The sequence below is a fragment of the Notolabrus celidotus genome, chromosome 13 (assembly GCF_009762535.1).
Source record: "Notolabrus celidotus isolate fNotCel1 chromosome 13, fNotCel1.pri, whole genome shotgun sequence".
Taxonomy (NCBI): Eukaryota; Metazoa; Chordata; class Actinopteri; order Labriformes; family Labridae; genus Notolabrus; species Notolabrus celidotus.
Window position 1 is genome coordinate 28,778,351 of NC_048284.1, and position 144,179 is coordinate 28,922,529.

General features: G+C 40.9%; 5 protein-coding genes across 7 annotated transcripts in view; 4 read left to right on the forward strand and 1 right to left on the reverse strand.

Moving 5' to 3' along the window:
* The first annotated feature begins 766 nt into the window (after window positions 1–766).
* Window positions 767–88,880, forward strand: nt5dc1 (5'-nucleotidase domain containing 1). Its single transcript, XM_034699760.1, has 12 exons — window positions 767–1,171; window positions 3,977–4,068; window positions 5,923–5,994; window positions 6,106–6,215; window positions 7,296–7,375; window positions 7,465–7,546; window positions 46,822–46,996; window positions 54,831–54,928; window positions 66,335–66,456; window positions 78,521–78,694; window positions 81,737–81,905; window positions 84,180–88,880. The coding sequence occupies exons 1-12, from the start codon at window positions 1,079–1,081 to the stop codon at window positions 84,290–84,292; spliced, it is 1,380 nt and encodes a 459-aa protein (XP_034555651.1). The 5' UTR covers window positions 767–1,078; the 3' UTR covers window positions 84,293–88,880.
* On the reverse strand, window positions 7,623–13,590 carry col10a1b (collagen, type X, alpha 1b). The gene is made up of 3 exons (XM_034699759.1): window positions 13,443–13,590; window positions 12,817–12,949; window positions 7,623–10,073 (listed from the first exon to the last, which is right to left on the reverse strand). The coding sequence occupies exons 2-3, from the start codon at window positions 12,932–12,934 to the stop codon at window positions 8,218–8,220; spliced, it is 1,974 nt and encodes a 657-aa protein (XP_034555650.1). The 5' UTR covers window positions 12,935–12,949; window positions 13,443–13,590; the 3' UTR covers window positions 7,623–8,217.
* A 4,174-nt stretch (window positions 88,881–93,054) lies between the features above and the next one.
* Window positions 93,055–125,575, forward strand: dse (dermatan sulfate epimerase). 2 transcript variants are annotated; one of them, XM_034700241.1, is made up of 6 exons: window positions 93,055–93,229; window positions 97,577–98,039; window positions 107,826–108,079; window positions 116,625–116,864; window positions 120,254–120,461; window positions 121,251–125,575. In XM_034700241.1, the coding sequence occupies exons 2-6, from the start codon at window positions 97,621–97,623 to the stop codon at window positions 122,998–123,000; spliced, it is 2,871 nt and encodes a 956-aa protein (XP_034556132.1). In that variant the 5' UTR covers window positions 93,055–93,229; window positions 97,577–97,620; the 3' UTR covers window positions 123,001–125,575. The 2 variants fall into 2 exon arrangements, with proteins under 2 accessions (XP_034556132.1, XP_034556133.1); XM_034700242.1 differs by lacking the exon at window positions 93,055–93,229 and having other exon boundaries at window positions 97,934–98,035.
* Window positions 125,576–129,934: 4,359 nt separating this feature from the next.
* ndufaf4 (NADH:ubiquinone oxidoreductase complex assembly factor 4) lies at window positions 129,935–134,854 on the forward strand. Of its 2 annotated transcripts, none has more exons than XM_034699858.1 (3): window positions 129,935–130,158; window positions 130,319–130,416; window positions 133,547–134,854. In XM_034699858.1, the coding sequence occupies exons 1-3, from the start codon at window positions 129,963–129,965 to the stop codon at window positions 133,856–133,858; spliced, it is 606 nt and encodes a 201-aa protein (XP_034555749.1). In that variant the 5' UTR covers window positions 129,935–129,962; the 3' UTR covers window positions 133,859–134,854. The 2 variants fall into 2 exon arrangements, with proteins under 2 accessions (XP_034555749.1, XP_034555750.1); XM_034699859.1 differs by having other exon boundaries at window positions 130,322–130,416.
* Window positions 134,855–142,432: 7,578 nt separating this feature from the next.
* gpr63 (G protein-coupled receptor 63) overlaps window positions 142,433–144,179 on the forward strand; it is a 15,371-nt gene continuing 13,624 nt past the window's right edge. The window contains exon 1 of the mRNA XM_034700112.1: window positions 142,433–142,968. The gene's annotated coding sequence lies outside the window, so the exon portion shown is untranslated. The remainder of the gene's footprint in view (window positions 142,969–144,179) is intronic.

The window sequence follows — 144,179 nt, forward strand, 5'->3', positions numbered from 1 at the left end:
TGACGTACAGTATGGTCTAGACCTTCTATGTTTGAAAAGCGTCTTGAGATAAGGTTTGTTGTGATTTGGCGCTATACAAAGATTGATGGATTGATTGATTGAAATTATCTAAATTTATATTCAACATTTTTATTTTATATTCATATGTAAGAATTATATGTTTGGTTAACATTTCTATTTCTATTTGACATTTAGATTTACAAATATCTAAAATGTAAATATTTAATAAAATCTAAATGTGAAATCTAAAATATAAAGGTAAATGTCTCAAATGAATCTATGCTGATGTTTAAAATTATGTAAATATATATTTAACATTAAAATGTTATTTTATAGTTATATTTAACAATTATGTATATACTTAGCATTAATATTTTATTTTATTTTGTAGCTACCAGTATATGTAATTAAAAATGATATTTATACTTAACATTCATATTTACAAATATTGCTCTAAATGTTATAAAAAGGGACTTTGATAAATTCAAGCCAGATTATTAAATGGTTAAATGTTGCTGTTATTTTCTGTGAGCAAAATTACCATCAATGCCCCTTATGATTAACTATTTTTAGTGCCGTAATGAGTTCTTCTTAACTGGATGTGAAAAAGACTGAAATAAATAATGACGCTTCTACATGTGAAAGTTGAGGCATACAATCTAAGGGGGTAGGAGTATGCCCTTGGACCCTGTAGTAGTGTTTTCCAGCAGTGCATAAAGGAATGCGCATTCCAAATTCATTCTGCGTATTTACACTGAGTGTTACGGGTCCGCTCCACACCCGGAAGCGCTGCACGCTCACTCCCGCACTCGACTCTCTGCCGCCTTCTTCTGGCACACAGGAGTTTAACTTCTGGCTCCTTCTAGGTAACTTCTTCACGTTAACCGGTTAATGGTCATTCTTTCGTGTCGGAGAAGAGGAGCTCGTGGACTTTCTTTCTGCTGTGCTGCAAGCGGGGAGAGAGCCGCGCGTGCACAGAGCGCAGTCCCCGCCGCCGCTGCACAGTGACATTGACACACCGTGGTGTTGTGCCGCCGTGCGTACAGCAGCGTTCAGATCCCCACAAGCTGCAGCCACGATGAGCGAATACTTCAGCCTGTCGGACTGTGATGTTATTGGCTTCGACCTGGACCACACGCTCTGCCGGTACCACCTGAAGGAGACCTCGAGGGTGAGTGTGCAGCGTGCAGCTAGCTCCAGTACATAATCATACGGTGGCCGTGACGCTCCGATCTGCAACACATCTGGATTATAAATAGCACGGAGCCGCCAATCCGCTCCACGGTCACTTAATGTCAACTGTGTCTACACTGTGTGGATAAATACCCCTTTATATTGTCATATAGTGTGTTTAGTGGTTGAGTGGAGGGATCTGTGTGTGTGTGCCTGTGTGTGTGTGTGTGTGTGAGGTGATGCGATGCTCCTGATGCTGCAGTCACTCTGCGTGACTCACAGGTTGAACATCATACGCGTCTGTAAATCCTCTTTGTGGCCTTCTGTCATGAGCATCCTCTTGTATCAGAGTGTTTTCACTAATATAACATACTGTTACATAAATATCACAGCACACATACAGGGTTTAGATCTCTGTGACATTGTGACATACATCACAGCCAATCACTATGGTCAGGTTTACCAGGCCTGGGGTCCACTCATGCTCTCTGTTTTCCATGCATGACACATGTACTCATCCTGTCAGTGCTTTAAAAACAGCCAAAGATAAAGAACAATCCTAACTAGTTCAGGTTTAATTCTCATTTTATTGCTTTGATTATTTGAATACAGACATAAATCTGAGATTGAAGTCAGATTTCTGATTTTAACGGGATTATTCTGAGTTAAAAATCATGATCTTAACAATTGACCCCAATGAAGTCAGAACACTGAGAGTGTCTCAGAAAGAGTTATGCATTTTCAGTCTATATTTTCCAGTTTTAAATCAGAAATATAAGTAAATAATCAAAAAGCTGAGAGTTCACATAAAGTAACTAAATTACTATCTAAGTTACTGCATTAGAAAAGTAAGTAGTTACTTTGGCGTCCCCAGCCTCTGGTCTCACTGGTATGTTGCTCTTTAGTTCTCTGACAGCAGCTGATATGTGTAGCATGTCCTCAACAACATACCTGAGTCTGTGTAGTCCTCCCTGGCTCACAGGCTGTGGAGCTATGATGGAGTTGTTCCTACTTGGTGTGACAAGCTGCATCGAGGTCACCTGTGTTTCCAGTGCCGGGCTCTCTGGCAGCTAGCTTAGAAAAAGCATGTTGTTTGGTGCTTCATGAGATTAGAGTTACTCATTGTGGAGGTGGAAAAAGTTTTCCTTCCTGCTAATAGACTATAACTTGACTTTAGTCTACTACACATTACTACACTTTACTTTTATCCTTTACCTCAAGGAGGGAAAAATAATACTTGGTTCAGAGACAGGAAGATCGTACCTGAATGATCATGAATACAACGATCATCAAGGTACAGTGAGCAGTATTTAAACTTTAAATACTGCTTACTTCTCTTTTTAGTACTTCACACTGTACCTTTAAATACTACACGCTGTCCCTTTAAATTTTGAAGGTCCAGTGTGTAGTATTTAAAATTACTGTGTGTGGTATTTAACAGTGCAATGTGTAGTATTTGAAGGAATAGTGTGTAAAATTTAATGATGCAGTGTGCTGGATTGAACAGTGTAGTGGGTGATATTTAATGGTGTGATGTGTAGTATTTAATGGGACAGTGTGTAGTATTTAAAGGGACAGTGTGTGGTATTTAAAGGTACAGTGTGTAGTATTTAAAGGTACAGTGCGTAGTATTTAAATGGACAGTAGTATTTAAAGGTACAGTGTGTAGTATTTAAAAGTACAGTGTGTAGTATTCAGGGGTACAGTGTGTAGTATTTAAAGATAGTGTGTAGTATTTGATGGTACAGTGTGTAGTATATTAAAGTAAAGTGTGTAGTATTTAAAAGTACAGTGTTTAGTATTTAAAGGTACAGTGTGCAGTATTTAAAGGTACAGTGTGTAATATTTAAAAGTACAGTGTGTAGTATTTTAAAGTAAAGTGTGTTAAATTTAATGGTGCCCTGTGTAGTATCAAACAGTGTAGTGTGTATTTTTTTTAAAGGTACATTGTGTAGTATTTTAAGGTGCCGAGTGTGACATTTAAAGATACAGTGTGCCGGATTGATCAGTGCACCTTGTTCTATTTAAAGGTACAGTGTGCAGTATTTAAAGGTACAGTGTGTAGTATTTAAAGGTATAGTGTGTAGTATTTAAAGGTACAGTGTGTAGTATTTAAAGGTACAGTGTGCAGTATTAAAGGTACGATGGGTAGTATTTAAAGGTACAGTGTGCAGTATTTAATGGTACAGTGGGTAGTATTTAAAGGTAAAGTGCGTGTACAACAGTTCCTCATAGGGGGCTTAGTCGACTAGTCAGTCTTTAATCTCATATGTCTGCAGAACAAAAAATGACGAGCCTCTTTAAAAAACACAGCCAGTTTGTGTCAAATTCAGGGCATAGATAGTTCTGCAAATCAAAGGTCAAACCAACTGTGAAATAACCCCAACTTCGTTGGTACTTGCATAACTTTTTGAGCTTGTTTGGCTCTTTGCTTTCTTTTTTTGGGCATGTCCAGCCACATCCAACATCGTCATCATTTAGGAGTTGAGCAGGCTCATGTAACTGTTAAACTGTTACCTGTTAAAGTAAAAACCACAGACCGCCTGGTCAGCATCTAAAGGTGAACAGACTGACCATAGTTTAACTTTCTCTGAGGCTGTGGGAAAGTGAGACAGAAATCAAAACATCAGACTTATTTTAAAAATATGTGCATTAAACAAAGAGAAAATGATTACCATAACGAGGTAAACCTGTGTATTCAGGGCTTTCATTGGCACATGGTGACTGTTCTTTTGTTCTCATTTCCATCATGACTGTGCAGCTCATTGCAATAAGTGCTGTTATCTCTTCACTTTCTTTGCAGCTGATCTATGAGAGTTTTGCTCGCTATCTGGTGGAGCATAAAGGCTATGATAAGGACCTGCTGAACCTAACCCCCGCTACCTGGGATTTCTGGTGAGTCAGCAGCTGCAGGTCCCTGAGCCAACGGGGAAACTGTGTCATAAAGGTGTGATGAATTTTAATTGTTTTTCAGACATACTCAGAGGAAACTACAGGGTTTTTTAAGCCTGGGGCCTAGTTTTTATATAATCCAGGGTCTGATGACTAATGCACAAAGTTTTGGAATCCTCCCCTAGATGGAATCCACTGGCAGATGTGGTACAAAGTGTTACTGCTGCAGTCAAATCCCTGCATGCAAATGTGTCACATCAAACACGTCAGGTAAAAGGTCTTAGTGCAGGATCAGGTGGTCTAAGTGTGTGACAACATTGCAGAAAAGATTCCTACATCTGGTTCAAGACTAGCAAATAAAAACTGGGACATTACTGTCTTATAGGAGACTCCAATGACCACTGTTTGTCATTTAGATCCTGAACAATGCAAAGAGTATACCCTTTAGGTTTCTGCATCTGAAGACCCTGATGCATGGGTGTTTTTTGTTGATAATAAAAGGAAACAAGAATGCTAATCCAAAATGAAGTGACGAGGAGACTGACAAAGCATTTAGAAAAAGGATTTTTCATCTTTGGTCAACACTTAAACGACTAGGTTTGTTTCCTTGACTGTTCTTGCAGTCCTGAAACAAGACCTGCATGTTACAGAGAGAGAGAGTATGCTGTCAGTGAGTTGTTATCATGTGGGATCATGGTTAAAGCAGCTTTATTTTAATGCATTTACTTTCATAGGATTCCTAAATGCAGTGACACCTGTGGTCCATAATCAGAGAGAATATGTTTTCTTTGTTATTGCATTTTTTTATATGAATGTTTCAATAAAAAAAGGTGTTATCACAAATACAAGTTCTTACCTAAAGCTCTGACCAATACTGAATATTGTTGTTCCAACACTGATGTCCAAACAAAGCATAAATAACCTGTAATATACAGCTTTATAGATAAAGAATGATACAAATAGCATTGGGTTGCACTCTTATGGTCGCTACCTGGGGGTTAGCAGTTTCTTCCTGCCCAGAGTAACTAAACATACACTACCAGTCAAAAGTTTGGAAACCCCTTCTCATTCGATGGTTTGTATTTATTTTAATTATTTGAAACACTGTAGATTAATACCAAAGATATCAAAACTATGAAAGAACATATATGGAATTATTGAATGAACAAAAAAACGTTAAACAAAGCAGAATATGTTTTATATTTTAGATTCTGTAAAGTAGCCCCCTTAAGCCTTGATGACAGCTTTGCACACTCTTGGTATTCTCTCAGTCTGCTTCATGAAGTGGTCTCTTTTTTTTTCTAATGAACATGAGCCTTGTCAAGAGTTCATTTGTAGAATGACTTGCCTTCTTAATGTGTTTGAGACCATCAGTTGTGTTGTTCAGAGGTAGGGTTAGTACACAATGGATAGCCCTATTTGACTACTGTTGTAATCCAGATTATTACAAAAACAGATTATTTCACAGTTTTGATGTCTTCAGTATTAATCTACAATGTTGAAAATAATTCAAATAAATAAAAACCATTGAATGAGAAGGTGTGTCCAAACTTTTGACTGGCAGTATATCTCTAAAGCCCCTTTCACACATGAACATTATCCTGGTAATTTCAGGACAATCAGGCACTAGCTTGATGAAAAAATGGTCTGTTTGCATTTACAGCTCACCCAGAAGGAGTCAGGAAATTTCAGTAACTGTGTGCATGTGAAGAAGGGTGAAACTGTGTTAAACGGGCTGTTATGAAATTGATATCTCGTATCAAATAATTGTTATATATACTCCTCTAACTTCAGCTATAATAATCTGCAGTAGTCTGGGAAGCCAATATCTTATAACAAGCTGAATTTTGTGTTCAGTTTTAAAGGGCTGGTGGTGGATCTGGACGATGGAAACCTTGTGAAGCTGGCTGAAGATGGAACTGTCCTGCGGTACGCTCTCACTGTATTCACTGTACTCTCTGTTTTTCTGTCAGGCCTGTCATTGTTTTCACAAACCTTCAAGCTGAGATGATGAAAATGTTTTATTTATTACTTGACTAGAGCGACACATGGAACCAATGACCTCAGCACAGAAGAGATCATCAAACACTACGGTCCAAAAAGGGAATGGAAGCACTTCAACAGCCTCAATACTTCCTTCACAAGATCAAGTATGTTGAAACTTGAGTGTTTTAGAAGTTAGAAAAACTTTTTGTCGATGGGCTGTGTAGTATTATCAGTATTAGAAAGAACACCCATGTTTTCTGTGATGCTTTAAGATTCTTTACCGTGTTTCCCACAGAATGATGCAGTACTTGTTGCTGAGGAGGGTCTGAAAATATTAAAATACACAACCTATTCATATCACGTCATCTATCTATTAATTCTATCATTTGGTTAGTTAAATCAACTGGATTTTTCCTCCAACTTCTTTAAGTGTGTTCACTAATTACTTTGCCACACGTACAGCACAGCAGTGTGTCCCGCCTCGCCTCCAAGCATTTCTCTTTTCTGTATGTGTCAGATCTTTTGACAACATTCATCAGCAGTAGGTTTACTCAAGACGTCTAAATAACCCAGCTTGCTTTTTGAAATCTGTCACCAAATGTACAGTTAACCACAACATGTGATCGGCACACGAATGAGGCATTAGAAGGTTCATATTTCACTTGAGACATTGCATCTAAATGGGAGGCAATAATGTAGGACCTCTCTCTCTCTCTGCTCACCTACAAAGATCACCTGTGTCAGGCACTGCAGGTTGTCAGACAGGATGGGTAGATGGTGACGGGAGATGGTATGATTTATTGATCATGGCTGGTGGTCTTATATAGATTAAAAAAAAAGTTTTAAATGGAAATTGCCATAGATGTAGACGGCTGAAAACATACTAGTGCAGGCTGCCAAGGCATTGTCTCTGTCTGGGAAGCACAGCTTTGAAAAGCAGACAAAGCCTGTTAGCGGCAAAAAGAAGCAGTTTTGGTTGACACACTTTAGTCAGGCATATTTTCTCTCAATGGTTACTTTGCAGCTTTCAGAGCCTGATTCATGGCTGTCAAACAAAGAGATATCCTGCGGGACTTCCAACACCTACTGTAACCTTTTAACCCATTTAGACCCAAAAGTTTGTTAAATATTTAAAATACCAGAATTCCTCTTTAATGTGTGCTCATGTGCATTCTCTGCAGTGTGTTTTTACCAATGTATTTTCCACATTTTCATTGACTTACATGCTGGTTTGTTTTTTTCAGCTAAATACTACTTCTATGACAACTATTTTGATCTACCCGGGGCCCTCCTCTGTGGAAGAGTTGTGGATATGTTACATAAGGTACTATATTCAAAACTATCATTTCCTAGTAATGATTCAGATTTGTATGAGTAAAAACAAACTAAAAATGTAACTGTTTGTGTATGCAGCGAGGAAATGAGGTGAATTCTGACTTTTGGAAAGATATGGTTGCTGCTATCGACCACAATTACAACACATCTGCATTCAAAGGTACGTGTTTTTATGTATTCACAATCTGTCAAGAACTCACTCTGAAAAGGAAAACAACACAAAGACAGCATTTTTCTTTTTCAAACTATAAGTTTTATTCTGTGTTTTGGTCGGTAAGTGGTACACAACTTAACACATCCAATGGGACATTGTTGTTTGAAACAATCAGTTTGATTTTCTCATTCTGCATTGTTCTTTTTGTCACAGTGCTTGTGAGTGTGCTGATCTCTAATGACATAAAGTACAACAGTTTTGCGTGTCTTTCGTATTCATATCACAGGAAAAATCTTGAACAACAGACATTAAAAAAATAAACACATGTAAAAGGCGTACTGTAAATGTTACAGGCAGATGTAAAGCACCACTTAAGAAATCTGTGTCAATATTTTCTCACGTTTTCTAAAACTGTAAGCCACACACAGTGGGGCAACTGGATAAAGGGGTCAAGTTGAACCATCAATTTTAAAGTATTATACATTAATACCTTTGTTGGTCAAGTAACAAATTAAAGACTTTCTGATTATTGTACAGAAATAAATGAGGCAGTTTTTACTTGTTAAGATTACCTTTCTTCTTTCTAAATTCTCAGTTTTGAGTTTTAACCTGATTCATTTCTCTGAGCAGTTCTATGTTTTGTAATGTTGTGAGGTTTATAAGGGAATTTTGTGAAATCACGTTGAGGCAATCAAGAACCCAGAGAAAATGCAGTGAACATTGTCAGCTGCAAATATACCATTACTCTCCTCATCAGGGACCTGAACGTAGACTCTGTCACCAGGATGCAGGTTGAGGACTGTGCTGCCTGACATCTGATCAAGGAAGCCCTTGTTGTACTCATCATAGGTGAAAAGAACTGGCTCATCATTTTTGTAGAGAGCTACAAGAGCATTTGCACCATTGACATGGACATGGAAGCTGAAGTAGTACAGGCCTGGGACCTGGCAGGAAAACACACCACTGTGACTGTCGTAATGCTGCTCACCGTTATACAGAACCTGGTTGAACACAATAGGGGTTGCAGCTGGAGGGTAGGCCTGGGTCAGCACAGCACTGAAGGCAGACATGGGGGCCTTCATCATCTCATGAGGCATCACAACTTCATGAGACTTGACTGGCATGGCTTTCTCGTGGTGGTAAATCACCTCTCCTGGTGCACCAGGTGGACCTGGGGGACCAGAGGGTCCTGGGAGACCATCTTGACCTCTGGCACCTGGAATTCCAGGGGGACCATGAGGGCCAGCAAGTCCTTTAGCAACCTGGCCAGCTGGGCCAGGTGGGCCTGGAAGACCTGGATGGCCCTTAAGCCCAGAGGGACCTGATGGACCAGGGGGTCCAACTTGGCCCATGCCTCCTGGCCTTCCCATTTCACCAGGTTTTCCTGATGATCCTGCAGGTCCTGTGTGTCCTTTTGGTCCTGGGCCACCGTTTGAACCGGGCATTCCTGGGGCTCCACCATGGCCTTTTTCACCCTTGGAACCTTGAGCACCATGATGACCTGGTAGTCCAGCAGGACCTACTGCTCCGGGGCTACCTGGTTTTCCAGTGAAACCCTGAGCTCCCTGCTCACCTTTGGTTCCCCTTGGGCCTGGTGCACCAACCATACCAATATCACCTTTGGGCCCATTTGGGCCTGACTCACCCTGGAATCCTCTTGCACCCTGTGGACCTGCTGGGCCAATAGGACCAGGAGCACCTGATTGACCAGTAAAACCAGTAGGACCTGGCTCTCCTTTCTGACCAGTTGTTCCAGGACTACCGGGAGATCCTCTGCCACCTGGAATTCCAGATTCACCTGTCTTGCCAACTCCTGGCATGCCAGGGGAGCCTGGCTGACCAGCTGGACCTTGTGGACCTTTAGCACCCATAGGTCCGGGCATGCCTGGGGTACCATTCTGGCCTGGTTTTCCTGATGCACCTGTGCCTGGAGCTCCTGTGTGACCTTTTGCTCCTGGCATACCACTTGCACCGGGAGCACCATCTCTTCCTGGAATGCCAGACTTGCCAGGCTCTCCTGGGTAGCCAGTGGCACCAGTTTGACCAACTCCAGGTTTGCCTGGCATGCCAGATGGGCCCATTGGTCCAACTGGTCCTGATGCCCCTTGAACCCCAGGGACTCCAATGCCTCTCTCTCCCTTGAGACCAGGAATACCAGGAATACCAGGATGTCCCTTAAAACCAGCCTCTCCTCTTGGTCCCATTGCTCCAGGAATGCCACCTGGTCCAGGTTTTCCAACAGAAGTAAGTCCAGCAGGTCCAGGGGATCCAGGTGTACCGGGTCCACCCCTGGGACCCATTTGTCCAGGTGCTCCAGTGGAACCTCTCTCACCGGGAATGCCAGGACTACCTGGTTTTCCATTTCCCCCTGGGGCACCGGGTTTACCTGGATAAGAGTGGCCAGGGGGTCCGGGTGGCCCTTGTGGGCCTGGTTGTCCAGCATGTCCTACACCACTCTTTCCAGGGGGTCCAGGTGGTCCCATTGGTCCTTGCTCACCTGGAGGACCTTGAGGACCATCCTGACCTGCAACGGCTGAGGACATAAAGTTACGTTAATGCTCCGGTTATATGATGCCATGAAGTCATACCATCAGTCGTCACAGGGATCTATGTCTGTTAAATTGGTTCATTTTGATGATTAGGATTTTTTTACTAAAAAATAAACCTCAATATAACACCTTACTGTTCAGTGTACCTCATAACGTTTTAGTCAGATATAGACAAAAAACATCAATTGTATTTAACATATTTAAACTGATGGAGACCAAAGGTATCAATAGCTCTTCACAAAAAATGACAAATTGAATTATACCAGCGTAAATGGTCAATAAGCGACTCAAATTTTAAGCATTCACTATGCTATCTTTTGTATTGTTCCAGTCAATGCCCTTTACTGCCTCATGAATAACTTAAGCTTTGGTATTCTCTATAACACCACAACCCTGCTCCTTATGATTGTAGGGCTGGTGTGGACATACTGTAGCTCTCATTTCTTCCCAGGATAGCCTTGACAGAACCACTAGTCTGAGGTGATGTTCCCATCAGGCATGTGTCTGTGGGCCTGAGACCCAACACACCACCTCTGATGCTTCTCAATTTAATTTGCCTGAACCATACTGCTCCCTTTAATTTCCTGCTGTGCCTCTGACCCTGAATGTATAGTTAGTGGTCTGCAAGTTGTCAGCATCACCATGCATTTCCTGCCACATAGCATAGAGTTTGTGGATAAGGTCAGATGAGTTCATATATATCAACTAAATTGGTGTATCTGACGTCAATCTATTGTACTCACTTAACTATATTTGTCTCTAGAGTCAATTTCAGAAAAAATACTGTTTAAGTCTGGCATTTTGCAAGGAAAACTTTAGTTTTTGTATTATTTGATGCCTTGAAGACACATGTTTATGTAGAGAGTTGATGAGAAATACGTCTAGTGCCTTAACCCTAAAGCCCACAGGACTCAATGTTGTTTTCTAGTTAGTTTTAAAAAATGAAAATGTAATTACTTCTCGAAATCCATCGTTATACATTTCATACAGCATTGAATATTCATGCCATTTAACTTTTGCACTAAAAGAGTACAGGTCTTCCAGTTCTCCATTGTGTACAGGGAGCATCTCTGAAACTTTAGTACACGATAAATCAGGCAGCATAGTTGCCAAAAGAGAAGTATGACCTGTCAGAGTATCCAACAGTTGAGCCTTTCTTTTGAAAGTTGTGTTTTGAGAGGAAGATGTTTTGACAGGGCTGTCATTTTCAAGCCACATAAAGCCATGGCTGAGACCTCACAGGGGATATTTGTGCCAGGATTGGATTCTCTGGCAGCCAGAGACACCACAAACTGGAGGACAGTGATGATTCCTGCCACAGTAGCTGACCTGAGAGCTGAACCACGTGTGACCTGCTGCAAAACAACATTACTCCCATATTCAGACTAGTACCTGTATCTATTCCCAACCAGTTGCGCCAGTCAACATCCTTATTGTCTTTTATACTGGGAAAAATAGCTTTATTATCTCGGCTACTGTAAATTTGCTGTGGTTTGTTTATTAGATCGTACTGTTTGAACATATGAAATCACAGTCTGTGTTTTTTTTTCATTAAGATTGTGCGGGGTGAATTCAAAACCACAAAACTGTTTGTTAGGGCGTTCCTGCAACGTGGTACCAACATCTGTTTTGGACATTTGTCAAATTTGAGCTCTCGTTTTCTACTCATGGACCATTTATATGTGCAGACAAACCACATCAGAAACTTTTTTATAAACTGAATTGGACAAATAAATCCTCAACAGAGATTGAATCACTCAGCTGGGACATAGAATACAAGCTCATACATCATTTTAGCAGTCACGTCATGGCCACTCTGTTTGTGTTTTCTTTATGACAAAGGCAAAATTGATGGTTCGCTTCTTCACCCTTTATTTATCCAGAGCACAACTGCACTTTTACTGCTTCACCACTACCTCCCAGCTGTATACAGTTATACACATTCACAGCAGGTTAGCCACTTCAACCACAGATTTCTGCCCTCAGCCAACCAGAGGCTGTGTTGAGCCTGCATCTAGGAGATAGCAGAGGGTGACATCTAAACTGATCTGCATGAGCCAATGATCAGCCAGTTGGCGCTATAAGGCTGCTCGAACTGAAAGGTGTTTATGATGATTAGGAAGATGACTTGACTCAGGATGAATGGGAATTTTTCCTTACTTTTGAGGGCTTCACTGGTTATCACTGTCAGATCGCTGATTTAAGTTATGGCCCTAATTTCATATAAGAGTGCTTTATTAAGATGTTCTGAAAAGGACTTAATCATATGACCTTTTAAAAAAGCTTTTTCATGAGCATTTGCCTTTTGTAGCTCCAGATTTTTTTCCTGGATTGCTGAAAATATGTTTTTAAACCTTTAGAATCAGATAAAGCAACTAAAACATCAACTCTCTTCTTTACCCTTCAGCATCAGGAGTTGGAAGCACAAGTTTGCAAACCAAAAAGTACAACTTTTTGCTCTTTTGCTGTTCTTATATTTATGTAATACTGGTAATTGGAAATACAAAGTGATGTATGTGGCGCTTTTAAAGTCTGAGAGCAGATTTGCTGACCAATTGGTTTGACTATAGTTCAGTTATTGTCCTTGATTTCAGTCGATGCAGTGCTTTTTATATTCCTGCATGTTTCCCTGCCAATGCAGCAAATCTTCCTTATCTCTAAGCTGATAATAAAGTACCAAACAGAGAGTTTTAACAGTACAGACGAGAGAAGACAAACGTAACTCACCATGACTCTTGACGGGGTAGGGAGCCTTGCTCACTTTGGGTACATGGTAGTATCTCTCAGGGGTCGCCTCGGCCAGGGCCAGGAGGACGAGGAGAACGCTTGTTACCCTCAGGTCCATCTTGGGAAGCTAAACCTGCAAAGACAGAACCATTTATGAGAGGCATCCTCTGATCAGCAACCAAAAGAACATGCAGGATGGTCTTAGAGCCACATTGAATCTGTGTTGTTAGTGCATCAATATGTAAGTGTCAGAATGAGAAGATCGTTGAAAATGAATGTTGGCATTATACTTCTTTATCACACTTGCTCCTAAAGTGAAAAGTAAACATCTTGAACATCTATGGCTACAGTTTTTTTTGGCCATATTATCAAAAACCTGTTGCTTGTTTTTCTCAAAAGTTCCCACACAGTTGCATCCACCAACATCTTTTACAGAGCAATTAAAAAAATCTTGCTTGATCGCTCACAGTCGCAAAACCCCTCCAGTCTAAACCCAGCTACAGCACATGGCTCATTACATTTGCAACATCAGTGCTCCACCAGAAGCTCTCCTCTATCTGAGAGCCAGGCTGCAGCTGGGAATCCGCTGTGCTTGAACCCTAAATCAGAAAAAAATGCCACCTTACCGGGAAGGTTTACGCTCCTTAACAGTGTGGGGGTCGGGAGGCTGCTGTCCCGGCACTCTTATATCCTTTAGATGTGGAGTCTGTCTGTCTGAGCGGCTGCTGCTGCTTCCCAGGGCACTGGGCTCAAGGTATTTATACCAAGCCGGTCTGCACCATCGTGGAGGATCTACCTCGCGTGGAAGTTCCCTCCCTGCTGTGATGTCATCTTTAATGACGGGTGCCATGTCCTCAGGAGGCCTGTCACGTTTAGGGTGCCGGTCCTCCCTCTCTTCTCTGTCTCCTCTCTTTTTCACTTCTCCATCTGTGCAGAGTAGCAGCAAAGGGACTCCTGTCACATTCACTTTTGGGTGACATTTTAATGAGTTATTTCTTGATTTATCCAAACCGAGTGAAGTGCAATTATATTCATAGAGCACGGCGCACGGCTCTCAAGTTTAACCTCGTTATTTGCACTTTTTGACAGATGACTCAGGCCAAAGTGTCTTCTTTTTTTACCCTGACTTGATGTTTTTTTTACTCCAGGAACACAGGTGTCTAGTGCTAAAAAAACCCCACATTATTGACTAAGTGGCCTGTTACCGGGTGTTTTTCTGGAAAAGTAAAGACTATCCAAGACTGACAATATTTTCTTCCAGTCTGAAAACTCTGTACTGGTGAGGCCGTGGTAGACGTTGTGAACCACAGAGCTAATTTTGTCACGTTTGGTTTAATGGGAAATTGCTCTCCAGCTCTTAATCGACAGAAGTTCCTTTTTATTTACAAAGTCTGGCTTTGAAAGATGGCATGCAGCGTTTTTTTTTTCAGATTTAAATCTAAAAGTAAAGCCTATGATGATGCTGGCAGGTTGAAGTCTGTGCCTTGAGCTGGTGAGGGGTTTTCCACAGTGCATGGTTTAAGACACCAGGAGGCAGGATTGAGGTTTTGTTCTGAGTTACCCTGCACCAGGAGAGGAACTTTGGCCGTCTTTTTAGTGGAGGGCTCACAGTCATGAATGTGCACTCTTGTCATTTACCATGAAGGGTTTATACAATCTCAAGCAAGTTAATTTAGTCCTGATAGAGAAGACGTAAATAGAAAGCTAGGGTAGTTCTGTGTTTAAATGGAGCAGAAACATTTTTGTGTTTTAATATCATTCAGTAAAATCATACTGAAATAAAATGAATGTTAGTTAAAGGGTTAGCCTTCAGTTTTAAGTGGGGTTAGGTGAGGTATTTTCTGATAAATTCACAACCTTAAGTTCTAGCTGGTCAGCAGGCCAAAGCACTGATGGAGGTAAAGATGAAGAAGACAAAGAAGCTAACAAAGCTTACAGCTGTGCACATACTTTGAGTAAATCCTATTGTAGCCAAACAAAAATGTCACACCTAAAAAAACAAAGTCAGATTTGCATGACATATTTTTAAATCATCTGAAATTAAGCCAATTTGATACCAGCCCTCATTCTAGAGGTGAATAAGTAAGGGTTTTTTTTAGATCTTGGTCCAGAAAGAACATTTTTGAACAGAAATGAAAACAAACTTTTTATAAATGGCTTATTAAACTGTTTTAAACCAACAGCAGTCTGCTTTCTTAAAAAAGGTACTGTTATGAAAGAATATACAGCTTATAACTGTCAACCATTCCTTGTACTGACAGTAGACTGCATTATGATGGGTGGTATGGCAGATCCCCAAAAGGGAAGCCAAACCCTGATGCTAATAATAATAATGACAATTGATAGGACTAATATAGCGCAATTCAAAGTCGCTTAGGCTTGATGACTTGGCTCTTGTGATGCGGAGGACGCTGTGCTCTGACGTTATATCAGAAAGTCAAAGTTGGGGTGGCTGTGGCTCAGTGGAAGAGTTGGTCATCTTTGAACTGGACAGTTGGCAGTTTGATTCCAGTTCCTGCATCGCATGGCGAAGTGTCCTTGGGCAAGACGCTGAACCCTAAATTGCACCTGGTATCACAGCAAGTGGTGTGTGAATGTTGTGAACGGGATTAGTCACTACTGATAGGAAGTTTCCAATGCACAGTAGTACTATGATGAGTCTTACTGTGTTATGAATATAACATGTAGTGTAGAAGCGCTTTGAGTAGTCAAAAGACTAATTGAGTGCTATATAATTACAGTCAGTTCACCATTAACCACTTTAATGTGTGCTTTGGTTAGTAAAAGTGGAGTGGCATCAGTCCTACTGCTCTACCAGCTGCTGTCAGGCCATGGCTCCATGGCAACAACCATCATAACCATATTTTGGCTTCATTTTATTTTGATCACAGATGACATCTGGAAGCAGCGTGGTTTGTGATGTTGATCTTGTAAATGGAGATAAAGTTGTATGTAGGCTGTGTCTGGATAAACTGACATATAACCACTCCAGCGGAGCAATGAGGAACCAGCACAGGCATGTGGACGTTAACCTGCAAGGAGGACTGAAGGCTGGTGGTGCTAACTCTGCTAGCTTTAGCCACACACTGCAAACCTATTGGACATTATTTATACAGACTCTGTTTGGCAGTGCTAAATTAATTGTGCTCATTTTTGAGTGTTCTCTAACCTTTAGACAAGTCAGTTAGTCTTAATATGAATTCCTGTTTGAACGGTTGTGAAATAAGTTGCTTCCGAAAATCCCTAATCAGCATTATGACAGTCTGCCTTCCTGTGGCTGATACAGGTATGATTCAGCGATATTTGACGTCTGATATGTCGGTTGCTGTCTCTTCCTGCATAATAAGTGTCAGGTTTTGGTGACGTCCTTCCCTCCTTTTGCCTGTATCATTTAAAAGCTGCCAATGTTTCAGAGCCGCAGATGAGCGCCCAGTGAGCCTTGGGCATCTTTAGTAAACTCTTTGAGTGAAATGACAGAGTAGTGTGGGGGCGGAGTCGGCATTTAACAGCTTTGAAAGCTGCAGATATGCCACTGCATCTCACCATGAAAGTGGCTGTGGCCACAGTGAGGAATGAGTGCTTTTTATTACATCTGAATCTTTTTTTTCTCTCCCTAGTGTCAGAATTAATGCCTCCATATCTAAATCTGTCCACTGTGAGGTTTAATGTAAAGGCCTACTTAGATCCACATGCTGTTTCTGGGTAGACTCCTGTTGTGTTTGGTGAAAGGCTGTCATAGCACAAACATGTAATTAGGAGGGGAGATGAGCTGCATTGAAAGCAGTGGAGACAGAGCACAGTATTGAGTTCTTCTCAGTGTTTCAGACACCTCTTGATGGCAGGGTGGGTGGTATTTCTGGGAAGGGTCTGCTGCCTTAACTATTGTTTTGCCCCTCCAAACATCCTAACATGCTGCCACTGCTCTACAGACGTGACTTCATGCTTTTTAGTTGCTTTAATTAACTCTGGTGATGACAGTGGTTGTCCACTTAAATGCACAGCGTCTGTTTTCCATATTTTCCTGAAACAATGTCTGGTCACATATGTGTATTTTATAAGAAAACATGTGGTAAGGATCCTTTAACACTTGCATTCTCTACTATTTTAGCATTTGCTGTATTAAAGGGAAAATAAAGACAGAAAAAAACCCAATACTGTCAATCTGTAGAATGAAGTCAAAGGAGTCCATATATTGCAAAAAGTGTTTGAATATATATATATATATATATATATATATATATATATATATATATATATATATATATATATATATATATGTATGTATGTATGTATGTATGTATGTATATATATATATATATTTTAATATTTTTTGGCATTTTTGCCTTTTTTGATAGGACAGCTGTAGAGAAAGGAAATGTGGGGAGTAGAGAGTGGGGGAAGACATGCAGCAAATGTTCACAGCCAGGAGTCGAACCGTTGACCTCTGTGGCGAGGACTATAGCCTCTGTATGTGGGGGTCTTAGAATGCTACCAGCGCCCCAAAAGTATTCCATTTTGTTGAGATTACTAGATCAAAGTTTCTTGCGAATATGCATAACTGATTCATGTAACTGTTTCCTGAAGCAAGAAGGACTTAGGTCTACTACGCTTTGAGGTCAAGTTTTGTCGCTGCCGATCCTGGAACTCATCAGCAATCATCGTCTATCATTGTCTGATGAGGAGAGGCAGTATGCCCCTGAGAAAGGAAGCCGACTTTTTAGTAATTTCAGTGTAGCCAGCAGTTACAAAAATGACTCCAAGCTAGTACGATATCTTTAAAACATCAATCCAATTAGCGTTGTAAACACTGTAATTTATTGTTCCATTACATCCCCCAGGATAGAGTCCGTTCATCGGTTTAATGTACAGAGAGGTCTAAGTTCAACAGAAGAGGCATTGACGTTTCACTTTGGCTCACTTCAGTGGTTTGAACCAAAGAAAGAAACATGATTTCTTGTGCTTTACTCAAATTTTTTAAGTCTGAAATAACAACATCATGACGCAGGTTAGTCAAAGCTTGTCATCTCTGTCCTCGAGAAGAATAAAACAACTCTTAAAATGTGTCTTTGTTGAATGGAGGAGGGATCAATCATTTCCGATAAGTTCCAAGATGTCAGGAAATCTAAACGATCACTATCACTATCATCGATCTCTCTCTCTTATTCTCCTCTATCCTTCTTTCCAACCCCAACTCGGTCGAGGCAGATTGCTGTCTAACTTGAGTCTGGTTCTGCTCAAGGTTTTCTTCCTGTTAAAAGGAAGTTTATCCTGGTCACTGTAACTAGCTAAGTACTGCGAGGTGCAATGCTCATGGTGGATTAAGATGAAATAAGACCGAGTCTTTTCCTGTCTTGATGTTGGGTCTCTGTTAATAATTTAACATAGAGTACGGTCTAGACCTGCTATGTTTGTAAATGCGTCTTGAGATAACGTTTGTTGGGATTTGGCGCTATACAAATAAAGATTGATTGATTGATTGATTGATTGAGCATCAATCAGATTTGTGTCTCATTTTAAATGTTTTTTAAAATCCTCCTCATATTACCAATGATGGGAGATGGAGATGCGACATCAACACAGCCTTGTGCACTCTGCCTGCTTTTGCTCTCCATAGAGTCAGATTTTCCTGCAAAGCCTGCTGATACCTGATTGGTCAATACTACTCAGACTACAAACATACAAACAGAAACCCAAAAACTTTCCATCCTGAAAATCCAGACCTCTGTGTGCAGATTCTAGATTGTTATGCAGTCTGCTAATAGAGATTGTGTTTCTGGTATCCTGCAAGTCTGTAAAGCTCTTATAATCTGTAAAAGGAGGATTAAAAATGCAAAGATGGACTCAAGAAGAAAACTCATGATGAGTTTCTTAAATACATGAATACAGCCCAACTATTTAGTACAGCAACACAATATTTACAACTTGCTTCGGTTGTTGAATTGTTTCAGTTTGGTTGCAGAAGTTTGCAGAAGTCATGGTGCCCAAAAGAAAAGAAGAAAATGCAGGTTGTTGTGTAAGTGCCAGTAAGGAAGAGAGTAGTGGAAAGCAGGAGCTAAAGATAGAGAGTTTGAGCTGGGAAGTGACGTTGATTTAACGTTTTAATAAACCAAATGTGCCACTAAGAGGCACGTAGAGCTTTATGAATGGAATGACTGGAGCTGGACCTCCTGACTGAGTGTTAGCTGCAATTACAGGGACCCAAGACAAAAATCATGGTTGGATTTTGACCAACCCGAGGCTTAGTGTATTCAGAATAGCAACCAGAAGCCTCCTCTGCATCCTTTTGGATTTTCTTCCTTCTATTTAATCTCAACAAAGTCTCGCCCAAGTCATTATGAAATTATGGAAAGGTTGGTTTCAGGAGAAGGACGAATCAGTGTGAAAACTGCAGCAAAATCAGATTTTTCTCTCATTGTCAGATTAGTTTTAGGAGCAGGTAATGGGCTACTTTGGAGGCATTTATCTTAATGAAAACTGAGCAAGTACTGTAATGACCAGGATTCATTTTCACTGTGCCTCTTCAAAAGCTCATAATCAGCAACATTTACAGGAATGGTGTTTCAAATCGGTATGTACAAATGGTTTGAGTATATCTAACAGTTTTGCAAATAAGCACTTTTTTTAACTTGCTTTGATATTTCATAAGAGCTGCACCTCAAAAGTCGGTTATTTGAATCAGCGGCCAATAAGAACAAGTAAAGTAACATTTTGTTCGTCAATTTTTTGCACTTTGGATAATTTTTAAGCTGCATCCTCAGACAACGCAGGAGCAGAAGTATGACAGCTTGTAAACTAAACAAAGCGTGTCTTAAAATGAACTCCTTGTTTACAACTTGTTTTTTTTAACCAAGGGCCAAATTAGGTGTCCTTCTCCTATAAAACACAAGGGCCTGGTGACTGAAATAAGTATAAAAAAGTGATGAAGGCAATAACAGCACAAAAATTGGTACTCTTGACATTCTTCTGTGCACACATGACATTAAGACAAGCTGCTAGCTGAGCTAGGTTAACATTTTTATCCGCAGAGGTCTCTATTTCTTTGAAACAGACAAACCAGATGCTTCAAATCAAAACCTGTTAAAAAAAGAAAATCACTGCTTCCCCAGTGCTGTTTGGTGAGTTTTGATGGCTGTGAGCGTCTGTAGCTCACTTGCTGGTTAAAACCATTCATCTTGTTGTTTTTATCTGTTAACGATTGCTATAAAATCTATGAAAAACTCTCAAGAGTTGACTGATTGAACAGTAGACTCATGTAGAATGATGAAAGACTTTGGTGTGGCGCTGAAAATGAACTTTATATCCAGGCCTTCATCCAATCGGTAAAATGCATGAATCTTCCTTTTCTAAAAAGGTTGGCAGACTTTGCAAAATGTTGATTAAAACAGAATTTGATGGTTTGTAAATTTAAGTCTATATTGAACTGAAAATATTACAAAGACAGCATATTAAATATTGAAACTGAAAATTGTTTTTGGTCTATGAAAAATTCCTGCTCATTTTAGATTTGATTCCAGCTAAATTTTATAAACAGTTGGTACAGACAAGTTTACTGTTGTGCTGCATCACCTTTTCTTTTAACAACACTCTGTAAATGTTGGTTAACCCAGGAAACCAGTTTCTGGAGTTTAAAGTGAAATGTTGTCTCATGCTTGTCTGATGTAGGATTTCAGCTGCTCAACACTTCATATTGACACAGTTATTTTTCATTTAAAGGTGACATATCACGCTTTTTTCATCAATATATATTGGTCAAAGAGGTCCCCAAAACATGTCTTTAAAGTTTATGCTCAAAAAAACACTTTGAAATCAGATTTTGGCATGCCTGAAAAGCCCTCTTCTTCAGTCCTCCTCAGAACACTCTGTTTTCTCTCTGACCACGCCCCCTCAGGAAGTGGATGTGGCCTCGACTCTCCAGCATGTTGATCTAATGTTTACATGTTGGCTGAATATACACGGCTGCTCAGAGATCGCGTTACTTCAACCCTCTGAATCTGATCCAGAATCTGATCCTGACGGAGAGGCACCTGTAGCAGGACCTTTCTGAAGGATTGGTCACAGATTTAGTGTTTCTTGTTGTTTTATTTATCAGTATGTCAACGTGTGTCTTGGTACACAGCTACGAACATGTAGCTATGTGGCTATGCTAACTAGCGCTAGCACTTATCCATGATAAATAAAAATCATCCACTAGATCTTCAAATCTGCAGGCCTGGGGAGTAAAACCGACCTCTACCAGAAAGGCAGCAGGACCTTTCTGAAGGATTGGTCACAGATTCAGTGTTTCTTGTTGTTTTATTTGTCAGTATGTCGACGTGTGTCTTGGTACACAGGTACAGCTACGACATGTAGCTATGTAGCTATGCTAACTAGCGCTAGCACTTATCCATGATAAATAAAAATCATCACTAGATCTTCAAATCTGCAGACGTGGGGAGTAAAACTGAACTTTGTGTTTATTAAGACAGCCTACAACTAGCATGCCTCCCTCCTAAGCTCCTTGTTACCACACATTTGTGCAGGTAATGAAAAACGGAGGGGGGATTCAGTATTATTTTATACAGTCTATGGGCTGAACAAGCTCCGAGCTCTGACTCCGTGACAGACCGGATATTGTTGTTACGTAACAAAAATAAGGAAGTCTGAAACGGCTCGTTTCACACATTTACAGAAAGGTGGAGAAATCAGAACAGGGGCAGAATGGATTTTTTCATGTTTGTAGACATGCCAGGGACACATATTTCAGGTAGAGAACCATTAAAAAGTCCATTTTGCATGATATGTCACCTTTAATAATGCTCCAAAGGTTTTCAATGGGTGACAAGTCAGGACAGTTTAGCACCTGGACTCTTCTACTACAGAGCCATGCTGTTGTAATACATGCAGAATGTGGTTTATCATTGTCTTGCTGAAATATGTAAGGTCTTCCTGAAAAAGTCTTTGTCTGGATGGCAGCATATGTTGCTCCTAAACCTGTATATTTTGTTCAGCATTAATGGAGCCTTCACTGATGTGTAAGCTACCCATGCCATGGACACTTATGATCCCCATACCATCAGGGGTGCTGGCTTTGGGTGGTCCCCTCCTCTTTAGATTGGAAGAGGCATTGTCCATGATTTCCACAAAGAATGTCAGATATTGATTCATCAGTCCACACGCCACAGGACAGTTTTCCTCTTCCCGTTGGTCCATCTTAAATGGGCTCAGGTCCAGAGAAGTCTCCAGTGTTTCTGGATCATGTTAATATAGGGTATCCTCTTTGCATGGTTTTGTGGATGCAGTGAGAAACTGTGTTCACAGACAATGGTTTTTGGAAGTGATTTTCAGCCCATGCAGTGATTTCCACAACAGAGTCATGTCTGTTTATAATGCTGAGGGCCTAAATGCGATCAAAACTCTTTTTATCAACATTTCCCACAGTGTTCCAACTGTTTTGGACAGTACATTACACTACATTACAAACACAACGAACATAACTTGATAAAACACTCCTCACAGGGAACTAAACTCAGGTGTCTTGGGTAAAGCACTGTCACTGTGTCACCCATCAATAACCCCTGAATGTCTTTCCAAGTGGGGTTAATGATTGTTCTTACTACACCACCTGAGTTGCAAGTCTGACATGAAAATGGTCCCCCTCGACTTTATATTGGCATTGCTTCCATGGCGCTGACATTTAATTTCAACAAATTGTATGCCATCATATAGTGCCATGTGAAGAAGTCGTGGTTGTTCTGTATATTGCTCTTAAACCACTAAGACCACCTTTCTTAGCCAAAGAGCTAACCTTTTACAACATGTGGTTGTTTCAGTGCTTGACAACATATTACAGTTGCATATGTATTCTTGGACATTGGCACATTTCTTTAACTTTATTCAGGCAGTTTTACGAGGGGAAGTGACATGCTCGCAAACTGAAGGGTGGCTTACCGCTCCATCCTTTTGGCATGCTCAGGAATCAGGAACAAGTCTTTGTTACAATGTGCCTTCTACATGCTGTATGGAAAGAATCCCACGCCTCCTGTGAACGGTCTATTTCTGTAGTTTCTACTCTTAGAACGTGTCCAATGTGTAGGATTTCGTAGTTCACTACAGCATTCTTACGTCCCTTCCTCTTGTCCTTCAATGTCTCGATGTGGAACAGACATTTCTACCCGTTGACTAATTGGGGTGTTTGTGGTAGGAAAAGGTGTTGGAGGCTAAGCCCAATGTCTTAAAAAGCTCAGGCTCTATTATGTTTATGTTTTCTGGAAGGAGTGGCCGTGTTTACCGAATTACTCAGGGTTTAAAATAATGGTGCACAAAGACAAAAATGGAAAGAGTGACACTGACAGTTCTGCAGAAACCATAGGAAAACATGTTCAGGAGTTGAGGAGTTGTTGAGGAGTTGTTGAGGAGTTTTCCTCCATTTAAACAGAAAGTGAGACACAACAGGAATAAAAAGGATGGAGGTCAATCTGTGTGTGAAAGGTGGAGCTGAACTGACCCATCACTGAAGGAGCACCATGTGACAGTGCTGTTGTTGTGCTGTTGTTGGATCCCTTTTACATTCCTTTCACACTCTTCCTGAATTATGTTCAGTGACAACTCGAAAACATATTGCAGGCTCCAGAAAGATCACCACTTCCACCCTTTCTCTGAATTCGGATGATTCTCAAATTGGTGAAGAAAAGTGAATAATTGGTGCTGTGTCAAACTCACACTCTTCATCAACACTAAAGTCTAAAAGCTAAGGGTTTTTGTCACGTCATGTAAAGCCTTTTTTAAATTCCTACATTTTTAAATATTTTTTTGTTAAAATGATGCATGTATTATTCAAATAAAGGCATTAAAACAGTAAAAAAAACTGTAAAGCTGAAGTGAACGTTACACAGGCTTTCAAAACAAAAACCTTTTTAAAGTTAATCTGTAGTTTTCAAACATTAAAGTAGGGCTGTCAGCACTATCACCATAATTGCAGTGCAATTAAGGTCTGAAAATTAATGTGTTAATTTTTGTCATTATGTGCTATTTGCACTCTATAGTTAAGCTGCTGGAGCGTCTTGCTGCTGCCACTATGATGGAAAAAACAACAACACTGCGCTTTAAATGGAAAATGTATTACTAAAAAACGTCCAGACATGCCAAAAAGTAATCATCAATTTGTGCCAAACAGAATCAAAACATCACTATTTGAGTTTGAGCTTCGAGTTCGAGACACCTCCTATGAGCTAAGCATACAGGTGCAGCTAATCGGGCTGATGTTAGCGGGCAGCTGCATTACAAAATCTGACAGAACATTGTTAAAGAGTTGCCACAGACCTGTTGAGGTAACTAGATCAAATAAACAGAGAAAGCAACCAAACTGGAACTCCTGGAAAATGAAAACGTTGTCCCATAACCAGGGATTAGACGTCAGTGAGTTATCAGAATTATCTCAGAATAACTGCACACCATGATTGGACATATTGTGCATGCACTCATTCACAGTTCTTAATGTGCAGCAGTGTTATCCTTCAAAATAATAAACCCTTTGCCCCGTTTACATAGGCTATAGCCCTCGTTGTAGAGGTTGCAGGTTCGATTCCAGCCTCGATCATTTACTGCGTGTCGTCCCCCACTCTCTACTCCCCACATTTCCTGTCTTCAGCTATCCTGACCAATAAAGGTGAAAATGCCAAAAAATATAACTTACATTTTATTTTACTTTTTCAATCAAGACTGTAATCACAGAATAAAATAAAAATATTGCATATTCATTTTTTTTCCCCAAGTGGCCCTAATCCTGTTCCAATAGCCCTGTTCACACCTGTCTATCTGAAAACTGTCTTACAATATAGCTCAACGTTTTTGCCCAGACTAGACAGGCCTGACATGTTTTTCATGGAGCATCTGAATCAGGAGGTGTAAGGGTAGAGGATGATACTTGTTTGTCGAATAGTTGGTAAATCCCTCCACAGCTTAACTTTGATTTTGGACAATATAAACAGAATTGACTTGACTTCAGAGATCTTTTCAACATAGGACTAAACCTTCTCATAGCCACAAAAAGTCTCTCTGAACCCTTCACCTGTTGGATGTTTATTTGTAATAAATGCACTACCAATGAACTCCAGTCTTGGCGCTGAAACGTGTACTTGAAGAGGCCTTTATGGTATCCTAAAACCAGTGCTTATCAACCCCGGGTGGCCTGTGTCCTAAATAGACATGAAATTGTGGATTTCTTCACCGGGCTGCTCTCCTAGCTCAGGTCTGTTGTTGTTTTTCTTAGTTTAGGTTTTATTTTAGGTGTTGGGCTGGGAAGAATCCCTGAGAACCAATCCTAGTATGGTGGGAAGAATGCTTTAGGAAGCTCAGAGGCACTTAGCTTTTTTTCCCCTTCAATCCAAAGAAACCAGGCATCCAGGCATCCCTCAGTGGAAATGAATAAGGAGCAAGTCACGAATAGCATTTATCTCACACGCCGTATAAATATCCCTGGTTTGAATTTACCACAGCTGATGAATAGATAGTGCAAATAGTCATAGATCTGGAAGCGGTAAAAGTTATTATACCCATTAAAGTGGCTTATATAAGACTGAAAATATGCTCCTAGATTAAACATGCTTGGTGCAAAAAGACCTGAGTTGTGTTTGTCTTCATATTTATAGTCCTGCATTAAAAGAAAGAGCAACATAAGCTGAAAGATCAGCATCTAAATGGACGGTGTTTTCTTTGTGTTGTTGTGAAATATTCTGAATGACTTTAACTCCATCTGTAGCCTTTGGCTGCCGTCAGTAAGACTGTTCAGAATTGAAGGAAGAAAACATCAAAGTATGTGTTGTTTATAGGGATTGTTGAGAAAACACACAGTGAGGCTGTGAAGGAATTAAACAAAGCTCAGGCACCGCACTCTTTTAGCTCTGCTGAGACATGTAAACACAGTCTGAAGGCTCCTGCTCTTCCCAAAATGGGGACTTCATGTTTCCAAAAGTCACTGCCGGACAGTTTTATTGGTGCTGTTGACACAAACACTGAGTCGTGTGATTTACATGTTATTGTGTCTAAATCCACCTTAGTTTTCTACTGTGTTCAACCTTCCTGTGGAAAACAGTGAAAGAGTAAAAAATAAGGGTGAGACAATCATATCAGTTTAGTATACGTAGATACTTGATAAAGTCAAATTTCCCTGCCAATTTGACTCATTGCTTCACTACTTCATGAGTCCTCATGGTGGTGCTAATGACAGGAATGAGGGTAATGTGAAGAAAAGTTAGTTTGCCAGAGAAGAAGTTAATAGCTGGGTAACACCAGGTGAAGATCGTGGTGAATAGAAGTCAAGAGTTGCAATCACCACTTTTAAAACCAAGAAGACAAGGGAAGAAAAATCTGTCTCATATCTTCAGCCTGAGACGGAAGGAAAGATGGAGGATGCTCTTCAGCCTGCAGAGAGACTTTCACTTACTTGTTACGACAGACTTCACAAGGCACGGAGTCCTACGTGACAATTACTGACGGTTTTATTGACATCGAAGGGAACAGCAGTGCTCACATGGCAGGAAATTTACTGAAGGAATGGAAGCTGACTGAAAAACATTATATAGATGTACCTACCAAACTATTTTTTTGTGTATTCTTTATATTCATATTACAGATTTCCCTTTGGTTCACAATGCAATTACTTTGTAACTCCTCAAATGGTGCCAGTAACATTAATCCTGAATTTTAGCTTTTAGGGGCATTTTGTATCTTTCTGTTAGTCAGATATTCCGATGTATCCCCATAAAAATGTCATGCAATATATGGAGTATGACAGTATTGTGATATTACTATTGTTTTGTGATAATATCACTTTTTTCATATTTCAAAGTCAGGCCCACAACAGTCACCTTTTTCATAATTTTTGCGTCAAGTCTGAGTTTATCAACGTGGTCACTTTTTTTGTTAATTTTTGTTACAATAGGAAGACTATCATCAACCTGGCACAAACTTTGTCACTATATCACCCGCTTTTCAAGCTCACAGCTGATGCTCCTGATGTGCCGATCTAACAGCTGATGCTCCTGACGTGCCGAGCTCACAGCTGATGCTCCTGACGTGCCAAGCTAACAGCTGGTGATCCTGATGTGCCAAGCTCAGAGCTGATACTCCTGACGTGCAGAGCTAACACCTGTTTCTCCTGATGTGCCGAGCTCACAGCTGATGCTCCTGATGTGCCGAGCTCACAGCTGATGCTCCTGATGTGCCGAGCTCACAGCTGATGCTCCTGATGTGCCGAGCTCACAGCTGATGCTCCTGACGTGCAGAGCTAACACCTGTTTCTCCTGATGTGCCGAGCTCACAGCTGATGCTCCTGATGTGCCGAGCTCACAGCTGATGCTCCTGACGTGCCAAGCTAACAGCTGGTGATCCTGATGTGCCAAGCTCAGAGCTGATGCTCCTGACGTGCAGAGCTAACACCTGTTTCTCCTGATGTGCCGAGCTCACAGCTGATGCTCCTGATGTGCCGATCTAACAGCTGATGCTCCTGAAATGCCAAGCTCACAGCTGATGCTCCTGACGTGCCAAGCTCAGAGCTGATGATCCTGATGTGCCAAGCTCACAGCTGATGCCCCTGACATGCAGAGCTAACACCTGTTTCTCCTGATGTGCCGAGCTCACAGCTGATGCTCCTGATGTGCCGATCTAACAGCTGATGCTCCTGACATGCCAAGCTCACAGCTGATGCTCCTGATGTGCCGATCTAACAGCTGATGCTCCTGACATGCCAAGCTCACAGCTGATGCTCCTGACGTGCCAAGCTCAGAGCTGATGATCCTGATGTGCCAAGCTCACAGCTGATGCCCCTGACATGCAGAGCTAACACCTGTTGCTCCTGATGTGCTGAGCTAAAAGCTGATGCTCACGTTGTATAGTATCCTGTCTTCAGTATTGAGTCGTTACTGAACGTATTGTATCGTATTGTATCGTATCGTATGGTAACATAACGTATAGCATCGTATCGCTTCGTATCATATTGCTTTGAATTGTATCCAGTGTAATCATATCGTGTGTGAGTAGTGTGGTGTTGTGCTGTATTGAATTGTATCGTCTAGTCTCGTCTCTTGCGTGCCATATTGATCGTCGAGTCGAACTGTTGATCCCCATCCTCACCAATGATCTGACAGTGAATGTTAGACTGATCTAGAATAAATAAGCTCAACAGCCGACACTTTTGAAACCATGTTGTTAAGTCAAAAGTTAAAGACTGGATTCATTATGTTGGAATGGATGGTACATCAACTTATACAGGGAAGGCTGTTCATGTTTCCTCTGACCAGCCTAATGTCAACGTAGGCCAGGGCTTACCAGGACAGCTCCCTCCTGGCTTCCTTGTACCGTCTCCAAGTTTCTGTCAGAGGAACTCTGTGTCTTATCATTTCTCAGCCTGTTCTAACTATGGTCGACAAATAGCTTGGTCAGTGGGCAAATCCCTCCCAGGCCTCCAGCCTTATTTCTGGATGCTGTCCTCTTAATTACCGTTTGCTGTGTCCTTGAAGTCTGGTAACATATGAAGACATGAGGACAGTGAAAGTTCAGTTGGGGCAACGGATGGCCCAAAAAAAAAGAGGACTTGAGGTGTGAGTCCTCTCTGAAACACAAGCTCAATAGGGTCTTGCTAAGTAATGTTATAAATGTAAGAGTGCTACTTCAGTATCTTAAAGCAAAGGAGTGGTATGAGTTAGGAGAGCAGGGAGAAAATCCTGGTCTTTGTTTCCTTATATGATGAACTTCACAGATGGTCATAAGACTTTCAGACTCTTGAAAAGCATTCAGGATCTGAACAATTGTTTATGTTTTATTAAAAAGTCATGGAAGTAGTTATATAAAGAATGAAAAAAGAGAGCTTGAAAGAGCTCAAATCTTGACCTTTGTACCCTCTGTGTAAATAAACATTATTTTATGCAAACCGAGACCTCGCGGGCTCAGTTTCACCAGCATTCATAAAAGCAAAATTTCACCACACTTTGTGGATTTGGTTAGTCTTGGAACCAACAGAACTGCAGGGCTGTGTATTATTTACTCTGGCAAATGTGTCCAGTTCCTTTCCTAGTTAAGAGCCATTCCAACAGATGCAGGTGTGGATCATACATCTGCCAATCATGGCCTTTTATCTATTTGAATTGGAAGGTGGTTGAACCTACACACAAGACTGGAGATAGACTACATGCTGCCAAAACAGATTTTATTTATATTTTTTCTAACCAAAGATTTAAAGTGAACAATACATTAAACAATTAAAAGATTGGAGGATGAGATACAAAAATAGACATCTAATGTACATAGGTTTAAGGCCATGATCAGCAAATTGGTAAGAGGTACCACTTTGTCTACAGGGGGTGCCAAAATCAAAGCAGTCTGAAAGTTCCTCACAGTACATTTTAACCAGAAGCCATTCAAACTGATTGTTGGAAATATCCACCTAGCCTGGCAGCCTAGCAGCATTTCTCTAATTGATGATAGAGTATCTGTGTCCATGTCTTTGGACAACACCTATTGGAAAGTGATCAGGTACTGAGAGGATCCAGACTTATTTTCATTTGTAAATTGGTCTGGCCATGTATTATTTAAAGGCCAAGCTTTGATGAATGCATTTATCCCAAAGATGTCAAGAAAGATCAACACAATCTATCTTGTCAGTGTAAACACTTAATTATGATTTACATTTCTGCATTTAATCAGCATTGTAGCCTTTGCCATAGGTCTATCTAGCCCTGTTCCAACGCAGAAGTCTACATACGCAGCCTGATGTGTACCTCTTTGAAAAAAGCAACTATGAGTTTAAACCATGCAGACTGCAAGCCCTGTGATTGGTCCACTGGGCAGCATTGTATTTCCTGCATTTACATATTTATTGTAATCTGCATACACCAACCATGCATTCCTCCAACCTCTCCTCTCTTTTGTTCTTTGTTCTTTCTGTATGATCCATGGCAACAACACCGTTGCAGAAAACACAGCAGGACCAATAGCTGCATAGAAATCACACTGCAAAAGTCCGACGAAACGCTTGTAGGCAGAGCAATAAGGACACTCCCACACAAGTATGTAGTGCACATGATGGCGTTGGCCACTATGGTGTAGAGTCAACGCAGAAGTATAAACAAGGCTATCATTTTGTGATGAGTGATTGCTGTTACAATAGATCTGATTGTACATGATGGTCAACTCTCATCTGGCAAGAGGAAGTTATCAGCCATCTAGCCTCCAATCTCATAACCAATTGGCTACCAAATAAAAATGATTTTCATCGGTCACGTAAGTTTTCATTGGACAACAATGAGCCAATAGATCCCCCTCCTTCTTTCCTGTAAACAACTAAAGCCCCCTCAAACATGACTTGTCACAACTACTCTTCAGACAAACTACGAGAAGTTTGTTGAAGTCAATCATCTACCTCTTATAAAAAATATATTCCTGCATCATTTAGTGTGCAGTCGGTGTATCCCAGTAAGGACTGGACTCAGGCCCATGTGTCATACAGGGGGCTGCCTGCAAAACTATAATGACCACTGGTTAGGCGACCTCAGCCACCCTGTGCTGCTCTGTAATTACTGAGACACTTTAGAGAGAGAAAATAAAAATGAACTTTTTGCACCATTGGCTTTGTTTGCACACATGTTTATGCGATACACACTTAAAGGGAAAAGAGAAAGTTGATGCTGCTGATAGTGAATAGTACAAAACACTCAGTTTTGCTGAATTTTGCTGAAACCACTGTATTTAGTTTCGTTACAATAAAAGTAAAGGATTCACATTTAATTGGACATATTCACATGTATGATTCAGCAGAGGAGGAGCAACTCAGGAGAAGTAGTGCCTAATTTTCTTTCTGTGAGGGGACAGCCTTGGGGAAGGGACACAGCAATGGTTTTTATGGTAATCCAGCAAATCCAAAATAAGACAGCTTTAAAGTCAGCAGTTTCACTGCAAACATGGTATTAAGCTGCAAAAATACCAAAATGCTCTCATCAAATCCACCACGTCTCCGACCACTCATTTCACCTCAGAGTCCACTGCTAAATTGATGCTAAATTTGTGAAGCTTGACACTGAGTAAACTTTCTGAACTTCCTATGTCTGATATTCTGCAGCTTTCTGGAGGCAGTGGAAGCTAATTCAACCATAAATCTGTGGTTGGTTGTTTGATATCCGCACTATAAAATCTCCAACACATTTGCAGAGTTTTCCTCAGTTCTCTAAGACTGAAATCAGCAGAACTTTTATTACTTTGAAACTTGCATCTCAGTGGTAGTAAGAGTTTGTTACAGGATATGTTGCTCTATACATTAAACACAGGGTTGCCACGCCAAGGAGGGAGCATGTGCATGTGGCACTCTTCTGTTTACATAGCAACTGTATCCATGTTTTTACAGCTTCATAAAACTTAAAGTCAGACAATGAAGTCATCCATACCCCAAGCCTTTTACCTAAATTGATGTGGAAAGTGCCAAATGAGTTAATTTGATGTCTTTTTAAACGCGCCCACACAAGTTGCCATAAATTAAGACATTTTCTTCATGGATGTCGTATATTAGTTGAATTTAAATGTTTGAGCACCTTCACTTTGCTGTGTTTTGTTTCTGCAAGAGGTTTTAGAACTTAAACCATAGGGCTGAATCTAATTATTTCATACAAGAAAATAATGTACCTGTTAATAAATCATTTGTTTGCTCTATGTAAAGACAGAAAATGATGAAAAACTGCTCATCCAGAATCACAGAGTGATGTCTTAAAGTTTTTTGCAGCAAAGTTTTTAAGATATTTAATATTTTCTCTATTTCTAAGTATTTGTTGCATCCTTGTTATCTGTGAGCTATAACTCCTCACAATCAAACAGCTGGAACAAGGTTAGTAACTCCAAACTTTTTTGGTAACCATTTAATTTGCTAATAATGTTTTGTAGAATTATTATTATTATTTTTTAAGTAGTTGGATTAAATGTTGCTCAATTTATGTTAGTGAAATTTACAGTTGGAAGAAAGCTGTTGCACAGTTGGCTTAGTCCATTTTTGGTAGTGACTAGGGCTGGGAATCCAGGGGTGAATTTGATTATGATACAATGCGAAACGATATGATACAGTAAGGTACAATACGATACAATATGACACAATACGATGCAATATGACACAATACGATACAATGCAATATGCCACAATAGGATACAATACAATATGACAGTGCGATAAGATACCGTACGATACAATATGACACAATACGATAATATACAATATGACACGTTACGATAGGATACAATATGATATGGTGTTATACAGTATGATATATTATGATACAAATCAACATGATTCGAAACAGTACAGTATGGTATGGTATAGTATGATAATATGCTATGATAAGATACAGCATCATGCGATATAATGCAATAGATACGATACAGTAGAATATTAAATAAGATACAGAACAATACGCTACGATTCGGTATGATATGATACAATATTACTCACTGTTGCTATTCAGAGTTAATAACCATTGATTTAGAGTTTCTGAACAACCATACTCAGCTGGGTTTTATGTTGACTGGGAATTATAAGTTAACTTTTCCCTGGATAATCCACAGACCTAATTGTGAATCCTGCCAGCGGTAGTTTTTCTGAAGTAGCTCCATGAGAGCTGCTCATGGTAAGGTTTGAATATCCAGAAAATCAGGAACTTTTATTTCTCAAAGGGGAATTTTCAGATACATTTTAACATCTCTGCTCCACGCTCTCCATTCATCCCCATTTTGTTAGGGAGGGGAAAGTAGTCATAAAGACATAAATCTTACCAGCAGCACAAATTAAAAAGGAGCTATACCTACAATCAGTGTAATGTGGATGAGTCATTTTTATGAATAATTTTAAGCCTAGAGACAAATGAGAAGTTTAAAATTTAAGTGGTGCAACTTGATACCAGGCTATTTAGTGACTGTTTGATATATGGTGAGACATGAAGGAGCTTGATGTCTTTCTGTTTACGCTTTTTTCTCAATATGTGTGTTCAGGAAGGCAACATTTACCTTCAGTACTCCTATCTCTGCCTCCTGTCTCTGAGGACAGGGCAACACGTAAACACCACAAATCCACAAGTGGATTTAAGTGCCCGTTCCCCTCTGTTAGCATCAGTGGGAACCTTGTTTCACATATCAAATGATCTGTTTGCTTTTTGGGTCCCTTTGTCATTCCCTCACAGCTTTATAACAAATGTCTATATATGCTCCGAGGTAACGTCACACATCAGGGTGGGGACGTACACTGTTATGTCTGACTTGATGTCGTAGAAACGCCTGTGCTTTGATCTGGCCTGTGTTTGCTCACAGATAAGCACAATGTCTGTTTTGCACGCATGCAAAAATAACAGTTTTAAAATGTTCCTTACAATGTCTAATTAACAAACATATTCCTAACCAGCACTCCAGATTTACTCTTACTTTTATTTACCATCGTTTCAAAGCGGTCTCGTAAACTGTTTTTAGCTGCACTGGGTAAATTTAAAGAGCCACACACACAAACTCTTCTCTTTGATGTTGATATTTTCATGTATAGTTGTTGGTGACGCAATAAAAGTAACATCAAAATTAGGGATGTGTGATGTAGATTTTTTTAAAGGTGGTACCAATAAAAGATGATCTTATGCTCCTGATGGCCGCTACCTCTAACTGAAGTCACTGTTGTTAACACAGAAACACAAAGATCAGCTCTGACTCTTCAGCTTCATTTAGTCTCTGTGAACGGGAGCTCTTCTGTGCTGCTGTAATGCATTCTTCATGTTAAAGTCTTCATGCAAACTCAGCATCCTCACTGGACTAATGTCAGAAGTCCATCTGTCCGTGGTCAAACTTCTGTCCCTGACGTTGTTGTGAATCAGATTGTGAATGTGTGTAGAGATCACATCATACAGGGCAGGTGGGGATACCTCTGCAGAGTATACTGTTACGGATATCAGCTGCTGAAATCCTGGGTCTGCTACCTGGAGAAAGGTGGTTCATCATGTGCTGTAAACTCACGGATTTTATCATTAACTGCTTTAGACATTGATTGTCTCTGATAAACTTTCTGCAGCTTTTAAAGCCTCTGGTCAAATCAACGAAAACTTTCTACCTATGCTATTTGTATACATATGTACATACTATAATATAGCTAAAAATATTAGAACTGAACTTTAATAAATTTTTTAAATATTCTCAGTCAAGTTTTTGATAATGTTCTGACACTAGGTTAGAGTTGGCGGGGTTTACTTTGATATTTATTATGGCAGAAATATCCAACCAATCATAAATGAAACACTGAGTCAAGTGCACACATGTTCAACAAAAGTACTCCTTTCTTCGATGCTTTTGCTGTTAGCTTGTTTGGTAATCACGTGCTGCCTGTAATCTGCCTGTTTATCTGTCTCCCTGCTCTTTGCACCGCTGTGATCGTGCGTGCCGTCCCTGGCTGCACATCCACCGGTGAAGATGACAGCTTGTTGTCATTCTTCTATTTTCTGCGGTGGATTTAGGGAAACAGCAGGCTGCGGCTTATAGTTTCCACTCATTTCCCCAGGACCGGTTCACTAACTATCCCCCAACAGCTCAGCGTTAAGCCAAACAGCTCTGTCTGACGCCTGGACTGTGCCCTGCCTTCCTGCACTTCAGCCTCCGCTTTTATGGGCATCACATGATCCCAATGTCCCAAAACTGGACACTACGTAGTATTAAAAGTGATAAACTATACGTATTTTGTAACTTAGCACTCAGAGACCATTTGAAATAAATTATTTTCAGAAGCAGAAGCTGGACATTTTTGGTTTCAGATTCAGATTCAGACGGCTCAAACATGTCTCTGTGCTGCTCCATGTTGCGCTGTGACTGTTGCCATTGTCTAGTTTGAGTGTGTCAACCAAAATTTAACCACGCCCAAACAGTCCTGAGGAATGGTCTGAACTGGAAAATAAGCTGTTTTTGAATAGTGTTTTTTCATAGTTATGGATGTTTATTGTCACTCAGATTTTTGTTGATGCTTAATTACACATTAAATGTTGATATGCCAAACGAACGATAAAACTGTTTAAAATAATTGGAATAAAAATAATAATAAAATAAAAAGGTCTTAGATTGTGATCAGGATTTATATGTTTAAATAATCTACCTGAATATGCTGCTCCTACATGAGTAAAGCTTTTCAGAATTCTATAAGTTACTCCACATGCAGGGTGTAGGAGTACTCCCTCCACCTCATCACATATCTGATGTCCGACAGTAACCCCGGTCTGTTACGTCAGACCAGGGTTACGTGGTCACTGTGACCATGAGAAAACTATAAAATTGTAAATTTGGATCAGATTTGGATGTTTTTGTCTGGGTTTTTTGGAAGTGTATCTTTAGAAAACCCTTTTCTCCAATGTATGTTTGACTCGGGAAAGAAAGGCCAGAAAAGAAGTCTGATACCTCTTGAGAACAAAAATAATCCAAATAATGAGTTCAAAAAAACATGTTCTGAGGTAAATCAGAAAAGATTTCATATTTGAATGTATTTTATGGTAAGTCCAGAGACAAGCTGACATGCTTGACCCCTTTTAAAACGACACAACTGGACAGCCGGGAAATAGAAACATAAAAATTCTTGCTTCCCACATGTATTGTTTGCTAAGAGTCGTGTGTAAGAGGGCTCCCAGCATGCTCCTGGTACGCTTTTGTTTATGTAGATTGCACCTTGAGATGGGAGGATCAATCATCATTGAAGTGCCATGAACCACCTATGATTAAAATAAACCTGACTGGACCTGCTCACAGATTTACACGTTGTACTTTACGTGATTTCTTTAATTGTTCTGCAAAGTCAGCAAGAAACAAATGACATGGGTTTACTTAAGTGTGTTTAATTTGAGGGGGAATTATACTGTAGATGCTTCAGGTTCAGAGGGGGCTGTATATGAAAGTTCTTCCTTCATGATCTGATCCCTCTGAGATCAGACTTTGATGTGTGAATCCTCACAGTTTTCTTAAGATAGTTCTGTCTAAATATAGCTCTTGGTGGTTAGGTATAATGACAGATTGCAGTGTCCCTCAGGTTTGCTCTGAGGGGAGAGTGACTACCCGACTGGCGTCACTGTCCCCCACAGTGATCTGCACATGGGTGTCCAGAAACCACGGTCCCATTGTTCTTTGTGTCTTCTTTTCTTCACTTTAGCAGCATTTCTTCCCATGGGAGGAGACATTTGAAAGTTGTTGAGGCGAAACTTGACATTTGTGAACTTGAGCCCCAGTCAGATAATGATGATTATCATTAACCTTAGACGGGAAGACTCCACAGAGAGATCACTGACATGAAGGTTGTGTTGGAGGTTATCAAGCTGGAATGCAAATATAACTTTCATACTTGGACTCTGTGCCAAGTATGCAGCAGTATGACTTTGTAATGGACTTTTTTTAAATAACCACCACTTAAATAAATATTTTACTTTTGCATACTTTGCCGACCAAATGTCACCACCATTTGCTTCTCATATTGCAAAAGAGTGTAATGAGTGTGGTTAACTGAGGAGTAGGAGCTCCTCGCTTAACAAACAGTGTCATGACAGCAACTCTGAATCAACCCAGTCTTTGTTTTCTTTCTACATTTCTTGGAAAACAGTTTTCACATTGTCCTTTAAATACAAACATAGAGATCTTTACCTTTGAGTCTTAGGCATTGTATGTCATTATGTGATAGTACTGGCAGACAGATCTGTCAAAGGAAACCAAAGAAACCCAGTGTCCTCTGGTAGATCACCATGTAGAGTGAGAGTCCCCTGTACTTGGGCTTAGTCCTGGTAAAGGGCGGTCCCATTTTGGTTCCAACCCTTGGTCCTCTGCTTCAGAAAATACAGCCATTTATTGGAGCACCGGGACTCATGATACTTAACCATACTATACTGATACGTACAGTACCATACACAAGACTTGGCCCACAATAAGGATAATACCACAATACAATGGTACTGCAATATGCAAAATACCCCAACCAATGCAGGATCACTGTTTGTATTCACTGCACTTTGGTTTGGTTTTACTGAGATGGACGGAACAAAGTTCATGTTTTAGTCTGTAAATTAAAAATATAGAACTTAAGGACAAATGTACAATTAGTGTAAACATACACATTTATTTAAAGGTACAGTGTGTGGAATTTAGTGTTATCTAATATCTATTTAGGAGCAGGTCCACCTCCACGGAGGCTGCCATCTTGCATCGCCATATTTCTACTGTAGCACAGAACAAACAAACTAGTAACATACACGTTTCTGCATGTTGTGAGTTGCCAAGCAAAAGGCACCGGTTTGAAGAAGAAGAAGAAGAAGAAGAAGAAGAAGAAGAAGAAGAAGAAGAAGAAGAAGAAGAAGAAGAAGAAGAAGAAGAAGAAGAAGAAGAAGAAGAAGAAGAAGCATCACATGAGCTTCTTGTCCTTCAAGGCCACCGTCACTTCCCTGACAGGAGTGAGCAGGGGAGTGTTTCAATTTAGAATCTACTCATTTTCTACACACTGTACCTTTAAGAGGAGGCACATTACACATTAAAACACATTTAAGAGCTTGAACAAACATCCCCAACTAATATAACCCTGTTCACATTGACGCTTACATTTTAAAACATAAACTTCATTGTGACGTCAGAAACTACAGCCGGGTCTTTATCAGTCAGATTCTATTCCTCCGTAGCCTTCAGGGAAACTTCTGCCATGTGAGCACTGTAAGTCTCTAGCATCAGAGCACGTACAGTGGGGCAAAAAAGTATTTAGTCAGCCACTGATTTTGTAAGTTCTCCTACTTAGAAAGATGAGAGAGGTCTGTAATTTTCATCAGAGGTACACTTCAACTACGAGAGACAAAATGAGAAAAAAAAATCCAGGAAATCACATTATAGGATTTTTAAAGAATTTATTTATAAATTATGGTGGAAAATAAGTATTTGGTCACCCACAAAAAAGCAAGATTTCTGGCTCTCACAGACCTGTAACTTCTTCTTTAAGAAGCTCTTCTGTCCTCCACTCGTTACCTGTATTAATGACACCTGTTTGAACTCGTTATCTGTATAAAAGACACCTGTCCACAGCCTCAAACAGTCAGACTCCAAACTCAACCATGGCCAAGACCAAAGAGCTGTCGAAGGACACCAGGAAGAAAATTGTGGACCTGCACCAGGCTGGGAAGAGTGAATCTACAATAGGCAAGCAGGTTGGTGTGAATAAATCAACTGTGGGAGCAATTGTAAGAAAATGGAAGACATACAAGACCATTGATAATCTCCTTCGATCTGGGGCCCCACGCAAGATCTCATCCCGTGGGGTCAAAATGATCATGAGAACGGTGAGCAAAAATCCCATAACTACACGGAGGGACCTGATGAATGACCTGCAGAGAGCTGGGACCAAAGTAACAAAGGCTACCATCAATAACACACTAAGCCGAGAGGGACTCAAATCCTGCAGCGCCAGGCGTGTCCCCCTGCTTAAGCCAGTACATGTCCAGGCCCGTCTGAAGTTTGCCAGAGAGCATATGAATGATCCAGAAGAGGATTGGGAGAATATCATGTGGTCAGATGAAACCAAAATAGAACTTTTTGGTAAAAACTCAACTCGTCGTGTTTGGAGGAAGAAGAATGCTGAGTTGCATCCCAAGAACACCATACCTACTGTGAAGCATGGGGTGGAAACCTCATGCTTTGGGGCTGTTTTTCTGCAAAGGGGACAGGACGACTGATCCGTGTTAAGGGAAGAATGAACGGGGCCATGTATCGTGAGATTTTCAGCCAAAACCTCCTTCCATCAGTGGGAGCATTGAAGATGGAATGTGGCTGGGTCTTCCAGTATGACAGTGATCCCAAACACACCGCTCAGGCAACAAAGGAGTGGCTCCGAAAAAAGCATTTCAAGGTCCTGGAGTGGCCTAGCCAGTCTCCAGACCTCAACCCCATAGAAAATTTGTGGAGGGAGTTGAAAGTCTGTGTTGCCCAGCGACAGCCCCAAAACATCACTGCTCTAGAGGAGATCTGCATGGAGGAATGGGCCAAAATACCAGCTACAGTGTGTGCAAACCTGGTGAAGACTTACAGGAAACGTTTGACCTTTGTCATTACCAACAAAGGTTATGTTACAAAGTATTGAGTTGAACTTTTGTTATTGACCAAATACTTATTTTCCACCATAATTTACAAATAAATTATTTAAAAATCCTACAATGTGATTTCCTGGATTTTTTTTCTCATTTTGTCTCTCATAGTTGAAGTGTACCTCTGATGAAAATTACAGACCTCTCTCATCTTTCTAAGTGGGAGAACTTGCAAAATCAGTGGCTGACTAAATACTTTTTTGCCCCACTGTGCATGCATGCATTTCCTGCTCATTGTCACTAAAATTGGCAGTAATTGTCACGTAAGACTCCACCCATCACAGAGTAAAGCAGAATTTCCTTTCTCTTCTTTTGGGTTTGAAAGTGGCGAGCTTTGTGCAACTGACAACTTCGACTGATAAACTGCTGTTCATGCTCCCTTCATTCACGTCAGCAGCACCATCTCCAGGAGTCATAAAGTGGTGTCACACTGAGCCGTGAATTGGCACTGAAATCTGTTGAGTGCTCTGTTTTTATTCATTTATAATATCAATATTTAGCCTCAGTGTAACGATGTTTTATTACAGGTTAGGAGGACAATATCAACATTTTGTCCCAGCCCTACTGTAACATGGGACAGGCATATGTTGGCTGATATTACAAGCCAATCTGTAACACATAGATTCATAGATACAAAAATGTCTTGTATTGTGTTTAATCTGATATATTTTTAAAAAGATATTTGCGTGGACACATCTCTACGTTGGAGTGATTTTTTGTAATGTTTAATTTCATTTTAAGAACTGCCTTCTTAAAGTTCAAATCAGCTCTTACAAAGACCCAAAATCAGTTCTCATTTCGCCAGCCATATCTTTTCTTTCTTTATTTATACATCCTGCTGCATCGGCTCAATCACCATCATTAGAAGCAGGCTTCAAAACCAGAAACCAGAGCCTAAAACAAAACACAACCACAGAAACATGCTGCAAATTAAGAAATGTGCTCCAAAAAGATGAAACAAATAAATTTAAGAATACATAAACAGAATCAAAGTCTACAACACAAACACAGTAAACACATGCTCTACATTCAGTGATGACAATAGAAGTGCTCCAGGCCAGTAGGTGGCGCTAAGTTATAGATAGAGAGGTAGACAACCTAGGCAATGATGTAAAGCTGCGTTTTGTATATAATAGTGGGTCATGGCCCTGAGCTCTTGTAGTTTAGTGTGGCCTTCAAGTTAAAATAAAAAAAGTCACAAAAATAGTCAAATCTAAAGCGACTGACAAAATTTGTACTCAGCCAGCCCTACGTTTTTGCCGTCATTTTAAGATTCTCCTCCTCAGTCACGGACCAGAGGTATAAAAAACCTGTGTGAACCAAGAGGGACATGATGCAGCAATTTGTGGTCTGCTAAAAATGGAAGGTACACAGACAAAATGGCCCGGCCAGTGTTTTCCACGTGGTTCCTACAGGTGCTGGAAAACACAGCTTGTCTCGATGCCTTTTTAGGAGAAAACACTTGTGATTATAGCTTCCCTTTACGGATCCTCACTACGTGCTTTATATAGACACATTAAGTACCAGACAATGTGGATGAATGTCATTTTTCACACTTCCTTCATCTCCCCTGCTAACTAACTGGACCATAAATTAAACCAACGAGCTCTGGATTTTGTCACATCGTCACATTTTGGTGTGTCTGTTTGTGAAACGCTCCCGTGCGCGGCTCTAATTTGCACTGCAACTGTTGATTTGTGTATCCTGTCAGGCTGCTTTGATGTGTGACAGAGATTGAGCTGCTGCCGGTCGCGGTTCCCTCTGACTCTGGGCAGCTCTCCAGCTGTCCAGGCCCGGCGCCCGGCCTGCACGGCACGGTGCCCAGCCACAGGCCTGTGGGCCCTCAGGGCACTCCAGCCCTACATTCACAGCCAGAGCTTGCAGAGGCACGTTTTACTCCACCACACACATACGCTGTAGTAAACAGGCACTGGTGATGACCTGAGCAAAGTTTAAATATGCTCTACTCGGCAGAACTGTACATTGATCAAGTTGATCTGTCCCAAAATGCATTGCAGCATTATCCTGGCCGCTCTCCTTTCAGCATGATGCCACACAGAGCTGCTAAAGCGATGACAGCTTCTTTGTAAACAAAAGCGGCCTTTAGAGGGTTAAACTAAGCTGCCATTAGGGCTGTAGCTACCAAAACCAAACAATCCGAAACTGTTTACAGAGTTGGACATGCTTAAAGCAGGACCATTTGTCCCTACCCCTTTCCTTTTTCTTCTGTCAGGGGGAAGTGCTCATGTAGCGCCTTAAATGTTCTTTAAGCTGCAGTTTTTAGATCGAAGGATTGGCAGAGTGATTCACAAAAAGAGGCCTGTGAGTTTATCTCAGTTTGGTCTGGAAGTTAACAGATATGTTGTTGGGGGAACTCTCTTAAAGTTCAGTAAGGTTTTACGCTGTGACAACGAAGGTGGAGCACATTCAGTCGACATAATGATCAAACGATTTCACCCTTGCTAGTTTGAACCAGAATTACTTATCGATTAAAGAAATAATTCATATTTGTATTATTGTGGGTCTGAAATGTCGGTCATATGTTATGTCTAAGCTGTAGAGTAGCCACCCTCCACTAGCCTGGCTGTAGCTCTGGTTAATGTCTGCTTCCATAATGATCTAAAGCTCTACCTGGATGTAAACAAGCACAGATGACAAATGTAGTCTCGTAGTGTGGCATGGTTTGTCAGTATGTTGATCTGGTAAATGGAGATAAAGTTGTATGTAGGCTGTGTCTGGATAAACTGACATATAAACACTCCACCAGAGCAATGAGGAACCAGCACAGGCATGTGGACGTTAACCTGCAAGGAGGCTGAAGCTGTTGGTGCTAGCTCTGCAAATGGTAGGCTCACTTAGCAAACAAATTTAATATTGTTTACCTGCTGACTCTGTGATCCCAAATGACCGTGGTTCATTGGAATTTACAATCCTGTAAAAAGAAAGTACCGGTCACTGGAGTTGATACAATACAGCTCATAAGTTTACTTAGGTTTAACTTCATCTCAAGATAGGTCATCTGAACAACATGCAAAGACCTGATTTTGGCCCCAAAAGCCTTCAGGAAATGGTAGAAACGTTTTTTTCTTCAACCTTTTTAAAAACATGTTTAAGGCTGGGCTGAAAGGTACAAATGTTAATGTCCTAATGCTAGGGTAAATAGTATAGCATCGGGAATCTGACCAGTTATTAAAACTTTTTGGATCTGCAAAAGGGATGCATTACAATTTTGGTCATATTTTGATTAAAACAACATATTTAATGAAGGACTGGGTATCGGCCATGACTTTGACCACCCTACATAATTCCCAGAAAAGCAGCTTGCTGATAAGTCAGGCAGAACTGTTTCCATTCTGATTTATCACAGCATAGGGTTGTTACAACCCCAGAATTTCAAACTCCAATATGACTCTAGACGCAAACATGTCAACGTGTCACACACATATCCTGGAAAAAACATGGATGTAGCCTCAGGGACCTAACATGTGGTTTCTGATGCAAATGTTTGAAGCCTATCGTTAGCAGTTGCCATATTGGAAATGCTGACTCAACCTTACTGTTGGTTGATCTAGCATTAGGCAAAGAGGTGGAGTTTAGACAGGCCTTTTAGACTTTTTACTAACAGCTTCAGTGTGTGCCTCTAATTATGTAAAACTAGTGACTTTAATATATTTTAAATAATGAGTTACAAACCACACAAATGCTAATGTTAGCTCGGGAGGGGCTAAATACTGAAATATTCTGTCATTTGTTTGTATATATAGTTGCTGATAAATGCTAAGGGTTTAAAGACCTTCAGTCTGGAAAAGCAGTGAGACATTTTAAAGAGAAATTGAGCATCTCACCCTGTGACGACATAAGTAAAAGGCAGCTGTCTAAATATGCTAAATGCTAACCTGCCCTAGATTCCTGAATATATAATCCAAGTAATATTGTTCTTTAAAGTGAAATGTTCTTTAATTCCCACAAGGGGATTATTTTTGAATGATGGTGTAATTCAAGAGCAAACGGATCTTATGGATGCTCTTAGAATTGCAATGCTCACATCAAACATCACAGCCTTGAGATTTAGAGGATAGGATCTGTGAATGTGCAACCTTCATCTCTCTGATGTTACAGCATGAGAGGAACCTTTCCCAGCCTCACAGCCTGGGCGGTAGATTTCAGGTCCCATTGGAATAAAACGGCATTGATTTGATCAAATGTAACACAAAGTACGGCGGCAGGGTCGGTCGTTGTTTATCCTCTCACACACAGAAGTGCGACATGGGATTTTGCTGGCAGGGGAGCTCTCTCAGCTGACCTCCCTGGATGTGGGTAATGAGGCAGGACAGGCTGCAGGGTCCCAGAGGAGGAGCAGCCCCGCTAACTGAGGGTGGATTTGCTGACCTGTTTTTTCTGTTTGACTGAAGGTGTAATGATCTGTGGGTCCAATTTAAACTTCTGAAGATGTTTTTTGAATAAACAGATCCAGATGTTTGCCTCTGGGACTTTTGAAAGGTGTGAATTCTGGGCATTGAATTTGGATCTGAACCTGGGCTTGTTTGTGTTTGTCGTCATCTTCTGGTTGGGAATGTGCACTGCCTTTGGACAAGCTGGTGGAGCCTTTTCCTCCCTCAAGCTAGCCCTGCACTCCACCACATGAGGGCAGCATGTCCACACTTTCCCCACTCTGCAGGACTTTTATGAGCCCTTTCAATTTATCATCAACTGAGTAGACTAACAAGTACTGAGCAAAGGAGACGCTCAGTGCCTCGATTCTGGTCTTATTCCTGGTCTTAAGACTAATGGAAAGAGGACAAAGACAGTCAGCCTTTTTTCATTTAGCTAATTATGAGTCATCACCTCAAACTTTGTATCATCCTTCTAACTAGTACCACAAAGACTGGAAGTGTAAAGTAAAGGAGCTGTTGTGTTTTTTCTTAATGCAACATAAGACTTTGACTCCAGATAAATCAGACACATGATGCAAACTTTGGGATCTGTGAGAGACTTTGTTCAGCAGAGAGCTGATGTTGACCCTGCCTCACAGACTTGAATCAATAGACTGTATAAATAATGGACGTGGTATCCGTGACGTCCCCTATCTATTCCTGAGCGCTGTTTTGAAGACAATCCTCAGCGGGAGCCATATTGGAAAGGCTGAACTCAATCAAACTTAGTGTGAGGTAAAGGTAAAGAGGCGGGCTTTGAGCCTCAATCAAGTCAGTCATGTCCTTAAATGGGCAAAAGTCATAATCTTAATATCTTCCCCCCGAACAGTGTGTGCCCATTGAGAAATTAGCTACGTAGACCCAAGCCGTTTTTTGAACCAGGCTGTAAACATGTTTATTATTGCTGCAAAGATAGTCTTTTTTGTATGGGTGTATGTGGTTTCCAGTGTTTCTGCAGCCAGCCTCAAGCAGACGCTCAATGAAGTGCAGTTTATAACACTTCCACATGGGCTTCATATTTTCAGACCGGAGGTTGCCGCTTGCTTGAATCATGTCTTTATTCTGACAATGTAACATGTTTATCTTTAACCTCAGAATAATCAAACAAACACGCTGTCTGGCGTGCAGCTGACCTTTGGATTGGTAAACTCCTAGAATACACAGAGTCAGTCTATAATTAGAGACCTCATGTTAATACTCTGACATGATAAGCTTTACGACTTCAGGATCACTTCACGATCAGAGCACGTGGTTCAATGAGTCATCAGAAGATGTGTTTTAACATGACTTTATTTCCATACACGCTGACATTGTTACTGATAAATATATAATGCTTGTAGTTTAGTGATCTAGGTTGGCTCTATATAGCTCTGTACAGCATGACAGCAGGATGTACTGAGAGGCAGCTCGGGTGCTTCAAAGGGAGGGAAGCCCACCAACAGGGGACCAACAGCTCCTTTTTACCTGCAGGAAACCAAAAATTCAAAGTCCTGTTGAGCAGCTCCTGTCATATAACTTTCAGCTGTTGTTCACCCTTGACTCAATTTGTTTTAAAGAAACAACACAGCTCCATGCCTCTCTGGTTTCCAGATTTATGATCTGCATGAATGCTGGTTCCTTGTTACTGGTTTTTCTTATCTTGTTATTCTTCAAAATTTGCTTTGGTTTAACTCATCTCTCTGCCTGATGGGTTTCAGTTCCTCTGTTATCGTGTAATCAACCTTTTGTGTGTTTTGATCGATGGATCACAGATAATTTTTCCACTGTGTATTGATATCCCATGTTGTAGGGGCAAGGACTGATTGGTGTCTGTAAGAGAAACTTTAAAAATAGCTTAATGGTGTACAAATACTATCTTTTTGGTAACTTAACAAAGATGGCAAATTGGCAAATACTTGTGGCTGGAGAGTCAACAGGTGACACCTCAATCTACTTCAGATCTCAGTAGCCCAACAGCAAGTTTATTGGTCTAAAAGCGTGTTTAGTTGCTAACATTTCTAACAAAATTAACCCTTTATTGTAGATGGGAGTCGTCTCCTGTAGTGATCTATTTCCAAGTTATGACTGAAATTTAAAGTCTGACTAACCGACTGGTCTGAAGGCCAAAATACATTAAAGAAAGTCAACATTGAGCCCAATTAATTTAACATGGTTAAACACAGAATCACAGAGTCTTCGGGTCATCAATATTAGATTGGTATGCAAAGTGAAACTACCATTAGCAGAGCTAGCACCACTCGCCTTCAGTCCTCCTTGCTTTCTTCACTGTTCTCCTTTTGCTTCCTATTGTATAATTGTATTTTCATGTAAAGCGCTTGGAGAACCTTTTAAAGCGCTTTTATAAATAAAATGTATTATTATTATTATTATTATTATCCACATGCCTGTGTGAGTTCCCCGTTGCTCTGGCGGAGGGGTTATATCTTAGTTTAACCAGACACAGCCTACATACAACTTTATCTACATTACTAGATTTAATACAATATACTGACAAACCATGCCATGCTATGAGTTGACATCTGTGCTTGTTTACATCCAGGTAGTAGAGCTTTATAGCATCATGGCTGTAGACGTTAACCAGAGCTACTACCCAGCTAGTGGTGGGTGGCTGCACTACAGCTTAGAAAGAACATATGACCGACATGTTGGGCCTACATTCAAATATTACTAATTAGTTTAACTAACTATAATTCTTGTGCCCACTAGTGAGGGTGACAACATTTGATTGTTTACTTGACTGAACATGCATATCCTTAATTACCACTTTTATGAAAATAGCCTTTTATGCTAGCTGGCACGGTAACTAACAGAAGCTTAGCGAGTAACTCTACTTGTTACTCCAAAATAAAGGTCTTTCAATAATAGCAACTCTGAAATTATCCTAAAGTAGCAAGTTACTCTACCCGATTAGTATTGAAAAAACTACCAGAACATATACAAGTTAAATTTACATGAAAGGGCTCGGTGGCAACAAATGTTGACAGGAGAGCTAATACCACTGAGTCTCTGTAGCTCCCTGAGATAGCTGTAGGCATGTTAACACTTTGATGGGAACTAAGTAAAGCTGAAAGCTGTTGACATCATTGCAAGGTTGATGGAGCTGCATGCAGCAGCTTCAATTCAGCCAGTGAAGCTACAAGTTACTCCTCACTAGAAGAAGCTCACCTACATCAACAAAACACTTTACTAAAGTAGCTATACTACGAGCCAATGACATTTTATAACATTGATATGCATTGTAAATGTGCATTTTATTTGGTAGTGCTGTAAATGATCTACTCTGTGGACATCAATGGTAAATGATTATTGGTTAGTTCACATAATTATGTCCAAAATCTCCAACACTCAAACTGAGCTGGGATCTTTGAATGAGACTGATTTGTGTCCGTGTATCGGAATGTAAAGTTAACTTGTATGTTTTGTCTCTGTCTGACTGTGTTTGTGTCTCTTTACAGAGGATGCAGGGACGTACTTCCCCAGAGTGAAGAGGGACCCGGGACGGTACCTGCAGCCCTGCTCGGACTCTGTGAAGGCCTGGTTGCGCAGCATGAAGAATGCCGGGAAGGTCCTCCTCCTCATCACCAGCTCCCACAGCGACTACTGCAGGCTCATCTGTGAACACATCCTGGGGTGAGAAAATGGACATGTATCTATTCAATTTATTTGTTGTTGGGAATGCTTTTCTTTTAAAATTACTTTGAGTCAAACACATTTGATGAAAACAAACACAGAGGATGTCAAAGTAAAACTCAACTCAAGTCAACTTTATTTATAGAGCACCTTTTATACACAAAAGTATGCAGCTTAAAGTGCTTCACAACAAAAGAGAAAACAATTTGAAAAATAATTTTGATTAAAATAAATAAAAAAAACAATGGAGTAAAACCTTTAAATAAATACAAGTCAGAAATAAATTAATATCAATAAAATGTTAATGAAACAAAACAAATACCAAAAAAATACAATTATTGTGAAGTCAATAAAAACGTTGACTAAACACTCAAATCACTCTGAGTTAAAAGCCAGACAGGTAGTTCTTAACTTTCCTTTTAAAAACACAGATGCTGTAGTTTTAATCTCCAAAGGCAGAAAGTTTCAGAGCGTTGGTCCATGAAAACAGAAAGCTCTCTCTCTGGTGCTTCTGTGGGACACATGAGCAACTTTTACAAACACTCAAACAACCCTACCAACATAATGAATCATGAAACAGAACCAACAACACCTTCCATTGAAATATGCGTTTTGTATCAAACCCAAAGAAATGAAAAAACACATTAAAAGAATCTCCTTCTTGTGCCAGTAGGTGGTGCAAGTTGATCTGCCATGTGTCAAGTTAATCTTTCATTTTAAACACCAAGAACTCCTTGACTCTTGAAGCTTGCTGGCAGCAATGTAACATGAGTACTAATATGAAACAGCAACAAAACACTCCCTTGTTTTTTTTTTTTTGAAGGCAAAAAACACAGAAAAAAAGTCAGGAATAGATTATGTGGATAAAGACAACCAGCAGCCAGCATCACTGGAGCTCACACAGGTGGAAGCTGCTGCTTTACATGCTTTTCCACCTCAGTCGCCTCCCTCTTCACCCTCTGGACCCTGGTGAGGCTGGAGGTTGAGTTGACCCCGCCTGCTTCTATAGATGGAAAGAGGAACCTGAAAGATGGGTTCATTAAAGCGATGATGGCCAAAACTGGGAAAAGGTTAAATGTCTAAATCAGTAAACATGGAAAGTGTCAGTCACATTTAAATTGTGCTCCTCTGCTGCATGTTGGAGCTTCAGGGAGGGGCTAACACCAAGCGGCAACCTCCGGCCATGAGAATTGAAGCCAATGCTGAAGTGTTAAAAACTGCAGTTCATCGAGGAACTGCTTGAGCCTTGCTCCAGAAGTACCGGAAACCACATACACACCAATTCAAAAAAGACGATCTTCACAGCAGAAATAAATGTGTTTATAGCCTGTTACAAAAAGTACAATACAGTCTATGGCTAACATACACAATCATACACACAGGAACACCAGACAGCACACGTCACAGTTTACAACACTAAGACTTTATGACAGGGCTGCTCACTAAAGGCCCAGTTTAGATTTGTTTTTTCTACGGCCCTGCAGAGGCTTGATTGATTTCATGTAGTTTTTTTTGTTGTTGAGATGACGCAGTCAGCGCTCCATTACATAGTGCACTCTGCCCTCACTCCCACTCTCTGCAGAAATATTGATTACTGGACAGATTGTCTGCTGAAGCCTGAACACAAGTCTTTCTCTGTGATAAGATGCTTCATCTTTAACCTGTTGTTCTGCCTCGATGATGTCAAAGACAACAAAGCACTGAACAAATGATCCCCCTCACTGCATTACATCTTTGTATTTGAGCAGCTAAGTGGCTTATTGTCTCAGCAGAACACTGGCTCTGTGTATGACTGGCCTCCCTCTGTTTGCTGTGCACTCTGCGTGGTTCAGGCTTATTTTTGTATCTTAAGCCCGGTTACACACTCAATCAAGCAGCAAGAGAGCTTTGAATAAACACAGTGTCTCTGAGCTGCTGCTGTGCTGTAACACCATAAGCTCTTTTTGTTCTGTGTGAGGTGTTGTTATCTCACGCTGCACTCGCTCGCTGAGGAGGTCTGTTTTTTCACTCTCCACACTCAGAGCTGATTGTTCTCTGAAGTCCAGCAGAGGCAGCAAACAGGGTCGACTTTGCACTGTTTGAACTGTAGATGCCAGTTTGTCTCACAGGGCCTGTGTGGCCTTAACCTTCCCCCAACCCCAGTTCCCCCCCTCCCCTCTCCATTTCCTGTTGAGCAGCAGCAGCCTGGTCATTACTGTTGTTCCTCACCCCTTTCCCCTCTCCCCCCGCTGCTTCCCTGCCTCTGCTCCTGAGTCTGTGACCTCCTGCATGTGTCACCTCCCAGTGAGGGCAGTCACAGCTCCAGCTGTGTGTGCTCAAAATCAGGTTCAAGTCTCTGCGTTTTTACAAGTTCACTAGGGGGGAGAATTTATGCTGTGAGAGCAACACATGCAATATCGACCAGGGGGTCATGTGTGCTTTGTTCACAGATCGCTCAGCCTGCTTCAGGAGCCTCTCAGTTTTTATTCATGTATTGATTGTTTTCGTTCCTCAATAGAGACAGTTTTTATGTTTAAATCGATGCTCTATGGGAACAGACAGATGTACAGATATCTTATCTGCTCTAGTCTTGAAGATGATTCTCCATCTTCAACCTCAGATCTGGATAATCATCCTGTTAAGTGGGATCAGCAATCTTTAAGATAATAAATTTAATTTTGGGCTAGATTCCCTCCCTCAAACAAAAGTCAGCAACGTCCTGATGCTTCTAACGGTCATCTTGTCTGATTGTCCTGAGGTGTGAGGGATTTTAAGAGTGATTTTCCTACCCCGATATACTCAGACAATCATGGCCGCACTGATTTGACATCAGTTAAAGTCCAGTTTTTACATTCAGATATCCTGTTGTGTGCTGGGAACTCCAAGCTCATACTCTGTGGACTCTCACGTGGAAAAGAATGATAGCCAATCAGGAAACAAGCTGACTGAAGAAGGAGGCACAACAAATGCAGCCATGGTAACAGTTGTAAACATGAAACATAAAGTCAGATGGATGTCACTGAGTGAGGACCAACTTGTTGTGTCAAACACACAAGGATGTTTGTTTCCTCCAAATTCACGTCTGACTGTGAGAGATGTTGTTAGATCTCCAGTTCAGAGTGTGGACTCTGGTTGTTGGTGAATGAATCTGTGAGTGTGTGCTGTGCTGTGTGGGTCGTATCGTTGCTCTCCACACACTATATCAACTAAACTGCTGAATCTGTCAGTATTTGAGAGTTTTGAATTCAGCTCCAGTGTCAGAAACAAAGCATTTAAAAGAAGAACAAACAGACTCTCCTGCCTCAGTTCTAAGTAGTTCCTCCTCTCAGAGAAAACTGTTCCTGCAGCCGGCCTTGACCGTGCTGAAGCGGCTGCAGGCCAACGACAGTCAGCTGTGAGAAGTAACACAACAAGGCTGGAGCTGTCTGACAAGAACTGCTGGAAGCAACCCAACAAGCTGTCTAGAGAGGCTGCAGCTGAGAAGCATGTTCTCCTGTCCAATCAGAGAAGCCCAAATTTATCAATTATTCATTGTCAATTAATAAACTGTTCGCCATGTGAGGAACATGTCAATCTAGACAGCAGGTCCAGCACAAGATGAGTTTGTCCTCTCTCTCCTTCAGTCCAGTGAGTCTTGTTCTGACTCTCTAAACTCCAGCTCTTAAAGGTGTCCTCTTGTGTTCACTGTAAACGGCATATCATCCTCTCTGTCAGACTCACTCTTCTTTAGTTTGGTTGTCTTTTTTCTCTTTTAAGCCTGCAGACCTGAAGAGGTGATCAGTGCACTGCAGGCAGGGGAACACGCTGTTACACCACTAAGCAGGGTTCCCACGCGTCCTGGAAAACCTGGAAAACCTGGAAAACAGTTGACCAGTTTTCCAGTACTGGAAAATACCTGGAAAATGGGAGAAAAAGTAAAATGTCCTGGAAAAGCACATATAGTCCTGGAAAATTATTCCAACATGGCTGCGTGCGACCTGACCCTGTTAACAAAACACATCCCCATGCATTGAAAGTTGAGTGCACTCTGTGCTGGAAAAGACAGCGACACTGTGCAACTTTTTTCACATCTTTTCTCCTTCACTTCATAATCATGCATTCACAGAAAACGGGGATATATTGTTTATGTTTTATGGTACATTAACCTTGTAGAGTGCTCTTTTGATTCAAAGAGTCTTATATTTAAGTTATAGTGTGACCAGTGGAGTCGGGCAGAGAGCTTGGGGGTCTGTGCCTCACAACTTTCTCTGCAGGCTGACAGCTCAATTACCGTACTCTCGCTCAGTTGTTCTCAAAGTGGGGTCCTGGGACCCCTGGGGGTCCGTGAACCACAGCGTGGGGGTCCGTGAAATAATTTGAATACATTTCTAATAAATTATAAAATTGTGCTGTGTCATTACAAAACAGCATATACACCATTGTTATGATACCATTTGGTGGCTCGAAGGGATACGTGAGTCTTGTTACTGTTAATTTTCTGAAAGCGTTTAAGATCAATTACTTGAAAAGTATAAGTGCTGTCATGTTGAGTCCACAAGGAATGAAATGACCCTCTGTTTTAAAGTATACAAGTGGTATTTACTTGATTCAAATTGAAGTGTTATCTGTTTATCACTATGGTACAGGTCTGAAGTATTTACATTGATACGTTTTACAATACAAATAGTTCCAAGGGCAACTAAGAGTGCAAATGGTAGTAAGCATGTGCTTTAGTGATGGGAACTTCGGCTCTTTTCAGAGAGCCGGCTCTTTTAACTCAGCTCCCAAAGAAGAGCCGGCTCTTTCGACTCCCGAACGGCTCTTAATTTAGGATCTTTTGTTGCCGTATATTTTACCTTAACTTTGAAAAAACTAATGGTTTGTGTTGAAAACCCTTTAACGTACCGTGTTTTTATGAACAGCCTTATAATTGCCCAATTTTGTGCATTTATTCTGTTACAAAACCATTCTCACCCTGATCCTAGTGTTAGGGTTGTGATTAGGGTTAGGGTTATGATTAGGGTTAGGGATAGGCTTAAGGTTACGATTAGGGTTAGGGTTAGGGTTGTGATAAGGGATAGGGTTAGGGTTCAGATTAGGGTTAGGGTTGTGATTAGGGTTAGGGTTAGGGTTCAGATTAGGGTTAGGGTTAGGATTAGGGTTAGGGTTCAGATTAGGGTTGGGGTTAGGGTTAGGGTTAGGGTTCAGATTAGGGTTAGGGTTAGGGTTAGGATTAGGGTTAGGATTCAGATTAGGGTTGGGGTTAGGGTTAGGGTTGGGATTAGGGTTAGGGTTCAGATTAGGGTTAGGGTTAGGATTAGGGTTAGGGTTCAGATTAGGGTTAGGGTTAGGGTTAGGGTTCAGATTAGGGTTAGGGTTAGGGTTCAGGTTAGGGTTAGGATTAGGGTTAGGGTTAGGGTTACGGTTAGGGTTAGGGTTAGGGTTAGGGTTAGGGTTCGGATTAGGGTTGGGGTTAGGGTTAGGTTTCGGATTAGGGTTGGGGTTAGGGTTAGGGTTCGGATTAGGGTTAGGGTTAGGGTTCAGATTAGGGTTAGGGTTAGGGTTAGGGTTCAGATTAGGGTTAGGGTTAGGGTTCAGATTAGGGTTAGGGTTAGGATTAGGGTTAGGGTTAAGGTTACGGTTAGGGTTAGGGTTAGGTTTCGGATTAGGGTTGGGGTTAGGGTTAGGGTTCGGATTAGGGTTAGGGTTAGGGTTAGGGTTAGAACCAGAACTGAACTTAAGTAAACAGAACCAGAACCAAACTCATGCAAACAGAACCAGAACCAAACTTAAGCAAACACAACCAGAACCGAACCAGACCTGAGCCAGAACGTACCAGAACTGAACCAGAACCGAAGCGAACCGAACCAGAACCGTGCCAGAACCAAACCAGAACCGAACCAAACTCAGCCAGAACCGAACCAGAACGAACCAGAACCGAACCAGAACCGAACCAGAACCGAACCAGAACCGCACAAGAACCGAACCAGAACCGAACCAGAACTGAACCAGAACCGAACCAGAACCGTACAAGAACCGAACCAGATCCGTGCCAGAACCGTACAAGAACCGAACCAGAACCGAACCAGAACTTAACCAGAACTTAACCAGAACTTAACCAGAACTGAACAAGAACCGAACCGAACCAGAACCGTGCCAGAACCGTACAAGAACCAAACCAGAACCGAACCAGAACTGAACCAGAACCGAACCAGAACCGAACTCAAGCAAACAGAACCAGAACCAAACTCAAGTAATTATTTCATAACATTATTAATGTCCTCAGGTTGGCATTGAGAAAAATCAGATGCCTCAGCTTGGATGGGCTGATCTGATTTCTCCTCTCAGTGAGTATTTGACCGGTCTTCAAGAAGACTCTCTCTGAAGGAACAGATGAAGCCAGGATACACAGCCTCCCCTCCATCACCTGTATCCTATCTCCTCACATGTGATTTGGCTGCATGGCTGCCAAGCTGACCAATCAACACAAAGTTCTGCTGTGAGCAGAGCTGGGGTTGAGCACTGTGAGAAAAAAACGAAAGGAAAAATCTGGGAGCCGACTCTCTCTCTCGATGCGAGCCGGGTCTTCTGATTCACTATAAAGCATCGGCTCTCAGAGCCGCAGCTTTTAATCATGACACATCACTAATGTGCTTAACCTGTGTTACAATTATGAGGGGGTCCTTGGACAATTTTCTCACCTGTAAGGGGTCCCTGGCTCCAAAAAGTTTGAGAACCCCTGCTCTAGTTTGCACTCCTACTAGCTAGAGCAGGGGTTCTACTAGCTAGAACCCCTGCTCTAGCTAGTAGGAGTGCAAAGTCCCGATAGTGAAAACAAACGGAACAAAAAGAGCGACACAGCTGCACAGAAACTCCTAGACTCCTAGACTACATGTCTTTCAATGTAGACTTCCACTGAGAGGAACATATTAGACTATTTAGGAACTAAATTAGGAACTAAATTTAGACTGTCATACCAGCTTGATCATCAATGAAAATGTCCTGGAAATGTCCTGGAAAATGATCTCTGGAAAAGAGTGGGAACTCTGATGTTAGCAGAAGACATGAGGACTTTTAGAGGAGGTAATTTGATCAGAGCAGTCAGAGTAATCTGCTGAAACGTGTCCAGTGGTTAAGACCCCAAAACGTGTAGACAAATTAAGGTTTTGTTTACAAATGTGAGTGTTACCTCTCTAAAGCTGTCTTGCTGGCACAAAGGTGTGTCCAGGTTTTGAAGATAGCTCTTGGATATTCATTCCACCTCCTCAATAAAGTGGAATTAAATGAGATCTGCTGCTAAAAGCTTCAAGAATTGTCTGAAAAACAACAACAGTGTTACAGGCCCAGCGTGGATAAAAGCAAAATCCCCTTTAAGTACAAAAATAATCAGAGGATTAGCAGGAAATCCAACACACCTTACAGGAGCATCTGACCATGGATGAATCATTAAATCAGTCTCTATTCCTCCTCAAACCGTATCATGATATGATAAAAGTATGTGATGACAGCTTCCCATGCAGTCTGCACACAAACACTCATCTGTCAGTTTGATAGATTCAAGTGTTCATATGTTCCTAGAGGAAGTTTGTCGTGTTGTTTGTTACTCTCAGTATATGGACACACTCTCTCTGGAGACACAGCTCTGAACATGCTCACTATCGATCGTCAGCTCTGTAAGTGTTTACTTTATTGGTCCAAGTATTCCCTGGACTGCTCTGTTTACAGCCCTGTGTTTTCATCACCGGTACACTCTGTTTAGTTCCTCTGAACTGTTTGTGCTCGTGTAAGAGTGTTTGGATGGCGTCCAGACATTGTCCTTTACACAGAGGACGTGCGTCGATCTCAGAGGTTAATGTTGTTTCTTCGCTCCTTACAGGAAGGATTTCGAGGAGCTATTTGATGTCATCATCACAAATGCCCTGAAGCCTGGTTTCTTCTCTCTGGTGCCCCAGCAGAGGCCCTTCAGGACTCTTGGTGAGTACTGGACTGCTGCTCCCACGCTCCACTGTACCATATCCGTCATTTCACTCATAATTCAGTCTTTTTAATGTTGGCTCAAAGTAAAAACAAATATCTCAAGGTCCCAGAGTCTCAGCAGATACTGTATTTTTACATCACTTATTTCCCCAGGACATACTCAAACACCTAATTTATAAAAGGAGTGTATGTATTTCTTATCTATATGATCTGATAAACGGTTGGGAGTTTGTATATGGTGTTTAATTTTGAAAATAAGCGGATGTTACATACCATTCTGGTGCCAGACTTCCTGTCCAGGTCATATTCTCTGTTCAGCTTGACGTGACCTAGGCGCGGGCTCTGTTTAAAATAGACTCGGTACATCTTTAGTGGAGTGGCATGTGTGAATGTGAGCATTGACTAGAACGGGAACATATGTATATGTGCAGTGTGTGGCACTGACACACTAAATTGGGCTTTAAACCCAAAGATATTCAGCTAATAAAGGTATTAAAGATAGGAAAAAAACAACATCTTTACATCTGAAGAGCTAAAACAACAGGATTAATGCAGATAAATGACTTTAACAATTAATCCATTACAATGAAATACCAAATGCGAATCATATGTTGTTGAAATCTGCAGATTTATGGGATTTAAACAAGACTGAAGAATGGTGGACAGAACCGCCTGACCCTCACTCGTTTTCCTCCATGCTCAAAGTGTCAAGGTGTGCAGAAAACAAAAAGACGAAGATCCAAAGTGCAGGCTAAACATAAAAGTTTAATTAACAAAAAAAACAACAGGGGATAAAAATCAAACTTCCTCAAGCAAATCCACTGGAAACATGAGAGCACAGGAAGACAAGGTAACACTCGGGTTAGGCCAAGCTGCAACCTCCGGCCGCGAGAATTGAAGCCCATTCAGAAGTGTTAAAAACTGCAGTTCATCGAGTGTCGCACACTCTACGGAGGGTGAATTTTTTCATAATGCAGCAATTTCAAATACATTAAGATTACGAGTTTTCCATTACGAGAGGCACAGCTGACTTGATTGACAGGCTGGAACACTGTAGCTGGCTCAAAGCCCGCCTCTTTACCTCACACTGGCTCCACAGAAGTTTGGTTGAGTTCAGCATTTCCAATATGGCTGCTGCCGACGATTGGCCTCAGAACAGCGCTAAAGAAACAGATGGGTGATGTCACGGATACTACGTCCATTATTTATATAGTCTATGGCTAGGCATAACAATGAACTGACACAGAAGGGGGGAAACACAGTAGACACATGAGACGGAGGTGGATACAATCAAAATGGAGGGAAACATGAGGACAGGAAGTCAAACTAAACCAGATGCACAGGCGTCAAAAACTACAAAATAAAACAGGAAACAAAGGAGACCGAACTGAGAAATAAAAGAAAAAAAACATACACAAGGAATAAAGATCACAAGGCATGAAACGCAGGGAAAAAAGAACACAATTAACACAGAGGGAACTAAATAAGAATCTTGACAAAAGCAACTCATGACACAGATGATGCCAGACTTTTGCTGTCAGTTTTGGATGTTACCACATCAACTTCCAAAGCTGAACTTCTCTCTCACCAGCTGCTTTGACCCACATGTTTATTTGCAGTGTGCAGAGGCAAAGACAGACACGTTTATGGATAATTGTGGACCGTCACATCCCCTCTGCCTCTACTGTTCATTTGCATACTGCATCTTACATCCCTGTCAGATCTACTTTAGAAGGCGTGCACAGCCAATGCGCCAAACGGGTGGATGTGAAGATGTGAAGTTCAAAGCAAGTCTGTGTCCGACTTTCTACTAAAGTATGAAATAATACAAATTGCTTAAAAACACAGGAAAGAAAGCTTTTTTCTGACAGGTTTTTTTAATTCTCAGACACCAGTCACAAAGTGGTTCACAGTCCGGCCAAACGTGCAGACAAACAGCCCTACAGTGTGTTTTGTTTTGTTATGAATTACTTACAATGATCTTTAGTTTGACTTTAAAGAACACCGTGTTGGAGACCCTCTGAAATCAGTCAATAAACTTTTCCTAAGAGGTCTTTCATCAAAGAGGGTCAGTTTGAAAACCGATCGCTTGTGAAAGCAGTACATCAACACCTCTTGTGTTCTCCCAGGTAAGGTAACAGTGGTTTTTAGTGTTGTCTGGAGGCTTTAAAGAGAGCAATGTAAAAGCTGGCACTGTTTTGAAAACAGAGTCTTAACTTAAGAAACATCAAACCCAGCCAAACACTGAAGTGCATTCCCCATGCACAAATGTTAAGGGGATGTCTGGGGCGCCAGTTCACCTAGTTGTTTAAGTGAGGCTAGAGTCTTTGTAACACCAGTAACTGAATCCTGGGCACAACCCTTTGCTTCATGCCAACCACCCCCCCCCTCTTTAATCCCTACACTTCCTGTCCCTCCAAATCTCTCCTTTTTATAAAGGTCAAAACTGCCAACTTCCAGAACCAATAAATTAGAACAAATTAAGTAAATAAGGCTACAGTCCTCAAAGTGGTGGCCCGGCTTTAACTCACCCTAACCCCCAGTCCTCTGTCACCACCTTCATCTCCACATTGTAGACTCCACACACTATCCTCTCCTTTCATTTGAAGCATAAAGGCCCAAAAACGACATTAAAGAAAAGCAAAGCAAAGAAAATAAGTTTGGGATGTTTGTTGATTGATGCACTTTTAGAGCTGTATTTAGATCAGGCACATCTACTGGAGCAAGTTTTAGTGATTTGGTGAGCTGATTCTTTAACAGAGTAGTTATTTTTTACCATTGTCGTTCATCCCTTGGAGTATTTTTGGAGTATTTTTTACAAAGGGGCGTCTCTCCAGCTCAAACAGCTGTTAGTTTTATTACTGAGATAAAAATCAGCTGCCAACATTTCATTGGCTCAGATCCTCGTCGTCAGCCGCTCAACATGACTCAGGTTACCTTCCTGGTCCGTCTTCCCGCTCACCTTATCCCCAGCCTCTGGTCCTGGGTGCTCGTATTGAAGGTGGGTGCTGGCAGGGCTATAGTCTGCAGGAATGCTCCCCTCATCTGGATGGTCTCCCTGCCAGCAATAACACTGGGGATGTATTATGTGTGAAGACGGGATGATCCACTCACTGAAATATTCTCTTCTCTCTCTGCCTCGCTCTTCCTGAGTTTTGCCACGTTGGCAGAAAACACATCAGCATCTGCTCTTCCTCTGGCCTCCACACAGACTGGACACTCCCGTTGTAGTTGGAAAAACATCTCTTGTTATTCTGCATTCTTAAAATACTCTTCTTTATTTATGGGATAATAAAGTTTATTCTGAGGGCTTTGACACAAGTCTTACCAAACTGGTGATTTGTGATTTTAGAGCGATGAAAAGCACTAAACAGCGTTTAAAAAGCACTTAAAATCAAAGGAGAGCTGCCTCTTCTTGGATGTTTAGTTCATCTTTATCTGGAAGATATTTATAATAAAAACAAAGAAAGCTGTTAAAACTAAAAAATATATTTTTAAAGAAAAAAAAGTTATAAAATCTTCATTTAACAGCTGTAGAAGTTTAATTCTTTGTCAGATGAAGCATGGAACAAGTCAGTAACATCATGGTGAGTGAACCATCTGGTGGTAGTTTTGGTGCTGTGGGCAGGTGATGAGTCCTGCTGGAGAATAAAATCAGCATCTCCATAAAGCTTGTCATCAGATGACCATCACAGACTGCAGAAACTTCACACTGGACTTGGAACACCTAGGACTCTGAGCCTCTCCACTCTTCTTCCAGACTCTAGGACCTCAATTTACAAAAGAGGACTTTGGACCACCGAGCAACAGTCCAGTTCTTTGTCTAATGAGCTCAGGTAGGACTCTTCTGACGTTGTCTCTGGTTCAGGAGAGTCTTGACATCAGGAATGTGACAGGTGTAGTCTCTTTCCTGAAGACGTCTGTGCGCGGTGACTCTTGATGCTCTGAGTCCAGCCTCAGTCCACTCCTCGTGAAGCTCTCCAAAGTTCTTGAATCAACTTTTCTTCACTATCCTCTCAAGGCTGCCCTCTGATGTCACCTTTTCCTCTTACAGTCAACTTTCCATTGATATGCTTTGATACAACACTCAGTGAACAGCAAGCCTTTTCAGCAAAGCCCCTCTGTAGCTAACCCTCCTTGTGGAGGGTGTTCATGATCATCTTCTGAACAACTGTCAAGTCAGCAGTCTTCTCCATGATTGTGGTTGCATGTTCTGAACAAGACTAACATCGGACTTCCACCAGATCTATATCCGGTCCATGTCTGATCTGCTGCGGTCTAGCTCTGTATTCTCACGTCCGTCAACACCCTCCTACGGTAATTACTGATTTAACGATTATCCGACTCCTCTCCTCATCCATGTTGTCTTTCTGGTCCTCTGAAAACCTCTGACCTGTTGACTCCAGGCCTGGCTCCACTCATCATGACGGTTTGTTGTTGTAGTTAATTGAAATACGATCTGGTGATAACACAGAGTGTCTTATTCTGAAAATTAACCGGATGTGTTCATTTTGTTTTGGTGCCTGACTTCCTGTCCCGCTCCATCTACTCTGAGATTGATGCATCGTGCTCCGGCATCCGGCAAAAATGGAAGTCTTGTGTATCTGATCTAGAGGGCTCCGACCTGCCAGATCAGCAAAGCAACAGAGAGGATCCAGTGGGAGTTAACACATTAACTAGAATAGAAACCTATTAGATCCGGTGCCGTGACGGATCAGAGATGACCGAACATCGATTTGGTGGAATTTGGCCGTAAGAGATCAACAGTGTTTATACTGTTTGAATAGTGATTTACTTCAATTTAAAGTGAACTATTCTGATATTTTGAGATATGTACTTTTGCATTTTTTTTAGCCTTAGACCACAATTGTCAAAATTAAAAGAGAAAAATTAGTAATTGTCTCTGGTTGGATGAAAAATTTAAACACAGCGTTTGTGAGGCCAATGGATCATTTGAAAGCTAAAAGTTAAATAATTACAAGAAGACATGGAGTATTGTATTTATTATGATGGATTTGCTGTATAGTTTACTACAGACCCTGTTTGAGGTTTGAGGCTGGATCAGGCAGCTCATGAAACACAAACCATCACACCTGAGCTTCTTTAGATTAATAAAGCTGTCACAGGAGCAAAGAAGGACATCTTGAACATGTTCTAAAGATATTTAAGACAAAGCAAATGCTTCCCTCCGATGTTTGTACAACATGAAAGATGTAGAGGAGTCATAATGTGATCATCGAATAAGGTGTAGTCAGATTGGTTGAATTTGCTTGAATTCTCTGAGTTGCAACATCTTCCAGGAGAGACTGATGCGCATACTTTGAGGACTGAGAGATGAAATGAGCTGTTATCACAAAATATTTTGTCAGCTAAAGGTGTGAAATAAATCACCACATAACTCGAGCCTGGAAGAGGTCTGTGGTTCATCATCATCACCTTTATTTTAGTGCCAAAAGCTCCCTGCTCATCAAAGCTGAGCACCTCTCTCAAATACAGACCACATGCCACTCATTCCTCCTTTCTCTCATAGTCCAGTGTCCTCACAGCTGTTACCACTAATGTGTGTGTGTGTGTGTGTGTGTGTGTGTGTGTGTGTGTGTGTGTGTGTGTGTGTGTGTGTGTGTGTGTGTGTGTGCGCGTGTGCATGTGTGTGTGTGTGCGTGTGTGTACAGTCCCACATGTGTGCTTTCTCCTCCCTGCTCTTTCACTCTCCTCTGTCACAATATTTATAGCATATTTAACCTCAGTTTGAACCTGCGGTGTCCTGCTCTGTTCGTTTTGTCAGTGAGAGTGAGGATCTTCTTTTAACGCTCTGCTGCAGCTCTTAAACATCACTCAGTCAACGTAAAGAGCCCGGCCTGTCCAGAGAAGCAGTTACCTCCTCAAAGAATACCCTCCAATAATTCCTCGATAACAGTCAGGGGAGGCACACTGCATTTAAAAGGCTGAGCTCAGTTTAATTTAAGATGCTACAAGGCTAGCTGACTGTGTTTCCTGTTTCATTCAGAGTTTTTAGACTACGTAAGACTTTAAGTTGCTTACTGGCAGAGTAAAGCTACTCAATTTGTCAAACTTTGAATCAACTGATATCACCTTAAATTAAATACTCTGTCCTAAAGAGTCCTCGCTCACTTAAATATAGCACAGTACTAATAAAGAGGACGACAGTGAAGTGAAGGGTTTAGATGAGAAGTACATCTCCATCACTGCGGTGTAGACTTATTTGCTTGTTCCTGTTATATTCATTTGAAATGAAACCAAAAGAGCTTCATCCTTCTGCTTTTTTTCTCAGAAGAGAGTCAAGGTGTCCTTTTTTATCACCAGGTTCTTCATTCATGCTGCAAAAACTCAAACCTTTGCAAGTTTATTTGTTGTATTTTAAGTGTAAAATATCTTGTTAGACGTCATGTAAACCACATTGACCTGAAAAGGTTAGAGAGACATCTTGTTTCAAGATATTACGAGCAAAAAATAAGGACAATAAGGAGTTACTTGTAGTAAGTAAATACCTGCAAATGCATAAAGTAAAATTTACTGAAGTGTCTTTTTTGAGACATTTTCAAAGTAATATCTTATTTCAAGAAACTAAACAAGTACATTTAAGTGAGTTTCTTTGGTATAGGCAAGGCAAGGCAAGGCAAGGCAAGGCAAGGCAAGGCAAGGCAAGGCAAGGCAAGGCAAGGCAAGGCAAGGCAAGGCAAGGCAAGGCAAGGCAAGGCAAGGCAAGGCAAGGCAAGGCAAGGCAAGGCAAGGCAAGGCAAGGCAAGGCAGCTTTATTTGTATAGCGCATTTCATACACGAGGGCAACTCAATGTGCTTTACATTAAAACATTAAAACCATTGGAGACATTCAGACAGGCATAAAAGAAAACAGAACAGAAAAGGAAAATTAAAAATATATTAAAAATTACATTAAAATTAAAATTTTAATTTAAAGTGGGTTAAGATGAGCTAAGTTAGGAAGGCAATGGCAAATAAAAAAGTCTTAATCTTTGATTTAAAAGAGGTGAGAGTTGGAGCAGACCTACAGCTTTCAGGGAGTGTGTTCCAGATATGTGGTGCATAATGACTAAACGCTGCGTCACCATGTTTCGTTCTGACTCTAGGGACTGAAAGCAGACCAGTACCTGATGACCTCAGAGGTCGAGGTGGTTCATAAAGTAGTAGCAGATCAGCAATGTATTTTGGGCCTAAACCATTCAGTGATTTATAAACCATCAGCAGGATTTTAAAGTCTATTCTCTGACTGACAGGAAGCCAGTGTAGGGATCTAAGAACTGGAGTGGTGTGGTCTACTTTTTTGGTCCTTGTTAGGACTCGAGCAGCAGCATTCTGTATGAGCTTCAGCCGTCTGATGGACTTTTTAGGGAGTCCTGTAAAGACCCTGTTACAGTAGTCTAGTCTGCTAAAGATAAATGCATGGATGAGTTTTTCTGCATCCTGCTGAGACATGAGTCCTTTAATCCTTGATATATTCTTAAGGTGATAGTAGGCGGACTTTGTAATTGTCTTAATGTGGCTGCTGAAATTAAGGTCTGAGTCTATGATTACACCAAGGTTTCTGGCTTGGTTTGAACAATTCATCTGTGCAGTTTGGAGCAGAGCAGTAACCTTTTATAGTAACTTCCAAGACGCTATAGCTGAGTTGTAAAGATTTTAAGGGACTCAGAATATAAGTTGTATGGGTATATCCGTCACAGTCCGTTCTTGAGGGACTCCATTCCTTGCATTGAGCAATGTGATGTTTCTATGCAGGCGTGTAGCTCTTCCTAGTACCATCTTTTATCCACACCCTGCCAGCTACCCATGTATACTTTACTGGTATATTTTTCACACTGGTGTATAGGCTGAAGCTCACTTTTTTAAAGACAAAAATTGAATTAAAAATGTGTCCTATACACCAAATTTTATATAGCATCACATTAAGCAAAAATATTACTGAAGGTGGACCATGCTGCAGAGCTGTAAAGGTTAAAGCAATCATGCTCCAAATGTATGCAGGAGCATCTGGTGCAGTTCTGACCATCATAATGCTGAAAACCTCAACTCTGCCTTTTTACAAGATTAAGTGACCGAAAAACACATAACGTTAACAATATCGATAAACTTATTAATAGCCAAGGAAGACAGAATATGACTCTCAAATGATGTGCAGTGGAGCTGATTTAGCTCAGCATTTTAATTTAGAGGTACAGAGACTGTAGTCCTCAAAGCAGCCCAAACTGACTCTGACTCTCAGTCCTTTGCAGTTTCTCATTTCCCCCTCGCTCCTCCTTCCTTCTCTATCTGCTGTCCTGTTATTTGAATAAAGTAATAAAAGACCCAAAATAATGAGTAAACAAATGGTCAAGCAATACATCCACCGCTGTCTCTTGTGTTTCTAGGAGCAACCACCACCAACAAAACAAATTTATAAAAGGAATTTGAATTTAGATCAACCCACACAGGATGCCAAACACAGAATTGCTCAAGTTTTGCAGGTGGTGGTTGAGCAAATTCATAACCATAGTCTGCAAACAGCTTCCGCTGTAATGACGATAATGAAACTTACTAGTGGATTTTATCATCTACAGTACATCATATCATTACAAGATTCAGAGGATCTGGAGACATCTCTGTACAGAAGGGAGGAGGACCAAAACCAAGACTGGATGGACCTGATATCCGGGGCCTCAGGCAGCATTGCATTAAAAACAGACGTGACTCTGTAGTGGAAATCACTGCATGGGCTCAAAATCACATCCAAAAACCATAGTTTGTGAACACAGCTCATCACTGCATGGTTCAAACTGAAACATGCAAAGAGGAAACCATATAATCATGATCACCAGAGACTTCTCTGGACCTGAGCCAGTTTAAGATGGACTGAGGGGAAGTTGAAAACTGTCAAGTGGACTGATGAATCAAAATCTGATCGAAATGGACGCTGTGTCCTCTGCTTTAAAATATCCCTAATAAAAGCCTGACAGTTTACTAAGGGTTATAAATCCCCTTTTCCACAGAGCTCTTTAGAGACCACAGCTGAACCCTCTCTGTTGAAGTTTGAGAGTTTCAGAAGGCCATATAGAGTCATAGTTCTGCACGGCTATAAATGAACACAATTCTGACTGTATAACTCTGGGTTAGAGCGCTCATTATTCATACTGAGTGCGTTGTCCGGTCAGTGAAAAATGACTCTATCAACTCTAACATCTCCAGCGTTTTTATTTTTAATGTCAGGGCCTTGAGCGCAGCACAGTTTCTCCGTTGGCATGCTTCTCATGAATGATAGTATCATCACACTAGTGACACAAGTTTTTCAACAGTAAACCACAGATGTTGCAATAAATCTGCCACTCACCTTCTACCATCTCTGAAAAGGGTGCAGCACTTATGCAACCTACAGACATGCAAACACACTACAGACCTTTTGTTTGCACAGACGGTAGACTTTTTAACTGCACTAGTTAAATCAATCCCTGGATCTTTAAACTGGGACCTGTTTTCACATGAATCAACAGACTGCATCTCAAAAAGTGTGATTTCACCAGGAGAACTTTGAGATGCAGGTATATATAAACATTAAAGGAAGTTAGAAATGTATAAATGTGTGAATTATATACAGAGATGCATAAAGTATAACATAGGACAACATTGTAATGAGGGTTGTTCCAAACCGACTAATTTGCTCGTTAAATTAAAATTTCGACTAGCCAACGAGCTCAAAGATGAGAAAAAACTCAGAGAACAAGGTCAGAGTTGAGCACTTTATTTAACTCGGCTAGACACGGGATGGCAGAGTCTGCAGGTTAATGTCAACGGGTTTGCAGAGTGTGGCTAAGGTTAGCAGAGCTAGCACCACCAGCCTTCAGTTCTCCGTGCACAATAACGTCCACATGACTGTTTGTTACGCATCGCCCTGGTCGAGTTTAACAGACACACTCTTTATACAACCTTATCTCCATTTTTTAATCAAATCACACCAAATTGCAAGATGCCATCTGTCATCTGTGATAGTTTACCTCTAGTCATCTTTCATTTCACTACATGGAAGCTACTTTGAGACCCTGCACTATGTTCTGTCTTCCCGGGTCATTATCTTTGATTCACAGCCACAAACTGACTCTAAACTTCTCATATTAAAAATCTGGTGCAATTTTATCCGTGCAATAACATAACTTACTATCAATTCATAATATAGAAGTGTAGAAGTGTACATAGTGTATGTATCTCTTATATTTTCTTCATTTTATTTTACTTTATTTTATTTTATTTTATATTATATTATCATTATAACTATTATTATTATTTTATTTTTGTATTTATTTTTTTGACTGTGTGAGCACATTATCCCCTGTCCTGTGTTGTAAGCTGTCTGTCTGTCTGTCTGTCTGTCTGTCTGTCTGTCTGTCTGTCTGTCTGTCTGTCTGTCTGTCTGTCCGTCTGTCCATCCATCCATCCAGTTTACATCTGGTAGTCGTCATCAGCTGGAGCTACAGCACCGTAATTGTAATGAATAAGAAATAAAGATGTGATGCAGTCAGATCCAAAAATTCCTAAAATAATCCCCTTTCAGAAATTCTTGTTTTGTTTTCTTGGAGGATGAAATTTGCTGCTGAAAAAGTATTCATTGTGTTTCCTGTTTGAGTGTGTAGAAGAAACCTTAGGAGTCGTGATGTTCTGCGGTATACTTTATATAATATACAGGATGTTTAACTTTCTGTTCCTCATTTTAACGGCTCACTTATTTTCAGTCCTCACATGAAGCTGCCCTCTCATCACGGAATAAGATATTTCACAGTGTTGTGCTATAAAGAGTTCATCCTGACGTTTAGAGAGAGTATCCAGGCCTGTTTGAAGATTTTATTTAAAAGAACAATAACAAACAATCTTTATTCAGGTAAAATCAGGTAACAATGTCACTTGTGTTCAAGCCAGAGATACAATCAATTAAAATGTGAAGTTTGAAACATTTGAAGTGACCAAAGTTTCATAAAGAAAACAAAAAACAAATCTTGTGATCCCTTCAGACATATGATTAGACATGTGTGGCCTCATGCCGCAGGCTGAAGAAAGAGCTAAAAACTGTGATTTTATGACTAAATAACGAGCAGAGCTTTGAAGAGGTCGGGTTATGAATAACACAAAAGAAGAGGAAGCAAAAGGTATTCAAGGAACAGTTAACATTTTTTGATTGAAAGTATATGTTGTCCCTGACTTGCAGGTTGGGGCTGTATAGAAAGGTCCCACAGTCTGTATAATTCACAGTGTTCCTCTCCTCTTGTGTCTCCCTGTGGATCGGCTGGTGAGCTCCGTGGTGAGGTTTAGCTCACATGGTTTCGGTCCTGGAGGACTCGTCTCTGTGCGGTCATGTAGCAGCTGGATGTTTGGTCAAACTGTGGTGTCTGATTCTCTCTCCCTCAGTGAACGACGTGGAGGAGAGCGAGGGGCTGCCGGCGCTGGACAAACCCGGCTGGTACTCGCAGGGAAACTGGCCGCACCTCCTCGAGCTGCTGAAGACCATGACGGGGAAACCAGAGCCAAAGGTATGCCGGCCGTCTTTATACTGCAGCGAACAGACAGACAGCAGGCTCGCTTTGAGGTTTACTCCAAGTCTGGTTCTTGGCAGAGGCTGAAAGAGATGAAGGCTTCACGATAAATCAGCTCAGGGAGATTCACACTGCTGTGATGGAGCAGAGGAACGTGGCCCTTGGCATGAAAGTGGACAGACCTGCTGTGTGCCAGCATGCAGTGCTGCCAGCTCCCCTCATACTTCTTAGTGTGCATACAATGAAGCCCATTCTCATGTCTGCACTCAACAAATACCCCCTCCTTTACCTCTCTGGTGTGGTGCAGAACTGAGCTTGATAGAAGCAGGACGTAGTTTTTCTTTGGTCCTGTGCAGCTTTTACTTTCAGTGTCCCTGCCGAGGTGGCGTTGGACTTTCTTATTAGCCTTCATTTGTCTTACAGAGTGGAAAAAGTCTGTCTTAAGTCATGATGATATGTCCTTTTAATCCTTTTTAAACCAAATCAAAAGAAGGGATGGACAATTCAAGGAAAAACACAATTTCATAATCACAGGGAACCATCCGGCGATTATTAACCCCCTTATGTTCGGGTGATCTGGTGGTCAATGGGGAATTTATCATCCCAGTGTGCATTAACTAGTGACCAGCTTTTACTGCCTCCTGAAGCACTAGCCTTGATTTTCAATCGTCCAAGTGTGAGAAAGACACTGTCCGTCTGTGTCAGCCCCTGCCCGACGAGGGTTGTGTAGCCATGGCTTATTTGCTGCCTCTGTCCCTAGTTAGGCCTCACATGAATATAAGATGCTACGACAATCATTAAAAACATTCAACAAGATCAATGTATGCAATAAAGTGTAGGACTTCAACAAAGATGGAGAGCAGCCTAAACAGAGACAAAAAACAGTTCAATAGGAACCATGTGTTTAAGTATGCACATTGTGTACATATGTGTGTTTGCTACAAATCTTCTGAAAACACCGGAGGTAGCATCTTGATGCCTGCACAGTAAGCATTAAGACGATTTCCCAATGACATGTAGACGTAATAAGACAGACAGCTTCAATATCATAGACTGTGTAATTAATGGACGAAGTATCCGTGACATCACCCATCTGTTTCTGAAGTGCTGTTTTGAAGACTATTGTCAGTGGGAGCCATATTGGAAATGCTGAACACAACCTAACTACTGTCAAGCTACTGTGAGGTAAAGAGGCGGTATTTCAGCCTTTTCGCTAACAGCTACATGGTGACCGCCTGTCAATCAAGTCAGCCATATCCTTAATGGCAAAACTCGTAAGTTTGCTATCTTCAAAAATAACAAGTTATAAAAAATTCACCCCCCGTACAGTGTGTGCTGAAAGAGTTGATAAATGAGCTACACAGACCCAAGCCGTTTCATGAACCAGGCTGTAAACATGTTTATTTCTGCTGCAAAGATCTTCTCTTTTGAATTGGTGTGTATGTGGTTATCAGTGTTTCTTCAGCCAGCCTCAAGTGAATGCTTGATGAACTGCAGTTTTTAGCACTTCTGCTAAGACTGGAGGTTTCCGCTTGTTCAATATTCACTGCTATGAACATTGCACCGTGTTGGTCCGCTCCTCCTCTGAGATGCTGGTCGGGAGCAAAACATCACTCCATGCAGACAAACCAAGTGGCAACCTCCGATCTCAAACGATGAAGCCCACGTGGAAGTGTTATAAACTGCAATACATCGAGAATCTGCTTGAGGCTGGCTGAAGAAACACCAGAAACCACATAGACATGAATGGGAAAAAGACAATCTTTGCAGCATTAACCCTTGTATTATGTTGAAAAAAAATTATATTCATTATGTATTCAAAATGGGTCATTTTGACCCGTACTGTGAAAATCCACTCCAAAAAGTAAAAAAACAGGTTAAACCAATAACAACTCTGAGGTTGCTGGTGGCCTAGCGGTCTAAGCACCCCATGTACAGAGGCTGCAGTCCTCGTCGCAGGGGTCGCCGGTTCGATTCCCGGCCAGTCGACCATTTCCTGCATGTCTTCCCCCACTCTCTACTCCCCACATTTCCTGTCTCTCTTCAGCTGTACTATCTAATAAAGGCAAAAAGGCCAAAAACATAACTTAAAAAAAACAAAAAAACAATAACAACTCTAATTTATATTATATAAACATTTAGAAAAGAGACATACAATACATTTTTAATTCCAACACTATACTAAAGAACTATTTAGTTAATGTTTTTTTAGTGGCTTCATGTCTTCTCTTGTGCTCAGAGATGTATCTTTGTGCATTGTGCTCATTACAAGAACATTCTTGTTTCTCTTTGGGTATGAAACAACTGTTGCTTTCTCTGTGAAAACAAATTTTGATTATGATGATTGCTGCATTCCTTGGTTTTCATCTGATGGAGAGACAACGGCAGACTCGTCCTCTGAATCCTCCTCATCGTAGGAAAATTGACAATCTGGATCATCAATAACATTGTCCTCAGTCTCTGAAAGATCCTCTGTCTCTGAAATCTCTTCCTCTGTATCACTATCCCAGTTCAAAATCTGTGATAAAGCTTCTTCAGCTGTAATCCTTCTGGAGCTCATTTTTGGTGTGTTTGTCAAAGAGATGACAACAGTGAAGACAGAACAGTGAAAAGGACAAGGGAGAGAAAGTTCGTCCTCTACACACACCTGGGTCTCTGGGTTTAAATAGCTATTCAAAGGCACTCAAAAAAAAGTACATCAAAGAGACATGTATATTTGATCGGAACAGCTAATTACCCACATTAAAGCGTCTGGGTCAAAATGACCCTTAACATCATCTTTGTATACAAACTCTGCACAGACATTCCACTACACATCAAAGTGTCCAGATTTTACACACCAGTTCATGACCCTAGAGGAGGAAAAGTCACAAAATTTCATGAAGAAAAAGAAAGGATAACCAGTACTTTGGTCAACACAAAAACTGAAACGGGTCAAATTGACCCTTAACATAATATAAGGGTTAATAAACATGTTTACAGCCTGGTTCAAAAAACGGCTTGGCCCTACGAAGCTAATCTCTCTAATGGCACACACTGTACGGGGGGGGGGATTTTTTTCTAATGTGACGGTTCAGAAGATATTAAGATTACGAGTTTTTGCCCAAATAAGGACATGGCTGACGTGACTCCCAGTCGGGAACACATAGCTTTTGGCTTGGAGGCTCACACTACGTCACAATCTGCCTGCTTGAGTTCCGTATTTCCAATATGGCTGCCGCCGTCGATTGGCTTCAAAATAGCTCTCAGGAACAGATGGCTGACGTCACAGATACTATGTCCATATTTTATACAGTCTGTGAGACAAACGCAGCTATGACAGAGCATCCTCGAACGCCACCGTCACTTCACTAACAGCAGAGGTGAGGGTAGTGTTTGATGTAGGATTTGACCTTTAGTTAACACTATAGCTGTCTTTGTTGAAACAGGTGTTGAAAGTGTTAGTGTACAGTCCCGCTATCAACATGCATGGAGATGCACTGAGATTCATTGTGCCTTCAAATGTAAAGATAGAGCTTGAACTGTGAGATCTGTGATCAGTTGCATACAGCCGAGTATTAAAAGTCACTGCTTGAGTCGTGAAACAATCAGGTCACAACTCTGCTCAGTAAGTTTACGCTTTAAACCCCCTCAAGTTTGAAAGCACTGCTTTATTTTGGTGAATGAATTTAAGGCCTTCACTCCAAAGTCTCTTCAGAACGAGTGCAGTGAGCTTTGAAATTTATAAAACACTACAGAGTAAACAGAAGAAGAAAAGAAGGTCACATTGAATAGACTGGAGACAGTGCTGAATCACCTGAGCCGTCAGCAGTCTGAACCTGAGCCAGCTACTGAGAGTCCCATCAGACAGTTCACTGAAAGCTGCCTGGCAGAGGGAGCGAGCTGTCCCTCGCTGGAAGGCCTTAACTACAGAGAAATCTATTAAAGAGCCTCAAAGAGGAGGGATATGAATGATAAATGATGCATGTTATATTAAACAAACATTATTACATATGACAGCCCTGATAATTAAAGCACTTTAGTTACTTTAAGTGTCTGACAGCATTACAGACAGGATCCCTGCAGACATAGACCAGCATATTAAAGAGTAAGAAGCCTTTTCTAAACCAGAAGCAGCTGTTTCATCGATCTCTTCACTGTTGGGATTATTTCTGTTAATCTGTCAGACTCTTAGGATAACGATCTGAGCCCGTCAGCTATAAAAACAAGTGCGTTTTAACTTTTTGGATGCCCTTTGATTGGATGCAATTTCCCAGACAGATTATGTTGCAGAGCATTGAGCTGCTGCTGGCTAAAGAAATCTACCAGAGCGAGTCACAACTGTTTGTATCCCTTCAATGTTTATACCTCAAAATAATCACAAAGTATTATCAGATTAAATGACTTACATTATTCAGACTCAGGGGTCTCTGTTACAGCAAACTTTGAGCAGCAAACTGTAAGCAGCAGATTTATTTTGGTGTTGAATCATATTTGCATTGTTTACAAGTCCTCGTGTGTCTTGCTGTTGAGGGAGCTGTTGGAGGGTGAGTCTAAACGGAAGTAAAGAGTAATATTTATAGAGCAGCACCATCCAGTTATAAGCAGCCCTCCTCTGAAGAGATAACACATTGGTTGCAGTCAGCCGGGGATGCTAAAATTAAAAACAAACATTACTCTTCATTTATTTTGTTGATGTTTGATTCCTTTTTTTCCTCAATCAGCCTGTACCAAGCGGCAAACTCCGGTCTCAAACGATGAAACCAATGCGGAAGCGCTATAAACTGCAATACATCGAAAATCCGCTGGAGGCTGGCTGCAGAAACACCGGAAACCACATTGATATGAATGGGAAAAAGACGATCTTTTTAGCAGTAATAAACATGTTTACAGCCTGGTTCAAAAACCGGCTTGGCCCTACAAAGCTAATCTCTCTAATGGCACACACTGTACGGGGGTGAATTTTTTTCTAACGTGACGGTTCAGAAGATATTAAGATTACGAGTTTTGCCCAAATAAGGACATGACTGACGTGACTCCCGGTCGGGAACACACAGCCATTGGCTAAGAGGCTCACACTACGTCACACTCTGCCTAGTTGAGTTCCGCATTACCAATATGGCTGCTGCCATCGATTTGCTTCAAAACAGCTCTCAGGAACAGATGGGTGACGTCACGGATACTATGTCCATATTTTATACAGTCTATGGCCTGTACACAATAGAAAACCAGTTTAACTCTACCATGTCATTTAGATCATTTTAAGAAAGTCAGACCTGTCTGTCTAAGGCCAGTGACAGCTTACACAGGACTTCCTCCAGATTCGCTACGGTCCAGAGCAGCACCGCCGGACAGATGTAGTCATGTGAATCACTGAATCAAGGATTCTCCTCCTCCTCTCCTCATCCATGTTGTCTTTCTGGTCCTCTGAAAACCTCTGACCTGTTGATTCCAGGCCTGGCTCCACTCATCATGACGGTTTGTTGTTGTAGTTAAGTGAAACAGATCTGGTCTTGTGTATCTGATCCGGAGGGCTCCGACCTGCCAGATCAGAGATGCAGCCGAAATGCAACGGAGCGGATCCAGTGGAAGTTAACAGGTTGACTAGACTAGAAACCTCTCAGATCCGGTGCCGTGATAGATTGGAGACGGACCGGACACGGATTTGGCCGTTAGCTTCTGTGCTGGTTCTTCTGCTGGTTTCTTAAAAAACGGTCTGCAATGACCAGGATCCCATGTGGTTCAAACACTTACTATTGACAAGAACCCATACAACCACACTATCCCTTTAAGCTTGTTCAACTGCGCTACTGTCATAAAGAGTTGCACTTTTTGTAATCTTATTTTATAATATTTATTATTTCAGTCGGCTTACTTTTTAGCCTAGCTTTTTTTTTTTTGCATGCCCTTTTTATCTTATCTCTACTTTTATTGATTTTATTTATTGATTTTTCATTTAAAAGGACCATGCATAATGATTAACATTTTTGTAAATATGCCAGAGTTAGCCAAAGGCTACTTTCATCTGTAGTCCCTTGCCAGATGTTGAAAAGGCGCCCTAAAAAGATCAAGATTACACAAAAAAAATAGAATAAAATAAAATAGAAATAAAAAAGGGAGAGGAGAAACTTAAACACAAAATAGAAAAGAAAAGAAAAGAAAACACATTAAAGCACAAACTCAATGTCCGGACACACTGCAGTGTTGACGATAAAGGAGACTTTGACTTTGACTTTAAAGAAAGGAGCGGATAAGATTTTTTAGGCAGCTTTTATTTACGAAACAGGAGAATTTATTTCTTTGATCAATAATCTAAGTCACTTGTTCTTTGAGTCATAAAAAACAGGAGGGGGGAAAGGTTAAAAAAAGCCTGACAGACAGTTTCATAAGTTTGTTTTATAAAAATCTTCCTGCAATAAAATTGGCATGCTCACTCACAAAGAAGTGAAGAATGCCAGCCCTTGCAATAAAGTTAAACACTTTTAATGTCAGATTTTAACAGCAGCTTATATAAACCAGTGAGTTTCAGCCCTGGGCTTTAATCAGCGTTGAACATTTGGAAACGGTTCATCTGGCTTTCAGATGATCTTGAAATGTGACTCAATAAAATCTTTTTCCTTGACGTTTCAATAAAAATACAGTTGAAATAACTAGATTTCGTCAAAAAAAGGAACATTTTAACCAGTTTAAATCATGAACAAGTAAGACAATACATTATACAACTAACTTTAAAAATAGATCACCAGTATTTTTTTTTTCTTCCTGACCTCTCTAAGCTTCTGTACCTTGGATTTTACAGCCTGAGTGCCTGGTATGAACACAGCAAAGAAGCTTCCATAGAGTCTCATTGAAAAGTGTCACATCCTCCAGTCTTGTAAAGGTCTGAAGCAGGTGATGTGTCTGCTAATCTGTTTTTAAATCAGTGTCCGTGCATGCATATCGTCTCCCATCAGACAGACGAGTTAAAGAAACCTTACATAACAGATCAGCTCTACTCCACCCGACAGTTCTCGTCATCGTCCACCTCATCCCCCCTTCCTCCTCCTCCTCTTCCTCTGCTGAATGCCCCCTCTGTTCCCTCGCCACGTGGAGAAAGCTCTTGTGGAATTCAGTGTCAACCTGCACTTATAGCTGCTTTAAACACTCCTCCGGGGTGACCTGAGGCGCTCCGTGTTTTCACTTCTCTCCACTTTCACCTGACAGGACTTAATGCAGGTGGGCTGAATGGAGGTATTCAGGGAAGATTACAATGCTCTCAGCACAGGGCTGAACCTGGAGGGGTCACAGAGGAGCTGATGTGACATGGAGATTAAGGGCCAACTATGGGAAGCGGTACCGATCAGTCTGAGGAGGTTTTTGCACATATAGATGCATGTGTATAAATATGTTATATCTACCAGCTCTAACTGAAGTCACAATTGTTATCACACATAAAGAAAGATCAGCTCTGACTCTTCAGCTTCATTTATTTAGTCACTGTGAACCGGAGCTCTCCTGTGCTGCAGTAACATCTTCTTCATGTTAAAGTCTTCATCCAGACACTGGGCCGTCACACTCAGCATCCTCACTGGACTAACATCAGAAGTCCATCTGTCTGTGGTCAGACTTCTGTCCCTGACATTGTTGTGGATCAGACTGTGAATGTGTGTAGAGATCACATCATACAGGGCAGGTAGGGATACGTCTGCAGAGTAGACTCGGGATACTGTTCCTGATACACCATGAGCTGCTGAAATCCCGGTGGATCAGGTGGATCATCAGGTGCTGTAAACTCACTGAGTTTATCATTCATTACTTTAGCTTTGTGTCGTCTCTGATAAACTCTCTGCAGCTCTCAAATGTCTGTAGCTGCAGCTTCGGCTACTTGTTTATTCAATCCATCTTTTTTGCAATGACAATTTCTGGTGACTTAAAGATTGTTGGTGTTAAAACTTGAGGACTTTTTTATCCTCTCTGACAACTTGCTGCTCACAAATTGCAATCCTGTTATCCTCTGAAACAGTGAAAACATCCACATCCATGATGCCTTTTCTGCTCTCTCATCAGCTTGTTGTCTAGGCTTGTTCATCTTCTCGGTATTTAAAGGTGGATCGCACACCACCACTTACTATGTCCAAAAAAGTCGGCTCTATAATAAGCAAATGGAGGCAGTTAGTGATTATTATCTGATAAAATTGTATTATTGGGATAATAAAGGACAATAGGATATTTCTTTCATCAGGGGTGATCATTTATTGCATCAATACATTCATCATGCATTGCATACAGGCATTGTTTGGAAGTTTTAATGGTACAAATAAAAAATAAAACACCAAAATGTCTCTTCTATCTAGTATAAATGGAGAATAATGTTGTTTTTAAGTATCTTATTCTTGAAATGTATTGTAAGTAGGAGTTCTGCTGTTAACTAGCTTTCCATTCTTTTTTCTACTTCAGTATTTAATGATTGTGCACCAAAACACCAGACAAGTCTGATTTGTATATGTGAATACAAAAACTCTGTTTTTGTAGCAAAGCATTTAAAAAACTGTGGTGTCATCACACCAATTTAAAAAGTAGCATTAGATCCTACCTTTCAAAAAAAAAAAAAACCTATCTGAGTTCTACGGTTACATGTTTTTCATATTAACTGGACTAAGAATTCAGTCAAAACCTTTAAATATGTCTAATGTTAACTTCCTTTGAATGCCAATAATTCTGTGACTTGCATAACTTTTTTTGTCATTTCTGTATCAGTAGAGGGGAGATCCCTGAGCTGTTAGCCCTAAGCTGCATTAAAAACAGCTGTAATGATGTCATTCTATTGGCAGCATTTTTCACAGTTTAAGAGTAATATAACAGGATGTGACTGAACATGAGCCTAAATGACAAAATAGGGTTTACCCTGCTGTCTGGTGAGCCCCCTGCTCTCCCTGTGCTCCAGGCCCCACACAGTGTGCAGCACAATGGGCTCATTAAGGCCTCTCTGCATGCCTGCAGCTCTGTTTACCTGGGCCTGGCTTCAGCTTTAACTGCTCCTCTGAGTGATGGGCCGATAAGAGACGGGGGTCCACGGGCCCACACTGCACTACATGTTAAAGCTGCAGGGAGCTGTTTCTCAAAGCAAGAGGATAGAAAGTCGAGTACAACAACAGAATCAGAAGGTAGAAATTAGCTGTGATGAACTGTATCATCAATGAGAAGTGATACAGACAGTGGTGTGTATGTTTTTAGCAGGTTTGAACATCTTCAAGCTTTAATATTGAAAATATTTCTACTATTTGACTGAGTTCTGAAGTTTAAAAGAATCTTTGGGAGAGAAAATTGACCCCCAATCTTCTCTCCACATATGCCCGTTCATAAGTATTTGGTGTGATGGGTCTAATTTGTAAATAAGTTGATTTTAATAGCCTTAAGACTGCTGAAAAGATGTTTGGTGCTGCATCCTTGCTGAAGGGACTAAAGGCCAATGAGTAGCTGACTCTGATAACTGGGCGGCGAGCATTGGGTTATTTATTGAACTGAGAAGCTAACTCATACATTTAGCCTACTAACCCAATTGATTGGCTTGTGGCTTAGCTTATCATCTTCTGGAGCTTGAAGCTATATAGGATAGCAGCCAAGGTAAGACTGACTACTGGCTTGGCTGAACATTTGCTTCCAAGGCTAGCAACGCACTGAACTATGTATGGCTTTGTGGGAGATACGTTTGTGGTGCTGGTCACCAGCTTATCGGGGCTAGCAACCCATCGGATCAGGTGCTAGCCTAACTGGCTTCATTATCAAAGAAGGGTAACTAACATGCAGTGGCCAGGCTAATAGATGAGCTACTGGAGGTTGTTTTCCAAGCATGGTAACCTGCATCTCAAGGGTAGCAGTGTTTAGAATCACTTACTGACTAGGTCATCATGGTGTAAAAAAAAAAAAGGTAAATGGACTTGTACTTATACAGTGCTTTTCTAGTCTTTCTGACCGCTAAAAGTGCTTTTAGACTACTCGTCACATTTACCTATTTATACCAATTCACTCACTGATGGTAGGGGCTGCTATATAGTGAGGGACCATCAGTATTGGTTAATCTCATTCGTTCACATTCACACGCCTCTGAACAACAGAGGGAGTGATTCGGGGTTCAGTGTCTTGCTCAAGGACACTTCGGCATGTACCTGCCAGAGCTGGGATCGTACCGCCAACCTTTTGATTGATAAACGACCGACTCTACCCACTGAGCCACAGCCACAGCCTCCAAAGAGGGTAACTTACATGCAGCTTTTTCATTTTACTGGCAAATGTAGCAAAATGTAGCTCATTACAGCTACCAATTGTACAATAATCAGATTTATCTACATCCATTCCTATATTCTAAAGAACTTAAAATGTGGAAACCTTTGGGAGAGTTAGTCCTAAATGCTGTCCTTAGATCCTGTTTAGGAAATATTTTATAACTTAACACTTTGGTAGCCTGTGCTAATAAAAGCAGCCCTTTGGAAAAGCCTGTTATACATTATGGTACAATACTGTACGATACGATAAAGTCTAATACGACACGGTATGGTACGAAACAATACAATACAATACAATACGGTAATATACGATACCATGCAATATGGTATTGTATGATAGGATGGGATACTGTACAATACGATACAATACAATACGGAAATGTACGATGCCATGCGATACAGTATGGTAAGATACAATACAATACGAAATTATATGATACAATACAGTATGATAGGATATAATAGGATACAGAATGATACAATATGGAACAATTTGATACAGTTTGGTAATGTACGATAGAATATGATACATGCTGTACGATATAATACCATACGATACAATATGATGTGATACAATTCACTCTTTCCCCTTATAAACATTTCTTTCGGGCTCATGTGATGCTAGCTCCCTCTACAGCACTGTTAGGAAATAAAATACCTTGGTAAATAAAGATAAACATCAGGCTGATATCACACAACATGAACAGCGTCATCCTACTTGACTGGGTTTCCAGGTAACAGAGGTGAGTCTGCCCGGCTTGTTGAACTGCTTCTCCTCATGGTGCTTCCTCTCATGCAGAGCAGGTTCTGGTTCAGGCCAATGTAACTATATCCATCCACAGTGACTCCTCTCTGTAATACGTTGGAATTCTTGGCCTCTGTAAATATTTATGATAGTGATCCCATGACTCGGGCTGCAGCTCTGCTGAGCAATGAGAGGTGCAGTGAGGGTTTGAGCCCCAGCTGTGGGCAGTTCTGGGAAAGTCTGGTAGAAACTGATTCCTTAGAGCTCCCTCCTCACAGCCTCGGCCCACAGCAGCCCCGATTAGTCAGCCTGTTTGTTTACATGTGGAAGGGTCAGTCTGAGACACATCACAGCTCTGTGTGGGGGGGGGACACGACGCAGTTACTAGAAGGCCTTATGTCCTCTTTATGGCTGTCTGACTCCTGGAAGTTTGACGTTGTCAGATCTCACTGATGTGTGCCATCTTGTTTGCAATGCTTGGTGGGCTTTACATGCTTCACAGTGCATTGAGTTTACTTTAAAGGGATAGTTTAGTTTTTTTGAAGTGGGGTTGTGTAAGGTACTTGTAGAATTTGGATTTTATCGACTGTTTTCCATTTATTTTTGTCAAAGAATGAGACTCTGGTCTGCCTTTCCCCGCACTCAGAAGAATGTTAGCACACTTCTGTGTCTCGTCATTTTATTATCTGACATTTTCCACTCAGCCGTTCCCTCTCTGTTTGAAAGGAGCTGAGGTATGCCTCAGTGGAAATGGGATTTAAAGCTTTGAGCAGTATGTGCCTGCTCTTCAGGTTAGGAATGCGTCTCTATAGGCCTGCCTCAGCCTGCTTCTCTTTCCAGACGTGGAGGACAAAAGAGACGTGATGGTCAAAGAGGTTGTGATGAGTTCTGCAGATTTCTCATGTCTGGTCTAGCTCACCCTGGGGGTCCATAAGGTATCTGCCAGCTGACTTTGACTGCTGCTAATAGAGGAATGCAGCTTAAGAGCGACTTTACCGCAGCACTTAAACCTTAGTGCTGCTCTTAAAAGTAACTAAGCTGTCCTCTCTGTCACCTCTTCTTCCTCCCCGTGCAGGTGGTGTACTTTGGAGACAGCATGCGGTCGGACATGTTCCCTGCCAGCAGTTTTGGGAAATGGGAGACGGTGATGGTCGTGGAGGAAATGGAAGGGGAGGGTGTCGAGAAGAGCGACGCGGCGCTGTCCAATGAGGCTCAAGTGGAGCCGCTGGAGAAAAAGGGCAAGTTTGAGGTAAGTTCACTGGAGCAGCTGTTTCCGTTTAGCAGCCTTTCCCCCACCAAACCCAAGCTCCGCCCTGCAATCCACAACCCCCAACCCGAACTCTGTGGGCCTCCACTCCTTTCCCCTGACTTCATGGGCTGACACCCTGAGAACATTTAGTCAAAGACTAATCAGACATCCAGAGTGATGTGTGAAAATAAACCTTTAAGACTGAGACGACCCTGCATCAAAATCAGCTGATTTGCCCCTGCTTTGGTCTCAACATCTCCATCCTTTGGATTGATATGTCTTTGCCTCCACACAGATGTACACATGAGCTAAGGCAGCTATATCTATTCTGAAAAGCTACAAATGCAATGCTAATTTATGGCTCTGTAGTTAAGCTAGTGCTGTGTTAGGATAGAGATAAACTCACTCTGGCACCTCTTAGCTACAAACAACAACGTTCAACGTCTGAGCTGTTTTGTTTTCTTTTGTCTGTACAAATATTTTAACAACAAAAAAAATGTGTCCAGCTTCACTCCTACAGCCGACATCTTAACCCCCTCTGCCATGAATCATTTCTGTCAGCCTTTAGTAAACACTGACGGACTTCTGTACGTCAACACCGGGTGTGAGGAGCTGACACCGTCATGAACAGAGCTCTAGCTTCAAAGCTCCCGCACAGTGTGTGTTACAGTTTATTCAGCAGAGATATTCATTACATAAACTAGTGTTCATGATTACACCATGTCTGACTGGACTCTCTCGATTTCATTGTCCATCTGAGACCATTACCTGTTCTGTCCTCAGTGTATGTCCTGTATACACCTTGACAGACAGCTAAACTCTTTCTTTACACCAAGACTCTGAAGACGTTGTCTGCTTGTCCACAGGTTTATTGGTACCTCAGAAAAGGTTGAAACTATAAAATGTACACAAAACAATATCAGTGTTGCTTTGACATATATACAGTGTTAATAAACATATATCACCTCTAATGAATCAAATCCCTTTAACGTAACCTTATTTATACATCTATTTATTTATTTATTTATTTATTACCATTAACTAGGGAACACAGTATCACACCACAAAATATGTTAATCCCCAAAATAATCTGCTACTAATAAAGATATACATTATACAAAGAACACTTACCCACTATGCTATCAAAAACAAGAACGTTCAGGCAGATGTCCCTGAATTGCTTGAAAACACCTCCATGCGCTCTAATGCCCTTTCACTTTCTGTTCACAGGTCATGTGACCCAACCACTAGAGACACACTTTCTGTTACTCTTAAAGTGACAACACCAAACTGAAACTCACAATAAAACAGGAATAAAATGAACACATTTTAACTGTGTAACAGCACATTACCACTGAGAGCTTTTTCTTCTCTCTCTTTTTTTGGATCAACCAATCACAGCTTTGAAAAAAAATGTGTCATAGCTAGGAACAAGGTCAACCTCGTCTCCTCAGTTACTGCGCACCGTGCACTGAGAACCGCAAACCGCGTACGTCAGGGTTGAGGGGCAGGGGGCGAGGGGTGAAGTCGGAAAGTGCCCATGGAAAGTGCCACGGGTAGCACAGAAGTGTTGATAAAGTTAAACAAAGGAAAACAGGTTCCAGAGCAGCACCAACTCTTTGCTGGTCTCAAACCGCAAATCGCTTACATCGGGGGCGAGGGGTGAAGTCGCCGTCCATGTAAAGCACGACGAGTAGCACAGCAGTGTTGATGAAGTTGGATAAGTTCTCTTCGGGACTTCATGTGATTACGAAAAGCCAGGAGGAACACCAGCAAACATGCTACGTTGTCTGCCATCGTTGTTATTTTGAGGGAAAGTTTGTGCTAGCGCTGCTGGGAGAAGCGGTCACGTAGGGGTGAAGTCATGATTCTTCCACGGGATCAAGTGAGTTAAAAAAACAAACTGGTGCAGAGTAGGTATGCAAGTTAAAACAGCTCCGAACCAGCCCGGAACACAACCAGGTTTGCGTTGGTCAAAAAGGGGAAAGTGAGATCAAAGTCTGTCCGTCCTCGCTCTGACCGCGTTTCTAAATCACTCTGAAGCTAAGACTCCTTGATAGAAGTTCTTAAGTTCCCTTAAGGGAAGTGAGGAGCTCTCTGAGAGGAATCTCATCGTGTGAACAGGCTCAGGTGTTCGTCACTAAACTTAAAGAAACCTGATATCAGCTTCTGCTAGCTCTCATGTGTATTAGCTTTTAAATAGATGGTGCCAGAAAAGAGCGGATGAAGAAGAAATCCTGCTGACAACAAAAACACAACGTCCTCATACTGTGATGTGTGCATGCTGTTGATCCATCTGATGATCTTGATCTGATGGTGTACTTCAGTAATGCTGCAGTGAACTCATTCCCATCATGCACTTCATACTGCAGAGGAGGTGCTGTTAAAAGGTTGGCAGATCAATGAGCTGCACATTTGGCTCTGGGCTGTTCAGTATCTGTCGTGTCTTTTGTGTCGAGTTGGATCATCTGTGTTGGATTAGGTCAGAGGTTTCTGCTTCAACGTGCTGAACTCTAAAAATTCCACTGACGTTTTTGTCCTCTGGCAGTCATACTTTGTTCTGCTTTTTGGTTCCTTTACAGGAAGTATTTTTAGAACATGTTTGTAATAAATCTCTATGATAACTCTGATCTCAGATGTCTTGATCTTCTCTCTGAACACTTCCTGATAATGTCGGCTGATGTTGCGTAAAGCACTCGTTTGTCATGTTTGGTTTGTAAAGTTTGAATCACACCACATCCTGCTTTTAAACCCTGCATCCTGTTGTTGCAATAGCTGCTGCTCATGAGTATAAAAAAATGTATCAATGTTTTCTGAGTGATTATGAGTAACAGTGTGGGGGATTTCTTGTAAAGATTATTCATGTTACAGTCGTAATAACCCACAGAGATGCTTGGGTTACAGCCAGTTTGAGAGCTGGCTTCTTCCCAAAGCTCAGGGCAGAGCTCTCTTCTCCTTTTTATCATGTCTGCACACGTCTAAAAAATGAATCCTCACACACGGTTACATAATTTGGTTTGTGTGTGTCGACTGTTTGAACAGGAGCAAGGCATGAAGGCCCCCTCCGCCGTGTCCGAGCAGTGGGGCTCCTACTTTGTGGACGTACATAAAAGTGGAGGAGCGGACGAGGAGAGCCAGAAACTGACCTGGTGCTGCCACTGCATTCACAAATACAGCGCCATGGCCATCCCCAGTGTGGAGCACATAGCAGGTATGTGGGAGGAGACACAGTATTGGTTCAACTGTAGACACAATCACACAAAGGCAAAGGTCCAAACAAATTACCAACTACAGCAACAGGAGGATGAAAGATGGAGAGACACAGTGATGGTCCAGAGCAAAGTGAAGATGGAGAGCACAAACAGACTGTCATCCAGACAGCAGCTGCAAGTTATTTTAATTGAATGGTATTTTTAACTACTGATACTACAAGTACCTTATTTATACATCTGATATTTTATTCAATTTAATGTGACAATCTAAATTTAAAGGCACAGTGTGTAGAAATTAGAATATTTAGTGATAACTATTTCTCAGATTCTGGGTTAAAACGCTCCCTTGCTCAAGGCTGATTTACACTTCTGCGTCGAATCAACGGCGTAGCCTACGCCGGAGGTCTGCGTAGATCACGTACCTACGCAGAGGCCTACACACGTAGCTGATGTGCACCTCCTCCAAAATTGAACTACACTTAGAACCGACGCGGACTGAAAGCCCTGTGATTGGTCCGCTCGGCGGCATTGTATTTCCCGCATTTACAGCACTTCCGGGATCCCCGCACATCGGCCGTGTATTTCATCTCCTCCTCTCTATTCTTCATGCTATCATGTCTGTATGATAAACAGCAACATGTATCAGCTGTAGATTAACATAACACGCTCTGAATCTCTGAGGAAAAGTAAACAGAGATCGTAGCGAGGCTGGAAGCAGGCGACCGGCTATCAGAGAGACCGTACTGCCCTCTAGCGTTTCGTTGGAGTGTTGCTGCTCGACACGGACACAACGACGCACATGTGGTGCTCATGTCCACGTCAAACCATGCTGCGTAGGGTCAACGCAGAAGTATAAATCAGCCTTTACTCCTTCTGTTTGTGAAGTGACGGTGGCTTTCAAGGACAAGAAGCTCCTGTTAGACATGTTAAGTCTGATTCTCCATCTGTCAAGTTTTTACTATCAAAAATGTCTATCAATACAAGTTCTGTTGTACATAAAAGCAACCACTTTTTTCTTCTTTTTCATCCTCCAAATGGTCCATTTAATGCGGCCACTCACCAAATATAAAAAACACGTATGTCACTAGTTTGTTCGTTCTGTGCTGCTGTAGAAACATGGCGGTGAAAGATGGCAGCCTCTGTTGAAGGGGACCCTCTCCTGTGTAGATATAAAAGGCTCATTCTAAGTTACCAAAAACACAAAGATTTTTATAATCAGGTGATGAAACACTAATTCCAACACACTTATAAACATTAAATTCAATTTCCACCAAGTCTGTTCTGCTTAATTCCTCTACATACTCCGCACTGTACCTTTAGCATACATTCAAAATGTGATTTTTTTTCTAAAATGAGTCACAAACATACCTTGTTTTATTCAATTAGTTTGTTTTATTATTAATTAAATCATTTTTTATACAAAAACAAGATGTAGATTTATCTAGATAAAGACTTAAACATAATCTTGAAAAAGGGGAATCGACTTGTAATCAAGGTCAATTTACATTTTGGCCAAAACAGTATTCTGACTTCATTGAACGTGGGCCCCAATTTCTTTTTCATATTTAAGGGTCCAAATGGCTCATAGATACCAGTAAACTCCTGTAGCTGTAAATGGGTTGTGACAACATAAACTATCAGTCCTAATGCCCCTGAACAGTGTGCTACCACTTAAAGGGCTTGGCTCAGATTGGTAATATACATTTCTAGCAACATTGCAGAAAGGATCCATACCGTTTGTTAAAAATAAAGATGGACTTTTGAGATCAGTAAGAGTCATTATGTAGTTCTTTTCTAAGTCAGCAAAATCAGTCAACAAAAGCAGATTGGCTTGCTTCCAGAAAAAAAAAGGAGTCGAACAAATTGCTTTGCTGCTGCTCTCCCTGCCTTGGTCTGTCATGTATGAACATGAAACTGAGGGGAGGTGTGCTCTCCCAGCAGCAGGCTTTCCAAAGTGCCTAAGCTAAGTTCCTAAATTATATTTTCTGTTCTGAGCATGGAGATGAACATAAGTCTTCTTTCCTGCTGTGTTATATTTACAGTTAAATAGTGTTTCCATTTTGTCCTGATCTGTTTTAAGTGAGAGGGATAAAGAGAATCAAATGTTTGACATATTTAAATGTGCCTTCTTTTCCACAGAATAATGAATCACAACTCTCAGACATTTGCTGTTTCTTCTTTTCAGCGGTAGAGCATCAAACGTGCATGTGGCCTGCACATGTCCTGGATCACTTTCAGTTCACTTTCCCCTGTTTCCTTTTTTCTTTCTTCAGATCTCCCTCTGGATTACAAGTTCCCCAGGTTCTCTCCCGACAAGCCCTGCACCACCGGCTACTACCCTCGGCCCCCGGATTCTCTGCTGAAGAGGTGCGAGAGTCTGTCGTAAAAATACAGAAGAGAAGTAGGAAAAAGTCCTCCCTTACCCCTCTGCCTCAGGAGAGGAATGTGCCATTTTTGCCTGTAGTTTGTCACCTGACCCGCCGCCATCTGTGGAGCACAGGAAGCATACACTCCTCACCCATTCAGAGAAACCATGTGAATGTAAGCCACAGTATCTCTCTGTAATAACGCCTACATCTGAACGTCGTTTCGTGGTTTAGTGTACCGTACACGTGGAAATATGAAACGTGTGTGTGTGTGTGTCTGCAAACAGTACCAATAAGAAATGTAGTGTTTTTATTGTTTCATGTGTGAGGCCAAATTTATTTTCTACGGTAGGTTGTTGAAAAATCCAAACTCTTCTAAGAAAGTGAACACTCACCGTTTCTTTTATTCTGAAGGGATTACCTCAAGAAAGGAACCAGATTGTCAAACTGCGTTTGCCCTGAAAGTCTTTGGTATTATCGTGCCAGTATTTCTGTCTCACACTGTCACCGTAAAGTCTTATTCTTTGAAATATAGTTTCACAGTATGCATTTTAGTAACCTTAACATGAGGGTCAAAGAGTAGTTCTGGTGTTTCTAAACCAGGGCCATATTTTAACATATTTATGGGTCTAAATTGATGAGAGGTACAAAAAGTTTTGAGTTGCAGCAGTTGTATTTTCCTCCTGCAGCCTTGAGGCAGGTTGTAATGGCTGTAATTTAATATTCTTGTACAGTAGAGAGGATCTCTAAAGAGACCCTTCATGTTAGGAGAAGATCATTTTTGGAAACAAGAAGCAGCAACATTTTTGCTCTTCTCAAAAGCACCTGACTCCATTGATGATAGCAATAATTCAGGGCCTGTGTCCACTTACAGTGCCCACAACATCAGTTCCAGGGTGAAGTTTCTGAAGTTGTCCCACACAGCATATAGAAAGCATTATAAAAATGGAAATGAATCATGTCTTAGCATTAACAGCAGTTCAAGGTCTGGGTAGTTTCTTCCCTGCCATTTTTGTTGACAAAGCTGAGATCACAAGTCACACCCCTTCTTGATTTTGATTGATCAGTGAGTTTGAAGCAACATTGACGAGCATGGCGATGTTCCTAAAGTTTAACTTTCTTCAACTGCAAACTCCTTGAGTACATCAACAAAAAACAGCTGACACCACTTAAAACACCAGACTGTATTGGTATTGTAGGCACTGTAAACACAGAAAATGCTTTCAGTGGAAATAGGCCCTTAACCTTGCAGAACATGAGATCTCTCGATCAGCTAGTTTCTTTGTTTGTTTTTTTAGTATCATTGTGTGCTGTTGAAACATGGTCTTTATGGATCTGAAATTACTATTTCAACAACAAAGTCTCCCAATATGTGACTATCTCAGACATTTGTGAACTAGAAACTCATGTTAACCACAAGTGAAAGTGAGGCTTTTTGTTTGGCGACTTTAAAGAAAGTGACATATTTGGTGTTACTATTAAAACTCTATCCCAGTAGGGATCCATTCTTCAATAATGTTGGACACCAAGAGTAACAATCTGAGTCTGTAAGTTGCAAAAAACAATAGAGTTTGTCCAGCTGTGATTGGGCCTCTTCGCCTCCAGGTTCACATTGCAGCCATTACAGCCTGTTTCAAGCATGCCTGCTCACTGGACCAATTTAAAACATTTTTCACCTGTTAGTCATTCAGATCCCAAAATATGTAAATATAAGTCTCCAGTCTAGAGCATCAGGATTCCTCTTGAGGTCAAAAGTTCCAGCTGTGTCCGTTTTTGTAGACGGTGTTAATCTTCAGGTCATTGTTGCTGAATATTTAGCACAATGCTGTACTTTGTGTTTGCTGTCATAAAAAACACATCTTTGGGAAACACTTAATAACAGTAATAAGAATTGATGATGAAGACTATGCTAGATGTTCTCTGTATTATTTTTTGGTGCAACAGTGACATGTGCTGTTTGAGTGATTGTGTTAAAATATGGACTACTTGTGTGTTCATTCGTATGCAGTACCAGACTGAGATATGCTTTAACCGACTTCTGAATGGTTATTTTGTCGGTGTGCATTTACAAGTTGTGCCATAATATTTAAGGAACACTAAATGAGGGATAAATCTGTTAGTTTGTGCTGAAGCCACATCACAGACGATTGGTTTATCTTTGTGAATCTGGGTAGTGTTTAGCTGAGCTGAGTGAACCACAGCTCATGCCTCTGTCTCTAAAATTCAAAATGACGAATGGCCACAAAATTGAAAGCTTTTCTTTTGTATGCCAGACGGCAGACTTAGGACTGAGCAAACTAGAGGTCTTCACTGGTCTACTTGGTCCAGAGTCATGCTTACAAACTACTAACCTTTTTCTTTTAGACCTGAGCTTGAATCAGAAATGTCTCATTCCAAATGAGCATTTTGGTTTCATTTCAGAACTTATCTTGTGCTAACACGTCTTAAAATATATGACATGACCATTCTTGTACAGTGGACTTAAAAGTGCCAGTGGAAACAAAAAAATGGACATTGCAGTTGTACAAAAGTGAAGCCAAAATAAACCCTGCAATCGGCATTTACATCTTACACTGCGGAGACTTTTTTAGCCACAGTGCATGTAGAAGAGATTGGCTGGTGGAGTCACAAAATTGTGAAAAGAAAAGAAAATCCGGTGCACACAGCGCTACAGGAGCCTCATTGGTCAACAGAGAGGTCAGTCGTGACATCACATCCCCTCTTTACAGCATCAAATAACTAATTCAATCTAAACTTGTCAGAAAACTGAACACTGTGACGTAACTAACTATGATGACAGAAACCATGTCTGACAAACATTTATTTGACCTGTATTTGGATTTTAGAGTTTGACCCATGCCCCATCTGTCAACATGGAGGAGGCAGGGTTTATGAGCTACCCTGTAGCCAGTCAGACGAGGGAAAGCTAAATGTTTTGGCTTCATTTTTGGGGAGCTGTCATGTCATTCATTTTTTGGGCCACCCAAAACGACAATATCTGGTCAGGGTTGATAACACTGCTGAAACAAGAAGCCCTCACACCTCCTGCACACAGTTACAACTACATAAACTGTGAACACTAGATGATAAAACAAGCAGTGCCTGTAATGAGTTATTTGTGTTGACTTCATCACTGTTGCTAAAAGCTGTTTTCTTCTAGATACAGGCCTCTGTATAGAGGGGTGATGAATCAGGGAGATACACATTTCACCAATACAACCCAACAAGAAAGCTAATGTGGGTTTCTGCCCCATCATTCTTAAAAAAAAACCTTTGTTTCTGCCATTAATACTAAAACACAAACGAAGTGTTTCAAACTAGAAAGTGGTCAGTAGTATCAGATTCAGGAGCTGTTTAACATCAGTTTGTATTGAAGCTCAGCTTAAAGCTAGCTAAATGAACGCTAATTTTGAAAAAAACATGTAGCGAGGATTAACAACAGTAACTGAAAAAGACTTGAGACCTTAATCCTGTCAGGTACTACTTATATTCTCTGTAATAGCTTCCAGGTGGGGTCCTAATACATTCTTGGGACTGTGGCATGTCCATGTAGTATATCCAATGTAATATATCCCACTGGATCCTGGTGGACTGGGTCAATTTTTCTGTTAGCATTCTGTGGCTACATGCTAACGCAACCACCCTGTTGCTACGATAAGCTCAAACAAATGCGGGTAGCAAATTATGTCAAGTAAGTAAGCAGAGAGCTTTACTATATCCATAGCCTTGAGTCAATAGCAACAAATGTCAAAATATTGAGGGTTTTTAGATGGTCAGCGTAGTTAGCTAGCTTACTCTGGTCTATTTTGCGATAGATAATAACGCTAAGGGTCAAGAAGCACAACAGAGGGACCTCTGATTTTGGAAACACTCCCTCTACTTTGGAAAGAGATAAAGAAACCATAGCAGCACAGAGACAAGCTAACTAGTGGGAACTATAGCTAGCATTAGCCCTGCTATAGACAGTCACAGCACCCAGCTGGTTTTCATTATAATTATCTTTTTAAACTAATAAAGCCTGGTTGTTTCTACATAAATTAGTTAAAGAATAGAAGTAACACTACGTAGAGTTTTTTTGGAAATAGTTTGATCAAGCTAGAGTAGCTTCTTGGCTAGCTGGTTTGCTGGATAGTCCCTTTATTCTTGGTTCAAAGCTAGGCTAAACATCCCAGACCTTTCACTCTGTTAACCACACATACGTAGGTGATTCTGGTTTTACCCTTTTTACCTGGCTTTGTGTGCGTAACTAAACAGGGGGATTTCCCAAATGTCAAAGTGTTCCTTGAAGATGACCATCATCTCACTCATACGGACAGATTACTTCAGAATACTTTAAGAAAAGCTGCATCCAGCTCTCAGCGTGTACGTGGGATTGGTCATCCAAAGTGAGTTCTTAATTGTGCTGTGTGTGTGCAGGTGTTTTATGCATACAGCTGTTGTGATTGTACTCTTCTTTTCTCATCTGACCTGGAAAATTTGACATGCACATTTGCCTTATGTTGGAAGCATTTGTGGTCTTAATTTCCTTAAAACACAGGAAAGTTTAATTCTGTGTTTTAGTGTTAAAGTACTGTCTATGAAATAAAATGTTCTACAGTTTTCTTATAAGAGGTTGTCTCTGAGTTCTTTGCAATTTACAGCAAACAAAAACTTTGAACTAAAGTGTCCACACACTGTTTGTGATCCATTTTCAAAGTTAGCTCTCAATATAAATATATAGTCCAGGTTAAATTACTCTTTGATATGTGGAAGAAGCATGTATCTTTTTTGAGCACCTTTTTTTTCCAAGGATTACAGCTTCAGGCAATTTTTTTTTGACCTGCCCAAAAATAAGGAGACACTCACTGCCCTTTTGTTGTATGTGTAGTTAAAAAGGAAACAAACAGCAGCTCTGGTAAATTCAACTTTTCATCTTTAGTTTACCTTCATTGATAAAAGCGGAGGGAACAAATATCTGTAACATATCTCAGTTTAATTCAACATAACCACAAACTAAGGTAAATTATCACATATTTAAAGAACTGTGTAAACTAGGGCTGTCAGCATTAAACCTTAAACCTGATGCTATTAAAGTCTGAAATTAATGCTTTAGGTTCTTTGGGCTATTTTTTAATCCTGTGCTATTTTGTGCCTTTTGGCACACCGTAGTTAAGCCACTGCAGTGTCTTCCTGCTTCCTGCTTCCTGCTACCCCTGTGATGGGAAATAACGACACCACTGCGCTTTTGAATGGCACACTTCACTTTAATAAGAATCAGAATCAGAAATACTTTATTTATCCCAGGGAGGGATATTCGATCATTACAGAGCTCTTGTAAACAGTGTGTAAGAAAGTCAAATATGAATAGAAGAAGGAATAAGATATAAATATGAATGAAGTAAAATAAAATGTAAAATCAAATAAAATGGTATAAAATACAATAAAATAATGCTAATAAAGTATATCCAGAAGCGCAGAATAGTTAGAATTACCGATTTACAAAAGCGCTGGTAATGAAGGAGATATGTATACAAGGATGTTAAGTGGCAGGGATATTGCACAAGCTCTCCGGTGCAGCTAATCAGACTGATCACAAAAGCCTGCAGAGCAGTACTTATGAGAGAGAATCACCACTGATCTGTGGTTGAAACTCTCTGAAGCTGTCTCCTCCCTCTGAGTCATGTTTTCAGACCACACTGGTTCAGCTGTGCAGCGTTTATCTGAATAATAAATCTTAAAATCAAGATCATAAAGTACATTCAATCATATTCTTTGATCCCCAAATCAACACACCAGCAAGAATTGCTTCACATTGTTAATATGGACTTAAAACTGTTTAGAAATGCAAAATAATGTAATTTAAACATGTGATGAAAAATATATTTCTGAATTTCAATAGTTAACCCAAATTAATCACAAATTTGGGTTAACTATTGAAATTCAGAGATATATTCTGGATTGATAAAGTCTATCGTTGGACAAACAAAACCTGAACACTGAAGGCCTTTCTTAGAGGGTAGCTCCTCCCAAGTGGTTGTATAAATTAATTGACCAAATAAACTGTTTCTATTTAAAAAATAATAATAATCTGAAACCTTACAAAGTTTGGAGTTGATGACTGGAAGATAATGTGTCCTTGAGCATTTTAATTCTTAGTTTGTTTTATATCATTGTTATTATTTTTGGGGATGATTTTGTCATGGATCCATGAGTTTTGTTCCGTGAAACAAGATGAGCAAGTATATTTATTTGATCTAAACATTTTTGTCAAAGAATTGTAGAAAAGCATGTAGAGGTTGGCGGAGCTGGTTTTTAATTTTAGTTCTATAAAAGAGTAAAACTGAGACTACATTTGAGTAATGGTCTCCCTTTATGACTATGGAATAATGATAAATGTTAAAACAATAACAGAAACGTGTGAAAAGTTGTCAAAATGTTGTTAAATTATCAATCTATGTTGGTTATAATCAGTTACACAGCAATCTGAAGTTGTCTACTAAAGGCAGCTAACATTAGCCACAATGGCCATTCCAGACCGAGCTTTGCTGTCACAGGAAAACCACGTGTGTGTGCTGGTTTAAGGAAAGGATGTTATACAGTTTAAAACTGAACTCTCTAATAGTAAGGGTAAGACCGTGTCATTTCCTCGGTTATTGGAAAAGTCATTATCCTGCTGTAAAGATCTCGTAAACGTCTGAATCAGCAAAACAGAAGTTATAACAAGTTGACCTGCTTTCTTCAGTTTAAACTTTTCTGTTAATTTTTGAGGAAGCAGCAGAGTCTGTTGACAGAAGAGGACTGGGGCTACATGAGGTCAAAAGTCAGAATTCTCTGTTTCAGTTTCAACGTGTCATCTCTCTGCATAGATTTGTTTCTCCAGCTGACAAGAGGGATTACAACACCCTGCTTTTCTGACTTCTTAGAGGAACCAACAGCAACTTGTATTTCCTGGAATAACTTATAAATAATAGATGCAACATTAAGGTCACTAAGCATGAACTAAACTTACTAACTGACCCTTTAATGAGCTTATTTTTAACAACAGACACTGTTCAGGAAATCATAGCTTCTCATACAGCTAACATCAATTTAAATACAAGGTGCTACCTCGTTGGCCATAATGGATGGATGGATGGATGGATGGATGGATGGATGGATGGATGGATGAATGTAGGTAGGTAGGCATGAAGGTAGGCATGAAGGTGGACGGACAGATAGATAGATAGATAGATAGATAGATTGATAGATAGATAGATAGATAGATAGATAGATAGATAGATAGATAGATAGATAGATAGATAGATAGATAGATAGATAGATATGATGGCTCCACATTATTAAAGTAAGCAAGCGCAGTAATATTTCAACTTTAATCTCCTATATTACCACATAAGTCTCTCATGACTTCATTCTCATAATATCATGACTTTATTCTGCTAATATTATGACTTTTACGCCATAAAATAACTACTTTACTCCTGAAATCTCAGATTGTTTCTCTCTAATGTGTCCTTAATATTCTGCTGTAGCTATCTGCAGATTAAACCTGAGAGTAAATTGTATCTAATACCCCCATACATAATGAGGCCAGAGACATTTTCAAATTATTGGTACATTATTCAGGAGTTTTGCCGCAGATTTTACTCCAAGTTAATTGTGATGGGTTCTTTTCTTCATTTGTTTTTATATGATTGTTGAAACTAGAGATTGCTGGATGAAAAAAGTCTGAACAAAATTCAAAGTTTAAGAATTTTGTAAATAAAGTCAGGACTCAAAGTATTTCCGTTTTATTTTTCTATCCTCATCAACATATTTAAAAACATGAAGCACAGTTATACCTGCAAATATTTGTATTGGGAAATAATAATAATAATAATAATAATACCTTCACCTATATAGCACATTTTAAAAACCAAGGTTTACAAAGTGCTTGACAGGGCACACATAAAACAAACACAAAGAGAAATCAACAGCAGAGAGGGATTACACAAAAATTAAGATCAGACATCAAGAAAACAAACACAAAAGACCCAGACAACAATTTAACCTGATGTCACAGGCAACACAAGAACCAGACAAGTTTTTAAAAGTAAACTGAAGACTTACCTTTGTAATCAGGCTTTTAACTTGGAGTAATTTCCTTTAAGCCCTGGACTATATGATTACTTCTATGACTTTTATAACCTTTGTTATTATTATTTATTTATTACTATTTATTCTATCTTACTCCTTTTTAATAAATTGATTTATTGTTTTATTCTGGTATTTATTTGATTTTATTTAATTGATTGATTTAATTTGAATTGATTTTTTTTAATTTGAATTTTTAAAGTATTTCATATCACTTTCCTCTATCTTGTTTTAGCCTTCTATCATTTGTATCTATTGCTGTTGTTTTCCATCTCTGTTCTTTTGTGAAGCTCTTTGTCCTGCATGCTTGAATGTGTGAAAGGTGCTTTATAAATTAAAATGAGTTGATTTGAGATATGTACTGAGACCAGAGGCACCAAGAAAGTAAGACAAGACTTTTACCCCTCTTTTACAGCCTGTAAAAGAGGGGTAAAGCAATAAGGTGAAATAAAGCAAAACAGAGATAAAATCATCAATCTAGATAAAGTCATAAATAAAGTGATGACTTGATTGATCCAACATTTAAAGAGATGGTCATGTAACAGTAGACTCCAGGTCTAGACTATTCACTTTCTGTGAGTACCTGTTGCCTCTGTGAGTGGAGGGAGGGGAAACACTTAGTTCATTAGTTCTCCTTTAAGCCCCCCCTCCCCTCCTGCAGCCCCTCCTCCTCCTCCTCATCCGCCAGCATGACGCTCCCTCCGCGCACACACATTCTTTCACTCAGCTCTCTCACCCCCTTTCTGCCCTGAAACTAACTTTTAACCACTTTTATAATCCGGCTGAAAATCTGTGAAATGTCCGCAGAGACGACGGGAGCACGGATCTGTGAGCAGAGCTTCTGACAGGTACGTGAACGCGTCTTTCCTCCTGGGTTTTCCCAGAGTTTTCAGGCTCGACTTCTGGAACAAGGGGACTTTTGTGCGCAGGTTTTGGATTATCAATACCATCGATAGTAATGGTGTGGCTGTGAAACTGCACTCTGATGTTAGGCGGATCGATAATGAAACTATAAGCACAGAAAGTTTAAGGAAAAGTAAGTTTGTAAAGAAACTAAAGGCTAAAGTTTGTAAATAAATGTATTTAAAGTTTATAACATGAAGCGGTGGAGGCTTTAGGACGCAGTGTCTTAAGGGTAAAACGTCAGGGTTTGATGTGGTTTAAATTAACCCCCTGCTGTTTTAACTCCTTCAGACTAACACAGAGTGACAGATATTATCACTCATAACACTCACTGCATTTAGGTCACTGGAAAGGTGGAAATAATGAGCCAGTTAGGCCTGAAATAAGCTGCTCAACTCCATATAAGTTGTCTAAACTTCATTACAGAGTGATAACAATATTTATTTTAGTCATCTTATTGTTATTTTCCTGATAATTCACTCACTGAAGAGAAGAAAAGTCGACTTTAAGCAGATTTCACAGCTAGTGAAAGTGTCCCCACAGAAACAGGAGATAATTGAATGACCCGTCTCATAATTTGGACATAAAGCAGAAGTATACTAGATTCTATTTGGGGTTTATTCTCAGTTCATCCTCAGTTATTCATTACCTGATGTTTGTTTCAATGAGCAAAATAACAGAGCTCCAAAGTTCATCTGATTGCCAATAATTAGTGCCTCAGTGGCAGAAACGCTGCTCAGCTGTGCAGGTTTTCTGCTTTTAACACCTCTGAGTTTTGGACTTGAGAGTGTGCAGGACCTTTAAAGACATCACCTCTGACTGTGAAGAGCTGGGACGGATGTGTCTCACTGCTTTTAGGTATTTTAACGATCAGCCTGAGTGCATTGATCAGTTGGATGATCATAGACACTTGACCGATGTATTCATATAGTATGGATATGAGTCCTCCTACATTATCCAAACTTTTTTTAAATTACGTTTTGTCCCAAAAAGATAAAGGTAAGATTCTGATCATTGAAATCAGACAAAACTCTTCAACAAAATCCATCAACACAAACGAAACTTGGACGAAGAACCTGACTCAAACTTCTGATACTGCACAGGTTTTGTTTCTCTGAGCGACCCTCACATTAAACTCTTACTTACAAATCACTGAGGTGAATACTCAGTCATAGTCTAAAGATTTCTTCATTTGTTTTGATTTTACAATTCGTTTACACTCTGAAGTGTAAGAACATATCTCTAAATATGTCCTCATGCATTAACAGTTCATTTTTAGTTACATAACTCACAGACAGGCAACAGATCCTCATCCTGGTGAACTTGTGTGCTGCATATGTTCAGCAGTGTAGCTTTACTATATAACATATCATATATCGAGAGCATTGCTGATATTGATTTAATATATTTGCACTGATTGGTATAATAATAATAATTTTAAAAAGTACATTAGACTGGTTTGATGAAGTGTTACTGTGGGGCTTGATGCTGCATTGCTGTGCTCCTTGGATGGCCCCTGAGTTCGGAAGTCATTCTTTTGACTTTGGTTTGTTCTCGTGCTTTTATTTGGAAATCAAATTGAAGTTAAAGCTAATAAATACTCATATGTTGCTTTAACTAATACATGGGACTTGTTATTAAGAGTTAAATACCATTAATAACTAATGTTCAATCAATCTTTCAATCTTTATTTGTATAGCACTAAATCACAACAAACACTGTCTTAAGACGCTTTTACAAACAGAACAGGTCTACACCGTGCTCTATGTTATATTATTAACAAAGACCCAACACTAAAACAGGGTAAGTCTCAGTCTTACCCCACCTCAATCCACCATAAGCATTGGACCTTGCGGTATTTAGCTCGTTACAGCAGCGAGGAATAACTTCCTTTGAACAGGCAGAAACCTCCTGCAGAACCAGACTCATGTTAGACACACATCTGCATCAACCGAGTTGGGTTTGGAAAGAGCGATAGAGGAGAATAAGAGACAGAGGGAGCGGTGATAGTGATGAGACAAGTAGAAGTAGCTGTTGCAGCATGAGTCCAGCACGTCCGTATCAGCTGGAGTCTGGAAAGTCCACAGCAGGAGGATGCCTACGGCGGCTCAGAGGAACCTACGAGACAAGGGAGCTCAAGGACTCCATAATGTTAATAAATGACTCCCTTAAAGTGTCCAGGTCACTCTGTGAGAACAACAACTAATGGTGATACTACATTACAAACTATACTTGAGCAAAAAGTTGATGAGCAACATGTGAATCAATTAAAAGTTTCTTCATTTTAATGAGACTTTACCATGTTGATGACGAATATGATGTTGAGTCAGCAAGTCTGGCAAGTTCTATGTTGTCCCGACTTGAGCAGGCGTTTATGAGCATTTTCCAACTCTGTAGTAATTTTCCAAATGTGTCGGACAGCACTTGAATGCAGCACAAGTACTTTTAAACCTGGACCACCTGGATTCAGGGACATAACTGCAGGAGTGGAGGGAACACAAAAGGCTGGAGGATAGACTGATATTGAAATATATGAGTTGTGAAATTATAGTATCACTACTTTACATATGTGGCCATATATTACCTTTTTATAACTCTACATTTTCTCCCCGAAAGACAACTTTGAGTGTCTGTTATTAAGATGCATTTCATTTGTCATATTCCTTGTGTGTCTGCATTCATATAAAGACAAAACAATCATCTCCTGGCTTCACCACCGCAACAGAAAAGAACTGCAAAACACACGATAAAGGCAACTCCTCTACAAACATGATAACCTTGTTAATTCTCAGCATGTTGGTCTCACTTCAGTTGTTTGTTTTTCAGCAAATTACAAGCAGGCAGACTGAACACCATCATGTAACCTGGTGTGATGCGCTTGTTTTTCAGTTGAGGCCTTTGTGAAATCTGGTTTCACATAAAATGTGATAAACAAGCGCATATTTCAGTATTTATTAGATAAAGATCACAGTTGTTATGCCTGCGTTTGCAACATGTCCCTCCTGAATCCAGAGGATATCACATTTAGCACCAATCAATCTGAAGGCAGCTGATAGTTAGGTGAGCTTCATTTGACTGCTGACTCAAAAATGAGTGACAACATGAACAATAAGCCCAGTCCTGCTGAGTGAGGAAACATAATGTATCAGACTTTCTTGGAGATGCTCATGTTGGGATAATGAGATCTATCGTGCAGCCTTACCTCAGTCTACTCCTCTGAATGATTGTATCTTCATCTTTGGCCTTTACTACTCTAACTTAAAACAACCTCAGCAACATTTCATGGACTAAACAGTGCAGATTTTGTTTGGCCTTCTTTAATAAAACATGAATAATAGGCACCAATGTATCAAAACAATATTGCCTCACAAAATGTATTGACACTTACAAGTGTTGATGTTTTCACCTCCCTTGTGTCACAGTGATGCTTGAGTACTTGAAGATGTCAGTAAGTGCCATGAGGTCACTTTCAAATCCCTGTACAGTCAGACACACCTCCTCCAAGACTCAGATATGATACAATAAATTGAAGGAAGTGTCTCACAGTGAGCAGGTCTTAAGATCCTAGCACAGTTACACCTCAGACTTGATGGTGGTCTTGATGGTTTAGTCTCAGCCACAGGTCGGTTATCATCTCAGGTAAATGTCCTCATGAGACCTGATGTCAGAGTTCTCTTCATTTTCTCATTTATCAAACACATCACTGAGTACATGCACACCCCGGACAGCTCGATGCTTCAGAACGGACTCTTGTCTAGACACTGTTAAATCATCACAGAGAGCTCTTTTTTTTTCCACGTGTCCTCTGCCAAGAGCTCCACTAAGGTCATGGAATTTACTCTCATGTTGGGAGCAGAGACTACAGCCTGTGAGGCTCAGCACTTTGGTTTAGAGGTGGTTTCACTAGACCAGAGTAATGTTGCTGCAGTAATGGTTCATTTATGACCTCCAGGCCTTGTCTGGACATCTGGGTGTGCGTCGCTAGACTCTGACACGAGCAGCTCAGGAATAAAGCAGAGGAGGTAAAGGTTAGATGACACAGAGGATATGTGGAGAATGAGGATTTAAAGGGCTAGTTATCATACAGTAAGTGTTTACAGCAATGCTGCCTACATCAGGGTACAGTAGTGTAAAGTTTCTCCCCGTGCAGCTCTCTCTGGGTCTGCATCGGTACGGAAAGCCAGCATCATCAGACGGCAGCTGTATCTAATTATTCAAGGAATGCAGAGCTTTTGTGCAGAAACCAGGCCTGCTCTCTAAAATCCTCCTCTTCCCCCTTTTCTCCCTCTCAGCTGAGCTCCTTCGGCTCTGCCTCAGTCCCCTCTCTGATGAGACGATGAGAACCCACACCCGCGGGGCCCCCACAGTGTTCTTCATAAGTCTGCTGTGGCCCCTGCTGGCCCCGGCAGCGGCGGAGGTGGACCCCAGTGGTGGAATCCCCTTCATGGGCGGCAACTACGATGGTCACCCCATGCTGTACTTCAGTCGGGGGGACGTGGAGGAGCTGCAGTATGCCGCCGCGGGGACTCATCGAGACATGGCGAAGAGGATCCGCAATGCAGGGGAAACCATGCTGGAGCACCCGGAGGAGTACCTGCCCCCCTGGAGCCCCGCCGAGTTCAGCGCCCGCTGGAACGAGGTGTATGGGAACAACCTGGGCGTGCTGTCCATGTTCTGCCTGCTGTACCCGCACAGGGCCGGGGCCCTCGACCTCGCCAAGGACTACATGGAGAGGATGGCGGCTCAGCCTAGTTGGTACATTTTCTGTATTTTATTATTTCATCTTTTTTTTCATGAGAGTCTTCTTCTCATGAGTCATTGTTGATCTTTTTCTCACTTACTTCAAACTCTAAATGACTAATACGTCTTAAAAGTTTTACAAGTCCTCCTGCAGATTGCTTCAGGCGGTAGTCCAGTCAAGTCAGCTTTATTTATACAGCACATTAAAAAAGAGAACAAGGTTGACCAAAATGTCAACACAGTGAAGAGGCACGACAAGAAAACAACTAAACCTGCTTTAATAAAAACAAGAGTCAAATCTGTCAGGATAATAAGAACCCCTTCTCAAAGAGAAGCCCCGAGAGGACAGACAGGTCTGCAGTAATGAACGAGCTTTGAGTCAGGTCAATCATCAATCAATCAAACTTTATTTATACAGCACCAAATCACAACAAATCTTATCTGAAGACTCTTTCCAAACAGAGCAGGTCTAGACCGTACTCTGTGTTAATTAACAAAGACCCAACATCAAGACAGGATAAGATCCAGTCCCATCTTACAGACAGGACTCAGTCTGATCTCATCTTAATCCACCATGAGCAGAGCACTTTGCAGCATTTAGTTACAGTGGCAAGGACAGACTTCCTTTAACAGGCAGAAACCTCCAGCAGAACCAGACTCATGTTAGACACACATCTGATCACAGGCTCACACTGTTACGATCCCGGAGGTAAGAGACTAACAGAAATGGTGGTCAAAGTGCTGATATGAGCTGATGACACGATTAATTGAACATTTTACCTCAACCATATTTTGCCCTCATACTTCATTGTCAGGGTTTGTCTCGTAAATATGCTTACCTATTGAAGCTGAGAGATTATTTCTAATGAAGCATCCATATCTGATCTTTCTGATTTATCAAGGAGGTGATTGATATCAGTTATTGTCAGGTGTACCTGCAATGTTTAAATTCAAAGTTAAGCAAACAGCTAGCTCCATCCATGTACTTTGCATCACTTCTCTGTCTGTTTTTCAAATGTGCCATCAGATTTGATGTATTTAACTTGTTGCTAATATTCCCTCCTCTTAAATCATCACTGTAACATGTCTCATAAACTGCATGTCTCTGATCTCTCTTAGAGACGTTGTTATACTCCACACGGCCCACACTTTCTTTACGTTTGAGCATGAGAACAGTCAGAGTTTGTCCATCTGGTGACATCTTCTAGAAACCCCTCTTCTCCGAATCAGTCAGTTGCACAAGCTGCAGCACTGATAAGATAAAGAAGTGATAAGTTATAGATAAGCAGTGGCTTCTGAGGTTGGTTCATGGCACGTTATTTGCAAATGAGCCAACAGAGCAAATATCAGCTGACACATCCTGTTTGTTCAAAAAGCAGCTTGATGGAGAGGCAGGAAACATGGGGGGAGAGGGGGATACTGCACCAAATCATGTCAGGACAAAGAGTCGATAATACGATGAGTGCAATGATGACTGTAACCTCTGCGCGCAGGCGGATCTACCAGCTGAGTTAATTAATGTCCCCAAACAAGCAGCCTTAGAAGTGACTATAAACAGCTCACATAACCAAAGTCAGTGTTTGTCACCTTTGATATATCTATCTTTTACAATTAAAACATCTGTTAGTCTCTACTGAAATACAAACAAAGTGTTAAAACAGCTGTAGAACAACAACTCCTGTGTTTCACTTTGATAATGCAGCGTGGCGTCTTTGAAGAGGGCGATGTAACATCCAGATGTCATCGCACTGTGTTCAGCTCATTCGTCACAGGGATGATGTTGCAGCCTCTACACCCTGCTGCATGTTCTGCTGCATCTGAATCCACAAGCTGCTGAGAATACTCCTGTGTCAGCGTCAGGAGATTTCAGTTTCGTCTTTCTTTTTTGTCTCTTTCTGTTTTCTCTGGAGAGCTCACAGATGGTACCTGATTTGAGTTTCCTCCCCCATGTGTGCTTCATCTTGGTTTTAAAGCTGATCCTCCCCCTCAGAGGCGTTCTGCTCGGCCTCGTCTCTGGAGTGTTCTCCTCTTTCTCTGTGGGCAGAGATGCATTGTGGTCAGATAGGTCTGTGGTCCAGGAAATATGTTTAGCAGCTGTTTGTTGAACATACCCCCCCTCAGATGAAAGGAAATGAAATGTTCAGATGTGAGCTGAAGCGCCCACTGCTGTGGGAGAAGCTCTGGGTTCAGGTGACCAGACAGAGATCAGCTTCACTCTGGTCTTTAAATACCGTGTGAAAGTTTCCAGAGAAAAGTCATTTGTTTGGAGGGAAATCTTTGGATTTAGACCGGTTGATGCCAAAATTTGTGTAGATTTAAATCAGATTTGTGCAGAAAATGAGATTTTAGCCGTAAATCATCTTGGCTTCACTTCAAACTGTGAAAAGAACAACGAGCAGGTCAGCTCCACTCTGTGTTTGGTCTCACTCTGTGTTTGGTCTCAGGCTTTTCAGAGTCAGCCATGTCTGACGCTCATGCAGGTCTCAGGCAACACTGCTCCTTATTTCCCTCACAATTCCATCAAGTTCAATGACAATTAGTTCTGCCTGCGAAGTGTGAAGTGGCTGAAGTGGATTACAGCCTTTCACTGCGCCTCAGCGCTCTGCAGCTTTTATTCCACAGTCTAAAGGATTTCAGGTCTCAGAGAAAGATGCTGAGAGAACGACTGAGCCCAGAGTTTTAACCTTAACTGCTCATTCTCAGACTTTTACAAAGTTTCCCATAATCACTGCTCACTGTGTGTCTTCTTTAAAGTGAAATCTCACATTTTACTCCAATATCCAGATGTCTCCTTACAGGATGAATTAGTATTAAAGGAATATAGATTCAGCTCTCCTTCTACTCTTTGACATTTTCACACCTTTAAACATAAATGAGTCAAATGTCTCAGCTTTGAACATTGTTGCTGTTATCACTCCCTCCTCTGGTTTAAGTGACTTTGTAGAGATCAGCAGCTTAGAGATGCTCTCACCAGGACAGGATGTTGCTCCACTTTTCTCTATCAGAGATGGTTGGGATCCAGTAGCTCCTCAGACTGCTCTCACATCTTTGCAAGCTTACTGTTATTATTTTCCCATTCTCAAGACCAGCCTAGGACCACACTAACATTTTACCACAGTGTGAACAGGCAGAGGGGGAATGAGACAGACTACTTTCTGTGGATTTATTTGAAATGGCGTGTGATCAGGTTCACCCTGGCGTCACTTTTGTTGATGGGAATTAATAACCGTGATTATGGTGTTCTGACCAATCAGAATCAAGTATTGAACACAGCCTGGTAGTAAGCGTGAAAGGCTATAATAAGATACGTTTTGAACACTTGGAGTAATTCACAGATGACACTAACGTTTTCACCACAGTGTCATCAGGCAGAGGGGGAGTGTGACGGACTACTTTCTGCGGATTGATTTGATACGATGTGTGTGATCAGGTTGACCCTGGATTTGCTTATTCAGGGCAAAACATGCCCCTGTTTTTGCAAATGAGCCTAATTGAAAGTAACACCTGCTTTACAAACACCAGCTAACAGCCAACATATCATCACGCCAAAACCTTGTATCTCCATTAGGGATGCACCGAAATGTAAATTCTTGGCTGAAACCGAAAACCGAAAATGAGGAAACCAAGGCCGAAAACCGAAACACAGAAATAAATTATTATGCTTATTATTAGTACCATTGCATTTATGGCTATGACTGTGTACTCACCTCACTAAAACCAAAGCACTGCAATAGCATAAATTAATATTACTGCGTCAAAGAATAAATCAATTACAAAATTGACACACATAGACACACACACATACATACCTATTTCTGTATTTATTTATTGATTGATTGATTGATTCCTTTATTAATTAGTTCATGTGTTTATTTATTTTTTCATTTGTTTGTGATTAATTAATAATTTTCCTTTTTATATTGTTGATTCTTTAGGTAATGATATTTTGCAGTATTACAAAATGTTAAGAGATCACACGTGAAAATATTTGAACTCACTGTGACCCCTATCAAACAAGTCTGCAATGCAACACTTTACTCATGTCTGAGCCTGAGACCACAGAGAGAGGATTTTATAATCCTCTTTCTGTTCAGAACTCAGGACTTTGTAGCTTCTTACTAGATCTGTATTATCTGAATTTCCTTCCCTCTCCTCCTCCCCTGTTAATATAATTTAGACATTTACAGGTGCTTTATTTTCTGTCAAGTTATTACAGCTGACAACATTCTGCTTCCTGTTATAGCCCTTTCAAAATAAAGTTTTTTGGACTAGAAGGTTTCTGCCCAACAATGACGATATTTACCTTCTTCTGAGAGCTGGTGGGAACTGCGCTGGATTTTTCCAGTAATTATGATGACATTTCTACATTTGGATGATCCACAATATATCAGCTATTTACTTTAAGTCTGTTCACATTACTTTGACATATCTACTATTATAATAATCAGGGGTTAAATCTGTCTGTAGCTGTCTGAGATGTTTTTTATCTGAATAAGCTGCCCTTTGCAAACTACCTTCAGGATGTAAACTGGACATGAAATGTGCACAGTTTTTTACTGCTGTTAGCAGCAACAGTCCAGTTCTTAGTGAATCCCCCCTCACACTGTGCCTGGCTAAACAACGCTATTTAAGTGGACATGCTTTAAATGGGCAAGGTTGCAGCCACTACATCCTGGTGTGTCTGCTGGAGCAATCTACTGGAGCAACTCTGAAAGATTCCTGTACCTGTTGGTCATTTAGACTCTGATATGTTTTTAAAATGACAAAAGTAAGAGAAGAAAGGTTAAAAAGAAACCTGAATCCAGCTTAGACTTTTCATCCAACTCTGGGACAGTCCCCTTCTTGCAGGTACACCCTCCCTCCTCCTCCCTCGTCCTCCATGTGGAGAGAGGGGTGGGGGCTCTAGCAGCTTAATCCTTCTCATTTCACTGCATGGCTGCTGCGTTGCCTCCGGCCACTGAGCGGGAGGAAGGGGATTTTCCAGCAGCTCATTTCTCGGGGGTTTAGACGAGCGTGGAATTAGTGCAATTTGCAGGAGATTTCTCACGTCGTGGGTATGTGTGCCACAGTGCAGAGAGGAGAAGCCACTGAGCATGTGTTTTCACATCTGAAGAACACTCTGTGAGTTTTTCTCCCTGGCCGCACTTTTATTATGGTCACTGAACCTCTGAGGGTTTGTGCAGAACGGCTCCAGGAACCAGTCAGCTGTGGTATTCATGACCTTCAATTATGTCTCCGACAACTCCAGGAACATGTTCCGATGGAGAGCTTATGCTTTGTGGCTAACTGCTGCAGACTCCATGTTTTTTTTCTTCTTTACATACAGACAGGAGTATTTAGCGTTAGTGTGCAGTCCAACAGCAACACTGCACTCATTTCACAGCAGCCTCCTGTGTTTCCATAGGGTGAAAGCTCAACGTAAAGAAGCCTTTAATGCAGCTGGTGTTCATTTACATGACCAGACAGGAAGCGGTTTTCAAATAAACCTCAGCTGCCACTTAACATGTGGAAACCATGTATTAACAGCATCAAATGGCGACATCAAATTGTTATTTCATGCTTTATTACCAACACTTGCTTTTATGTACTTCCCCTAAAACATAAATCATCAAAATGTTAGGAATTACTGAAAAGAGTCGATAGACGTTTATTCTGAGATCTGGATTGGATTACGTATAAACTGCTCTGCTGCCAACAAATTTGACGTTGTATTGTTGATACTCTAATGACTTTTTAAACTTAAGGTTGGCAGGTTTAATGTGTGTTAGGATTTTAAAAGTTTAACCTCTGTACAGCCTCCAGATTTGTGATACTGAGGTCTGAAGTCCAATATGAACGAGCAGGGAGAACCATTTACATTTCTAAACCCAGGCACGAGATAGTCGGGATGGATGCAGAGAGAACTGGACAGCTTGAGGCAGACAGGACAGCAGATGCACGGGTAAAATAATCTATATGACACACACTCACTCTGAAACTCAAGCCTCTCACAGGGCTCCCTCATGGCTACGCCTTTGTACTTACACACTGCACCCTGAAACAGCGTAATGTTGGTCTCCCGGTGTGTGATTACACATTGCATTTGGCGTTGCAGAAGCGTGAGAGGCACAGCTTGTAAACACACAGCGGGAGCGCCATGAACACACACACACACACACACACACTCAGACACTGTTCCGACTTCTGAGAGCAAAAAACTTCCTTTGACCATTGGACAGCTGGAGTCATTTTTCCGCAGTAATTAATGCATTAATGATTCTCCTCCTCCTCTCCTCATCCATGTTGTCTTTCTGGTCCTCTGAAAACCTCAGACCTGTTGACTCCAGGCCTGGCTCCGCTCATCATGACAGTTTGTTGTTGTAGTTAAGTGAAATACAATCTGGTGATAACACAGTGTTTTATTCTGAAGATTAACCGGATGTTTTCATTTCGTTTTGGTGACTTTTTCGATCTGCTCTGTTGAGATTTATGCATCGTGCTCCGGCATCCGGTAAAAATAGAAGTCTTGCGTATCTCAGCAGCACTCGATCAAAATACAAGTAATGTGGGGAGCCGTTGGACGTAAAGAAGCCTTTGATGCATCTGGTGTTCATTTACATGACCAGACAGAAAGTGGTTTTCAAACTGGCATCCGGCAAAAATAGAAGTCTTCGTATATGATCCTGAGGGCTCTGGCGTGCGGGATCCAGTGGAAGTTAAGCTGTTTAGCTGTTTAAGCGTTGGACCAATATACAGAGGCTCATCGCAGTAGTCACTGGTTCGACTCCTGGCCTTGACCATTTGCTGCATGTCTCCCCCCCTCTCTGCTCCTCATATTTCCTGTCTCTCTTCAGCTGTCCTATCAATAGAGACAAAAATGCACAGAAATAAAACTTGGAAAAAACAACTGCAAGTGTTGCAAAGAATGTTTTACCTCTGCAGACGACACGTAATGAGGCGTATGTATCCCGTCTTGAAATGACAGTATGTAGGCGCCTACACACTCACTCACTCACTCACTCACACACACACTGTCACACCCTCTTTCTCTCTCACACACATTTGTGCACAATACTAACTTTCAAGTTAGACGTACCTGAAACACTGGAGCCTGGTCCCTTCTTTAGCTTCACTGTTATCACCGTATATAATGCATTGTCTGTCATCATGCTGACATGAGTCTCTTCATGGAGATCTCACCCCCACTGTTAATTAGGTCAAGATAATCCTTTATTCATCCCTCAACGTGGACATATACTGTGTTACAGCAGCAAAGTGGATAGTGCAAACATTACAAAAAAGAGCATATAGAAATAGTGGTAGTTTCTTTCATTGACATGTAGCACTTTGAGATTTGTTTCCGAATTTAAATTGCGTCACAAATAAGATTTATTGTTATGATTTATTAGTACTTATTAAAATGTAAGGTCGGTTGTTTCCTGTATAACTCGTCAGTTGTAGTAGCTAAAAAGTCTGTTTTCAGCTTCATGACTTTCATACTAAGTTGTGATTTCAGAGATTTCAGTCAGTGATCTCTGTTGGATCATATTTGGCTTCTCTGACACACAGGTGGTGGGCATGAAGCCGTCATATAACAGGCTCAAATGTAGCACGCATAAAGTTGCTGCTTCCTCTTTAGTCGACTGCTCTTCTCTCGCTTGCATCTCACGTGACCAGATTAAATCGCAGCCTTTGTGGTTGGAAAAACTGTTTTTATCATATTCTGATATAATCACAAATGGGGCCAATCGTTCTTCTCAGATGCAGTCATGATTCTGACTACTCTGAAGGAACGAAGGCAGCAGAGAGTGAGCTGAGTGAGTCTGATCTGGGTGAGATATTTCTTTAGGATAACACAACCAACCTTTTTTGATCTAAAGAGGTGGGGAGTGTGTTTTCAGAGGCTGGGATGAAAAGCTTTCATCTATTTCATCACATACTGGGAGACAGTTTTGATCTATATAGAGAATCTGAAGTCTTTAGATTGGACAGTGTCGGTTGTCATTATTTTATTTTCAATCAATCAATCAATCTTTATTCGTATTGCGCCAAATCACAACAAACGTCATCTCAAGACGCTTTTACAAACAGAGCAAGTCTAGAGCGAACTCTTTTATATTATTAACAGAGACCCAACACCAAGACAGGATAAGACTCAGTCAGATCTCATCTTAATCCACCATGAGCATCGCACCTCACAGTATTTAGCAAGTTACAGTGTCAAGGACATACTTCCTTTTAACAGGCAGAAACCTCCAGCAGAACCAGACTCATGTTAGACACCCATCTGCTGAGACCGAGTTGAGAAGGGGGATAGAGGAGATGAAGAGAGAGAGAGAGATGATAGTGATGAGACGAGTAGTAGTTGTTGTAGCTGTTGCCACTGGAGTCCAGCACGTCCATCTCAGCTGGAGTCTGGAACGTCCACAGCAGGATTACGTCTACGTCTAGCGAGTCAGAGGAAACTACGAGACAAGAGAGCTCAGGGACTCAAGAAAGGTCTATGGTTAGTAACTTTCATGGGAGAGGGAGGGTTAAAGTGTTCCTTTTCTTTTTTCTTTAAAGTTGTATTTTTGGGGCTTTTACACATTTATTTATGGAGGAGAGGACAGTGGATAGATCAGGAGACCGGGAAGAGAGTGGGGGAATGACATGCAGGAAAGGGCCGCAGGCTGGGATGGAACCCGGCTCTCACTATATGGGTGTGCAACTTAACCATTCAGCTGAATCTGCACCCTTCTTTTCCTTTTCTGACAAAAACAAGAGTTGAATCTTGAAGTAGCAGGACACTTTAATATTATGAGCAAGGATTCCAAATCCGTCCACATCACGTCAGCGTTTTCATCAGGTGTGTGTTTTCCTGAACACTGCATGCTGAGCTGTTTCAGTAACAGGACTCAGAGCGACTAACCAAACACTGACTCGCTTAAAAAGATGCTGTGTGCAGCTGTTTCTTTCTGGGTACCCACACGCTGCTGATTTCTCCCTCCTGAGTGGAAACAGCTTGATTAAGACCTCCTCACTACTTCTAACAGTTTTTACCTCAGGAGCTCTCCTAAAGGACAACTCTTATTTTTACCAGGATCTAGTCTGAAGTTTAAAAGGCATCCTGATTCTAAGAGTTTCATAAAAACATCATCACAAGCAGCAGCTCTTTGTACGAGGAAGCTTCATGTTCGCAACCTGAGGTTTCAAAAGACCTGGATCCAGTAGATGGATCACAAAGTTTTGAATACTTATTTATACATCAATGTCAGTACACTTCCAGCTTTCAAGTCCTGCGAGAAACCTTTGACTCTGTTAGATTCATAAGTCTGTCTTTAAATCTCCATTTGATACATCCAGTATCAAAGTGCTGATGTTGAGATTTAATCACCACTTCTGAAGTTCATTTCCTTTTTAATTAAACTGAGCAGAATGATAATGAAACACCTTTCACTCTTTACGCCGTGAACACTGCGCTCCTAAAATTCACAGAATCAGCGTCTTCAGATCCAGCGCCTGTTAACCAGGAGAAGATTTGCACACACTACACTTTTAATGCTTCTTTACAGCTCTCTTTATTGGTGCAGCTGTAAATGTGGTGTAAAATGCTACTTAGCATCTTAATTTCTGCTTTCAAAGTGATGAGAAGTTTTACAGCCGTGTTAAACCTAATTAAAGGGTTTCCAGTGGAAAGGCTTCTCCTTTGTGTCGACTGTTTCGCCAGGGTCGAACTTGAACTGTGAAAATTTCACACCTGCTTACCCGTGAATGTTTCCTCCACCTGCTCCACATATGTCCATGCGTCACTTATATCCTTGTGTCTTTTCTGTGATGCAGGTTAGTCAAGGACGCTCCCTGGGATGAGGTTCCTCTGGCGCACTCTTTGGTGGGGTTCGCCACGGCCTACGACTTCCTGTACGAGTATTTGAATAAGGGCCAGCAGGAGCGCTTCCTCCAGGTGATCGGCAACGCGTCACGCCTCATGTACGAGAAGTCCTACGTACGAGGGTGGGGGTTCCAGTACCTGCACAACCACCAGCCCACAAACTGTGTGGCTCTGCTCACAGGAAGCCTGGTGTACATGACGCAAGGTGACAGAAGTTCATGTCTGAGTTCTGTTCTTTCTTTTCATGTGGGTCATGAAGGTGATGTGATTGTGAACACTTTATCTCTCCAAACTGTTTAGAAATTAGGTTAAGATATGAATCTTCTGTAGAGGGTCCATGCTGGTGTTATTTGTTATCCTCAGACCCTCTAACCTGATCCTCTTAGATGAGGAAAAATACCTGAATGTGTGCAAGACATCCAACAGACAGTGTAAGAAATTTACTGAGTGTATTCGAACCGCTGGAAATAAAACCCTCTGCACTTTGCACCAAAAGACAACCTCTGGTGTCAAAAGGTGAGATCAGTGCAGAAGGGCTAAAAAATGGAGTGTCCCCTTGAGACCCCATTTGAAAAGAGCAGAAAAAACATGTCTATTAATGGTTAAAGAAATGGTTTTGCCAAAATTAGGGATGTTTACAACTAAACATGTATAGAGTAAGTGATTATTTAGCATGTGCTTGAACATTCCTATTGTGGGGATTTTATATCCGGTAGAGATAAACAGCATGTGGTCATATTCAGCTGTCAGGATGCTGTCATTTAAAGCATGTTTGAATGTGAACTAACTGGCTGAAGGCTTTGCACTCAGCAGAGACGCTCAGTCCGATGCTGCAGCCTTGCAACACTTCTCCAGAATGGCTGAGTTTTTTTTGAGTAAGCAATGCACAACACCCACTGTACACGACTCTGACACGGAGGTTTAGTACATTTTGCAGGACGTTACCCCACCTTTGTATACTGAGCCCTTCAGACTGGTGGAAAGTCAGTGCAGAGAGTTCCCAAACGTGTCTGTGCATACCAGCAACATCAGTGTTTTCCGTCAGTGTTGCTCCTGACTGACACCAGACCACGTTGACATGTGTTTTTCACTCCATAAGAACAAGTAGACAGAAAACTGGACACTGTGAGTCTGAACCATTTTTCTGATCAGTTCTCTTGCTGCAGCAAATCCAGGTTTACGTTGTAGTGTGAGCCTTGCTTTGTATGACTGTATGCTCTGCATGTTGATATTCAGATATTCACTCTATATACTCTGTGGCTATGCAACACTGTGAGTCATATTCATCATGTTTCTGTGGAAAATATATGACTCAGGGAAAAAAAAAATCACAAAGAATAGTTACACTGTTTATCTCTCTCAATAATTCATCTCTTTAGTCCTACAAACTGTTCAGGGATGATTTTTATAACTCACCTGTCTTGATGATATTAAGGCTAAGAGGTATGTATAAGGGGGGGGGGGCTTGTTTGACTAACAGGCGAGCGTGTTATAGGCCGTGGCATCAATTCCAACTCTGCTGGTTTCTAGGATTTGACTGTGACGGAAACATGCACAAGAATGAATGAAGTCAAAGGTCCCAGTTTCTCCTGAATGCTACATGTAGCACAGCCTGGTTCATAGCTATATATTTTAAGCCTTACAAAAAAACACAGATTCAGTATATGTACAATCAAGCCTCACTCTGCCCCTCTCATATGTTTTTTCAGCTGTTCTCAGGAGGATGTTCTGTCTTCATTCAGAGAAACAGAGATGTCCTTTAGGGTACTCTGTGTCTCTCTCATCAATGATTTGGGTGCAACCTCTCTTGTTTAATGTCAGCCCTCCATCGAGGACCTCAATAAGCCAGTTCACTAGTCCTCAACCTTGAGAACGTTAGCACACATCAGTTAGCTGAAGAGATGAAGGTGTCGCGAAATAGCCAGGTGCATGGAGGATCAGAGTGACTAGAAATGTTGCTCAAGGGCTCATCTGAAGACAACATGACGCTCATATTTTTCATACTTTCAAGATTCAAATGTTAATATTTGCTGCAGTGATTGGCAGTCATTATGTGGTTAATCTCTGAACCTGTCAGCAATGTCTCACGACGACATGGCCTCTGGGAGTGACGACTCCTGTTGTATCCAGCCCCAAAGAACTACTGGTTGAGACTTCTTTCCCTTGTTTCAGCTTTGTTTGTAGTCGTACTATCAACTTGAGAAGTGAGATGGAGTTGATGTTGAGAAATGAGGATTTGTATCTGCTCTGTAACGCAGATATCTGCTTACAGAGAAGGATTGAAGCTACATCGTTGCTTGATAAACACCCCTGATATCCAGGATTGTGTTGTGTTCCTCTTTCTGTCTCTTCATGGTCGATTTTTCATGCACAAAATCAAAACTTGGTGAAATGCTGGAGGACATATAAACTGGGACTACAAACAGAAACCAGAACACTTCTTGTACCCAGATTTGTTGCATTTTTACGCAGCGTCTGTGGACAGAGATGAGTCTGTGAACTGCTACGTGATTGGTTAGCAGAGAAACATAACCACAGGCAGTTATTCCAGGTTTCTGTTGTTTGGTTGTGGTTCACATGATTCAGATTTCTGTCTCGTAAGGACAAACTTTATTTGATCGGCTGGATTACGTTTCCTTATGAGAGACTCTGACTGTAATCCCAGCCTGAAGTTATCCTCCTCTTAATCCTCTGTGACTGCCCTCCAGATGAAGTTCTGTGTCTTCCTCTTGTCTGTCCAGTCTTCCTCTTTAAGACCTAATTATTCCCTGCTCAGTGTTTCTTTGTGCTTTAATATCCTGCTCCAATAATTCAGTGTAGGCCATGTGAAGGTGAATGCCTGTGGTGCAGCTTGCTTCGCTTACAGGGATTTGGTTCCTGGCAGAAACTGTTCAGTCCTGATGGGAACTAAAGACGGCAGGCTCACTGCGGTCTCAGTGGTTTTATTTGAGGGTTTTGATTTTTTTTCTGTAGAGAGGCAACAACAGACTCCGAGCTCTGCAAACAGTTAGAGCCTGACCTCTTTTTTTGCTTGGTTTCATGTCGTGTCGAGCAGAGGAAAAAGTGAGCGTGCTCCAGCTCTGCCTGCCCGTCACCTGGGGAGGAGAAGTGAGCGTTACAGCAGACCTCCTGCCGGGTGGGAGACTCACTTATAGAGCAGGGTGAACATGCAGCTTCTTAACTCCTAAAGCTCTGCGGGAGATGTGGTTTGCAAGCATTTACATAGGTTTCAATCAGGACCACTCTCATCAAAAGAATGTTTCATTTGCATTAGGGATGCACCGAATTGAAAATTCTTGTCCGAAACTGTAAACCGAAAATGAGAAAACCAAGATCGAAAACCAAAACACTGAAACTAATTTGCATGTCATAAGTTATATTTGGCAATATGGCAGATATGCTTGACTTAAAATGATTTTAAAGCCGTGGCAGAGATCGACCGATGTTTTGGTTTAAACAGCGACCCTGTTAACTGCCTACTTTCAGCCAGATGCAGCCCTCAAAAACGTCTTTAGATGATCATGAAATATCTGATGAGGATATTTTGAAATCTTAATCAAAAATTAAACAAGTATGCATTCCTCAGGACTCCTCCAGTGTTTCAACAGCTGTGTAAACTCACAAACACTGACACGTTCAGCTGAAGGTCTCCAGTTTACAGGGTCACATTTAAAACCGTAACACCTGGAGAGACACATCCGCGGTGGGCTTTAGAGAAGGCTACTGTTACAAACTAATAGCTTGTAACATCTAAATTTAAGAAAGAGAAATCAAGTGAGTCACAGATGTATGTGATGTTATTGTGGACGGTGGGCGGAATAAAAACACTGCGGTTAATCTACCAATCAGACACGTTCAGTATTGCAGGCCCTGCCCCCTGAAAGACCTGGGACCTTTGAAAAGTACTACCCCCCTAGCAGGGGCTTTTCAGGGGGGAGATTATCTACCCCTGAACTAAATTTAGACCCTGGCTCCTCCGATCGAAACGCACGTAGCTCAGGGGTAAAGTTCCTGTGGTTGAAAAACGCCTTATGACACTGGTAAAATCCGACACAGCAGAAAGGAGGAGTCGGGGTGGAGAGGTGAACGTGGGTTGCAAAGTGGGGGTTTTTTTGTGTTGTAATTTCTTCGTTTTCTTTTCAATTAAGATTGCATTGAACAGCCTCATGTAGAATGATCTGTTTGAGGGGGTGCAAGACATGATGTATTTGCATTAAATCCTTATGCAAAGACTGAATTGTATCTGCTTCATGTGTAGCTGTACTCAGGTGATACCTTTGACACCGTGCAGAGGATGTACTGAATTCCTTTAGCGTATAAAAATCCTTTGTTTCCTGTGCAAAGGGACATTATGTCCAAATAAGACTCTGTCAGGACAGCTGTGAACAAATGGAAAGTTTCCAACGAGCCCTCCAGAAACGTTCTTTACTGTTAATCTGACACAAGCTGTAATCCTTCAGCTGACATTTTATTCTCGCTTCACTTTGTAGTCTCAAATAACTTCATCTTGCAGGAACAGCTCATGTGTCACTCAGTGAAATCAGAAATATGCATGCTGTTAGTTTCTTAGAAAGCTCTGACAGGCGGTGGTTTTGATAAGCAGCTTAGAGAGGAAAACATTCCTGCTGCATGTGTTTGCTTGTTTCTGCCTTGAAGCTGAACGTTTGATTGAACACAGTTCACCCGGTTCATCTCTACCGCTGCTCTTATTGTCTTATCTTTGTTATTGTCACCCACCTGCACGTCTGCCAGAGTGACGCATGTGTGACTGTGAATGTCACTTAATGCTGTTGACGCAGGCAGACATCCTGTTGTTCTGTTAATACTGCTGCGTTCATTCAAGCAGATATTTTAGATTTAGTCTTCAGACAAAATTACTTTTCAGTATGAGTCATATTTGAATCTTTCTTCCCGTCAGGTTTCGTCCAGTTTCAGTCAATAAGCAGTCCTCACAGGTTTCCTCTCTTTAAACTAATTTGACGGGCTGATCTGAAACTGATTTCAAGTGTTAAACTCTTCAACATTTCACTCTCTGGACACTCTTACTCTGTAATCTGGAGTATTTACCTTAGTTGGATAATCTAGCCTAGACTCTCCCACAATGCAATGCTGCTGTGCTGACCCTGCTGATCTAGTGAGGCAATGAAAGGTCATCACACACAGGTTACAGTGGGGATTTAGAGGAATAATCCTTACTCCAAGTGAAGAAACTAAACACTCTTTCTTTGGACGCTGTGGCTATTTCTATCATCTTAGACGTATTATGAACATGTGTGTGTGTGTTCATAATGTAAAAAGCTGTGTTGCACTTTTATGACGGTCCCCAGGACAGACTTACAGTTCCCTGCACTCTGAGCTGCATCGCCATCTTTGTTGATTTGGAGTAAATCAAACTGTGGAAGGTCCTTTTAAAATGCTCTCTTACATATCCCAAAACAAGGATAAATCAAGGTGTTCACTCAGACCTATTGAAGTTAACAGCAGCAACTTTTTGCAAATTTTAAATATTAAACTGATGTCAGTCAGAAGCTTGTTGTGTCTCTGTAGCTGACACACATGGGGGGGGGGGGGATCATAAATGAAAAAGAGAAAGAAGTGAGAGGCAGTGAGAATTTGAATCATACCTGTTGCAGATAGATGACCAAAAGTAACTCTTCACTCTTCAGCTAACTCAGCCTGTCACAGCAGTGTGTTACATGTTTTTTGAAAGATCAGACACACAGGGGAGGAAATATCATGGGTTATGAATGTCTGATGGTCCACCTTTCACATGTCAGTCCCATCTCATGTCTGTAGCCCTCAAAGATTTAGGCAACCAGCAGCGACTACTTGTTCTTAAATGTTTGATAACGTTTGAACCACTAATCCTATCAACAAGTTTTAAAAACTCAGTTAAAGCGTACATTTTCGGCTTTCCATTGATACCACATTAGTTTCATTCGGCATATTCAAAGAGTCTGGTGCCCCCAAAAATGGTCTAGGTCTTTAAGGGTTAACAAAACTTGTGTTCATCAAAATTTTTATTATAAGTGAAGTATTTTTAGCCATTGTCTCGTCTTTGTTATGGTAAGAAAAAGTAATCCCCAAATATTTATCAGCATTTTTTTGTTGTGTATGAAATCATCACTGCAGTAGAGTCCCTTTGTTCTGTATTTCTTTTTTTATATATTAAAAAAGGACTATAGCCTCTGTGTATGGGTCCCCCTGCGCCCCTATTCTGTATTTCTGAATAACAGGTCAATCTGGTACTTTTATGCTTGGACTCAATGTTTGTACATTAAAGGGCCTCTCTCATGTGTGCTGCAGAGTCCTGGGGGAAGCTTAAGTCCTGCTGTATTCACACATTCATTCATTCATTACATATGTGACATTTTCTCTAAATTGTCTAAGTCAGCTGAATGTTTTAACGCAAACAGCATCATTTTTCACTCCAACTTTGTCCAGACTTGTCCTTCCAGCCTCCCAGTTTGAATGCTCAAGGTCAGAGTGAGCCAATGAGCATCCTTTGTACACCATGTCCTGAGACCAGCGCTGTTTTCTAATGCAGTAGGGTATTATTATATCATGATGTGTTTTGTCATTTTTAATTGTCTCTTTTGTCTAAAGAAGAGATCAATAAATGAGCGTGGTGTTCAGTAAACTGTTTTGATCTGAAGGAGCAAACTTTTTGGAAACTGTCGTATGACTCAAAGGCGATCAGAAGAAGTTTTAAATGAGGTTATATGAGGGACTGAGAGCTGCTGTGTCTCTGCACGCTGAGCTCTGCTGATGCTCTGCTAGAGTAAACATGGTCTCTGTGTGTTTTGAGTGTCCCCGTTTGACAGTAAATACCTGCTCTGTGTGGGCTGGCAGTCCTGCTGAGGACGGCTCTGCTGGCTGCTCTCTGATGGCGGGGAGGTGTTGAACCAGGATTCTTCAATGAGTTGTGGCCGGAGTGTTTCTGCGGTCGCTCGCGCTCATAGAAAACTCAGTGTGTGTGTGAGAGAGGGAGTATACACGCTGTGGTGTGCTGGAGTGGTGTCATGATTTCCAAAGTGTGTGTGTGGAAGGTTTCTTCAGGTCACAGACTGAGACTATGTTGTTTGCTGTAACTCTGTTTTCAGGTTTTTTCCATTTTTACTCCAGAACATGAGGCTCAGGTCACCTCATGAGGCAGAGTCTCTTATTCCAAGTCCTGGTGTGAACTCATCCATTTAGATATGCTGATAAAAATGTTGTCTTTAACATATCTGGAAGCAAACATGTTGCACTTTACATCAGTTTAAAATTTAGGTTTTTAAATGTCAAGATTAAGACATTAAAAGATAAAAGATTTAGACTCTCTCTTCATCCAGTAACATATCCAATATATATATACAGAGACCCTGTAAGACACACCAGGAGGAAACCAAGTGGATGCGGTAAGGAACTGCAAGACCTCTGTATCCAATAAGAAGTCACAGTTTCACAGATCGCTACCTTTTGGTTAAGCGCCTGACACTACCTTGAGGTACAGACAGCCCTGCCAGAGGCTAAGTTGACCCTAGTTGGCGCAACATTTTAGCTTAAAGTAAACACCTGATCCACCTCTGCCTCTGAGTGTTACTGTCCGCCAAATGTCACAGAGCTGATACCAAATGCCCTAAATACCCTTGATGGGCCATGTAGAGGTGTCTTAAAGGAATATCAACGTCACCTGCATCCTTGTACATATGGAATAAGTAACTGTGTGAAGACAGAGCCTCGACATGATGGGCATTTTTGACTCAAAAAGACATTTTAGGATGTCATCTGGGGCTTTTGGAGCTAGATATGTAAGAAATAGCGTTACATTTTAGGAAAATGTTATAAAAGGAATAGCAGTGCTGTGAGGTCAGCTGTTTAAGGAGCTGTGATTCAGTCCTTCACACTCTTAAAAACTGTGATTTTTATACATTCCATGTTTGGTTCTTTATCAGCCAAAAGTTTCCCTAAATTCAGATTTAAAAAACTGCAATAAAGGAACTGGTAACAAGAAATGCAAGAGCTGATGCAATCACCCCAACACACGACAGCTCTCACTTCACTTTTCTGACTCACACGCTGCACATTTATCATCATGTTACAGTAATAACATTATGTGAATGTGCTTTTATGAGTGTTACACTGGGACTGAGACTCTGTGTGTAACGTAAGTGCCCTCTGATGGGAGACTGGAGGGCGCACCCCATGTTGTGTTGATATGTAATTAGCTTTAATTCAATACGTTACGTTACGTTCGTTGTTTTTGTCGGAAAAGCTGTTTATCTATGTGTTATGTTTGATATGAAGAACTTTTAATGATGATAGATTTGCTGAAGGGTCAGCTCAGTGCGTTATGCTTTTCTAGCTAGCCACAACATTCATCTCTGTGGTGCTGCAACTCTATCCCACAGTGAGCTACACCTTTGCTCTCTGTGCTCATCATTGTCTTTAGCTGCAGAGATGGCTGAGGGGATGCTAATAGTGAATATGTATGCCTGAATCAACGTCATTATTTTCATTTTAATACATCTAATGATAAATGATAACAATTGGTGGCTAGTGGAATCATGGGTGCAGCTGGATTTGGTTCATAACTTGTGTGCACTATATAAACATTATCACCTGATGGGACGTCAGGGGTTTTTCACACTACTCAGAGCCTGATGGGAAATAAATCTCACCAGGAATCTAGCTGTACTCTTCTGTTACTGCATGACTGTAGATCTCAGACTGTATTTAACCTGTGAAACCATCTCCTCTTCCTCCAGGTTACCTACAGGAGGCCTACCTGTGGACCAAGCAGGTGCTGTCCATCATGGAGAAGTCCATGATCCTCCTGCAGGACGTGACAGACGGTTCCCTGTATGAAGGAGTGGCGTACGGGACCTACACCACTCGCTCTCTGTTCCAGTACATGCACCTGGTGCAGCGTCACTTTTCCATCGGCCACTTCGACCACCCCTGGCTCCTCAAGCACTTCGCCTTCATGTACAGGACCATCCTGCCCGGTACGTGTGCAGAGAAACTCTTTCATTTGACATTTACGCGACACACTTTTGCTGCAGTGGCTTTAATTCTGAACAGATCAAATATATGTGTGTGTATTGAGCTGTGATTGGCTCACTCCTCCAATAAGTATCTTTGAATAAAGATGGACGGAGCAGGCGGCTTTATGACCAGTCAGTCAGTCAGTAGAGGGAGCTGTCAATGTTTTGGCTTCACTTTTAGAGAGCTGCCATGTTGTCCATCTTTTCATACAGTCTATGGTTGGTGTTCACTTCCTCCAGAAACCACTCTATATTAAATTAGACGTTGAAAGAACCTGAGGCTGCCATGAGAGCCCTTCAGCTGATATGGGGTATGCATGCGTGCAATTATTCCCTTCCTGGCAGCTGATCTCAGACCTGCAGGGATCTGTGGAGTCCTGGGAGTCTCGTCTGCAGGTCAGGGGGAGGGCAGCAGGAGAGGAGGGGCCTCTCAGGTCAGACTCGGACATTTCACAGCCCCCTGCCAACAGGTTCTGTATTGTGGCAGAGCAGCAGAGCAGCACTCAGAAAGCACCTCTAATTACAGCAGCCAAAAGAGCCTCAGATCAGGAGACCCAAACACCCTTCACACGTGAACTCCTGACATTTTACAGATCATTTCAGGGCCGGATATTTTCAGAAACTTGTCTTTCACACGTACACCTCACAGTGGAGATTATCTCTGTTGGATGCACTCTCAAAGCTCGCAATACATTGGTTTAGGTGTGGTGGGCGGCTCGGTAGTGCATGCAGGAGAAGGAACTTGTCTTCCATCACTTTAACACGCATAGTCATTTTTTCTTACTTTACAAGCTGCATTCACACAGAGTAAAAACAGACCGTGACAGAAAGCAAATTGTATACAAAGAAAGTACAAACGTCCAAAAAAGGGAACTTTTTGTAACTCTTAGGAGCAATCATTGATATCACCATCATTTTGCTTGGTATGATGTCATTTTCTGAAATATATTAAAGCTCCTTTGAAATACTTTTGTTTTTTCTTTGGTCTTTGCCATAGACTGTATAAATAATGGTTGAATATCCGTGACATCACCCATCTGTTTCTGAAGCGCTGTTTTGAAGCCAATCGTTGGCAGGACCCATGTTGGAAATGCTGAAGTCAACCTAACTTCTGTCGAGCGAGTGTGAGGTGGAGAGGCAGGCTTTGAGCCTCCTAGCCAACAGCTACAATGTTCCCTCCTGTCAATCAAGTCAGCTGGAAAACTCGTCATCTTAGTACCTTTGAAACTGCCGTGTCATGATAAAAATTCGACCCGTACAGTGTGTGCCGATTGGGAAATTAGCTATCCAGACCACTTGTTTTTTGTTCCAGGCTGTAAACACGTTTATTTCTGCTGTAAAGATCAGCTTTTTTTGAATGGGTGTGTATGTTGTTTCTGGCACTTCCGGAGCCAGCATCAAGTGGAAGCTCGAGGAACTGCAGTCTTTTACTCTTTTGCATTGACTTCAATTCTCTGTCAAGGTTGCTGCTTGACAATTGTAACGTATCACTCATTGAGAGCCTGTGTCATACAAAATATGAAAAGGGTGTGATGCATTTACTTGTTCTAAAACCTGCCCTCTACCAGTAGATTCATACATTAAAATTAACTTTATAGGAAACTTTTTCTTCTTATTGATGGTTTTTAACAACTAGGTGGACTACTTTTGGGAGCTTCAAAATATCTGTGTAAAAAGAAATGCAGTACTTTGAGTATCTACTGGGGGCTGTCTTTAAACGTCAAGGAAACCTCGTAAGATCTCATGTTAAGCTGTGTTTAAATGTTAAAATGTCAGTTTTTACAGTATGTGGCTCATTTATTAGTTCACACACTCTGTTGCTGTAAATGTACTGTATTTGCAACACATCCTATAAGAGGACATAAAGGCTAGGAGTTATGGGTAAATCTGCATTGTTAGGGGTGTGATTGATTCTACTGACAGGCAGGGCACATTGCAGCTGTTTAAATGGAGGATGAAAACCTGCCTCAGCTCTGCCTCTTCGACTGTTTCTACATTAACTGAGTGTTATGTTGAATCAGCATTTCTTCTGATGCGACAGCCATCTCTGAGCTCTTCGGAAACTAATGTTTGAAGTCACAGAAACTACATCCTCTGGTTTTTATTTAAGATCAATTCAAACAGGATTAAACAAAGACATACCTCCTCTGACAGTCTGCATCCACCTGATGGTTTAAAGGGTCTCTAATGCACAGAAAAGGTTTGTTGTAGCACGATGATCCAAAAATAAGATGGAGAAGAATGACGATGGCTGCAACCTGCTGCACATGACTTTAAAACAACATTACGGTTCATATTTAACATTTAACGTCACTTCAAGCAATGCATTAACAAGTGGAACGTACTGGAGGACATCTGTCTTTCTCTCTCTCGCTCTCCTGCTCCCTCTGATATCCCACAGCAGGGCATGCATCAGTTGCCTTTCACTTGTTACCCAATGGTAAAGCTTGTATACAAATAGTCTGCAGTCATTGACCAGGTGTCGTCTGTGTGGGAAACACTCACAAAGTTACCTGAAGGCACTTAGGGAATGAGCAAAAATGATTCAGAGGTAACTTGAAATCGAAGCTGAAGATGCCGTGGGATGAATAAGGTTTTATCTTATCTTAAAGGTTAAGTTGAAGCACTGAGAGTGTTGAAAGAGACTAAAGGGTTGAGTGTCAGTTTGAACAGTAAGCACTGAAAAGAGAGGACATTTTAAAGGTTTTACAGTGAGGATTAAAGGAGTTAATGGAAGTGTTTTTAGGGTCAGTAACCCCTTTGCAGTGTTTCTTTAAAGCCGTGAAAAGAGCAAGGATTTCCAGTTAAAGTCAGATGTGTAATTATAACTGTGATGAATGATATAGTCGTCATTTGAGAGCATTATGATGCATACAGTAGTTTTTAAAATAGTACGAAACAGATATTAGTTTGGTTTTAAGAGTGAAAAAAGTGTTCTCTGTTTAGTCCTCATCAGCACAACCTCAGGACCTGTTACTCACATCTCAAAGAATGTGTTTGTTTTTCATCCCTCACTGAGTGTTTCTTCAGCAGTTTTTCTTGACAGTCGTTTAAGTTTGACAGATGAGTGACTTTGATTACATGCTGTAGTTTTTATAGCAGGGTTTGAAATACCCTCTTACCACCAGAGTGTGAAGCTTTCTGTCCATAATTACAGACACAAACAGTGTGAACAATCGGTGCCTCGTGCTGGACTGAGCTGGATCACGTCAGAGGGGACTGGGCTCGATGATTACAGTTCAAAATGATATTTATACACTAAAAACTGCAACACACTTTTAAGTTTCAATCCTGCTCTGAACTTCTGAAAAACACTGAAGTTCTCTTCTTTCTGTTTTCTCTCTATCCAGGGTTTCAGCGGACGGTGGCGATTGCAGATTCAAACTACAACTGGTTCTACGGCCCGGAGAGCCAGCTGGTCTTCTTGGACCGCTATGTGTTGCATAACGGGAGTGGAAACTGGCTGGCAGAGCTGATCCATGAGAAAAGGGTGGTAGAGGGGCCGGGGCAGGCTGGGAAAGGCCAGAGGTGGTGTACGCTACACACCGAGTTCATCTGGTGAGATCTGAGTTAAAACAATGCATATAGATATATTAGGGTGCGCTTTTTTTTGGTGTAGCTTTTATAATTACCATTTTTATAAGTATTTAGTATCCTTTAATACGTTGGCTATGAATGGTTTTCAAAAATAAAGATCAGCCAAAGATTTGAACTCCAAACACAGTGAGAGGCCTTGTACATTGAGGGCATTCATGACTCCATCACAAAAACTCTTAGATCTATACATGTCTGGAGCTGTTATGAGACGCTTTAAAGGCTGAATTCACCCAAAACATTCTGTGCAAGGGTACCTTGTATTTTTATGCCAGGCAGCAGAAGTGGGTGAAGGCATTATGTGTTTTGGATGTCTGACCATCCGTCCTTTAAACTCTTGTGAACACTGCACAGCAACGTCCGGCCTGGAAGATCTCAAAGTTGGCACAAGAAAAATTTATAATGCAAGGATATGATTGGTTGGTCTGTGATTTATCATAAACACATTATTGACTATAACACAAAGTGCATGTGCTCATTATGACACCATTTCTTAATAGTTGTGTATTGTAAAACAATGATATGGAGGCAAAAAAACAATCCCAATCTTTATTTCTGTCCTTTCATTTTAAATGTGACTCAGCAATGATTTCAAATTTGGCACAGACATCAGCTTCTCTACATTGGCTGCCAGTACATTTTAGAATTTACTTTAAGATTTTATTGGTAACTTTAAAAGCAATCAACGGTCTCGACCCCAGTTTTATCTCTAACCTCTGATCTAATGTCTGTCTTCTTATTGTGACTCTGCAGGTATGACCCCAACCTGATCGCCAAGCCTCCGTCAGACTTTGGTCAACCCAGACTCCACTACTTCGAGGACTGGGGCGTGGTGACGTACGGCAGTGCCCAGCCTGCAGACACCAACCGCACCTTCCTGTCCTTCAAGTCCGGGAAGCTGGGGGGACGAGCCATCTATGACATTGTCCACAAGAACAAGTACAAAGAGTGGATCAAAGGGTGGAGGAACTTTAACGCCGGCCACGAGCACCCAGATCAGAACTCCTTTACTTTTGCGCCCAACGGCATCCCCTTCATCACAGAGGCGCTGTACGGACCCAAGTACACTTTGTTAAATAACGCAGTGCTGTTCAGTTCAGATGACTCAGGGAGCTGCTTTAAACCCTGGACCGGGCAGGTCACAGAGGTCTGCGACTCAAAGTGGCTGAAGTACAAGGTGGGGCTGGCTGCAGACACACAGGGTCGAGTGGAGGCCGCTATGGAGAGGCAGGGGATGGTGTTCATCCGAGGCGAGGGGAGTGCTGCGTATTCTCCAGAGCTGAAGATCAGGAACTATCAGAGGAACTTACTCCTTCTCCACCCACAGCTCCTGCTCCTCGTGGACCACATCCACCTGGATCCAGACAGCCCCACCAGAGCCATGAGTGCCTTCTTTCACAACACGGAGCTCCCGTTCCAGGGTACGAAGATAGACGGCGTCCATGGCGCGTTTGTATCTCACGGCGAGGATAAATATAAGATGTTCTGGATGGACGACACAGGCTTCAGCCACAAAGGAGTAGTAGGTTACTGGAATTACCCTCGAGGGTACCCGTACAATGGATCCAACTATGTGAACGTCACAATGCCATTAAGGTACCCGCACTCCAGAGTGGCCTACATTTTCTTTGGACCAGGCGTTGATGTCCAGAGTTTCAGCCTGCGTGGAGACGATCAGAGGGTGGATATCTACCTGGCCACCAAGGACCACACCTACACCATCTACCTGCTGACCGGTGAGGTCACCAGCAAGCCGCTGTTCGCCATGGTGCTGCAGGACCACAAGAAGATCGTATTCGAGAAGACAGAGGCGGCAGCGGTGGACAGCTCACCCGAGGAAGTTGAGGAATACGTCAACGTCATGGACGACAACCTCCAGCACGTCAAGCCCGTCTTCCAGCAGATGGAGAGACACATCCTGGGACGGGTCCTCAACACGGCCAGCTTCCGTAAGACTGCAGAGCGTCTGCTCCAGTTTACGGACAAGAAGAAGACTGAGGAGGTCATCGAGAGGATGTTCGCCATGTCTAAGAAACAGGGCAAGGGTAAAGGGGGGAAGAAAGTGAACCTCGGGGAGAAGCTGTCTGAGAGTCTACCTGATCTTTTTGGACAGATTGAGGTCAACGAGAAGAAGGAGAGACAGAGGACTTCAAAGCGGACGTATGATGACAGTCCAGAGGAGGGAGACGCAGAATCAAGAGCCTTCATGGATTATCCGGAAGGCCGTAAAAACAGAAAGGGGGTCTTTGTGAAGGGACGAAAGTTCAAGGCGGTTCACATGGGGGCCACAGCGGGGAGCGAGGGTCTCTCCAGCGCCGCCTCCTACATCAGACTCTTCCTCCTCCTGAACACGGCCACCTTCTTCCTGCTGCTGGCCGTGTTACTGACTCGCTTTCAGAAGGGGCGGAGCTTGCACACGCAGAGATGCTTCTACACCATCCTCCTCATAGACTGCTTCATCTTACTGTACCTCTACTCCTCCTGCTCCCACTCGCAGTGCTAACATCAGGAGTGTGGGGGAGGAGTCATCCAACCACAGAGCTAATGAACTTAACTCAACGCACCCCACGCCTCAGTCTGAGCCAGGTCTGATGACGCAGTGTCAGGGCCACTGTTAGGAAACAAAGAGTTAAACTCACAGGTCGATGTTTGAGAGTAAAGTTTGGAATTTTCAGAAGAACATAAGTGAAGAATTGAGGAGATAATGTCATGATTACTCTACAAGGTCAATGTTACAAAGCTCTTTAAACACTTCTCACTTCTCATACCTTTGTTGTATCAAGTCTGCTCAGACTTTCCCTCCGTTCCCTCTAAGAATAAGACTTTGAAGCATCTATAAACATGATTTATCCAAAAGGTTAAAGGTCGAGTTTACTGTGTTACACAGTGTCTCTTTTTTCTGGCCTTTATTTCTGCCACGTGTTTGAGAGCGGTCGATCTCAGGAACTTCAGGAGAGAATATCTTTACTTTAAATGTTGATTTGGAGTGAGGGATGAAAATGTCGAATTTGAAGGTCAAAGGTCACCCTGATGCATCCCATTCTAATGAAGCTGATACCTGAACAAGGCATGAGGGAAGTTATGATGCTATCTATGATTAAAATGTACAATCCCCTCTCACTGACCCTTATGTGTTGGTATGGGGAAAAAAACCTGGTTCTGTCACGGACATGGTCAAAACTAGAAAACCTAAAATGTTTAAATGTATCGATGCTGCTGAGTCTCGTTGGTCCAGTGACATAAAGTTATGTGACACATCACGTCATGACAAATGTACACCGATTGTCTGATAAAGTTTTGATTAAGACTGAATGACCAGCCAACAGATATTAAACTAAACAAAGAGGAACTGTGATAGTCTGTTAGTGAGGACGGCTGAACTTGTAGAGGTCTAAAGTTTGGCTACATTTTACCAAAGCTAAAAAATAAGGAGGGGTAGAAATGTAACTTGTGCTGAAAAAATAATTCTTGGAAAGAGGGAACACAACCTCTCTGACCGAGCACATCAGTTAAACCAAAATAATACCAAACCTTTGACTTTGACTGTCTGGGCTGTTTGGGTTGAATGAACTCCAGCTGATGGACAGTCTTCCTCCTCCTCCACTCAGAGCAGCCGTGATAACCACAAACAAATTCTCCAGCAAGTCCTGTTAGTTAAAAATAGTAATGCTACATTGAAATCTGTGTGAAATCAACGGGACAAAAACTAGTTAGTGAACTAAACGAGGCGGCATAAGGTGACATTATGTGATGTGTTCATGGTCGGGTCAGAAAAACAGCAGTTGGGCAAAGAAATGTCATTATGATGTGTTCAAATGTGACCCCAAGAAAAAGGAAGTTTCTGTTTTGGTGAGAAACTTGATAAAAATTATTATTAGAAGGATTACAACTTTGAGAAAATAAAAATCTGCTCTGTTTTTCTGAATCAATGATGCATTGGGAAAAAAAATCCAAATTTAAGCTCTCATTCAGGCCGCTTAAGAAAGGAAACACACAGCGACTGACTGAAGGGACAATGAGGCAGTCGCTGAAAAACCTGTATACCAATGGAGATAAACTGAGGTGCTGCATCTCATTACATCTGAAAAACAAAGCAGATTTTATATTTTTCATTACTTTTTCTCATAATTCCAGGGTAGTTTTTCATTAATGGTAAAAAAAGAGAAACTGTTTTTTTCTCAGAGGAATGCATGCAATACGACCAACAATATAAAACAGATGGAACGGATGGAATTATGACCTGTTTATCTGCCTAACATGAGCGTATAATTCAACCCACTGATGCAGACTTTACAAAGCAACACAAATATAAAACGTCAAGCGTCATGTTTACACAAAACAATACAGAAGTGTTTAAAGTGGTATCAGTAAAAAAAGAACGATTTCCATCCCTACTCATGTGCCTGTTTCTTCTGCTCTGCTTGTTAGTTGCCCTTGTGTTAAGGCGCATGTCTTTTCTTTTTCTCTGCAGTAATGCAAAACTGCTATCAAATACAGAGTTTGTGCACACACATCTGGCCAATAAGGCTGATTTATAATCTGTTACAAGAAGGTTCCACTGACGATCACATGCTCTGCAGAGGAACACAGAAAGAGGGATGTTCTCTGGTGTTATGTCCAAACACCAGGGATACAACCTGTTAAATGTTAGTCTGCTCGTGCTGTTGGTTTGTTTGAAAGGTTGTGTATTGATTCAGATTTTTTGGAAACACTGATGTAAACTTGATCCTTACATTCCCACATTCACTAGCAGTTGGCCAAAGTTGTTGATCAAAGTGTAAAATCACAACTTTACTTTTAAACGTTCCGACTTTCTATGACTTTAATCTTCAGCATTACAGCGTTGTTCAAATCTTCTGTTTCTTTTTAACAGTGGCCCTGATGCTGTTATCGCTCTCCGTATGGGGTGTTCAGGAAAAAACAACTGATTCCAAATAGGAATTGATGAAACCAGACCACCTCTGCTGAAAAAGCTTCTGTGGAGCTTTAGAAACGAGTCTGTCGTAGAGTTCAGAGGTCCTGTCTGGTATGAAGATCTCAAGTTTAGCCACTAAAATAAAAAAACAGCTGCCTCATCAGTACTTGAGATTTGTCCTGTCTACATAGTTCATAAAATAATACATCGAAGTGTATATATGTGAAAGCAAGATATATTTTTATGGTCTGTTTTTTTTTTTTACTATTTGTAAATAAAATTATTACATGCATATGTTTGCAACTATGTTGTGTTCATTGAATGTGTGCACTGTGAAACTTTGAATCTTAGCATGTGTAGTTGTCTTAATTATAGTCCACATATCTCATTAGACTCTATATGAGCTGCTTTAATGTGACGATCTTAATTCAAGATATTACACGCCAAAAACAAAGGCTGTTTTCGAAACCGCCTGCTACATACTACCTATGAATGTAGTTGGCAGTAGGTACTGCCTACTACATACTGTGTTTGAAGATGGGATGTAGTATGACTGTTCTGTTGGATCTGTTCTGCAGGATGCTGGGTCAGGCGTCACTGGCTTCCCGGTTTCAGAAAGCGGAAGTAAACAACGGAAACGCTGATCGCAAAACTGCTTCTTTAGCATCAATTATGATTTAAAAAGTTAAGAAGTAGTTTATATGGGATTTAATGATTATCACAGCACCTAATAACTGAGTACCCCCTTGAAAAAACAGAAGAAGCAGAACATTAGCGCTGTGCATTGTGGGAAACTACGTGAGGGAGACTGGTCCGATGCATACCAAGAAATTTTCCCAGATCAGTACGACATCCGGGTAGTTTTGACATACTGCAGATTTTGTTCTGGTTCACATACTACATACTGAATGTTGGCCAAATCAGTACTTACAGCTAGTATTTTAGGCGACTTGCCTGCCTGTAGGAAGTAAAATGATCTGTCAAAGCAGTAAGCAAAATATGAACATCTTCTGCATACTGCTGCAGGGATCCTTGACAATGAGCACTGTTAGTGGATGTACTTTGATCAGGCGGATTTCCATTTCAGGATTATGTTGCAGTCATTGGAGTCTGTTTCACAATTTCAGGCTGAAGAAATCAACTGGAGCAATTTAAGACATTTGTACCTTTGAGTCACTCGGGCCCAGAAATGAAAACATAGCGCTCAGGTTTGAAGTCACCTCATTTATGTAGCATCAAGCTCTCTTTGGCTCCTAATTAAAGTCCTGCAGACTAAAAAGCAATGTGGTGATGTACTATGGAGAGCCTGGCAGTAACACTGGCTTCGTAGTATTGCCAAATCACTCATACAAATGTTATTGACCTTGTAAATGTACTTGTGCTCTAATAAAAAGGAAACCCTCCCCACTACACTCTCATCCCAGTATTCATGCTGCACTGATAAGTTATGTAACCGAGCACATGGCCCTAAATGTCCCTCAACACCCAAACATGGAGATAGAAGTGCAGCAAAGCAAGTACATCAACAGGGTTCTCAGGGGAGCACCTCCCTTCACCAAGGTTGCAATAAGTTAGTCCCAAAATACCTCAGGGAAGCTCAACAGCTAGTTGAAGCCTTGCCAGGTTCGACTGTACGCTCTACCTCCCCCTTTATCTCCAGATTCCAAGGGGGGAGAGTGAAAACAGAAGAGTCTGTAGAGATATGTCTGAAATAGGACAGAGAAGGCAGAGCCAGGGTGGGAAGCCTATTTGGGCTGGACCTAACCCTCGCTAGGTTAGGCCGCTCTACCTCCCCCTACTTTCCCATTTTAACAATGGAAGAGAGGAGGGAAAGAGAAAGACAACAAAGAAGGTGTCTGTAGAGAGATGTCAGAAAAGATTAAGTAGTGGATTTAGGGATGTCTTCAAGAAGAAAATTGTCCACACTAAAATCTTTTTAGATTTCTTGAGTTTTGCACTGAGCCTGAATAAGCACACATGAGTCTCTGGACAGCAGAGGGTTGATATTTATTAAACAATGATGTTAACACACGTGTTACAACTCTACAGTCTAGACTCTCAACTCCTCCTCACTCTTCAACCCTCACATCCATCACAAAGCTTCAGAGCTGTCTTACTTGAGGCCCCACGCAGTCAGTAACACTGGGTATTAATTATAAACAGTTATTAAAGACTCCCTCACGCTGTGTGCAGAGCTGTGATATGACTGTCTGAGAGGCTCTGGCCTTTTGTTGACTCTGTGACGTTTATCTGAAGTCAAACCCAAGTCAGTGAGTGAAATTAAATCATATTTTCCATTCCTCTCCTCACAAAAATGCAGCGGATTGTTTTTTATGACTGAGCAGATGATCACTTCCAGATGTGCTCTGCTTCTCTTACGTAAGGAGTGACCTCTGTTGTCTGACCTCGGCCTGAATGGAGGTGATAAATGATTTATTTTCTTTGTCTGCCTCAAACATTAAAACTTACCGTGAAAACTGGCAGAGGTTTGGCTTGAGTTTGGATCCAGCACAGATGATACGTGAACCCCAAGAGGAATTCAAACATGTTTGTCCTGATGAAGGCTTCTTTGAACATGTTAGGAGATGAAATGCTGCCACCTGCTGGACGGTGAATTGTTCACCATGTCAAGGAAACAATAAGAATTATGAAATGTAAGCAATAGTTCATACATTTATTACAATTTAAAACATTTAAATTTCTTTATTTCTTTATTTATTGATTAAATTTTTTATTATTGTTGATTGTTATTTTATTATAATAATAATTATTATTATCAATATTACTTTAATTATTATCTTAAACAATATTATTAATAGAATTGTTATACCCATAATTATAATTATTCTCATGATTATTATTAATACTGTTATTATTAATACTTTATTGTTATTATTGATTGACCCTTTTTTTTCTTCATCACTTTCCTATTAATCACCTATTTCATTCGTTCTGTTTTCATGCATTTTTACTATCTTTTTATGATTATATTTTTAATTCACATTTTTTATAGATTAACATTAATTTATTTACTTATTTTTTAATAACAAATAATTTACTTATTTTCTTAATAAATAAATAATACACAACAGAATAGGAAGAAATATGGATATTTTAAAAGTAGGGAAAATTAATAATAAGGGTTGTAAAATGTAAAAAAAAAAAAAACAGCAAGGCATCCATGTTGCTTTTTATCAATGAATGAATAGATTAATGTCCAATTATACGAATATTATTGGACATTTAATTAAATCTATTAGAGGAAATATTTGAAGCCTTTTTTTGTTTTAATTTTAATGATTACACTCATAGCTCATATCCCAAACTGTTAGATTATTTCCTAAGATCAATCAAAAGATGATTGTAAATATGTCTAACTTCTGAAAAGTATGTTCACTTTGGGTTCCTGCACCATGAATTACTATATCAGTGTGGTATGGAGGTGATCAGCCTGTAGCTCTGCTGAGGTGGTACTGAAGCCGGGTTGCTTTGATTATGGCCTTCAGCTGGTCTGTGTTTTTGGGTCGGGGATTTCTCATGACAAACATCCCACATATTTTCTACGGGGTTCAGGTCAGGTGTGTTGGCTGGTCCATCAAGCACAGTAACATCATGGTCAGTGAACAACCTGGTGGTAGTTTTGGTGCTGTGGGCAGGTGATGAGTCCTGCTGGAGAAATCAACATCTCCGTAAGGGCTTGTCAGCAGATGAAGTGCTCTAAAATCTCCTGGTAGACTCTGAGGACCAACACCAACAGATGACATGACACCTTAAACCATCCCAGACTGCAGAAACTTCACACTGGACTTCAAACACCTTGAACTCTGTGCCTCTCCACTCTTCCTCCAGACTCTAGGATCTCAATTTACAAATGAAAGGCTAACTTTCATCTGAAAAGAGCTTTAATATATGTTATCATGTTTAATTACATATTTGTTTGTTTTTCAGTTGAAGATACTTTATTTATTTTTATCTTAGTCAAAACTTCACTTAATTTTGAAAACAGTCTCAAAATTGTCCTACACAGCATCCAGTGACTGATGATTTATGTTCAGACTTAGTATCTGAAGTATTTTAATTTGCATATTAAAGCTATATAGCTTTAATATGCAAATTAAAATACTGTATTTAATGTAAGATGATACATTATTTAGATTAAATACATATTTAATCTAAATAATGTATCTAAATAATGTATCATCTTACATCAGTATGTTTCCATCTCAACATTTATAACATCCTGTTTTTGAAAGTCATAATGATGAAAAATGAATTGACCATTAATAATTAAGTGAGAAGGGGTGGGATTAAATAAACTTCACTTCTTCCCACTTCCCACTGACTTCCTGTATTATAATGTATTATTATTATGAGCATTATTATTTTGCATCGCATGTAACTTTGTTTGTGTCTGTCTTTTTGTTTACTATCACTTGAGATTATTATTATTCATTTATTTTTACATGTTCTACGCTGAACACATTCAGAATAAAAACAAAAAAGAGTACTCTTCCCACCGCTTGGTGTCGCTGCTTATTGCTGTTCGCCAAATGAAGTTTGACACTCCTCGCTCGCCGTCCACAGCGGTCTTTGGTAACCTGTCAAACATGGGGGCACGAGTAGCGCGTATGTTCCGAAATTTTAACCTAGAGAACCGGGTGTACCGAGAAATCTCAAAGGAGAAGCCGCAAGCAGCGCCCCGACACGCGGTCACCGCCCCGCCGCCGCTGGCCCCCAGCTCTGGAGGTGAGTGTCTGAAGATCCGCTGACAGGTTCACCGGGAACTGTCCTCCGGCTGTGGGTCACACAGGGCTGAGTACTCACCCACGGATCTACCACTCAAGCCTTTAAAGAACCCTCTAGAATAATCTCTCTGTTCATGAGCTTGTTGTGTTGTGTGTTTCAGCAGCAGAGACGGAGGATGTAGTCCACATGAAGAACGACCCTCTGGTGAACCTCCTCAAGTCCGTGTATGTGGAGTCCACAGACCCGGCAGCTGCAGAGGTCAGTCTGGGACACTCACTGAGGACGTGTTTAAAAAGATCTAATGATCGGTGCTGCTTTGTGTGATTTCACTGGATTTTTATTGCACTTTAATTCTGTTTAAAGTTATGCGTATTGTCATTTATCATTTCTCCCCCTCCTCCTCAGAGCAGAGACAGCAGCCCTCCTGAGGCTGAGTCACTGCTGCTAATGCGCATGCAGTGACTACATCTACAGAGGCTGCAGTGCACAAGAGTTCAAATCCATATGAACAGTTTAAAGCAGTTATTTCCAGAATCTTGATTTGGGAATCAAAGAAATATAATGAAATGTGCCTCATGAGTCATGACCATGACTCTAAGATTTATGATAGAAATAAATGCTGCACTGCTGCACCCGTGTGGTCTGAAACCAGGACTCTGAGGCAGGAGACAGCTTTAAAGAGCGTCTGAAACCAGGACTCTGAGGCAGGAGACCACTTTTTAAAGAGCTTACTATGTCAAAAATAGGTTTATTTTTATTTAAAGGATAACACTGTCACACAGTAAGAAATATGCAGGGGTGCATGTATAAAATGACTATCAACATCTATTTTGTTTGATAGTCTTGATCACTCACTGACGTCCAGGGATCCCTGGATAATGTGACAGCATATGCACTTTCTTGGAGTTCCAGTTTGTGTTCATTTGCTGTTTCATACAGGTTCTGTTTGTGTAAAACTAGTGTTCCCTGTGACTGTGAGACAACATGAGGATGTCCCTTAGAGCTTAGACCCCTCCCCCCACCTCCATAGAGCAGCAGTGATTCGCTCTCTCCTAATGTGGTTGCCCGCTGTGTCATTACCTGAACCCATGGTGTAAAATTATTAACTTTTTACCTCATCTGCCATTGGCTAGTGACCTCCAAACATGTGCCGGACAAAAATATTTTTCACCGGCCAAATTTCATGTTCGTTGTGCCAACAACGGATGGGTTTTGCTTCTGTTTATCCTTCGTGTGTTTGTGGCGAAGGCTGCAGCTCATGGTGTGGTTTGTCGGGTGGTAGGTCAGCCTGGACCAAGGTTGGCCACCCTCGCCAATTTTCCAGTTTTATTGAAACGTGGTGTCCGTTTATCTGTCTGTCCCTCTTCTTGATCATCTCCTGCCTCTTTGTTTATCCTTTTTGCTTGTGGTGACTTCAGGCCGGGAATGTGTCGCCTCATCTTCCTCAAAACGCTCTTCCCACCATGTTTCTTCAAGCTAAGGGAATGAATAGAACTTCAGTAGCAGACGTCACGCCGTTCCCAACGTACCAGATTACAACACAAGTACAGCACGCCGCGAGGGTCAAAATAGCCTGACAGTCTGCAGAAATGGGCAAAAGTATGAAAACAAAACCTCACATGCAATACAACATTTTCCATCGGCCACTGGCGGGTGTGTTTGTGTTTGTTTTACGTGCCAAACATTCTTTTTACTCGCCATTGGCACTTGGCGGGTGTTAATTTTACGGCCTACCTGCACCAGTATGCTTAGCTCGTAGGTGGTCGCTCAAACTCAACTGATATTTTAATTCACTTTCACTCAAAGTGCAGATTACTGTAGTCTTGAGTGTTTTTTAATGGGAAATGTGCCGTTCAAAAGTGATGTCAATATTAAACATCACGGCGGCAACAAGAGCAGCAAGCTGCAGATGTGACTGACTAGGGTGTGCTGAAAGGTGAATATGATGGCATTTAATGCAGCTGTTTCTGGAGCTTATTCACTTCACGTTTTATGCATTGACACTGGCAGTCCTATTTTTTATACTTTAGGTAAAGAGGGAACAAGCTCTGAACAAGTAAGGGATGATGTATCGTGAACAGGTGGTTATGCAAATGTCAATGCTGACAGGATGAACAGGACCAAGACTTGATTTCAAAATAGTTTCCTTATACAGAGAAATATATATAGTGTCCCCCATCCAAAAGTCTGTAACAGATTCTTATTAGCCCACCTTTGGGACCAATTAACTTTAAACTGAATATTTCAATTAAGGGTTTAGTTAAAAGAAAGGCCTTATTAATGTTACTTTTCTACCTCTAATGGTTTAAGTTACTTTGCCCACTAACTTTTACCACAGTGTCACAGATGGAAATGTGATCTACTCCTGTCTGTGGATTGATTTGATATGATGTAGACAGAGGGGTATACTACGAAGCCAGATTTGCGGTTAGCGAGGTAACTTCAGGGTTAACTCTGGATTTTCAGTACTACGAAGGTGGTTCCCGTCTTACCTGGGTAGATCACCATGGTTACTCATGCTGAACTCCTAACCTGCTGTTAAAATATTACGTCTAAAACTGTCACACACGACACAAGATTAAATCAGAGAGAGAGAGAGATCACTGTCAGGGAATAAATGTTTATTATAATCAGTTACTTTGCACTAATGATGAGAAATAAGACGTGATTTCTTCATTCAAGCAGTTTTTGTCTGATCTCTCAGTTCTTCCTTCATGTTTCAAACTCAGCTGTGTTGAAGTTAATCTGGATTATGTGTTTAACTTCTTCATATTTTTCTAACATCAGTGCAGTGTTTGAAAAGTATGTGGATGTGCTGACGACAGACTGTCCGTGTCAGTGATTGGTCACATGTTGCCTTCTCTGCCCCGTTCATGTGAATGCGCTCAGGGTAATTCTGGATTGACACAACATGTTGATAACCAGCTTGGTGTGACAGTTGAGCGCGATCTCCTTTGTCAGGTTCAGTGAAGCCTGATCAGGAGAAGATATCTGGGATATGTTGAACTTGCTTCGTAGTATAACCCTCAGGTCGTCCCCAGATTTGCTTTTGAGGTCATGAATGTATCCTCGTTGTTATCAGTTTTTGACCAGTCAGAATCAAGCTTTTAAAACAGCTGGGTAACAATAGAGATAGCCTGATAATAATCTGGTGTCATTTGTCTCTGTGTTAGTCAAAATTATGGCTGTCAGTTTAGTATTCTCTCTTTTTTTAGCCCAGTTTAGCTCTTGACCAGCCCCTTGCAAACACTCTTTTGTCTACAAGTAAAATCAAACCATCTGTCTGCTGTTTTTTTAAGCCGTTTTGTTTCTGAGCCGCCTTGTGTAGCCACACAAATATGTCCTTTCCACCCTCACACTCATTTCTGTGTACCCACTCTCCCCACAGACATCAAACCAGGAGGCAGCAGGCACAGAATCGGAGCGGCGGCCGCTGAAATTCAGTCTACCCGGGCACTCGTACGGCCTGGTGGAGCTCACAGACGTTCCTAAAGGAAAACTGACCATCGCTGAGGCTCTGAAGGCGCTGAGCAGCCACCAGAGACAGCCTCAGACCATGACCCCGGAGAAGATCGCTCAGGATTATGTTCTGGATTTCAAAGACACTAAAGCTCTGCTGGAGTTCTTTATTCCCTTCCAGGTTGAGATCATACCGCCAAAGACTAACAAAGCAAAGCAGATTCAGGCTTCTTCGGACTGATAGCAAATAGACAAAATATATCAATATTTATTTATATATGTCAATAAATTACACCGGGAGAGGGACACGGTTGGAGTCTGCCTAGTTGTGGGGTTTCATTATAGGATGTTATCATGGATATCTCTACAGATCAGATATTGATAAAAGCAGATCAACCTGATTAAACAAAATACGATCAATGAATAAAGAAGTGCAAATAATTCATTTTAAATCTCATGAGCATTTTTGATCTTTAAATTTCTCCAAAAGAAGTGTAGCCACCCAGATTAGGAAATTAATATTTAAAGGAAACACAGTTTTCATCCCAGACTAAGATAAGAACAACATGGAGCTCATGTCCTGTGTTAAACATGGAGCTGGAGCCAGGATGTGGTTAGCCTAGCTTGGCAAAAATGTGAAAGTAAAGAATAGTTCCAGCATGTGAAGTTTAACATAATTTTATTTTGTATACAGATTATGAAATGGATTAAATTAGATGTTGATGCACAATAATTTGGAGGTTTCAATGGCTGTTTTTAATCATCTTGCTAGCAGTTTCCCCCTGCTTGTGGTCTTCATGCCAAGCTAGGCTAACCATAAAACATCTCCAGCACATCTGTACATTGAGATACCAGCCAAAATGTTATCATAGCTTAAAGAGAAGACTATAAACTGTATTATTTATGCTCATCTGTCCAGCAGAACCAGTGTTTGTAAAAAAAAAAAAAAAGAACTGAGCCGTTTATCTTCAACAAGATGATGATAACAGCTTGAATCTGCAAACACTGCTCAGTAATTCAGTCCTGTTGTTTGTATCAAAGTCTGTCAACGTTTCATCCACTCCATGTTTTATTTGAGGATTTAAAGTTTGTATTATAAAGTCCTCAGATTAAATGTATTTGGCTATTTTGTGCAATTAAGTCAGATCCAGAATAACCTTTTCATATCTGGCTCTTATGGTGAACTGTATCTATGTGAGTTGTTGTCTGTCTGCCTTTAAAGAAACGCCAAATCCTAGCCTGCTGCAGAAATGTTTGATTCCAAAGGGTTGCATTGCATTCATTACAGCACATCACAGTTAACAGGAACAATACAGACACATTGTGCATGCATTTTTCATTTAGACCCCAGAATATGAGGTTTAAAGCACTTATTTATTATCTACACCTGTGCTTTTCCATCTGGGACATGTCAAAATGACCTTTGCATACTTCTTCACCCAAAGAATTATTATAAACCATTTTATGTTAAATCAGTGTCAGATATTCATAGAGTGACAGACACAAACCTCATTCTCTGCATACATTTAAAAGCAGAACGGTGTTGTTAGTCAAACATATGATCCTGTATCAAACAAAATGTCCCAGATAAATTCACAAAGCTCTAACCTTCAATCACAGTATTTACAGTGATATGAAATATGAGGTTTTGTTCTTAATTCTTCAGAGTTTATTTCATGCATGTGGATTTCTAATATATTATTGCCCTTCATGTGGAAAGTTGATGCTGTTCATTCATGTGTCCAAAAGCTTCCAGTAAATGTCAATGTTTCTTAAGAAGGCGACACTTATGGATGATGAAATATGAATTTGCTGCTCATACGCACACTTTTTCAAAATAAAAGATTATTTTGTCTCTAATGTTGCATTAGTGGATTCATCCCTGATTGAAAATGTGCGTAAATCTGCATTATATTTCCCTTTTAAGTTGATGGAGTCAGCTAAGAGTGCCACTTATTATTAACACTTCAAAGTACATGTCATGTGGAAATCCCATTAAAACCATATACTTAGCCCAACCACACAGCAAATGCACCATAAGTAATGTAGTGATAACACTGAGCTTTTCTTTGCAATAACAGGCACCATTTGTCATCCTCACCACCCACCACATGCACCAGCACATGCCCAAAATGAACACTTCCTCCAACTAAACCACGCCCCTTTCCTCTGAGTTCAACGTTTCTATTGGGTATTAGTGTACTTTACGAAAACTCCTCTTCTAACCATGCAACTGGCCCCTGTGGGTGTCAGTTATCACTGAATACAAAGCTCCGTCAAACTGCAGGAGGAGCATGAGTCTAGTCCTAGGCGGTGAAATTAAGCCTTCAAAATAAAAGTACCTTGGTGTGGTGATGGGGAAACTAATATGACAATAATGTGCTAATAAACTTGGATTAAACATTTTACATTAACCCTTTTTATTTTCTATCCCTTGGTTGATAGAGACTTGCAAAAAAAACAAATTATATATACAAATAGAAGTTTATTAGAAGCTGAGCCCATTTTTTCAAATCTTGTTTTATTATCTCAGTAAAATTGTAAAAACACATTTGTAACTTCAAATCTTCCTTAACACAGCATGATGTGTTAATGCTAGGGGCGCCGGTCGTCCATAGGGAGCGCCGCTTGCACCCTAAATGAGTGAGGAAGAAAATGTGAAGATAGTAGGACAAATAATTTTGTTTTATCTAATAAAATGTGGGGTTAAATTGTGGAGTAATGCCAGTATGCATTTAAAAGCTTGTGATTCACTTTTGTAAAAAAAACAAAATAACTTTGCAAAGCAGTTTTTGAAGTCTATAAATGTTCCTGATTTACTTATTTTTGTTTTATTGTAGTTATTTTCTTTACACTTTGGAAGCTGTTTGCTTAATTAGATAGCAAAAGTAGACTAGGCTTAAATAAGCAATTTGCTTCTGCCTTTTTAGTCATTACTTAATTTAATCATCACTTAATTGCACTAATAAATATCATGTTAACTTCTTCATTTGATATATATTCACCTTAATTTGAGTTGTATTATAGCGGCACTTCTCTAAGTTTAAGACCATCTTGTACTTGAAATAAGATTACAAATTTAATTTGAGCATTTTGAGATATAATGTCTTCTCATAGTGAGCTGGATTTACTAATATTCAGTCATGTTGTTTTAAGGATAAGCCAGCTATGCTCAAAATTAGGAGTTTCATTGTGTGCATGTATTTGAGGATGTATATTTTTATCTGATTTAGAAGAAACAGTGTTGAAAACTGTAACCCAGCCATAAAAACAACATTTTCTTTCTTTCTTTCTTTCTTTCTTTCTTTCTTTCTTTCTTTCTTTCTTTCTTTCTTTTGTCAATTGGGCTGTTTTCTGATAGATTCTCCAATAAAATGCATTTACTTAATTCAAGTAAAGTGTTTGTCTTAAATCAACATTATCCGTCTTCTACAAATAAGATCTCAGCTTGAAAAATGTATGAAATGTAAAGTAAACCTTGTTTCTTCTTAATTACAACTCAAAACAAGATCAAGATTGTTTGACTTAACAAGATATTTAAGATGCATTGTCTTAAAACAAGTCCCAGTTTTTGCAATGTTGCGACCTTGTCCAACATTCTTTTTTTTTTTGCTCATTTTCCTCAACACTTCATTAAAAATTGTCCCATGGTTGTTTCTTTGTTCACCACCCATTGTAACACTAACAATCTATTTGCAGTTAACATTGATTGTACATTGTTTTGCCAATATATCTTAAAAAACTCTTGCTGTAGTTGTTACTCTTACACTTATTTTAGAACTTTGTTGGAAATATCTGTATTTCTGTATTTATTATTGGAGTTGGAGTACATTTTGTTATCTTCAACAGTGACAAAGAAGTTTTGAGATCCTAGACAATGATGCAAAGTTTGATATATGATTTGTACTGTACAACTATTTCCTGAGGTTGACTCTTTAAAGTTTGACATGTATAAAAAGTAGATGAAGCTATCAAGAAAGGAAAGACCAACCAAGACAGGAAACTCCACATTTGACAAATATAATGTAAACCTGACAACATAGAAGCACTTTAAAGAGACCAAATTGGACGTGTAACACCCTGCTCTTTGTAACTCCATTACACAACAACTCATAACACAATGCAACTTTAATGCTGACATGTAATGTTTATTTATTTTTTCATTATGCAGGAGGGAAGAATTACTTCTTCCACTTCTTGGGCTTTCTCAACCCGAGGAAGTGTCGGGCTTGTTTGAAAGCAGAGGGTTTCTTTGCTGCCGCTGGAAGGTTGTCGTCAGTCCCCCCAGAATCCACAGATTCAAGTCCAGCTTCAGGCTCAGGCTCAGGAGCAGCTGATGACGTACTTGGTGGGTTCACCTCCATGTACGGCTGGTCCTCCTGCTTGTCCTCCTGTCTTATAGGAGGCATGAAGTCCTCTCTGCCAGCCTGTAGCTGGTTTTTGAGCTCCATGTTTTGGAGGGTTTGTTGCAGGACCTCCAGCTCTCCAGCCATCTCTTGGCGCACGGCACCCTGTTCCATCCTCAGGTTCAAGATAAGTCCCCGGCTCTCCAACAGCTTTTCTGATTGAGCCTTGATCTGGACTGTCTGGACACTCAGCTGGACTTTGAGCTCCTCCAGCTCTGTGCAGAACTTCTTTTCCTTCTCAAAGTCTTTCTGTTGCAGGACAGTGATCTCCTCTGCCTGCAAAGACATGACTTTCTGCTGCTGTTTTAACTCCAACTGCAGCGCCTCCACCTGCTGTCTTGCAGTGAGGACATCAGTCTCATACCGGAGGTTCAGTTCATGGTGTGAAACTTTAAGTCCCTCCACTTCCTCCTGCAGACTCTTGTTTTTCTCCATCTCTCTTTGGAGCTCAGCTGCAGACTTCTCGTCAATGTTCAGGTAAGCAACTTTCAGCTCTTCATAATCGGTATGAAGCTGCTTTTTCTTTCGTTGCCTGTTGGTGTCCCTCACCTTGGTGGCAATCCTCGCTCGAGAGAGAGTTTCTTCAGAGCTGTATTTTTGCAGCCTCTCTAGCTCGCTCCTGGTTTCTTTGCCTCTCTTAATAAACATTTCTTTGAGGGCTTTTTGCTTTGTGAGTTGTTGTTTGGTGTCCTCCAAAGCAACACTGATCCGCATCCTCTCATTCCTCTCACTCAAGTAATGTTGTCTCTCCCTGTTGAGCATCTCTTTCAGCTGGCTCACGTCTGATCGGAGATTTTCAAGCTCCCACATATTATTGTAAGGCGCTCCTGTTGGGACCCGTTGTCTATAGGTTCTCCTTTTCTCCTTTGGGTTGTTTGCTCTCTGCATTTTCTTAGGCTGGTAGATTCAGTGTTAAGGAAATGTTGTCTCTCAAGGTCTCTCACAGTGCTCACACTTATCAAAAGGTTTGCAATGATGTGAATGCCTGAGACCTCTCCTGTATATAGACTTTTTAGATGGATCGGAATCCTTTCCACTTTGTGTCATCACAATGAGACTCCTGAGAGGATGTTCCATGAATTTTTCTACTGTTTTTACCCCTTGCATCATCACATTCCAAGAAGAACTCTGATTCAAATGTAAACACATGGAGGCCCCAATAACCATCAATTATGTAACAATAGTTTTATCTGTAAAAAGACAAAAAAGACTACCTGTTGAGATGAGTTTCAAACTTTAACATTTAACATGTTTGCTTTCCTTAAATTCCACTCTTAATTCCAACTCCAAAAGAGGAAAAATGTTTAAAAAAAGCATGACTTTGTGTGTATTTGAGCTTCCTTCTCATACTAAGGATTTCTACTGTTGAAAAAAAAAAGCATTGTCACATGGTTAACAGGACTACTCATGGTAAACAGTTGATAGTATGGCCCAATCTCAATGTCCACCCTCAAGCACTCACTGACTTCGAGGCGCCTTCCCGCTAAGTCTGTGAGGGCTCAGGGCTATCCCACTGTCAAATCACCAAGTGTGTGAGGGATCTCTCACAGACTTTTTGAGCCCTTTATGCCCCCTCTCCATTATTGGGCATTTTTGTAGACTTAGTGTAAGGAAATTACCCATAGTTCATAGTATTGTTATGTGAAACACTGGATTCCCAGGGGAAGCCTGTGAGCATGGAAAGGTAAACAAACGCCGTAACATGAAATAAAAAAAGTGCGACAGTAAAAAAGAAGCATGAAAGTTGCAATGAAATTTACAAGTAAAAAAGTCTGCCTGTAAGTATAAATATAGAAAACAGTCTTAATCTATTTATCTTCACACATATGTGCATACAGTATAATTCATATATTCATGGTTATATGGCCTATTTATTTATTTTAAATGTTGTGGTGAAGCAGTCTGTACGGTGAGAGCCTGGCTCACATGACAGTCGGTCGTCCTTTAAGCGCCTTGAGGAAAGTAAAAATTGTGCAATAAAAATTCCTAATATCGCTAAGGTGAGCTGGTGACGTCATGCAGGTTACGTGAGAAGTCTCAAAGTGCTGTCCCATTCCAGTTCATCGGTTTTGAGCCCTTACAGCCTCCTCAAGAGATTGTTTTAGTATCTAAGTATTGATTTAAAGACAATTTATTGTTTTTTTTTCTTTCTTTCTTTCTTTCTTTCTTTCTTTCTTTCTTTCTTTAACCAGGTAAGAGACTCATTGAGATTTAAAACCTCTTTTTCAAGAGTGACCTGGCCAAGATGGCAGCACAAAATAGGTTACAACATACAAGCACACAAAACAACACAAATAGAAAACGGTCACAGTTTCACATGGTTACATGATTACACAGTGCAATCACAAGATCCAATGGAGCATGTTTCTCTGTCTTTTACGAGTGACTTGAATTCCCCCAGAGTTACAAGATGTGTCAGTTTCAAGTCCTTCTGCACATCATTCCAGGTAAACGGGGCTGAAAATTTAAAAGCCTTTTTGCCCAGTTCAGTTCTGACTCTCGTTTTAAGAATGATTTATCTATGCAGCTTGTAAAACATCTGACATTAAATACTCCCAGTCTTATAAAAGGAACTGTTCTGAGGACCATGGCGAGATTTTCCTGTTGATATGTTTAAGACAGTCTTTTCATGTTCTCCATCTTCAAACATCACTCTCTGTGACTCTGTATTTCAGTTCAGTAACAGCTGCTTAATGTCTCTGCTGCATTGATAACATAGACTATATAGTATCCGTGACGTCACCCATCTGTTGCTGAAAGCTGTTTTGAAGCCAATCATCGTCTGGAGCCATACTGGAAATGCTGAAGTCAACCAAACGTCTGTTAAGCTAGTGTGAGGTAAAGAGGTGGGCTTTGAGCCTCCTCGCCAACAGCTACAGTGTCCCCGCCTGTCAATCAAGTCAGCCTCTCCTAATGGAAAACTTGGAATCTTAATACCTTTGAAACTGCCATGTTATTAAAAAATTCATCCCCCGTACAGTGTGTGCCGATCGAGAAATTAGCTATCCAGACTACACTCGTTTTTTGAACCAGGCTGTAAACATGTTTATTTCTGCAGTAAAGATCGGCTTCTTTGAATTTCTGTGTATGTAGTTTCCTGTACATCTGCAGCCAGCCTCAAGTGTACACTCAAGAAACTGCAGTTTTTAACACTTCTGCATTGGCTTTTGCGGCCAGAGGTTGCTGCTTGATTGATAACAATTATCTTAAAATCAGCATCATAACTCTGCCTCAATTATTGAATAACTCCACCTACTTTTGATTCACTTCGGCCTTGATGACCACCGTGTCTCTACATTCCTCATCCTGGTGCTGTGGTTGTGATTCACAGAGGTACACAGTCACTTTACCGATAAGTGGCGCTGTCTCCTGCTGTGACAAAATAACTGCATTTAAAGGTCTAGACTTCAGGGCCACCATAACACTCTGAGTTTAAAACGATCCCACTATTTTGTATGTAGATCAGGAAGAGAAAAATCATCTTGTATTTGAGCCTTTCAGATATTTTTTGGGATACAGCCTGAGGGAAGAAGCTGCTCCGGTGCCGGGATGTTCTGGTGCTAGGAGCTCTGAAGTGCCGGCCGGAGGGCAGCAGGTCAAACCTGGGTGAGAGGGGTCTGTGAAAAGGCTAGGGAAAATCCTCATAGACCCCTCTCACCCAGGTCACCACCACTTTGACCTGCTGCCCTCCGGCCGGCACTTCAGAGCTCTGAGCACCAGAACATCCTGGCACCGGAGCAGCTTCTTCCCTCAGGCCGTATCCCTCATGAACAATCCCACTGTAAACCACTATAGACTCCTGTGATATTTCACATACATGTGCAATACTTTGATTCCGGTGCAATACCTCAATATCCATGTGTAATATTGTAATTTATTCCATAACATATTTTATTATTATATTCATCTAGCCTATTACATGTGCACTCTGGATTAGGCAAATTTAACTTATTCCATGTCTTTAAAAGTGCTTCTATATACCGTTATATGTACAGATAGTATTTTAAATTTTCATTTAGAATTTTGGGATTTGTGTTTAGGTTTATATATTTATAGCCCTTACTGTCTTGTTGTGTCCTTATTGTCTTGTTTTTTTTAGTACCAGTGTTCCATTCACCACGTCAAACTGCTTGTGTGTGCGAGCTGACTTGGCAATAAAGCTTTCTTGAATCTTGAATCTTGAATATTTTTTAGACTACTAAAATTTTTAAGGCTCAACTTGTTTTGTTTTTTTAACATGTGTATCACTATTTACTTGTTTCTGTTATTCATTACAGATAATACACTTGGCTCACTAACAACAGTGACTAATATTTGTCTTGCTTTTTATATCAAACTTTTCTTTTTTAATTGTTATAGAGCTTGCCTCCACTTTGGCTTTTATTTTGAAAGTCCAGACAGGAAGTGGTACCTGTGGAGTGCCGCTGTCTTGCCTGTGGAGCTCTCACAGTGAGTGTAGTTTGTATCAGTGTGGTGATACTGTGAGATACTGTATACAGTACATAGGCTGATACACTCGGTGCTGGAAGATGGGCCGTGGAAATCTCACATCTGCGTGAAGGAAGGAAAGCAGGACAGCACGCGCTTTATATCCACTTTGACTGTGTGGACGTGGATTAGAGTCAGTCTGTCTCGTGCTCATCTGGACCATGATCTGGACACAAAGCGACACTAAGCGAATGCGGATTTTACTTTCATCTCCGGCTTCAGATGTGTGGGTAGAGGCATCACCGGCTGCCGCACTGTGGGCTTAAATCCCACTGATAAAAAGGCCCACGCGTGGAAACCGACTGTCGGTGTCTTTTTTCGGGAGAAGAAGTGTTTTTATTTTTGGAACTACAGCGAAGAGGAGACAACATTTTGGGCGGCGAGATGCACCATTTGGTCTGAGGAGGTCTGAGGAGGACTGAGGAGGACCGAGCTCCAACATGGGAGAATGAATCAGGTACTAATATCATCTGTAACGTTCAGCCTGACATGCTGACGGTACCGTGGGCTCCCTGCTCTGAACACCCTCCGGTCTCGTCGTCCACAGAGATTTTAACTCTCGATTGACAGGGGCGCGTCCGGAAGGGGGATCAGGGGTGGCTTGGACCCCCTTAAACAGCTGAAGGACCACCCAAGGTGCCACCCAAAAAAATCCCAAACTGTGGCTTAAATCCTTCTCTGTGTGGAAATCAGCTACCTGGGCTGTGTTGCAACAGGCTGCTTGTAGCATTCTTTGCATTTAAATATAGCTTTTTTATGTTTTGTGATTGCAATTTAAAATAAACTTAGTCTGATAGATTTTAAACTAAGATCTGTGTGATATCAACAAGATGAGAGAAGACATTGGAGTGAGATTTTTATGGCATAGACTTAATCACATGCACTTTCATTTAATCACATGAACCTATTTTGATCACATTTATAGGATATAATGTAAAGAATGGACAGTGGTGTACTCAAACTGCTTTTAGGGACAGGGGCGAAGAAAATAGAAGAGCTCTTCCTTTAAAACCAGAAACTTAAAATTTACGGTTCATTTAAAAATATCATGGCAAGGCAAGGCAACTTTAAATCACATTTCATACACGAGAGCAACTCAATGTGCTTTACATTAAACACATTTGAAAAATTCAGACAAGCATATAAGTGCACAATTAAAATGACAAATATAATGAAGCATTAGAAAAAGAAAAGGAAAATTAGAAATATATTAAGAATACAGTTTAAATGTATTTATTTTGAGCATCTAACACTTAATCCCTGCATTGTGGTGAATATTTATTTTCCATTTGTGCTTGAAATTCAATGATGTTAAAAGAAAAAGAGAATTTATTGTTGCATAAATAAAAAAAATTAACTCAAATCCCTGAAAGAAGCTTTTGTTCTAGTAAAAATTTAGTTTGTTATTTATAAAACTGAGCAATACAATATAAATCCAAGGTTAAAGAAATAATTGAACACTTAAAGCTGCTGTTGGTAGGAATGGTGTCAAAAACGTTCCTTTTTTTCCGCTGGGTTTGGAGAAAAGGTCATAATACCCGTACTCAATCAAATCTGTGTTTTCCAATGCCTTTGTATCAAGCAATGTTATTATTCCCCTTGTTCCCGTTATCACGGACCAATCATAGCTAATCTCCAATCTTCCATCTTGATTGGTCGAGTGGCGGC

Excerpts from the sequence above, each read along its gene's own strand:
- nt5dc1 (XM_034699760.1), top strand. The coding sequence starts at position 1,079 with ATGAGCGAATACTTCAGCCTGTCGGACTGTGATGTTATTGGCTTCGAC. Across the intron at positions 46,997-54,830 it reads ATCTGTGAACACATCCTGGG|GAAGGATTTCGAGGAGCTAT; the intron begins GTGAGAAAATGG and ends CGCTCCTTACAG. Across the intron at positions 66,457-78,520 it reads CGGGGAAACCAGAGCCAAAG|GTGGTGTACTTTGGAGACAG; the intron begins GTATGCCGGCCG and ends CTCCCCGTGCAG.
- col10a1b (XM_034699759.1), bottom strand. The coding sequence starts at position 12,934 with ATGGACCTGAGGGTAACAAGCGTTCTCCTCGTCCTCCTGGCCCTGGCC. Across the intron at positions 10,074-12,816 it reads CTACCCCGTCAAGAGTCATG|CCGTTGCAGGTCAGGATGGT; the intron begins GTGAGTTACGTT and ends TTATGTCCTCAG.
- dse (XM_034700241.1), top strand. The coding sequence starts at position 97,621 with ATGAGAACCCACACCCGCGGGGCCCCCACAGTGTTCTTCATAAGTCTG. Across the intron at positions 98,040-107,825 it reads ATGGCGGCTCAGCCTAGTTG|GTTAGTCAAGGACGCTCCCT; the intron begins GTACATTTTCTG and ends TCTGTGATGCAG. Across the intron at positions 116,865-120,253 it reads GTACAGGACCATCCTGCCCG|GGTTTCAGCGGACGGTGGCG; the intron begins GTACGTGTGCAG and ends CTCTCTATCCAG.
- ndufaf4 (XM_034699858.1), top strand. The coding sequence starts at position 129,963 with ATGAAGTTTGACACTCCTCGCTCGCCGTCCACAGCGGTCTTTGGTAAC. Across the intron at positions 130,159-130,318 it reads GCTGGCCCCCAGCTCTGGAG|CAGCAGAGACGGAGGATGTA; the intron begins GTGAGTGTCTGA and ends TGTGTGTTTCAG. Across the intron at positions 130,417-133,546 it reads CAGACCCGGCAGCTGCAGAG|ACATCAAACCAGGAGGCAGC; the intron begins GTCAGTCTGGGA and ends CTCTCCCCACAG.